Source organism: Spinacia oleracea, chromosome 2 (genome assembly GCF_020520425.1).
Source record: "Spinacia oleracea cultivar Varoflay chromosome 2, BTI_SOV_V1, whole genome shotgun sequence".
In the NCBI taxonomy this organism is placed as follows: Eukaryota; Viridiplantae; Streptophyta; class Magnoliopsida; order Caryophyllales; family Amaranthaceae; genus Spinacia; species Spinacia oleracea.
In genome coordinates this window covers 99,263,429-99,380,406 of record NC_079488.1, presented here as the reverse complement: position 1 = coordinate 99,380,406, position 116,978 = coordinate 99,263,429, and the positions used below count along the sequence as shown (strand labels likewise).

Below are 116,978 nucleotides of genomic sequence, written 5' to 3'. Positions count from 1 at the left end.
AGTAACACTGTTGCCAAAATGAAGGAAGATATCTGCTAGCTCATCAGACTTAGATGGGAGAATTCAACTTCAAAATGGATGTAAACAACCATTGATTAAAAAGGACTGTGAAACTTGAGTCTGCAATTCATCACAAAAGAATAGCTCTTGTTTGAAGATCTGAATTAACTAAGCTGAGCTTATTTCAATCAATCATAGAATTTTTGGATCTTGACTTCCTGACAAGATTAATTCTAATTGCATATTTTCCACAGCCTCTGATGAAGCAATGGGAATTTATAGGATTCTATGCAAGGTTCCCTCATTTTAGACTTGTCAAATGTTTCCTCATTAAATTCAGGGAGTATCAGTCAGATCTATGAACAGAAAACATAGTAAATAGCACTAAAATAGGTGTGACTTGAGTCAACAGAAGTATACCTCACTCGGTTCACCCCACAATCTTCGAAGAAAAAAATCACTTTCTCCCACTACAATTCCTGGAGGTAACATCTCAGCACCACGAGGATTGGTCGGCACGTATATCTGAAACAAGATACAGAAACCAGCGGGCATGTTACCAGCAAGAAGAGAAAATGGAGTACTCGTCAAGAAACAAAATAGACATGAACCACATGAGAAGCTATGGAAACTTCGTATTTTAGGAGCAGAATCAATAATAAAAAAGCTTCATAAAGATGTCAATTGTACTTTAATCTATACAAGGATGTGGATGTCCTATACCACCTACACAGTTGGCTCTCCTCTTCACCTTTTTTTTCCTTGTAATTTCTAACAGAGCACTGCTTTGAGATATAAGCAAAAAATGCAAAAAATAAATTGACACCCAAGTCCCTGCTTGTTTTGTTATCAAAGTTTTGTTCTGCTTATGAGCTGGAAAAACGTAACAATGCTTTGCTATATGTGGTGGTCGAAAAACAGAACTCTGGTCCTTAAAAAAAACCAACAGAAAATGATAAGCAGACTGTAAAATATCTTTTGGTTGATTATCAATCGAAACATCAAATATTATCCAAACAATGTCTTAAACTAACTAAGTTGAATGTAGTTGTGCAATCATGATGCATCATCGAATGGGAGAGCGAAAGGTTTATAGCCAAGCACTTCATGTATCTCATACAATGATGCAGACACCTTAGGAACTTTGAGAACTTAACAGACACCTTAGGAACCCACGTTTTAAGGCACATAACAATATTTAAACCTTATCAAATTATTTCAACTTAGGCTTCCTTCTTTTCGCATGAACTGAAGTCTGATCTCATTAGAGATTATACGAACTCATCTAAAATCATGGACCCTTATCTGAGTTCATTGGCGTTTATCTGAACTTAGTTGCACGTATTTCAGATTAAAATGAACTGCATAGCTCTTTTTCAATTTATACGAACTTATCTAAATTTATGTGAATACAGTTTCCCTCGTAAGAAACTCTGAACATATTTTCCAAGAACTTAATTTTTGAAGTGAAAGGAATAAGGCGCTAATCAATAAATTACTCAAACCCAAGATTCTTGTGATTGTTTTGATTCTTTACAAGCCAACATTCTATACAGCCTAAGCATATCAGATAATAACAAAGAAAGACAACAGGAGACCGAAAGCAAATTTCAAGGAATAAGTACTAAATTTAAATTTTAAGAAAAGAAAACTACCAACAGGTAGTAGGTAGAGTACAAGAAGCCGACGCATGGCCACATAAATGCTCAATCAAATGTCCTCTTTGTTAGACCATAGTGTATTGAGAAGAAGCCGACGCATGGCCACTTCAGATTGTTTCATTGAGAAGAATTCTAGTTCATTTAGGTTTTACCACATTGGTAGCTGCACTGATATGATTTAACACTCAACCCCATAATGCCAAACGCAATAGTCCTGCATAAGTTTTCAAATTGTGGCCTACTTTTTCAACATAGGAAGTTCGTTTAGAGCAATGCAAAATATCTAAACTACTTAAGTAGTTGCGACTGGTGTAACCCTTCAGTAAAATGTACACAAACTTCTAAGATAGCTAGCAAAAGTAAGAAAAGGAAGAACATACACGACTTGTAAAACGGAAAACAATTAATTACATACCTTAGGTACTGTTACTGATCCAAGATCTTCAAGAGACTTCGCAGAACTTTTGGAGATTCCATCAAAAGAGGAAATAAGTCTTGAAGATAATTTAATCTGTAACCCACATCATGCCACATTCAAAATTTCAAAATTACATAGGACTTGAATCAGATCAAAATGAAAGCAAATAAATTGCGAGAGTAATTTGATGATGTACCTTATCAGACATAGAAGGAAATGAAACTCCGATGAAAAACCCAAATACAATCCCTAAAATAGTAGTCATTACAAGCCTTGCACTATCATTCGATCGTTTCGAAACCACACTGCGAACAAAATTAATCGAACACGAACACTACATTGTAAACTTAGCACAAATGACTAATTAATCACTACTAAAACCATAAAATTTCCAGAAAATATGAAAAACAATCAAACCTGCGATGTGGCGACACCATCTTATTATGCATTAATCTTCACCGAATGCTAGAACTAATTATTGAGCACATTCAACCAAAATTTCTCCGTTTTTCGTTTGTTGGAGTACCAAATCGCTTGAATCGGCGATCTAGTACTCAAACTCAAGGCGATCAAACACTAAAATTCAAACAAAAACAGCGGCAAAAACCCTAAATCTTAGGAAATTGGGGAAAAGTAATCGAAGAAGAAAAGGGCAGTGCTAAGAAATTAGGTCGTGGAACTCAGATCTTGCAAAAAATTACAGAGTGCAGGGAAGAAGACAATGATTAAGTAAGGTTTTTGGGTGAATTAAAAAGGAAAAACAAAAGAAATGCTAATATGTGAGTTTTAGCATTCTCCTATGATTGGGTGTCGGCCAACCAAGATTTGCCACTTAGTAGATTTCGTAAGCACATTCCCAAGTTGTTAAGAGTTTTCCACGGAATGGACATGTTAAACCAAGGGGTACATGACTACATGTACATCACTGATCAGTGTGGTACAACATATAATGGGAACCAGAATACTATCATGCATCCTTTTATATTTTCTCTAAAACAAATCCCCCCACCCCCATTTGTAATTTATATTGCCCTTGTGGTTCATTGGAATCAAAAAAAATATTTTCTCTAAAACATGTTTGAAAAAATATAAGACCGAATGGTTTTAAAAAATACCAATTTTCTAAGAACACACCAATTGCGAGAAAGTAAATTCTCTATGTTATGATGTGCCCCAAAATATATAACACCTCACAAAAATAAAAGTAAACTAAAATTAATTTATTTTGGAGGGGAATAACAGGTATCAAATTTAGTGTAACGGGGTATTGACATGGCCAAAATACTTTGCTGACTGGACTCATACTTGTCTGGAAAATGGGGATCTCTTCTTCCTTCCTTCGTTTTCTCTCTCTTCTCTTCTGCTCCTCTTCTACTCATTTTCTCTTCTCTCCAACCCCATTAATTCTACTAAACAAACACAAATTTCTGTGAAATGCTTCCATCCTAAAATTGAAGGAATTTATTTCCACAAAATGAATTGAAAAACCCGATATCTTGAAAAACCCAATATCTTGAAAAACCCAAACATGGATTCGACTGGAATGGAATCTATTGGAACGAGTTCTACTGAAATTGGCGAAGGTAGCAGGGTACCTGATGGCGATGAAAAGAAATTTATGTTTAGGTATTCACCAGCATCGTCCTTCGAAGAGGAGGTTAGTGTTTTTATGAATTTCAGTTTTATCAATTTTGTAAATCGATTTTTTTTATGAAATAGTATTACTTATTTAGGGTTTGTCATAGAATGAAGTGTTTCATTGATTTAATTACTTGATTTTAGGGATTTTATTGAAATTGTCATGTTCTTGTTAATTGTATTAGTGTAAAAGTAATTGGCTGGTTAAATTTGGGGAAATAAATTGATTGATTGTCTTATTTTGTAATATAAATGTTTGGTAAAAGGTTGGTAAAATATCTGATTGATTCATGGTAAAATATTTGATTGATTCATGGTAAAATGAATCTTGTTGAAATGTGTGATTGATTCTTGTAAATTAATTGTAAGTATGTTGTTCCTCTGTTCTATGATAAAAAGAACAACAACAGAGGAAGTATGTTGTTCTTTGATAAAATGATTGTTTGATAAAATGTGGGAAAAAATTGATTGCTAATTCTCTTACTTGATTGGATGAATGTATAGTTTAGGTTTAGTACATTGTGTAAGAATGAGTTTTTGCTAGGGTGAATGTAAGAATGAATTTGAAAATTTTGCGTGGTGAATGTTATTATTGAAGGAGGAGGTAGGCGATGATTTTAGTACCCCCAAAAGGAGAATCGTAAGAACTGCATTTGGGGAAGAGAATGAAGTTCCCCAAATGAAGATTGGCATGGTTTTTCCTGATTGGGAGGAGATTGAAGATCAATTTGAGGCATACGGGAGGCAAAAGGGCTTTGCTGTAGTAAGACGAAGTGGTGCTTATAAGTCTTATAGTAGTCAGTCGAAGGATGGTGGTAAAGAGAAAGTGAAACAAAAGCGTAATGCGTTGTGGACTTGTGAGTGCTTTGGTCATCCAGAAAGGAAGAGCAAGGAGAAGGTGAATGTTCCCTTAGATTCCCCGCTCCATGGAATAGTTGGGAGTGGCATACGAAAGTCTAAGAAATGTCAATGTCCCGTGCATGTGTATACTAGTGTAAATCAGTTAGGTCATTGGGTGATACACAGAGCTGAAATGGTACATGAGAATCATCACCCAACCCCTTCCAAGTCTAGAACTATTGCTTGTTTTCGTAAAGGGTTTATAAAAGAGAATCCTCATGTAGTGACACAATTGAAGGTGTGTTCGAAATCTGGGAATGTCAGTTGCCCAAACGTATAACTTAATGGCTATGCAACGGAATGGCAAAGCTTTAATGCCTTTCTCACAAAAGGATGTTAATGATGTGGTTGCTAAAGAGAGGAAGTCAATCAGGATTAAGGGGGGTGATGCGAAGGCCATGTTTGACTATTTTAAGATTATGAAAGAAGATAATCCAAATTTTTTCTTCCTATATAGGCAAGGCTCAGATGGTCGGTTGCAGGATGTGCTTTGGGTTGATGCTCGTAGTAGAGCGGCGTATGAGGAGTTTGGTGATGTTGTATGTTTTGATACTACGTACTTGACGAATCAGTACAAAATGCCATTTGCGAACTTTGTAGGCGTAAATCATCATGGTCAAAGCATATTACTTGGATGTGCCTTGGTATCTCATGAGAACTCTGATACTTTTGAGTGAATTTTTAGCCATTAGTTGGAATGAATGGGAGGTAAAGCCCCGATAGGGATCTTAACTGATCAAGATGTCGCGATGAGGAAGGCGTTGAAAGAAACCATGAGTGGAACATGTCATAGGTGGTGCATATGGCACATTCTTCCGAAGTTTTGTAAGAAGCTCGAAAAAGAAGAATAGTACCCTGATTTAAAGGTAGACTTGGAGCGTGCAATATACGATAGTCTTGACTGTGATGAGTTTGAACTAAACTGGACAACAGTTATGGAGCGGTACCAAGTACAAGATGACTGGCTTGAAGGTAACATTACATACCCACTGTTTCTAATTATTTCATTTTCATAATTGTATGTGGTATATGGTTTGTAAGCTATTAGATTTTGCATAGTGATTAGAATATATTTGAAGTTCACTTCTTAATTTAAGACTAGTAGGTCACAAGTACGCTACATTACATTTGTTGAATTTGGTTTGATTTATTTAATTGTGCATCTTAGGGTTGTATAAGGAAAGGCACATGTGGGTTCCCGCCTATTTGAAACATTTATTTTGGGCTGGCATGAAGACGATCCAACGAGTTGAAAGTATAAACAGTTTCTTTGATTTGTATGTTAACAAACATACTTATTTGTATGAATTTGCTGAGTCATATTGTGAGGCAATGGAGGGGAGGGCTAATGCAGAAAATATGGCAGATACTAGTTGTGCAAGAAACGTAAGGTAAATTATGACTGCATTTTCTGCCGAGGAAGTGTTTCAGAAATGCTATACGGGTGCTAAGTTTCATGAGGTCCAAAGAGAGTGTAGTAGGGTATTGTATGTTCGATGTTTGAAGAAGGAAATGTTGAATGAGTGTGTTGAGGAGTATGAGCTTGAGGATAGGGTGTGGATAAAGCCTAAAAATTCAAGGAAGGAAATTGTTACTAGACATAAGATCAAGTATGCTGCACATTATATTTGTGTGACCAAGGAAGTAACTTGTTAGTGTAAGCACTTTGAATGTCATGAAATAATTTGTAGGCATATGATATTTTTGTTTGATCTAAATAACATTGAGGTTCCTGAAAAATATATACTCCGACCTTTGCGGAAAGATGTTGAAAGGAAGCATACCAAGGTGAAGGTAATGTACAACGACCCATTGAAGACGAAAGCTGTGTGTAGGTAAGTTTCCATTCTTAATTGCAATGAAATCCAATATTGTTTTGAAATGTTTAAGAAATAAATTTCTGTTAAAAAATCTATTTTTGAAATTGACATTTGTTGGAAACGCGTAAGGTTATAAGGGGTCACACTAGCCTGCATGCACTTTGTTTCTTATAAACTGGACAGATAAGGGAAACTTGGCCTGGTTAGGTCAAGCTCTTCCCTATCAGACTAGTAGCAAATAAGGCTTGGCCCAAACCATGGCCTGCAAATGATCACCATTGATCACCATGGCTTGGCCTGCAAATGATCACCAATAGATCAGATGTATTCAAAAGCTGAAGCATAGGCAATTTTCAGAAACTCACAATCGTCACGTGTGACTCCCCATCTCAACTCACCCATCAAAGAAACTATAATGCTAACATCTTCTGTTGAAATTGATCGACTTTTGTTGAATTTAGTTATTCATTATCCCCTATTATTTTTTAGTAACTTGCCATGTGTACAGGTATGATAAGTTAATGGTGTTGATTAACCTCATATGCACTAAGGCATCTACTTACAAAGAGACAGTGGATATTGCAGTTGAGATGTTCCAATTGTTGGATATTAGGTTGGATGAGAAGATTGGGATGTTAGATAGGCAAAGTAGATTCAATAATAGATTATAGGAATTAAAGTAGATTCAATAATAGATTCAAAAAAATTGATTTAGGAATTAAAGTCCTTGTTGAATTATAATTTAGGAATTAAAGTCCTATCTAAGCCCTAGCTACTATAAAAATAGTGCATCAAAGGCATTTTTATGCGCATTGGTGGTCCCTAACACATTTTCTCCTCACATGTAAGGAGCAAATGTGAGAGGGTGCATCGTGGCGCATGCAATATGCTTTGTAGTTACTATGTACACATATGATTCTTATATGATTTAATAAGTTTTTTTAATTTTTATTGATATGCACCTTTTGCTAAATACACAGACTATAGTTGCAGGGAAAATTATGATGCAAATTTATAGATTTAAAATTTGAATGTTCACCCGTGCACCACGCGAATTTAGATAAAAGTATGTGAACTTATGATGGGATTGAAAGACTAATAAACATGCCAAATGATATACAATCTCTATTTGTTCAAAATTTTAAGTTATTTTGTCATTATTAATAATGGTAATGAGCTATTTATTTATGTTTGTAGACGAGAAATAGTAAGTGCAGTATTAAGCCGTGTAAAATATATTTAATAATAGATTATATATACTCACCAATTACTTGTTGGTTCAGTGGTGATTGAGGCTGAACTTGGTAGGGAGAGCCCGTGTTCGATCCCCCGCTACAACAATTGGGAGGGGACTGAAACCTATCCACCCAGAACTCGCCCCGAATCCGGATTAGCTCTAAGGGTGAATCGGGTGCTAACACCAAAAAAATAATAGATTATACTCCGTGGTAGATAAGTGAGTGCAATGTTCATTGGATGAGATTTTGTTAAGTTTTTTTTAATTTCTTTTAGGATTTTTTGTCAGAAAGGACCTCTTTGTACTCAACAAATTGTGACAAATGACATTTTAGAAAAAAGTAGTGAGATATGACCCAAATCAGGTTTTTTTTTGTGTGAATAGGGACAAGACCCATTTTTTGGCAGTCAAACTTGTTTCTCCGTCGTTGACCACCACGTGCACTGCACGTAACCCATTAAAACGAATACATTGAAATTTTTCCAGAAAAGCCCTTTTATGGCCAAAAAATTGTGACAAATGACATTTAAAAAAAAGTTGTGGAATAGGACACAATTTAGTTTTTTTTGTTGTGAATAAGGACCAAGAACCATTTTCCGACAATGAAAGTCATTTCTCCGGCGTTGACCACCACATGCACTATAATTGATTCATTAAAACGAATAACCCTCAAATATCCCCCCCCCCCCCTTAACTAACTTCAGGAATTCCTAAAAATGTTCTAATTTTTCATGAATTCCTAAAAGAATTCCAACTTTTTTCATGAATTCCTAAAAAAATTCCATTTTTTTTAAATATCGTCAATTCCCCTTGATTTTCATTGCAATTCGTACAAAGTAATCGTAAAATTCCCAAAATTTTTGGTCCAATTCCTCCAAAGTGAACTCCTGAAATTAGGGTTCATATGAGGTTCCCCTTTGGATGAATAGAAACCACTCTTCTGCTAGGACGATACTAATAGGCAATGATTTAACAGATGCGAAGACAAGTACCGAATGTAACACAAATATGTTCTCCATGTAATGCCCAAAGATTGGAGGGATTCCATCAACAAGCTTCAAGTAGAAGATGGCTAACCCGGGATTACAACTCATATTAGTTTGATTTGCGATATCTCTTAGAGTATTGTGTGATATTTTGATTTCCATTTCGTAGTGGTACTTCTTTCAGTATACATAGTTCCACATAGAGCTGTCAAAATAGGTCATCTGGTCGGGTCATGGTCGGGTCATCTCGGGTCGTGGGTCATGATCAGGTTAGGTTGGGCCGGGTCACTTTATCACTCAGGTGCAGGTCGGATTAGATTGTGTTGATTTTCGGTCGGATCATGTCAGATTTTTTTCCCATTTCGGGTACAAGTCGGGTATGGGTCGAGTCACGTTCGGGTCGGGTTAAATTTCGGGTTTGGGTCTTATATAGTCGGGTTTAAATCGGGTTTGTAGCAATTAATCTCGATTTTGGGTCAAGTTTGGATCCAATAATTTTTTGGTCGATTAAAATTCAGGTGGGGTTCACTCTAGGACACAGGTTAAGATCGATTCAATATCTGATTTAGTCATCTCAAAATATTCAAGCGTAAAATATTTACTCCACATGTCAAGTCATAACAAGTGATGTGGTAAAAAATCAGGTTAAGGTCATTGTCGGGTATTGAATCGGGTTCAGATCAGTATTCAGTCGGGTCAGTTAGGTTATCGATTAACTTTCAGTAAAGTGTTGGGTTCGGGTTCGGGTCATACAACGCTGGGTTAAAATCGGTTATCTGTATTTTCGGGTGGGATACAGGTCGGATTTCGGGTTACCTGTTTTACCAAAATTTTGGGTCATGGTCGGTTCAGGTCGGGTTTTCAGGTCGCATCAGTTTTTGACAGCTCTAGTTCCACATCACCATTAGAGCAAGAAAATTACTAGCTACTGGAAAATATCAACCACGAGGGAACTTGTAGAATATAGAATATTGAACTCAAGTAAATTAACTCTAGCGACCAAATGCAACACACGTATAAGATAACAAATTCATCCTATATAACGGAATCAGAACAAAAAATTAGCATATGAACCCTAATTTCGAGAGTTCACAAATTGGAGAAATTAGACCAACTTTTTTTTTGTATTAATGAATCACGATCAGTGCATGCGGTGGTCAACGGCGGAGAAATGAGTTTGACTACCGGAAAATGGGTCTTGGTCCTTATTTTTAAAAAAAAACCTGATTTGGGTCATATCTCACAACTTTTTTTAAAGGTCATTTGTCACAATTTTTTGACTATAAAAGATCCTTAAAAAAATACAATGAATCACGTGAAGTACACGTGGTGGTCAACGCCAGAGAAATGAGTTTGACTGTCGAAAAATGGGTCTTTATTGGTCTCTATTCACAACAAAAACTTGATTTGGGTCCTATCTCTCAACCTTTTTTTAAAAGGTCATTTGTCAAAATATTTTGACTATAAAATATCATTTCTGACAAAAATTCCTTTTATTTATATTGTTATTGAAAATTCTATTTTTTATATATTGATATTTCGCCTACAATTATCATATTAGTCTAACAAAATATTAATAACAAAACTGTGTGTTGCACATGTTTAAATCTAGTTAAATATTATAGAGAGTTACAAGATATTATTTTGTATCCAACCAATGTAAAAATTTGTACTCCCTCCGTCCCAGAATATTCGAACCGATTTGACCGGCACATAGTTTAATGCAATGTAATTGATTTGTTATTTAATTAGATGGTAGTTGATAGTGAAGTATTTTTTTTTCCATATAAATAGTGGGGAGTGTGTCAACTTTTTAAAGGGTAGTAGGAAATGACTCACTTTTTAGTGTTTTTTAGGGAGTAGTGTTGTAGGTGCCGTGGTTAAGTATAATATTGATAAAGTTTTGCTATTTATATAAACTAGTCGTTGGCCCGTGCGCTAGCGCGCACGGTCCCCCGAGATATTAAAGTTTGTTATGTAAATAAGTTTACGTAAAAGATCGGTTCAAAATACATTATGGAAAATGGAAATATATATAGTCAATGGTCAAACTTGGACTTGATGATAAATACGAATACAAATGATACTGAGAAATGGTTATCGTCAATAAGAAAACTCGTCATTGGGGAGCTGAGAGTATAATATAGAAAAAAACAATATGAATGTAATCTTCTTAGAACTAAACAGTCCAGGGATAAATCCTGATTATCCTCTAAACAATCCAGGGACAACTAAACAGTTCGGCTTTTCCTCTTGCTCTTCTTATTTTCTACAGTACAATTCTACTCCCTCCTTAACTCTACACTCGCAGCAACTATCCACATCCAAAGAAGCTTATCCAACTTCTTCATCGGCTTAAATGATACTTCAGGAGTGTTGGAGTTCAAATTTTCAAACAATTACTCTTATTATATTTCTACCAGGACTCATAAGTGGATCTTTGAAGCCGCTCAAACTCACATATCACCCAATGCAAAGATGATAACAGGAACTCTACAAGATTCAATCGGAAGACACCTGTTAAATTAAAACGTAAAAGTATCTAGTTGCTTTAACCTTTGTAAGAGCATGTAGTCTCTAATACACGGCGTTTATGAATATTTACTTGGTACGAAGTTACTGAAGTCATAGAAAACGTAGAAAGCTCGTTGTACCTTCCTCACGAGAACAGTTCCACATCTGTAATAAAAATTTGAAAGATACATCATGCCTTTGAAAAAGCTATTAACTTGTATGTTCTGCAACTATTTCAGACATTCATCCATGAAATTAAGAGATAAGAGGGCAACCAAAGTCATCTCGACATGCATTCTAAGTAGTTCAAGGCATACATGTTAAAAACAGATTAATTGAAAACAAGGTCAGAATTGCACGGATATTGGATGTACTAATGTACGTGTGGTGGCAATGGGTTACATACTTCTCAACAACATTCAAGTTTCCCTTTGATCCAAAATTCAAGTCATTTTAGAATATTTCACCCATATTGAGAAGTTGGTTAAATTTTGTGATTTTAAGGTGTATTGCCTTATAACCTGGATTCACCGAAATAAGCTAAAACAACTTATATTTCAGATTGGAAGAAAAAGATCAAATAAGAATAATTCTCAAGGACAATTACACAGAGCTTAAAGGATTATAAAACAAACCGAGACAGGTTAACCCATGTGATAACTGATGTAAACTAATCACTGTTATCCAACAGATAGGACCAATAATGATCCATATCAAAAACTGATCATGATTTAGGCTTTTCTTTCAACTAAAACTTTGGATTTTAACTTTGAGGAAGCTTACCCCTATATTTAGACCACCGAAAAGCACAAAAGCATTGTGATTTTGAACCTAATTATCAATAGAAACAAGAATACGTTAAGCAAGAAGATTGACAAAAGGCAGGACATTTACGTACATGACATCAATACTATTTGCAATATTTTAACACATAAGTAGCAAGAAACAAAGAAAACATTTGACACCTCATGACGTACCCTAAAGAACTCGTACACGTGATATTCAGACACTGTATGATTTGAGGAATAACGATCAGAAATGAATCTGTTTGAGCCGAGACCAAAGTTTCCAAGGACTGCAACTCGAAAAAAGGAATTGTCAGGATAATAAGAAGATGAAATAGCTATACTTTGGACCCAAAAACATGCAAAAAGATAATTGCGTCAGAATTACCAACTTTAAATTACAAGATGAGGCAACCATTTTATTTCAGTTGGATTATACATAAAAACAATGAGTCCAGTATTAAGATAACCGAGTTTTAGAACAAACAACTGTAAATTACAAGATGAGACAACGATTTTATTTTAGTTGGATAACCTGCAACAAACATGCAACCAGTGATGCAAAAATTTACAGCTAAGAGCCAGGGGAGCATATGTATTTTAGTCTATCTCATCAACTTTGTCGGGGTGAGGGGCATTTGAAAGAATGTTTAGGGCACTAAGCGCAAGATACCATAAGCCTAGTGTTAACTTTCTAAGACATATTCAAATGTATTTATTCACATTTAATGCTTATTGGGTCGTTATAGGTCCTATTTTGCCTAAAATGGCATTTTCTCGCCCAACTTTGAGCTAAGGAACCAAACTTATCATTTTAAACCGTTCACATGTTTTATGCGTCACATTCAAGGTTTCTAAGACTCATGCTGATGTATTTATGCACATTTTAGGCTCATTTGGTCGATATAGGTCATATTTAGGCTAAACTAAGGCGTTTTCGCTCCCATTTTTTAACTAAATGACCTAGGGGATGATTTTAAACTTATGACATGTTTTATAAGCCTAGTGTTAACTTTCTAAGACATATTCAAATGTATTTATTCACATTTAATGCTTATTGGGTCGTTATAGGTCATATTTGCCTAAAATGATATTTTCTGGCCCAACTTTGAGCTAAGGAACCAAACTTATCATTTTAAACCGTTTACATGTTTTATGTGTCACATTCAAGGTTTCTAAGACTCATTCTAATGTATTTATGCACATTTTAGGCTCATTTGGTCGATATAGGTCATATTTAGGCTAAACTAAGGCATTTTCGCTCCCAATTTTTAACTAAATGACCTAGGGGATGATTTTAAACTTATTACATGTTTTATAAGCCTAGTGTTAACTTTCTAATACATATTCAAATGTATTTATTCACATTTAAGGTTTATTTTATCGTTATAGGTCATATTTTGCCTAAAATGGCATTTTCTCGCCCAACTTTGAGTTAAGGAAACTAACTAATCATTTTAAACCCTTTACATGTTTTATGTGGCACATTTAAGGTTTCTAAGACTCATTCTAATATATTTATGCAAATTGCTTCCTGAATTGTTAAGAGTATATAAACCTCAAAGAATGATTTGAGATAATGGTGTCAAACCTTGAAAAAATCATGCTGAGGGCGTGACAGAACTGGTTTGTCCTTGTAAGCATTAAGAAGTCTCTTGTCAGTAGAACTCAACTGAAGATCCTCCGGATTTACCACCCCCGACAAGATTTTAAGTCTTTCTATGCAAGGAACCACTAATTTAAGCTTCTCAGATTCATTGTCTACCAGTCTCTGCATTAGGAAATGCTTTTCTTTAGGATAAACTGCAGTAAGTGTGAGTGTTTTAAGGAAAAAGTAGGTCAAAAAACAACAGAAACAAAGTACCTTGATGCTGTCTATGAAGTCTGATGGAATTTCTTGGTCGATTTTGTCAGATAGCTTGAAATACAGCACCAGACTTATGCCTTCACCATCGTTGTCACCCAGGAACATTGCAGGAGCATATGTATGCATCTGCGAAGAAAAACTGATTCTAGTATGATCACTGAATCAAACCATGCTTCTTCCTGGCAGACTCCTGCATAGAGAAAAATATAATCCTTGATAAGACAATCAAGAATTCCTGACTCCAATCAGGAAAGTGAAAAACGTACTATTTTCATCGACATGGTTCCAATGCACCTGAGTTAAATGGAAGGATTTATTAGAAACCTCAGATCTCCTGCAAGTAGTGGTGCCTCCCTTTTGAAAGTCAATTTGAACAAACTCGCTCACCGATATGGGGTAAAAACACCAGGACCTACTCAACAAAGAAAAGGGAGTCAAGACAAACATTAACATCCGTAAATATAATTGTAACCAGTTTAGGAGACGTCGAGACTGCAAATTGTAGTCAAAAACAAAAATTATTCCCTTTATCCCAAAAGTTTATAATCTTAAGGGATGCTTTCTTTCTTCAACTATTATTAACAATTCAGTTCAATAAGGGGAAATTCAGGAAATTTTAGGCTCTTTTGACTCTCGTTTTAGGTTGGGACAAGGTTTGGGGTAATCATAGTGACGCTGTCATTACCAATATAATCACGACATCGACCGATTGCGACGATCACAGTAATCAACATCAAAATGAGCAACATTTAATTCACAAGTCTGTTAGGTTATGATACATATGACATTACATAGATCATGCGGAAACAACCATTAACCCAGGACAACATATTATTTACACATAATCATATAGCATAATTTAGATGCATACTCTTTGTTGCGTGCCCTCCCTAGCTGCGCCCGAACCGAACAAGAACAAGTCTTTTAGGACTCCAAGTGTCGTCCCTCCGTAGATAGTCCACAGCACGTCCGGATCCGCCTTAAGATTGACCAACTAGAATCGCCCTTAAGGTACTAGAAAATTTCGGCACTTTTGAGCAAGATGTGTGTTTTAATTTTCTCTCAAAAACTCACTTTTGAATACTTTTAAACTTGTGTATAAATTATGACCCCTAGGCCTTTATTTATAGAGTTATGGAAAAGGAATCGTAATCCTAGTAGGATGCGAATTAATTGGAATTAGAATCCTACATGAATTCTATTTAATTAATTTATCCAATTAGGAATAGAAATTTAATCATACACTGACTCTTGTAGATTCAGGAATCACGCATGAGCACAAACTCACACACACACGGCAGCCACAAGGGCTGCCCATGCGCGTGCGAGCAGCAGCCCGCGCAGCACGGCCTACGCAGCCGTGGCCCTTGGCGCGCGCTGGGCCTGCCTTGCGGTAGGCCTGGGCGCTGCCTTGGCTGGGCTTGTGGCGCGCATGCTTGCTGGGCGATTGGCCCCGGCTTCGTGCTGGGCCTTCGTCCGGCAAGCCTCGTTCGATGCTAATTCGTACGATACGCTTCCGATTAAATTTCCATTTCCGGAATCTATTTCCGATACGAACAATATTTAATATTTCCGATTCCGGAATTAATTTCCGTTTCGAACAAATATTTAATATTTCCGTTTCCGGAATTATTTTCCGATTCCGGCAATATTTCCGATTCTGACAATATTTCCGTTTCCGGCAATATTTCCGATTCTGGTAATATTTCCATTTCCAATAATATTTTCCGACACGTACCATGTTTCCGTTTCCGGCAACATCTACGACTTGGATAATATTCATATTTCCGATACGATCCATATTTCCGTTTCCGGCAATATCATCGTTTCCGGAGTATTCATTTCTTGCCTGTGACGATCTCAGCTCCCACTGAAACCAAGATCCGTCGGTTCCGAATATTCATAGATGGAGTATTTAATGCCATTAAATACTTGATCCGTTTACGTACTATTTGTGTGACCCTACGGGTTCAGTCAAGAGTAAGCTGTGGATTAATATCATTAATTCCACTTGAACTGAAGCGGCCTCTAGCTAGGCATTCAGCTCACTTGATCTCACTGAATTATTAACTTGTTAATTAATACTGAACCGCATTTATTAGACTTAACATAGAATGCATACTTGGACCAAGGGCATTATTTCCTTCAGTCTCCCACTTGTCCTTAGGGACAAGTGTGCATTTCCTAATTCCTTTGTCGCTCGATGCTTGCTCTTGAACATAAGGTAAGAGTTGTCATCCTTATTATGTCCAGAGGTGTTCCTCGGTTTCAGAGTTCAACTGATCAAATAAACAGATAATCATAGCCTATGATTCATCCGAGCACGGCCATGCATTTCACAGTTTCTAGCTCTCCGAGTGGCCTTGTACAACTTTTAAGCATCTCATCCCGATTTATGGGAGGACAATCCCAATCTTGCGATCTTGAGATTAGACTTCGTTTGATAGGTGATTACCTGAGCGTTGCCTTTATAGCCTCCTTTTACGGTGCGACGGTTGGTCAACGTCAAAGCAACCAGTTCTCAAACAAGTAATCTCAAATCACTCAGGTATTGAGGATTTAGTGTCTAATAATTTAATGAAATTTACTTATGACAGACTTTCATCTCTTACAGTAAAGTTTCATAGGTCTTGTCCGATACTAGTCTTCCCAAAGTAAGTATCTATGCAAATGATTATGACATTGCCATGTCCACATAGTTCAAGAAACAGAACTACTAGTCATCTTGCATTCTAATCGTCTAACGTTTTCTATGCGTCCAATTTTATAGAAAACTCCGATTAGGGACCATTTTCAACCTTTGACATTCAAGTTCACTTGATAGACATTTCTTAGTCACAGGACTGGTCCTGACAGTCTATCTTGAATATATCGTCAAGTTGAAGGGACTCATCATTTAATAAACCACAAATTAAATGGAAAAATGAATTCCTTTCATTTATTGTGAATGATTAACCAATAATGTTTTACAAAGATTTAAACTCTAAAACTTTAAAACATTAAACAGAGACATCAAAGCCATTCTCCAATATGCTTGATTCCCATAGCTGCAGTGTGCGAGTTGTGCTTCGCTTGCGGCAGAGGTTTAGTTAATGGATCTGATATGTTGTCATCAGTTCCAATTTTGCTTATCTCGACTTCTTTTCTTTCAACGTAGAAGGTGAAATCTACGAAGTACATGCTTGACTCTCTGGTGGTGTCTAGGCTCTTTTGCCTGTGCAATAGCTCCGTTATTATCACAATACAGGGCTATTGGTCCTTTAATGGAGGGGACTACACCAAGTTCTCCTATGAACTTCCTTAGCCATATAGCTTCCTTTGCTGCTTCATGTGCAGCAATGTACTCCGCTTCAGTTGTAGAATCCGCAATGGTGCTTTGCTTAGCACTTTTCCAGCTTACTGCTCCTCCGTTGAGGCAGAAGACAAACCCAGACTGTGATCTGAAATCATCTTTGTCGGTTTGGAAACTTGCGTCCGTATAGCCTTTAACAATTAATTCATCATCTCCACCATAGACCAGGAAGTCATCTTTGTGCCTTTTCAGGTACTTCAGAATGTTCTTGGCAGCAGTCCAATGCGCCTCTCCTGGGTCTGACTGGTATCTTCTCGTAGCACTGAGTGCGTACGCAACATCCGGGCGTGTACATATCATAGCATACATTATTGAACCAATCAATGATGCATATGGAATCCCATTCATTCGTCTACGCTCATCAAGTGTTTTTGGGCACTGAGTCTTGCTTAGAGTCATTCCATGAGACATGGGTAGGTAGCCTCGCTTGGAGTCCGCCATCTTGAACCTATCAAGCACCTTATTGATATAAGTGCTTTGACTAAGTCCAATCATCTTTTTAGATCTATCTCTGTAAATCTTGATGCCCAATATGTACTGTGCTTCTCCTAGATCCTTCATCGAAAAACATTTCCCAAGCCAAATCTTGACAGAGTTCAACATAGGAATGTCATTTCCGATAAGCAATATGTCGTCGACATATAATACTAGGAAAGCAATTTTGCTCCCACTGACCTTCTTGTATACACAAGATTCGTCCGCGTTCTTGATGAAACCAAAGTCACTGACTGCTTCATCAAAACGTATATTCCAGCTCCTGGATGCCTGCTTCAATCCGTAGATTGACTTCTTTAGCTTGCATACCTTTTTAGCATTCTTTGGGTCCTCAAAACCTTCAGGCTGTGTCATAAACACAGTTTCTGTTAAAACGCCGTTTAAGAAAGCAGTTTTGACATCCATCTGCCATATTTCGTAATCGTAATATGCAGCGATTGCTAACATTATTCGAATAGACTTTAGCATTGCGACTGGTGAAAAGGTTTCATCGTAATCCACACCGTGGACTTGCCTGTAACCTTTTGCAACCAATCTAGCTTTGAAAACTTCAAGTTTCCCATCCTTGTCCTTTTTCAGTTTGAAAACCCATTTGCTTCCAATGGCTTGGTAGCCATCTGGCAAATCGACCAAATCCCATACTTGGTTTTCAGACATGGAGTCTAATTCAGATTGCATGGCTTCTTGCCACTGCTTGGAGCTAGGGCTCGTCATAGCTTGCTTGTAAGTCGCAGGTTCATCACTTTCAAGTAATAGAACGTCATAGCTCTCGTTCGTCAAAATACCTAAGTACCTTTCCGGTTGAGATCTATATCTTTGCGATCTACGCGGGGTAACATTTCTAGATTGACCATGATTCTCACCAGATTCTTCTAAAGATCTCTGAGTTTCATCCTGAATGTCATCTTGAGCATTCTCTAGAGTTTGTTGTTCGACTCGAATTTCTTCGAGGTCTACTTTTCTCCCACTTGTCATTTTGGAAATGTGATCCTTCTCCAAAAAGACACCATCTCGAGCAACAAACACTTTGTTCTCAGATGTATTGTAGAAGTAATACCCCTTTGTTTCCTTTGGATAGCCCACAAGGATACATTTGTCAGATTTTGGATGAAGTTTGTCTGAAATTAATCGTTTGACGTATACTTCACATCCCCAAATCTTAAGAAAAGACACATTTGGAGGCTTTCCAAACCATAATTCGTATGGAGTCTTTTCGACAGCTTTAGACGGAGCTCTATTTATAGTGAGTGCAGCTGTATTTAGTGCATGTCCCCAAAATTCTAATGGAAGTTCGGCCTGACCCATCATTGACCTGACCATGTCTAGCAAGGTTCTGTTCCTCCGTTCTGACACACCGTTCCATTGTGGTGTTCCAGGAGGAGTCAATTCTGATAGAATTCCACATTCTTTCAGATGGTCATCAAATTCATAGCTCAGATATTCACCGCCTCTATCAGACCGCAGTGCCTTAATCTTCTTGCCTAATTGATTCTCTACTTCACTCTGAAATTCCTTGAATTTGTCAAAGGATTCAGACTTATGCTTCATTAGGTAGACATAACCATACCTACTGAAGTCATCAGTGAAAGTGATAAAGTAGCTGAAACCACCTCTAGCATTTGTACTCATTGGTCCACATACATCTGTATGGATTAAACCCAATAGTTCATTTGCTCTTTCTCCAACTTTAGAGAAAGGTTGCTTTGTCATTTTGCCAAGTAAACATGATTCGCATTTACCATAATCCTCTAAGTCAAATGGTTCTAGAATTCCTTCCCTTTGAAGTCTTTCTAAGCGTTTCAAGTTTATATGGCCTAATCGACAATGCCACAGATAGGTGAGATCTGAATCATCCTTTTTGGCCTTTTTGGTATTTATGTTATATACTTGTTTGTCGTGATCTAATAAATAAAGTCCATTGACTAATCTAGCAGATCCATAAAACATCTCTTTAAAATAAAACGAACAACTATTGTCTTTTATTATAAAGGAAAATCCCTTAGCATCTAAGCAAGAAACTGAAATGATGTTTTTAGTAAGACTTGGAACATGGAAACATTCTTCCAGTTCCAAAACTAGCCCGGAGGGCAACGACAAATAGTAAGTTCCTACAGCTAATGCAGCAATCCGTGCTCCATTTCCCACTCGTAGGTCGACTTCACCCTTGCTTAACTTTCTACTTCTTCTTAGTCCCTGTGGATTGGAACATAAGTGTGAGCCACAACCTGTATCTAATACCCAAGAAGTTGAATTAGCAAGTATACAGTCTATAACGAAAATACCTGAAGATGGAACGACTGTTCCGTTCTTCTGATCTTCCTTTAGCTTCAAGCAATCTCTCTTCCAATGCCCCTTCTTCTTGCAGTAGAAGCATTCGGATTCAGAAGTGGGTTGACTGACCTTCCTCTTTGCAGATTTGGCGCCAGTTTGCTTAGTTGGGCTGGCCTTGTTGCCACCTTTCTTAGCATTCCTCTTCTTTCCAGATTTCTTGAACTTGCCCCCACGCACCATAAGCACATCCTGCTTATCACTTTTGAGCGTCTTTTCAGCGGTTTTCAGCATACCGTGAAGCTCAGTGAGCGTTTTGTCCAGACTATTCATACTGTAGTTCAGTTTGAACTGATCATACCCGCTATGAAGAGAATGGAGGATGGTGTCTATAGCCATTTCCTGAGAAAATTGCTGATCCAGCCGACTCATATTCTCAATGAGTCCAATCATTTTGAGAACATGTGGACTTACGGGCTCGCCTTTCTTAAGCTTGGTCTCAAGAATTTGCCTATGAGTCTCGAATCTTTCGACTCGAGCCAGATCTTGGAACATGTTCTTCAACTCACTGATGATTGTGAAAGCATCTGAGTTGATGAACGTTTTCTGCAGATCCGCACTCATGGTGGCGAGCATTAGACATTTCACATCCTTGTTGGCATCAATCCAACGATTGAGGGCTGCCTGAGTGACCCCGTCGCCTGGAGCTTCGGGCATCGCCTCATCTAGGACATACTCCTTTTCTTCCTGCATAAGAACTATTTGCAAGTTCCTTTGCCAGTCAAGGAAGTTTTTCCCGTTCAACTTCTCCTTTTCGAGAATTGACCGAATGTTGAATGAATTGTTGTTTGCCATATTAAAACTACAATTGAAAAGAATAAACAAATAAATAACCATTCACAGTTTCTCTTAATAAACTTAAATTCTAGCATACATGCATAATTCAATGTTTATTAAGCATTTTATTCAAGTTATGTGTTCCGGCAGGTGTGAATAAAATGATTCCAAGATCCTAAAATCATTGAAGAACTAAGCACAGTTTGTCGACTTAATCCTAGAACATCTTAGGTAAGCAAAAGCCTTTTGCTAATAGTCTAGAAACTATTCTTGGTTGATAGGTACGTCTAAGAACTTATTAGGTAAACCTATCGAATTTGCCACGACATAAAAGGACTCCTTACTTATATCGTTGAGTTTCACCAAAACTAACATGTACTCACAATTATTTGTGTACCTTGCCCCTTTAGGACCAATAAGTAACACCTCGCTGAGCGAAAACTATTACTAGATTGATGTAAAGGATATCCAAGCAAGTGTATATTTTGGCATGGCACCTTTTAACTCAATTTTTAAGTTTGGAACTTAAGGCTCTTACTATGTTGGTTAGATTTTAAGTGAACTAAAATCCTTAATCATGCAACATAATCAAGCTTTTGATCTCATGCATTTTAAGACATATTTAAAGCAATAAATAACTTAAAACATGCATAAGATATTTGTGATCTAGTATGGCCCGACTTCATCTTGAAGCTTTGACTTCAAAGTCCGTCTTGAAAATCTCCGTGGGAGGCACCATTTTCTTCAAATAGGATAAGCTATAACTAATTACAACTATTTGATGGTACGCAGACCATATTTGAATTGAAAAATAACTTTGGTGCTTTAGACCAATTACATTCAAATTAATGGTACGCAGACCATATTTTCTATCCTATTTGGGCCATACTAGTCACTTCATAACCTGCAAAACAGTATATATACAATATATACCATTCACCCATTCATTATCATGAATGGCCCACATAGCTGGTTAGTAAAACACATTATGCATCACGTAAACATTTGCAGCAATTAATCAAGGGCACCAATAATCTACCAATTATTCAGTCCTTATTAATTCTAATCGAGTTGTTTTAACCTTAAGGATTTGTAGACCTAATCAAGAGTTTATGACTAAAAAGCGCTCCCACTTAAACCAATAAATTCATATGCTTTACTAATTTTAAACATAAAATTGTATTTCTAGTCTAACCGGAAACATACAAATTTAATTAAAATTTAAAGCTCATATAAATTTATAATTGAATCCAAAAAATTTAATTTAATTTCAGTCGCATTTAAATTAATTCATGATTTTAATTTTAGTAAAATAATTAGAATAAATTCCATTTATTATAATTATAATATTCAAAATTAAAATCCAAGAAATTAATTCAAATTATTAATTTTAAAATTAATTAAAATTACGTGAACTGAAATTTTTCAAATTAAACATTCAAAACGATCTAATCGTAACGCAAACACCCTACGCGTTGCACGCCCATGGGCCGTACGCACACAGCCATTGCTGGCCATGTGCGCGCAGCCCATGCGCTCGTCGCATAGCTGCTGCTGTCCTATCGCAAGCCTCCGCACAGCGCCCCATCGCACGCGAGCTATCGCTCGCAGTGCGCGCGCGCGAGATCGCTCGCTGGGCGCGCTGGCTCGCTCGCTGTGCGCGCGAGCCATCGCTCGCTGGGGCGCGACATCGCTCGCTGGGCGAGCGACATCGCGCGCTGTGCGCGCGAGCCATCGCTCGCTGGGGCGCGACATCGCTCGCTGGGCGAGCGACATCGCGCGCTGCGCGCGCGAGCAGTGCTGGGCGCAGCGCTCGTGGCACGCGAGCTTGCGCTCGCTGCGCGCAAGGCTGCGCGCACTTGTGCGAGGCAGCGCGCGTTGTGGCGCAGCTCGCTTGCTGCCCACACGCGACTGCCTTGGCTCGCCCTTCGCCCATGCCCATTCGTTCATTGCTCGTGGCACACGACACAAGGCAGGGCTGCTGCCTTGTGCTCGTGCACTACGCCCTTGCTCATTGCATTCGTGCCGCACGGGCGACGAGCTCCCTTGCTCGTCGTCGCATGCCCGCATTATACAACACCCCTTAAGGGTAACACGAAGCGTCCATTGCTTCGTGCGTGCAAGTTATTTGAACGAATCGCATAAAAATTTAAAATTTATATTTAAAATTAATGACAAATTAATAAATATTATTAATTTCATAATTTTAGGGCGAAAAATCGAAAATTTATTATCCAATTGATTTCCGATTGATATGGATTCAAGTCTAGGTCATAAAAATTTAAAATTTATCGTAAATTTACAATTTTTATGGTGGTTTTTAATCATAGGTTTCTAATTAAATTACAATTAATTATGAAAATCAAATTAATTCTAAATTATTCTAATTTTCAACAAATTAATCATAATTACAAATTAGATTGCATAATTAACAAGACTAGGCATTCAAACTTGTTAAACATATGCAGTAGGTCAATCAAAAATTCAAGATTTATCAACAAGAATCGCAAATATTTAATTTAACATCTTAAATTTACGAAATTTTGCATTCGAAAAACTAAAACCTTCGAAAAGTCATAGTTAGGCTTCGAATTTGAGAATTCTGGGTTCGGCAGAAAAATACTAATTTTGTCAAAATTTTAGAATGCCTTTTACATGCGGAATTGACACAAAAATCACTCAATTCGGATGAGTAACGAAGAAACTGCCGAAAAACTGCGTACGTATAATTAAATAAACGCAATTTGCAATTAATTAACAATTACGAAAATTAATCACCCCTTTTAATTCTTGCAAATTTGTAATATTTAACCATGTTCATGCAATTTAGATTATGAAAATAATAAGGGGCTCGTGATACCACTGTTAGGTTATGATACATATGACATTACATAGATCATGCGGAAACAACCATTAACCCAGGACAACATATTATTTACACATAATCATATAGCATAATTTAGATGCATACTCTTTGTTGCGTGCCCTCCCTAGCTGCGCCCGAACCGAACAAGAACAAGTCTTTTAGGACTCCAAGTGTCGTCCCTCCGTAGATAGTCCACAGCACGTCCGGATCCGCCTTAAGATTGACCAACTAGAATCGCCCTTAAGGTACTAGAAAATTTCGGCACTTTTGAGCAAGATGTGTGTTTTAATTTTCTCTCAAAAACTCACTTTTGAATACTTTTAAACTTGTGTATAAATTATGACCCCTAGGCCTTTATTTATAGAGTTATGGAAAAGGAATCGTAATCCTAGTAGGATGCGAATTAATTGGAATTAGAATCCTACATGAATTCTATTTAATTAATTTATCCAATTAGGAATAGAAATTTAATCATACACTGACTCTTGTAGATTCAGGAATCACGCATGAGCACAAACTCACACACACACGGCAGCCACAAGGGCTGCCCATGCGCGTGCGAGCAGCAGCCCGCGCAGCACGGCCTACGCAGCCGTGGCCCTTGGCGCGCGCTGGGCCTGCCTTGCGGTAGGCCTGGGCGCTGCCTTGGCTGGGCTTGTGGCGCGCATGCTTGCTGGGCGATTGGCCCCGGCTTCGTGCTGGGCCTTCGTCCGGCAAGCCTCGTTCGATGCTAATTCGTACGATACGCTTCCGATTAAATTTCCATTTCCGGAATCTATTTCCGATACGAACAATATTTAATATTTCCGATTCCGGAATTAATTTCCGTTTCGAACAAATATTTAATATTTCCGTTTCCGGAATTATTTTCCGATTCCGGCAATATTTCCGATTCTGACAATATTTCCGTTTCCGGCAATATTTCCGATTCTGGTAATATTTCCATTTCCAATAATATTTTCCGACACGTACCATGTTTCCGTTTCCGGCAACATCTACGACTTGGATAATATTCATATTTCCGATACGATCCATATTTCCGTTTCCGGCAATATCATCGTTTCCGGAGTATTCATTTCTTGCCTGTGACGATCTCAGCTCCCACTGAAACCAAGATCCGTCGGTTCCGAATATTCATAGATGGAGTATTTAATGCCATTAAATACTTGATCCGTTTACGTACTATTTGTGTGACCCTACGGGTTCAGTCAAGAGTAAGCTGTGGATTAATATCATTAATTCCACTTGAACTGAAGCGGCCTCTAGCTAGGCATTCAGCTCACTTGATCTCACTGAATTATTAACTTGTTAATTAATACTGAACCGCATTTATTAGACTTAACATAGAATGCATACTTGGACCAAGGGCATTATTTCCTTCAAAGTCATCAACTACATTATAAACAATCTAATATCAATCAAAACCTAAAAATAGAAACGAATAATTACCAAATGCATAAGCAAAAGTTGTCGACTATACTTGCTTCAAAAAGTCTTATCGCCATCTGGATACCAGTATACCACCACGATACCTCATCTCCTCTCTGATATTCTATTCTCTCACTGCAACAATTCAACAAAAACAATAGGAAATTAACTGCAATTCAAATTTCTTTTAATTATTCCAAATTAAAAAAATTAAAAAAGAGGAGATGATAAAATTACCTTGGAGCGAAATCGGAAAATCAAAATCAAACCCTAACTTTAAATTGAGTTTGGCATTGACGAAACTCACCTCATTGCAAACCCTGAGGAATTAAAATCTGTAGCAGAGGAAGTCACAAGGAGTCACCTCATAAAGTTTCTGTAAGACCAGTCAGACAGCTGAAAATAACTTCAGTTGAGCTGAGCTCCTCATCCTGGTCAAGTGACGCTGCTGCTAAAACTCCTAACCAAAGTCCAAAAGTTTTAGAGCTTAGATCACTAAGGAGCCCAAATTCTGAGATATCTAACTAACTTAGTCCTTCACTTTTTAGGTACAAATTTATGGTTTTTCCATGGAAGTTATTTTAGATTTTGTATCACGTCTTTGAATTGGTTCTTTACAATATGGAATGCTTCTTATTTCTTGGTGGATGGCAGTCATTGTGTAAAACTCCCTCTTATCTCTTGGGTGTTCAAGCTGTTCATAAATTCAACTTTCTTTTTACTGGGCTGCATGTACAGGCTGAGTTTTACATAAACAATCTAACCAACACATCTTCCATAGACATAAATTCCTATAACCCTAACAAACTTGGAGCCTCAAATAGAAAATTTAACAATAGAAACAACAGAAATTACAACAATATAACTAAATAAAAACACATCAGTGATAAAAGTTATACCTTGATTAGAAAAGTATTGTCTGAAACGTTTCTGTTGCACCAGGAGCATAACAACAATTGCAATTGCATTGTCAATTTGTCATCATTGATGGCTTCATCAACGACCAACCGATTCAACGACTTCTTGTGCTCGAGAATCGTTGTATCGTAGACTTTGTTTGTACCCTCTGTCAATTATTTAAGAGAAAAGACACAAAATTTCAGTTAAAATTCAGTTCAAAACCAAAACCCTAATAACCCAACTAACATCTCCAAACAATTACTCAGTTAGATCCAATACCAAATTGATTAACCTAACAACATTCTGCAACTTTAAACATACGGCATTAAAGTCAATAAAAAAAAAAGAGGACATATATCCTCAATTAAACACATAGTTAAGAAAAACTCCACATCGGTTAACAAGTCGCAAAAAAAAAAATTATACCGAACTCTTGTGCAAGGGGATCTTGGTTGTAGCCATTATGGTGAACTGTCTGCAGTGAAAAAGCAAGAAAATTACTCATGCCATGAACATAGCTTATGCATGTTATTCAACTCAATATGCATGATCATCACAATAGAGTAGGTATTTTTGGGGAGAACATGTTGAAGAAAAGGAGAAAGCTCTTTAGAGGCATAATGCACCAGTAAATCAGAACAAAAGAAACTAAGTAGAGGACCTATCTTCTTCCTGGTCACATGGTCGCCTACATGTAACTTTGAGTAAAGAAGTTATTTGCTTATCATTCAATCTCTTTGTATATCTTTGTCCTCCAACTATTTATCATGCCTGTAACAGAACATAGAAAAACAGAAAATCAGTAAAACATTCACATAAGCTGCTGAAAGCCACGTGTTCTTAAGTCTTAACTAAAACTATCTACGACATACCTCAATGGGAAAATAATTCACTTTCTTTTGACTCCCTACTTGAAGACAAGGGAAGTGGGTGTATTATATGGAAAAATCCATACACCTCCCGGAAGTACTCAACCACAAACTTCATATTCATTTGCTCATCAATAGGGAATATGAAACTGTCGAGAAAACGGAAAATATGAATAAGTTATAAGGAACAAAGCAAGAAAGTGTTAAGGAGAAGATAATGAGAATAAAGAATAATGGCTAATACATTAGCTCCCTGGTAGGTTGTGCTGACAATCCTGATACTCAGTATTTCCTCCGTACATTTCCTGTGTGAGTAACCTCCGCTTTGATGCCTCTAAGTGCTTTCTTAACCTGCACATACAAAAGAATGAAAGTTAGCTTCTGATAATATAAAATACTAATTACTATTTCAATCAATAAATTAATCATCGATATCTAAACCAATTGGGGTATATATTTCAATTTATCATTTCAAAATGTGAACACTTCCTTCTCTGTTGATCTCTTTCAGAGTTCATATGGGTTCAAAAGGAAAGGATTCTCTTATCCTACTTTTCCAAAAAAAAAATTGTCCACAACAATAAATTATGAATCCTAAACAGAGGAAATCGAGGTCAAACCTAGAAATCTATCTTCCAAAATGGTCTCTTCTACTTAATGGTCTCTTCTTGTTTATAGTGAGCACGGGAAACAATTGAAATATATACCTGAAGGTAAGTTACAATGTCAATTGTCCCCACTCTCCATCCTGCCTTTTGCTGTCTTAAAATATAAGATAAAACTTTTCCTAAAGAAGTGAGGACGGTATTAATAACGCTAAGAAAATTACGAGTAACTCTGGGAAAATTGAGGTCCATAAAATTGGAACCAAACCCAGAAAAATTGGAAGCAAAATCAAAATCAAATTCATAAATTATAACCTAGGGAAAAATTCAGAAGCAACCATAAATCAGTATAAATCTGACTCGGAGAAAACCGCGATCAAACGCATCTTCCAACCAATACTATCAACAACACACAAATTAAATCAGGAATTATAACCCATAAACAAATAAGGAGAGGTAATCAATTAAAGAAGTTTTCAAAATCAAAAGAGATCTAATCTTGAAAGAAGAAAATCGAGAAAATCATAGCCACAATTAAGGATATCAACCGCCAGATTTAGTTATTGTTGGGTGATATAACTGTAGCAGAGAGTGAAGTAAGAGAGAGAAAGAAGATGGAAGCAAAGACACGGAATGTCATACCCTTCGCTGGCGTGGAAGGGAGGTTAGAGTCAGATTTGACGGTGGATGGCTGTGAAGACGGAGCCTTTGGAGGTGGTCGTCTAGTCTTCTGAGATGATGCATCAACTGGCTTTGGGATGACAGCTGGAGTTGGCGCATTGGACACTGCTGAAGCACCAAGAGAAACACAATCACTCCACTTCACTAATTAAGTTACCCAATGCTAAAAGCATCTAACAATAAAAACAAGCATTAGGGATTTCGTCACACTTATGCCTCCGCTGTGCACTCCTGGCCGGCCGACAAAGACTGTCTCTTATGCACAATTTCGTCCTTACATCTAGCTGGAAAACATGCGAAGGTCAATCAGTTTCAGAATATGCAGAGTGGTATTACGAGAAATCATTTGGAGCACATGCGAACTTCAACTCATCTTAAAAGTATGCAGCTGATCTTAAAAATTATTCTACACTGATCTTGCATAAAAAACTTCAAGATCAAAACATAGCTCTTTAAATAGTGTATAGCATTTTTTAGTCGGGTGTTAAGACACGGATAAGCAGAGGATTAGTGTATTAGCATTTCTAGATCCACATTCAACTAATTAGAATCAGACCAAATATTTGCCTATCTGGCGTGCTTAAGGACCATAAGGATAACAATATTATGACCCCTCCCCACCTACCCAACCCCTCCCCTCAAGAAAAAAGGTGCAAATTTCAGATTCTCAAGTTCAGTGACTGAAAACAAACCTACAATACTACAGGATGATATACATACGTTCAAGTAGGTATCAACTGAAAGTGCACGTGCTTTAGTTAGCCTTTATACCTTCACCATGACATTTTATAGTTGTTGAAAACTACTTGCACCAATCGACACTTCATCCAAGACAGAGCTCATGCAAGAACTTTCCTGTCTATTAGAAGAGTCCAGCTCTGTTGCAATGCCAGCTTCATCATCAAATTCACTCTGACCTTCAGCTTCATTTTCAAAATTACATAACTTCTTTGAACAAATTGGATCAGGATCTTCTCTTTGAACCTTTGTGGCCTGTATTTTTTCTTGTTCCTGGGAACGGAACATTCCGGAGAGTAACTTCACGTGCGATCTCCTCTGAATGCATTTGGCTGGATGCATATGAAGACTCCCTTGGGATGTTGATGGAAGGCCACTGTCTTCGGACTTGATTACAGATGATGTTCTTCAATAGACATAAATTCCTATAACCGTAACAAACTTGGAACCTCAAATAGAAAATGTAAGAATAGAAACAACAGAAATTGTAACAACATAACTAAATAAAAACACAACAATGATAAAAGTTATACCTTGATTAGAAAAGTATTTTATGAAACGTTTCTGTTGCACCAGGAGCATAGCAACAATTGCAATTGCATTGTCAATTTGTCATCATTGGTGGCTTCATCAACGACCAACCGATTCAACGACTTCTTGTGCTCGACAATCGTTGTATTGTAGACTCTGTTTGTACCCTATATCAATTTTTTAAGAGAAAAGACATAAAATTTTAGTTAAAATTCAGTTCAAAATCAAAACTCACCCAACTAACATCTCCACATAAAACAATTACTCAGTTAGATCCAATACCAAATTGATTAACCTAACAACATTCTGCAACTTTATACATACGACATTAAAGTCAATAAGAAAAAAGAGAGGAGGACATATATCCCCAATTAAACATATAGTCAGGAAAAACTCCACATCGGTTAACAAGTCGTAAAAAATTCTAGCAAGACACAAGCCTCGTCATTATCACTGATTGGCCCACGAGATTATATATTCAGGCACATAAACAAATTTTATTTTATTGTGAGAAGACAATGAACGATAAGAGTGATGTAAGGGACAAAGGGCATTCTACCATATATCCATTCTCCTACATAGAAAATTACTCAATTTCTTTGATAAAGAATTGCTATATCAGTCCAAGTCTCCATAATTTTGCAGTTGAATCCTGAAGTTCTCAATCCCTAACTGAACTTTAAATTCTTTTCCATTAAAGTGGTATCATTGGGAGCTAGAACCCCCTACTAATAACCAAATGAGCAACAAACAAATTCAAACTATGACGAATTCAAACGCAAATCCGGGAACTGCTAAATGCTTAGTAACTGGACAAAGTTTGACAAAGAAGGTTCATTCAACGCATAAAACTTCATAAACAATGTTCAATTATGTCACCAGTGAAAGCAATTTCAAGTAACTATTAATTCATGTATGTTACACTACTTGCAAAAGAATTAATCAATCAATCGAAACATGGAGAATTGTTAAAAGTTTAAATAGCTCAAAATGAATTCTGAAAGCTTAAAATGCCAAGATTAATATTCGAGCAATCAAAGAACATAGACCTGAACAACACCAGCAAATGCTCGGCTCCAACCATGCGATTGAGAAAGATGGACAATGGAGACAGGCATAACAACACGATCAGCAATACAGAGAGCAAGAGCTAACGCCAGCATCATCACCACTTTCACTCTCTCGGCCGTCAAGAATTCCCGAAAACTCTGCGCTTCCATTCCCTTCCCTTCTCTGCCTTCGGCGAGGAACTGAAAATCATTGGAAGAAACCCTAGATTTTCCGGAAAAATGAAAGGAAGATCAGACATGGAAGGACCGAAAGGGCGGGAGAGAGAAGGCAACCCCCAAAAAAATGAGGAAGGGAAGCAACCAAGAGCTGAAGACGGAAGAGAGAGAAGAAGAAAAAGAAGGGCGGTGGATGCTGCAACGTGTCACGATCTTGGTGTAATGGCAAAGGAGTAGTAAATAGAGATGGGTGAGGGTAAAATGGGCATCACACTATTGCTGCAATAGTAATGTGAAATTTGTGCTTTTTAAAGTGTTAGGATGATGCGAGTAATCCGGGACGGTTTTATAAGGAAAGCAGTACGACTATTCCGGGACAGAGGGAGTAGATTAAATCAATTGTAACTAGAAATTTGACGTGACAAACTTACCTACACCACCTTAAAGCAACTCCATTGGTGAATTACAAGGTGTTGTGGCTAATTTTGCCACATCAGAGTTTTAGCTACAATTAATTTAAGCTACATCTTTTCACATTGGCGAGATACAATAACTTGTAGCTCCCTACAATATTTAATTTAAAAAATTTACTATCAGTCCTAGATTAGTTGTTACACTTTTTTTTCCCGTCCGTTTCAGATTAGTTGTTACACTTCTAAATTAGGAATGACCCCACAATTATTATATTGTCTCTCTTTTCCCACTAATTTATTTTTGTCCCCACACCCTCTCTCATTCAATTTAAAAAAATACACCACTAACTCCTATCACATCTACTTTTTCAATAAAATAACAATTGATAACCAAACAACCACTTATCACCTAAAACTTTGTGCAAAGGTAAGTGTAACAACTAATCTGTGACGGAGAGAGTATTTATTTAAGCTACATTTTTTTGAGCCATCTGGCCAAAATAGCTACATGTTTTTAACAGCTATCTATATCATTATTACACAATAGTGGGTTACATGGTCACATGTTCATTTTTTTTTTGGGGTAAGCATGTCCATTTTTTAAACATTGAAATTATTTTTATACGGAATAAACAATTAAAGTCGTTCTTGACCATAAAGTCGAATAAATAACAAAAAATACTAAAAACATCAAAAATCCCAAAATTACTGCAGCACGATGACATAATGGAAGCCAACGTGGAGAGAGAAATGGAAGAAATGATTCACCAAAATAATAACCCCATAATACAAACAAATTCCCACTCTCAACACTTTTAACTGCTTCCCTACGTCCATATTTCCAGCACTAGCATACTCTATTCACTCCCAATGGGTCCCACCTTACCTCCTTCATCTTCCCTACTCTCACCACTCACCACCGCTAGTCGCCGGTCCAACCCCTTAATAATTGAATAACTAAAAGGATATTTATTTTTACCACTTAAATAAGTTTTTTTTTTATTTTTTATTTTTTTTATTATCTACAAATACTCACTCTTTTTCTATTTAAGTGTTCATTTTAGAGGAATTTACGGTAATTAAGGAAAATGAAAGTGTGTAAGAAAATAATGACTGAGATTGGTTTTTTGGGGAAAGAATAAAGTAGATAATTATTTATTAATAAAGTACAAATAAAAGTGGATGTGAGGATGAAAAAGTGGAAAAAGTGTAGAATGTGTAAGAAAAAAACAATCATGATTTATGGAAAAGTGAAAAAAATGTATGAAAAAGTGAGAAAAATGTATGGAAAAGTGGACAAATGTAGTCCAGAAATGGAAAGTGGACTTATAAAGAAAGAGGAAGTCAAATTCCATAACGGTTATGTATTTGTAAAAACATAACATCAAAAAAGTTAATGAAATGGTACATGTTTTAATCGGAATGGTACTCTGTTTTTAATGAAATAGTACTATTTTTTTTATCGAAATAGTATTCCGTTTAACGAAATGGTACTTTTTTTAATGAGTGGCACATGTTATTGACCAAATTGCCCCTGTAATGTGTTTTGAAACACCTCACAGAATGCCGCTACGACGCTCCCATAAGGAAACGCTATTTTAAAAAAGTGGACACTTAAATAGGAACAGAGAGAGTAAAATTAACTCACTTCGTATTTATTTAAGGGATAAACTTGGCCGGACACGGGTATTAAGAAGAAGAATTGAATGAAATAAAGTAATAAAATAAGTGAGGTTGAGTAAATATTTTAATAAGTAAAACAAGTGGGGATCATGTCATTTTAGAGATTGGGAGATGGGGGTGGGGTGTAAATAAATTATTTAATTAGATGGTGGGGTTTATAAGTTACTAAAATAACAAGTGTATCTTTTAAATAAATACGGCCGAAAAAAATAATTGTATCCCTTAAATAAGTACGGAGTGAGTACCATTTACCACCAAAAAAATCGTAAAAAATAAAATGAAAAGAAAAACCGTAAAACCCCACATTCTCTGTTTTCCTGCTCCGTACATTTTTTCTAATCCACTTGGGTTGTCACCCTCACCACCATAATCCCAACTCTCCTCACTCTGCTTTCACACTCCTCTCTCCCAATAGAAAAAAAACCAGAGCTCCAAATGGACCGTCTCACCATATCCTCTCTCCTCCTCATCCTACTCCTCCCATTTCTATCCCTTTCAGGTACGTTCTCCTCAAATTTCACTTGTCTTTAGATCTAATTTTACTGTGTTTGTTAATGTTGTTTTGGTTGTGCAGAAGGAGGATCAATCGGAGTGAACTATGGAAGAATAGCAAACAACCTACCCTCTGCATCAAAAGTCATCAAACTCCTCAAATCCAGTGGCATTGACAGAGTCAAAGTCTATGACTCCGACCCGGCTGTCCTCCGTGCCCTCTCCAACTCCGGCATTAAGGTCACCATCGACCTCCCTAACGAGCAGCTCCGCTCCGCCGCTACTCGCAACTCATACGCCGCCGTCTGGGTTCTTCGTAATGTGGTTGCGTACTACCCACACACACTCATTGAAGCCATAGCAGTCGGGAATGAGGTGTTTGTGGACCCACACAACACCACCACTTACCTCGTTCCCGCCATGAGAAATATCCATAATGCCCTTGTCAAGTACGGGCTCGCCTCTAAAATCAAGGTGTCTTCCCCAATTGCCCTCAGCGCACTGGGAAACTCATACCCTTGTTCCGCCGGTTCATTCCGGTCCGAGTTGGTTGAACCGGTTTTTAAACCCATGATGGAGTTTCTCCGGGAAACCGGGTCTTCTTTAATGGTGAATGCTTACCCCATTTTTGCTTACCAAGCAAACAGCGACGTCATCTCGTTTGATTATGCTCTTTTTAGGGAGAATCCTGGCGTGGTGGATTCCGGGACTGGGTTCAGATACTTCAACCTCTTCGACGCCCAAATCGACGCGGTATTCGCCGCAATGTCAGCGCTCAAGTACGACGATATTCCCATCATAGTGACGGAAACTGGTTGGCCGTCGAAGGGAGATTCCATGGAACTCGGTGCGTCGGTTGAGAATGCCGCAGCTTACAACGGTAACCTTGTCCGTCGGATTCTTACCGGCGGTGGGACTCCTTTACGGCCCAAGGCGGAACTCACGGTATTCCTCTTTGCTCTCTTTAACGAGAACAAGAAGCCCGGGCCTACTTCGGAGAGAAACTACGGGTTATTCTACCCGACCCAGAAGAAGGTTTACAGCATTCCGTTGACGTTAAAGGAAGTGAAGAGTTGGAAGGATGTTAAAGGAAACGGTCCGGCGGTAGTTACTCCGGTGGTGAGTCCGGCGACAGGAGGTAGTAGGACGGCGGGGAAGGTGACGGTTAAGGAGACGTGGTGTGTGGCGAATGGGGAAATGGGGGAGGCTAAGCTGCAAGCAGCTCTAGATTTCGCGTGTGGGGAAGGACAAGCTGATTGCCATCCGATTCAAGAGGGTTCCACGTGTTATGATCCTAATACATTGGAGGCCCACGCTTCGTATGCTTTCAATAGTTTTTATCAGAAGAACAACCGTAAGATGGGTTCTTGCGACTTTGAAGGGGCTGCCTTTGTGGTGTCTCAGCCACCTAGTACGTACTCTCTCTCTCTCTCTCGCTCTTTTTAGGGTTTTTTTTTACATTCTATCTGGTTGAGATTAAATTCCGTACATATTAAACGTCTTGAAATTGAAAATTAATCAAGCACACTCGTGTTTAATTTAATGAAACCTAAAATGATCAAAGAAAGTACATAAGTAATAAGTTAATTGTAAGGATAATAATGATTAAGAAAATTTATAAGTTATTTGTACCTGCAAGTAACTAGGATTTTTTGAAATTTGACTAGTTCGTAGTATTCTAAGATATTAAATGATTGAGTGTTTGATACAGTACGTACTTGGGAGCTAATTGATGACTGACTGTGCAAGTTACTCCATCCATTAATTAACCTCAATATTTGGATTTGGATTTGGCCATAATCTAAACCCAGCACTGAACTTTCACCACTAGAAAACTATTTGCCTCTTCCACAATTTTTTTTGGCAAAGTTGTTTTTGAAACGGAGTTTGATTTACCAATTTAATTAACTCTCTTGGTTTGCAAATTTTGCTGTATGAAAGTAAATACTCCGTAAGGCTTTTCAAATCCATCCATTCGAACGATAATAAATACTCCTTATGTATTTATTTAAGGGATACACTTAATCGGATACGGGTATTAAGAAAAAAATTAAAAAAGTAATAAAACAAGTGGGGTTTATTAGATATTTTAATAAGTAAACAAGTGGGGACCATGCCATTTTAGGGGGGTGGGGGTGGGGTTGGAGTGTAAATATATTATTTAATTAGATGGTGGGGTTGATAAGTTACTAAAAATGACAAGTGTATCTTTTAAATAAATACGGCCGAAAAAGACAAGGGTATCTCTTAAATAGATACAGAGGGAGTATATTCGGAATAGATGAGTATAAATGACTTGTTTGCCACTTCTACTACAGTACCAACAATGTCCACCACACCACAGAATTGGTCCTAGACTTAGATTGAGGTGCTTGATAGTGGTTGTTGAAAGTGGGTAAACCTAAAAAGAAGGGTAGGAGTAGTGTAGGACGATGATATTAGCATAATGGTAACCTCGTGGTCTGGCAAAACTTGCATTATCTTATCATCTGGTAATTGTTTGAGACAGCAGAGTTTGCTGTGTTTTTGTTGTATGTAAATGCGTGCAAATGTGCGCCATGGGAGGGGACCCCACATACCTTTTTTTTGAAGGTAGGGGACCCCACATACATAGTGAGCCATGTGGTAGAGACTCTACAAAAACCAAACTTGTCAGAGATGGACAATTTAGTCAATATCTCTCAGCAGTTGTTAAATTATATTGCCACCGATTACTTTTTAAATAAAATAATGCTAGTTTGGCAACATATACTGAATTGTTCTTTGATAGTATATTCGTCACCAATGCAGGAAACATTGAAATTAGAGTTTGCTTTTCTCAAAGTTTCTTGCCACAATTTATACTTTTAGAATTTCAGATCTCATTCTTGTTTTGTCTTTAAAAAGGTTGATACTCTAATAATCATGATAATGTGTTAACAAAATTTTCAAATATTAGGGGGTTTGAGTCTGGTTTCATGTCGATTTCGTGGTTGTCCCAAAAATATATTCCCTCCGTTTTAAAATGTTTGTTACGTTTGGATTTTGACACGTTTATTAACGTATAATTAAGATTTTTTTATTTTTAATTTTAAATGTTTTAGATTCCATCATAAATCTGATTCCATCTTTTTAAAATTTGACATTTATTATTCTTTTTGAATATAGTGCAAATCTTTTATTAAAAAAAATAATACATCAATCCACTAATCATTGAAACAACCAATAAGATTGTTTTATTATCAAAATGAACCAATAATTAAAAATCACACGGATTGCTAACTTGTTGTGACTTTTGGTTGCATGAGATTTATTGAGTTGAAAAGTTGGACCAATTAGAAATAAAAGTTGGTTCAAAAAATAATAATAGTAACAAGTTTATAAATAGAAAGATTCTTTATGTAACAAACATTTTGAAACACTATTAAAGGAATACTCCCTCCGTCCCGGAATACTCGACCCGGTTTGACCGGCACAGAGTTTAAGGGACTTGAATTGACTTATTTAATTTAATAGGTAGTAGTTGATAGTGGGGTATTATTTTAATGTAGTTAGTGGGAAATGTGTAAAGTGGTGGGGTTGGGGGAGAGTAGGGGTTGAATTTTTAATTATTTTTTGTATGGAGTAGGGGGTATGTGGGTTAATAGGGGTGGAGTGAGAAATAATATAATATTGTTAGAATATTTCCATTTTTAGAAACAGGTCAAGTATTAAGGGACGGCTCGATAAGGAAAACAGGTCAAGTATTTCGGGACGGAGGGAGTACGTAACAAACATTTTGAAACGGAGGGAGTATCAGAAAATAGTTTACAAATTATGATAAATGGGTCATATTAGGTTGAATTTAGACGTCCGAGTTGGGTTCAGGTTTCTCTCAGGTCGGCTTTGTGTTAATTTATGTTTCTTAATTAAAATAAAAATAGTTGTATGGAGTAATTTTGTAGAGTCGAACTCGAATGCTAAAAGCTAGAACAAATATTGTTAGACTGTACCCGAAATCATGCATCATAATCAAACCCAACCCGACCAACTCCTTTGAAATTTCATTATTATGAAGCTGTTCCTGATTTAGTATACTGATAAAATGTAAAAATGGTTGTTTGTGCAGGATTTGGAAAATGCGACTTTCCAACAGGATATTAACTCCAAAGCTGATAGTAGTTGAATTGAATTAAAGTGGTGGTTAGGTCTGTTTCAGCATGATTTACGAGTATATGTAGCTAATTTTAAATTTTGGGAGGTTCTTTTTGTATTTATTTGAAGTACTCCGTTGGGAGGCCGGGGCAGTTGCATTAATTAACATATTATATTAATTGGGAACTCAGAGAAACCCAAGTTTAAAACTAGTTTCGTTTCTTTGTAATTAACTACCAACAACTCTCTTACCATAATTACTCTCCCAGTATTAGTATTATTAATGCATCTACATCTACTAGTGTTCAATTGCCTTTATTTATTAGAGCATCTCTAGTGGTAGGCTAATTTGATAATTAGCTTGTTATGCCACATAAGATTTCAAGCTATTACATTGTCTAGCTAATTTGTGCTCCAATGACTAGCAAATACGGAGTAGCTTATTATTTAAATTGGTCTCACTTGTCCCACTTGTCAATTAATTATTTGACGATTTTTGGAGCTAGTTGTCAAGCAAATTAGCTTGTTTAAGCTAATTTGCTTGGCTAAGCTAATTTATTACTCTCACTCCAATGGTCTAGCTATTAGCTTGAAACTTTTATAAATTTCAAGCTAGTCTCTAGCTACAACCATTGGAGATGCTCTTACTATATCGCTGGTTGTTCGATCTCTTCTTTACTTGATATGTTATCGTTCATGTCAACTCCAACGACCCTTTTGTTGTATGAATCCTACCCTATTGATATCCTAAGTCTTAAATTAAGTCTTTAGATGAATCTGAATCTTAGGTAAAACCCTTGCAATAAAGTATAAAAAAACTCAATAGAGTCTGAAGGCTAGTTTGTTAAATTCGGCTCACTCCATAATCAACTAATAAACTCCTAAAAGAAATAATTAATTAGGATAAAATACGATTATATGACATGATTTAATTTGGTTGAAGAAAAAAGTGGAGTTTTAAGTGGGTTATGGGTGAGTCTTGGATTTTCAAACTAGCTTTATGTTTGTTATAATCTTTTATCATATTATCCCAAGAGTCTGGCTACATAGTCCCCTTCTTACTAGGGATAATCTCACCTTAAAATTCACTCAAGAGTTACCCAATATAAGAGAGTTTGTCGGGGGGAAATAACTCAATAAGCGGTAATTTTACACAACTTTTAGGTGTTTAAGCGAGTTTGGGCGAGTGTGAGGTGAATCTGTGATAAAGTAAAAATTAAGGACAATCTTGTGTTTTAAATAGATAAAAAATAGTGGCAAACTGATGTGATAGAATCAGAAGTTTGGGTTGCACAAAACCTTATTTTGTATAATAAATATTGCAAAACGGGGATAAAAGTTAACTCAAAATACTTAAAAGTCACTTAATTCTAGCTTGTATACGGTAAAAGTTATTTATTTTTCAGAAATGATAAAGGTCGCAACATGCGACCTTTAGAGCAACTCCAATGGTTACAAAATGGATCTGCTCACAAAAAAAATGAACATGTGAGCAGGTAGCCCACCATTGGTACAACAATGACATAAGCAGCTATTAAAATCTTGTAGCTATTTTGGGCTACATAGCTCAAAAGAAATATAGCTCTAATAAATAAATTATTTAAATTAAAATATTGTAGGGAGCTACAAAGTATTGTAGCCCACCAATGTGATAACTTGTAATTTTAATCAATTGTAGCTAGAAATTTGACGTGGCAAACTTAGCCACAACATCTTATAATTCACCATTGGAGTTGCTCTAAGCCGTGTCATAGTGGTTACATGGCACACCTATGTGTTACATGGCACACCTACGTGTCATAAAATATTTAGATTATATAACCTATTACACAGGTTACAAAAAAGGTAGGAAAATCTTAATTTTATATTTCAGAAAAATAATTCTAATTTGTATAGGAAATTAGAAAAAAAATAATTTTAATTATTTATATGATATAAGAAATTAAAATAAAAAATACATTTACTAATTTATACTTTGAAAATAAAAAATACAGTACATTTGAAAAAAAAAGGAATAATTACTTTAAATAATCCAACCTTTCGACGATTTTCCGTTAATAATCCAACCTTTCGATTATTATCTAATAATCTAACCTTTGCACCCCATTAACTTTTATTGCACCCAACCGGTGACAAACCCGCTATATCAGGTCACCTGTACACGTGTCAATGTGTCACGTTACCTTTCGTTATAATTTATTTATTTTTACAAAAAATTAAATTTTTTCTTTTCCAAATATTTAGTTGACTTTTTTATTTTAAAAAAATGTTTAAGAAACAATTTCACCACAACATCAACGCCATCTATACCAACTATATAACTTAGGCAAGCTTGTCCAATAACATTGTTCGGTCATCTTTAACATTTACATAACAACGCCAACGTCTAGGCAACAACATGGTCAACACCATTAACAACATCTATAAGAGCATCAGCAACCATGATTGTGGCTTGCTGTCAACTGCTATTTACCCTCCCAAAAATTGTACAATGTTAACTTTGCTCCATGTCAATTTAGTCTCATACTTGACAGGGGTCAGATATATGACCCCTTGGGCAACCAAATTGCAAGATAATTTGCTTGTTTTTCTATAATTTTTGTGGTTGGCTGTAGATAAACCAACAACAATGAGTTTAATTATTTTGCCCAAACTTTTTTATTTGATTAATTGTGCACTTATACGTAGTACATAAATAGGTTAATTATCATTAATGTTTTTGTAATATTAATTAGTAAAAAAATATTTTTTTTAATATTTTCTTAACTTAATTCAAGAAAGAAATTATAGTTACTAAAATTAGTAACTTTGTAGGAGAAATAATATGAGGTGAGATTATGTGAAAAGTCGGTGAGAGAGACTTGTGACCTTGGGTCAATATTGTAGAAAAAAAGAAGAGGTCAAAGTAGGAGATACGTCAAGTTAGTGGAAAATGAGGTGTAAGGAGAGAGATGAGAGAGAAATTATTTTACACTTGACCAAGAGTCAAGGATGCACATGGTCTAACAACAACACTGTCACTGACCCTTTCTTTTGTCCTCCCCTCTAACACACCTCTGCCACTACACGAACCATCACTGCACCTCCTGGCTCCACCGCAACCATCTTCAGCCCCACCTACACCAGGAACACCAAGAACACCACAAGCCTCAATTTGATTTGTTCAAATATAAAAACTTTGATTTTCATATGCCAAATTTAGTTAAGTTTAATTTGTTTGAAATTAAACACCAATTACTCGAATTTATACCTAAATTCCAACAAAAGTTGCTCGAAGGTTTCCCAATATCACTCGAAACATTTTAAAATGTCTGGTTCGATTATGACTTTCCGGTAGATCTTGGTTGCGCAAGTATTGCGCGGCTAGGCTTGCTAGAGGCGGTGAATCTTGGTGGCTCAATTTCTGGAGTTAGGGCGTGATTCTGTGAATGGGGTTTGGGTGTTAATGATGGTCGAAGATGATGATGAAGGTGGTGGAGAGAGGGAGTTTTGATGGTGGGGTTGGTGCTTCAAGTAGGCGATGGTTGGTTTTTCTAGTGTGGTTAGGCTTGCTGGCAAGATCTGAAAGAGGAGGAAAGGGGAGATCATAGGGCTGGGATACAGGAGAGATTAAGGAAGGTTATGGAGGAAGAAATAAGTACTCCTTAAGAGGAAGGATTTTGAAGAAAAAAAATGCTAAAACAAAAAACTTAAAAGTTCGACCTTTTTAACCGGTTACCGGTCTTTTGGGTTCTTTGGATTATTAATGGAAAATCGTCGAAAGGTTGGATTATTTAAAGTAATTTTTCAAAAAAAAAAAAAAAAACTATGGTAACAGATGAACCACACTAGCTTTTACAAAAAAAAAAATCCTAAAACTAACCTAATCATTAAATTAAAATAATATTTTAAAGTAATGTATAATTATGAATTTTTATTTACATAAAATATATTATTAGATAATGATTTAGTGTATTTTATAAATTAAATTCATGTACTTATTAATTACACAAAAATATATTACGGAGTATTGGATTATAATTTTATTTTATTTCAATTTGTAATTTATAAGATAAAAGGAAATATATATTTACTTTAAATATAATAAATATTTGTTTCCTTCTTTGTATCGCCTACCTTATTTATATATTTTTATAGTAAAAATATTGAATTGGTAGTAAAAAAATCTTATGAATTAGCAAAGTGGGATGATAGCGATTGAGGAGAGAGATAAGCGATAAACATTGAAGCGCACGTTGCGAAACAGGTGATCAAGTCCCTTAGAAATCTTATGATTTTTTTTTTCTTGGAGACTTGAGTTTTTCAAGTTTGCCGATTGCCTCGTTTGAATGTAGTTTTATGGCTTTTGAATGTAGTACTATGCCCTCAGTTTCTCCTTTAATTATTCCCAAATCAGGCATGAGAGTTTCTGCAGCAACTTTAATATCCTTCAGCAATTCTTTCTTAGTCCTTGAGGCTTCCATCATTGTATTGTCGGAGTTCTGTATTAAACCGCCAATTTCAGACACAAGTTTTCTGGTTGCTACGTCAATTAATTTTTTGTTTTGGGAACTTATTTCATCTTATGTTTGATTAGATACTGGTAGAAATTGGAGGACGCACGCGGAAATTTTGATGGACCTAATAATATTACAAAATTGCATTGTTATCATTGATTACAGTAATAAGAATTATACAACAATATTTAGAGAGCCCATGCCTCTCACTTATCTCTTTGGTAGAACTCTTGTTTCTACCCCTCTCAACTTATGCATACAACATATTTATAGTGGGTATATCCTAGTTTCTAGATTTTTCTACACTTGTCATATATCTAGATTTTTCTTAGGATAATTCTAGACATTTCCTAAGATTATTCTAGATTATAATTTACAATCATATTTCTAGATTTTTCTATACAATACATTTCACTACTAGATTGTTGCAAACATATTATCTAGATTTTTCTAGATTAATATTTTAACAGATACTTCAATTTTCCGCTGAATTTCTCGGCTAATTCTTTCCATCCCAGACTCGACACTTTGAGCTGCATCTTGAACGGATTTCCCCAGCCATCTTTTATCATTGCTTAAACCTTTTATCCTCAATGTTCAAATTGAGGTCGTCAACCATTCTCTTCACGATTAGAGTTTTAGGGTTTAGATTTGGTTTTGGGTTTTCGCAATTAAAGTTAAAGTTTTAATTTCATTTAGGAAGTCATAGAGGCATTATATTTATAGGGGAATAATAAGTACTATTTCATGAAAATTTTAACTACCCATGTAATCAATTTTCAATTAATTTTTTTACAAATATATTCAAGTAGTAGTACATAATTTTTTTACTTTATACTAGTTATTGGGTACGTGCGTTGCACGTGCCATACATAATTATATCTTATAAATAATGACAACATTTACAAAGCTACAGCTTAATCGCGTGATAAATTTTGATATTTACATTGACAAAGAATGTAATCCAAAAAGATTACAAAAAATACAAAACCCTGTTGTATAACGTAATAAAATGGCTAGAATATTCCTCGTGTATTTCCCTTTGAATAGTCATAAAGAGCAAGGGTCAGACAACCTTTCCTATATGCTACCGAGACCGTTAACTATCAGACATGTATTGTGGGGCCTTCATATAGAACCAATCAGCCACAGTTTTGAGGGTTGATACTCTAATCTACGAGAAAGTTCATAATGTCTCTTGCCTGATGTACATACACATCGAGGGTACCGATGAATCTTCTGTGTTATAAACATTCACATTTACCTTGTTCTTTTCTGCCTGGTTAGCTATGTGAGTGGGAGTACCGCGGACTAACACTTCTAGTCTCTGTTTCTCTTGCTCAGCACCACTAACAATCAAGTTCTTAAATGGTGGCACAACAGACTGCGGGGAGTCCATTGTGCAACACAAGCATTAAAAACCTGACAGATCATAAGATTATCAAATTGTGAAGCAAGTTTGACAAAGGCTAAATAGCACGACACACAAGTTAAACTCAGAAAATACGTTCATGATGAAGTGATGAACCATAAAAAGCCAATCAAAATCATTGTTCACAGTACAAGTGCTGTAATAATTGGGTTTTCAAGGCAAATACTAGAATAAGAATAAGAACGAGTTTAGGAAATCGTTGCGCCGTGGTAACCAAACCACTGCCTTGAAAACGAGATTCGGTGCAACCGGGGTGCACAATTGTATCCACCGATTCGTTCCCTAAGGTTTACACAACTCTCAACACACAAAGGCACTTTTGGGTGATGAGATGGAGCCACATAAACTTATGCCCAAAAGAATACGAAGGAAAAGGTTTGAAGAGATACAAATATTCATGACTTAATCATGAACCAAAATTCTTCCATCCAAAACAAAAGGGAAAGGAGGAGGAGAGGAAGAGATCAATATATGTGTGTACCAACAACTCAGAAAATGAAGAGTACTTATAGGATGTGTGGAGGAGACAAAACAATCCAAAGAAATCAAAGGTTTCAAAGGAATTCAATGATATTAATCAACCATAAACCCATGATAATGAAGAGTTGATAACCCCCATAATCAAGAGAAATAATGGACCAACTTAATCACCATAATCAGAATGATAATTGTCCATAAATAATACTTAAAAGGTTATCATAAAGGAGGAATCCAAAGAGAAGATCAAAAACGGACAACACCAAGAACCGATCTCGAAACCTGCCGGTTTTCCAAAACCGGCCGGTTTTCGGTTCACTTCAAAAAATGCATTTTAAGTCCGATTTTCAACTTACACTCGAAACCTGCCGGTTTCGGAAAACCTGGCAGGCAGGTTTTGAGAAACCTGCCGGTTTTCCAAAACCTGGCAGGCAGGTTTTGAGCGCTTTTCCATCTTTAAATTCCAACAATCCCCCACTAAAGATGAGAAAAGATACCAAATGAAAGAGGAAGATATTGGGCATAAGAGGAGCTTAATACATAACACTTGGTGTTACATAAAGTAAATTGAAACCAAATGCTTAGTGAAGTGAATTATGACTTATAAACCCAAGGGTGGACGAACCTTGAAACCCTTAAGTCCTTGATCAAAGAGTGGACTAACCTTGAAACTCTAAGATTTAAGTCACGCCCCCACAACACATACCTCACTCCAAAGATTATGTGGACTCCGCAAAGTGTACGCGTTTTAAGCCATGCGTTTACCTTAGTTCTCATGGAAGCTCTAGGAAACTGCCCAAGTTTCCATAGAAGATGGCGAGTCTTCACAACCACGTAGGTGAATCCTCAAGTGCTTCTCAAAATAGCACTTAGTCAATAGGGTTAAATTATGTTCACTTTTAGTGAACCATCAAGAGCTACCTCGCAACTATATTAACACCCACAAGACCATAGATTCATTAAGAACATAATATAATGTTGAACCTCTCAAATAATTTGGTTGGTGAATCCACAAGTTGAATGCGTCCATTTCAATATGTTAGATTCATTAAGAGTTTATACAACTCAACCCTCATACAAGCGGTGGTTCTCTTTAAAGTGCATCTCAACTAGCACTCTACCATTAAGAGTTCAAAGACTCAACCTCATTCAAGCATTACAACACATGCCATAGGGATAAGCAAGTAATGCTTATTACTTTACTCAAATGGGCATGAAGCCTATCCCCCTCGACATTTCAACCATCAAGGATCATTACATGTCCCAATTCAATCTTCGTACCATAGTGCATAGCGTACCTTGCATTAAGATTTTCCGTTAGAAAGTATAACCATAAGCAAGGACATTTAAATGGTATATGCTCACTCAAAAGCACACATGGTAAAGAAATTATAAGATGCTTTGTTCTTGGTTCAACTAACACCAATTAAATTTGATGGGACAATTTTGTAAAACTCAATTTTACAAAAAGTTCTTCATAAAGTATGATCCTCAAATCAACATAGCCACTTTAGTGAAAGTACTTCATCAATATTAAACTTCTATAATTTGCATCGAAAACTTCAAAGCGACATACTTTGAAAACATAGCAAATAAATACCATTCGACCTTATCCATGATACCTTTAAAATGAAGTAAACCCTCGTTCACTAAAAATTTGTGAAATTAAAAACAACTCAATTATTTCACAGTAAATTCACAAATAATAGCTATGTCAAAATACCAACAATACATATCATTATCATAGCGGAAAATATACTAGCGTCCACAACCTAAATCATGTTTTAGGTCCTTTTAAAGGTTGAAGCTAAAAATTACATTCCACACATACCCACAAATGATATGATTTTATATTTCCACAAATCTTCTCAAAAATTAAGAAAATGACTTACTATGAAAACCAAACATTTGTTTTCATATATTACTCAAAACCATTTACTTAAATAACACTTTCAACTTTCAAGGGAGAAGACATAGAATTCAATGAAGGTTTAAAACTCAATATTCAACATGTGATGTAAATATAACTTGAGCACATCATCCACATATCGAGTAAAATAACCACACATAATTATCACCTTGGAAAAATAAGAATTGAAATTCTCCACCCAAGTTATTAATCTAAACAACTATGAGAATTCAAATTCTACACAATCAATATGCATCAAGATATCGATAAGGTACATGTACCATTACAATGGTGATAACTCCAACACACATAATGAATTCCATAAACACATAATTCTTATCCTCAAGCATGGGAACTCATCACTCATGGTTTTACCACTTAGAACAATCACTTTACATACCTATGATAAAAGAGCATGCAATATAGGAATGAAAATTAAACTGCTCAAAAATCTAAGTGATATAAAACTTGTTCCCAAAATAATAAGAATAAGAAAATCTCACTCCCTTACGTTGATAAGGTTCTCCCAATTCAAGTATAGCCTTGAAACTCCTAATAACCATCCGGTGAATAGTCATCAAACCCTTTCAAGAAAACATCTAGATATTCATATTCCTTAGGTAGGTTGCGAAACTCACAAGTAAGCTTAACTTACTCCCAAAAGCTTCCCCTCAAAGGTTAACGACAAAAAGTCTCCATTGACAAATCACGGAATTAAGGTCTTACTCATAGGAATTGAAAACACAACACAAATTCAAGGCATACATAAAAACGTCCTTTAGCATAACGGGCAATTCTCATGCCTTGAAAACTCTGACTTCAAGTCTCTTCTAAATTCAACTTGTTCACTACTAACAAAAGAATTAGAAGAAAATAGAACAATCAAGCAAGAGACACTTTAAACCCAACATGCATAGCCAAACAATTAATTGCATCATGCACAAACATGCTAAAAGAAGAATTACCGTTAAAATGAGAATACTCAAAAAAATACATACCAAAACTCATCAATAAGATGAACATCCCAAGAAGTCATGGAATTACATGCATAATAAAAAGAGTACACTCAAATAATACAAGGACCAAGAAAACAAGTCCAACATTGAAATATTAGGCACTTCCCATATAGTGGACTTAAAAGTCTCTTTTACATGACACCTAAAAATTTCGAATCTCGAATATTTGGACTCACAACCACTTTCCAAAAAACACCGGGGTCTAAAGGTTTCCCAAGAGAAACTCTCAAAAATACATGAGCATTCAAAAACAACCCCCACATGGAAATAATAAGCCCAAAAATTAAGATCATAAAATGATCACTCAACAAGGTTAAACTATGAGAAATGCCATAATAAAATTATGTACTCAACAATTCCCATAAAACCATTTTAAGATCAATAAACCCTTAAAACTCAAGTCTCAAAACTTTTGGCCAACTTTAATGAAATTCCAACACCAACACAAATAAAAAGGCTATTTAGTCTCAACCATAGAAAATTCATTAAACAACACCATACCAATCATGACAAGATTAATGGTCAAATTCCCAAAAGTGTAGTGACTCGAATAATCAGGTATGCATCCAAGGAAAATATTATACGTAAAAAATCACTCAACATATTCCAAGGAAAAGGGTTAACATAGTTTGCTTCCACAAACTCAAACACTTATGTTCTAGGGGGTCATCACAAGCTTATGATAACTTGCTCCAATGGGTACACAAAAAACTCCAAGGAATTAAATATGCATATTTCCAACAATGCATAAGAAACCATTGATTATGAAGTTACATACCCAATATTCATGGTGATAAACAAGAACTTGGAATCATACGTATACACCAATATTACTATGACAAGTTAGCGCTTGAAATGACAACGTACAAGGCTAATAATCTAATCACTATTAGAATAAAACTACTTATTAAATACCCTTAGTAAAGCAAGTACACAAAGTCACAAGCCCAAAATTCCTCTACCAAGGAAAATATGACAATGCACAAATAATTCACATTAGTCTTTGAAAGACTAAAAACATAACTTTAATAAAACTAAGGTCTCCTTATGAAATTAAACATGCATGAAACCAAAGTAAACTGTAGAGTGCAATAACATGTTCATACATCATAAATAATTCAAATACTCTACTTTCTAGTAATCATTCCAACAAACATCATTTGACAATATAAAAATCAATTTTAATATTGTCATCTTCACAAAATATAATTTGTTGAAATGACTATTAGAAATGAACATGTTAGAATAATATCTTATTAAAAGAAGTAGTTTAGAATGAACCTCCCTTGATATTAAATCAAGTATGTGTATTGTAAGACATTCCAAAATCTTCAATCAATCCTCCATCACGATATCATGACCACCATTCATCAATCATCTTCTTCCAAGACGTTACTTTTGACTTTCCGTATCCAGAAAAATCAGGTTCGTTGTTGAAGTTGAAACTGACGATCGCGATCATCCAATGACAATCCGACCGTTGAAAATCAAGCCCAAGATGTCCCGGATATTGTGTCAAAATTTCAGGACAATCGGACCACGGATGACCCTCGATCCGGATCAATCTTTGAGACTTCTCCCAGAAAAACGTGAATGAAAAACATCTTTGGAAACCCTCTAAATTCCCTTTATCTTTCACTCAAACTCACAAATATAAATTTCCTCAAAAATCATAAGAAGTATTTAGCCATTGAAATATATCTCGTTTTCAAATTGTTGTAATAATTGGGTTTTCAAGGCAAATACTAGAATAAGAATAAGAACGAGTTTAGGAAATCGTTGCGCCGTGGTAACCAAACCACTGCCTTGAAAACGAGATTCGGTGCAACCGGGGTGCACAATTGTATCCACCGATGCGTTCCCTAAGGTTTACACAACTCTCAACACACAAAGGCACTTTTGGGTGATGAGATGGAGCCACATAAACTTATGCCCAAAAGAATACGAAGGAAAAGGTTTGAAGAGATACAAATATTCATGACTTAATCATGAACCAAAATTCTTCCATCCAAAACAAAAGGGAAAGGAGGAGGAGAGGAAGAGATCAATATATGTGTGTACCAACAACTCAGAAAATGAAGAGTACTTATAGGATGTGTGGAGGAGACAAAACAATCCAAAGAAATCAAAGGTTTCAAAGGAATTCAATGATATTAATCAACCATAAACCCATGATAATGAAGAGTTGATAACCCCCATAATCAAGAGAAATAATGGACCAACTTAATCACCATAATCAGAATGATAATTGTCCATAAATAATACTTAAAAGGTTATCATAAAGGAGGAATCCAAAGAGAAGATCAAAAACGGACAACACCAAGAACCGATCTCGAAACCTGCCGGTTTTCCAAAACCGGCCGGTTTTCGGTTCACTTCAAAAAATGCATTTTAAGTCCGATTTTCAACTTACACTCGAAACCTGCCGGTTTCGGAAAACCTGGCAGGCAGGTTTTGAGAAACCTGCCGGTTTTCCAAAACCTGGCAGGCAGGTTTTGAGCGCTTTTCCATCTTTAAATTCCAACAATCCCCCACTAAAGATGAGAAAAGATACCAAATGAAAGAGGAAGATATTGGGCATAAGAGGAGCTTAATACATAACACTTGGTGTTATTTAGCATAATGACATTAGAGACAACAAAGAGTTGTCTTAAAAAACCAATTGATCTCATGACCAGGAACAAAACATGGAATTGAAGTTATCCATAGTTGAAGATATGCTCACTGGCAACCAAAAAAACTCTGCTTGCTTTAGCTAAGTTATGAGACTACAGTCACCACGTACTGTCAAGACATGGAAAAAATTCATACTATTGTAAAGATACCTTCACCAGAACATATACATTGGCCTAAATGAACAAAAATACAACCCAAAAAACAGTATTACTATGAGTTTCAAGAGTTAATGTTTGAAATCGAACCAATACCATTCAAAATCTGGAATTAGTGGCTAGGATATTTGTTGCTACAATAACATCTTTTAATTTCGCATAATCATAGTTAAGTTATATAATTCACAGAACAATCATTAAGAGTTGAACCTAAGAATAGCACAGAGTACTTGAGTGCATGACTGCAAAAATAACCACTACTCAAGATATTGGGACTTGGGATAATGATTGAGTAGATGAAATTAGCAAATAAAAGTGATCTTAATTCTTAATTTTAACCAAGGAAACCTGAAACTCAATAATTCACGCCAGATACAACATTGAAAAATAACTCACTCACTCTTAAATAAACGCAATTTCATAAGCTGAGTTCATACTTTATAACAGTGAAAAATCCAGTTCAAAACACTAGATAAAGAAAATAAACAAAAAAAAGGACGTCCTAATTCTCACCGCACATCAATTGAAACACAAATCAACCACAAATTAACGTATTAAAACACAATCAAACAAATAAAAAAACACGGAACAAACAACGAATTAAAAAGAGATATATACATAAATCTAGTTCAAACCTAAACGAATTAAATGAGTATTCTTACCTACTCTGTCAGCCATAGATAGGAAAGAGGAGAGAAGCTTCTATTGGAAGCAAGTTCGATTGAAGGAGTGAATCAGTGAAGGGAAGAAGAATGTCGTCCCGTCGGTGGGTTGAGAGAGGAGTGTTGACCCTAAAGTTTTGATGATGACAAAGCAAACTCCTGAAAATTGGTTAAGTTATGTTGCATAATAGGTTCCGAGATCCTTAGAGGGATAATGCTAAGTTAAGGAGATCCTGAGTTGGATAAACTAAGCAACGTGGAATATAAGCAAGTAATTGATCCATGTCAGACACTACATTGAAGAAATAATCATTAAGCAAGGCGAGATCCTTAGGCGAGTTCCTAAGGCGAGATCCTCATATATTATGTGGATCCTCGATGTTCCAGAGAAGGAACAAATTGGGAAGTCTTCGAGTGAAGCTTCTAAAGGTGCAACATGAAGACTACAACATATGAGTTTATGTTTAGGATTTATGTAAGTATTTAATATTGTTTATACGTAATTTGGAACGAAAGGAACCTAAGTATTTTGGTACGTTTTAAATTGAAATATATTAACTGTAATTATAAAAGAGTTTTAACTTGGAAAATCTTTTTAATAAATAAAATGAATTTAATTAATAAATGAAACATAGGATTCTGATTTATTATCCTTGTTTCTCAAGTAAAAGATTTTCCATGTTCCTTGAAACTCTCCCAACGTATTTCTGTTTAACGTACATTTAGTGTTTTGATTTGGTCTCCCTTGTTTCTCTCCAACTATGCCCATGTTACTGAGCAGTAACTGTTAGTGGGTAGTTGAGGAGAACATGGGTACCCAACCCTAAGTAAAACTCTCCTATAAAAGGAGAAGAGTTTTGGCTTTTCAAAACACAACTGATTTCTACAAAATCTATCTTAAAGAGCTTAAACGTTTTAAAAGAATCAGTTGGCAAAATAGAGTGTTCCTTGAGTTCCTTATTACTATAAGCTTTATTACGTACTAGAATCTATCTATCATATTGTATTTTGGGTTTAAGGATTGAGTGATCCTTGAGTGACTTAGAGTTAAGTCAAAGAGAGAAAGAGCGACTAAGAGTTTAGTCAAAGAGAGAAACAGTGACTTAGAGTTAAGTCAAAGAGAAAAGGAGCGACTTAGAGTTAAGTCAGAGAGAGAAAGAGTAGCACAGTAATCGAAGGGGATTGCTGTGGGGAACTCGTGTTCGAGAGGAACTCGAGTTAAAGAGTGTATTTGTAATAGAGTTATTGCATTAATACAAAAGAGTAGTGAGGTTCTTCTTGATTAGGGTCAAGAAGGTTCCTCCGTTTTATATCTTTCTTCGCTCATTGTTCTCAGTCTCTTTATTGTTTAAATTCCGCAAGAAACTTACTCAAGTTCCCAAGAAACAATTCACCCCCCTCTTGTCAAGTGTTCCTACTGAACTATCAAGGAGAAAGCAAAAATAGATCAATTTTTAAAAAAATTGTGACAAGTTGTTAGGAGAAGCGGCAACTTTTGTGTAAGACCGCCTTATCGGAAAGATCACTTTGATTGCTTAACTAATTGATTTCATTGCTTAACTAATTAGTTTTAGTGCTTAACTAACTAGTTCCAGTGTTTAACTAAATAGTTCCAGTGTTTAACTAATTAGTTCCAGTGCTTAACTAATTGATTTCATTGCTTAACTTACATGACAACAAGGTGGTCTTTTTTGTAAGACCGCCTTAGGTAAAAGTTTGTATAGGAGAAGGGGTAGAGTTGAAATTAAAAATTACGACAAAACTGTCTGGATGTTGAATATTTCAAATATACCATCAACTTTCATTTACTAAATCAATTGGCACTATATTCAAATACAACATTCTAAACCAAATTACAAATATTCAGTTCTGTTCAGATTGATTTAATTCAGTTCAGTACAACCCCATTCAGTTCGGTTCACCGAAATGAAGATAAGAAGATCAGGGCCAAACTCACCCGGTCTTAGCGCGCGAGCAAAGGTAAACCCAACAAAGGATACTAAATTTACATACATTAATAAATGTAAATGGTCAAAGTATAGTCTTGGAGCATCAAACAAATCAAATTAGCAATAATGAAAGAAATAATAGGAATTAACATTATATATGAGCCAAATCAATTATGTAATGGAATAAAAGACGTGCATGGTTGACATTTGACAAGAACGTTAATTAGTTGAAGATATAGCAAAGGAGTAATGCGCAGCACGTCGAGATAGTACATCCCTTCCACTCATACTCTATAAAATTCGGCATTAAGATCACAAATTTTAGGCTCCAATGCCAATTCATTAACCATCTTAATTAAAGTCAAGAGGGAGAGAGAGAGATGGAGGCGAGGGTGTTGATGATGATGATGATAATATTGGGATGCAGTCTGAAATTGACAGAAGCAACCATGGATGAAGCAGAGGTTTTTCATGTGAGTGGATTTGTTAAATGTCAAGATTGTTCTCAAGGCTGGAATGAATGGGTTCAGGGAGATAAACCTATCAAAGGTATGTCTTTGAATTCTTTCCCATATCCTTTTTTTTCCTTTCATTTTTATGTTTACTTTAATGCATCTAAGGTCTTGTTTGACAATTAGATAATGAAGTACTTCATAAATATTTGTTGTTGGTGGCTAATGTTGCCATTTGACAGTTTTTAGTTGCATGTTTGACTTTTTGTTTGTGTAAACATGATATAAACCATATATTTTAATGGCTCATATTAGTGGAAAAGGAAATTGGGGGATGGATATTTATGAGAAAAAATAGGGGGATTTTGGAAAGATAATATATGAGCCATTAATTTTTCATTCATTGGTTGATATTGCTCAAACTCTACCTTGTAGAGTTATTTTAAAACTCTAGAGGATCCAAAACCTGATTTTATAAGATTGATTGTTGGATATAATTAATTAACAAAATCCAAAAGCCAAAAGCTACCAACCATTTTTTGTTTTGGCTTAAAAATCAGCTTTTTACTAGGGTTACAATAAAGTCATTTAGGAAACTTATTTTTTAATGTGTTTTGCCAAATGAAAAGGGCCAAAATTCTAATAAATAATCTCGTTTATCAAACAAGGCCTAAATACGATCTTTTTTTTTTTGTTATGCGTTCATATTTACTATTTAGGCAAAATATTTTGAATAAAGTCATTGTAGAACATTCTAGGTTGTTGGTTTTAAAGTGCATATCAGCATATGCTGATGGATTATGCTCTGTATTCTTTTTTTTAGTTATAGCGTTTTTAATTTTACGTTTGCCAATGCACATCTTTGACCATTAATATCTCAAATTGTATATAAGTAAAAACTTATAAAAAGTTGATATTATAAAAATATAAATAGAGATGAATATAACAATATCTCACATGACTATGTTATAGTTTATGTATAATCTCTCAAAACCGCTCAAATGAGAATAGATGAATAGTTATATAAAAAGTCAAAACGTTACGACTAATAGAAGTTGAATATTTGAACAGGGGCAAGGGTATCAATAACATGTTTAGACGATTGCGACGGATTAGCACACTATGGAAGCGACGCTACGGACGATGACGGGGAGTTCAGCTTGATAGTAAAGAAGATAGTCCATGGCAAGAAGTTGAATCTGAAAGATTGTCTAGTGAGATTGGTATCATCCCCAGATTCATCCTGTAATATTCTTACAGATTTTGGAAAAGGGAAGACAGGGGTGAATCTAAGACAACCTTCAGTTATTTATAGGGGTGTCACTAAATATGTTGTTGGTCCATTTTATTATACCACACCTACATGTGATTGTGATGATGAGCCTGATAATAATCATAAAACTTACCAAGGCTCTTCTTGATTTTATTGTAATTAATAGCAAATCCTTGTGGCTTAATTTGCGACCTTAAGCATATATATACCATGTGTAATGAGTTGGTTAAGCGTGGAAGAACAAGAGCAAATGTCAAAATTTTAGTGGATGTAAACTATTACGGTTAACTCTTAGGCCATGTTTCTTTTTGAGCTGAGGTGAACTGAATTGAACTGAATTTCCCTGAAATTCAACCAAAAAGAACAGAGTCTTTACTCCCTCTCTTTTTCTAAGTTCTACTCACTTGCATTTTTCGCGGTGTGTAATGCACTACGTTGACCATATATGTCTCCAAAAATCCAAAACAACAGATTATCAACTTGACATGAAAATTCAAAGATTAAAGCTAGAAAGTTTAGTAAACGGGATGCACCCATGTTTGACTGAGTGTCTGAGTGTCCACAGGAGTGGCAATTAACAGGCTTATAATTCTCAATACATGTATGCTCCAGAATTTCATGTGCATACTTCTGTTGAGATAAAAGCATAAAAGAAGGAGTACGAGTGACAACAATCCCAGAAAATAATTAAGGGTCCAAAATAGTGTATAATAGCAAAAAATATCATCAAAGAAAATTGTTTGAATAGCGTAAAAAATCAAAATAGTGTAAGCCGGGTTAGAGAGACTGAGAGCAACTCCAATGGTTGAAAATATGACCTGTCCACGAAAAAAAGAATATTTGAGCAGGTAGCCCACCATTGTTGCAATAATGACATTAGCAGCTACTGTAGCTATTTTGGGCAGGTAGCTCAAAAAATAAAAGGAGAAAGATATGAATTAAATAGTACAGGGAGCTACAAGGGATTATGGTTTTGGATCCTCTAGAGTTCTAAAATAACTCTACAATGTAGATTTGAGCATATCAACCTTTGAATGAAAAATCAATGGTTCGGATATTATCTTTCCAAAATTCCCCCTATTTTTTTCTCATCAATATGAGCCATTGATTTTAAATTGTATGGTTTAGATACAACTCTACCTTGTAGAGTTCTATTAAAACTCTAGAGGATCCGGACTCAGGGATTATAGCCCACCAATGTGAAAGTTTGTAGCTTAAATTAATTGTAGCTAAAAATATGATGTGGCAAACTTAGCTACATCACTTTGTAGCCCACCATTGAAGTTGCTCCGAGAGATTAATAATTTGGAGTTGATTGAAAGTGTACGTTGTACTAAAACTAAACAATTAAATTAAGTTAGTTGTCTAGCTACTGTTTATGTTGGTTGCTTATTTTAGCAAATTCAACAACATTGGCTGGCATAGGAAATGTTCATCTTACCTTCTCAGCCTTGTGTTCCAAGCGTGTCTTCTGCTAGGAAAAGGAGGGCAAGAAATTATGTGACTAATCCATTAATGATAGCTAAAAATGGGCTTAATGAAAATTTTGTGTGATACCGCTATAAATGTCAATTCTACGTTTACAATCAATTGTATCATATTCATTCAACTTTAAAACTAACATAGATAAAAAAATTCACTCATCTAATTAACATTGTAATATATCAAAGCTAATGTGAAATATATAGAGTATTCAATATCAACCGTGTCTTTGTCAAATTAAACTAATGCTTAATACAAATGATTTTATTACTTTGATTTCTATTATAGATTGATGTCATATAACTTTTATTACTCCCTCCGTATTTTTTTTAAGAGATACACTTGGTCGGGCACGGATATTAAGAAGAATAATTGAATAAAATAAAATAATAATGCAAGTGGGGTTGGATAGATATTTTAATAATTAAATATATGGGGACCATGTCATTTTGGTGGGTGGAGGGTGGGGTGTGTTTGTGAAAATATTTGTTTAATATGATGGTGAGTGATAGGGTATATTAGATGTATTATTTAATTAGATAGTGGGGTTGATAAGTTACTAAAAATGGCAAGTGTATCTCTTAAATAAATACGGCCGGAAAAGGCAAGTGTATCTCTTAAAAAAATACGGAGGGAGTAATGAACTAAGTTTTTTTTTTAAAACGTACAAAGTACAATACTTCAACGTGCCTAGATTTAGTAAGAATTATGGCATATACTCCGCCAGTCTCTAATTGTTTGCCCCATGCATCAAAAGTGTTCTTTTATTAAGAATTGGTCGAGTAAAATTGAGAAAAGACAAAAATGATATGGTCGGTGTATTTACGAGACAGTGAGGTATAATAGCCCCCATAAACTTTTTAAAGTAATGGAACATAAACATATCTCTTGACCGGGAACAGACTAAAATGACAAATGAGACAAACAAAAAGGGACAGATCGAGGAACACGTACGTAGTAGAACTTATTCAATGCACATCAAAAAGGAAGATGTACGTAGTTGCTTGGGCTCAAAGTTAATCAAAACAATTTGGTGTACTTGCTTGGATTCTCTTTCTGGAATTTAACAACTTAAATATGGTACCAATTAAGAAAAACATGCACACTTGAATTGAAAATGATACATGGACTAACAAGTAACAACCTTCCCTTCCCTTCAACCCTAATTTAAGATCAATCCCTACATTTAATATCCTTCTCATAATCCATGCAATCTCTGTCTCTCACTCGATCTCATTATCTCAACTCCTCTGTTTCTCGAACTCAATCTCCCCTCCCATTAATTAAAGCACTCTCAAACGTACTAACATTCAAGTCTTCAAGAGAAGGGCCGTGTTTCATTTGACTCATTGTATCTAGGCTACGTACGTACCACGGGTAATTATTTCACTATACCTTTTCCTTAATTACTACCACTCTACCAGTGGCGTAACCATGATTTTTAAGTTGCAGTGTAAGTATATCCATGAAAATAAATATCCAATTCATATTAATTTACTTTTTCTAATAAATATATAAGGTATAAACGTTCTTCTTATATATAAAAAGGGGTATCTGTTCATAGTGACGCCGACTCATGTCATCCTTCTTTCTCGGGGGCTTTAAAGGAATATCATAGGAGCTCTAGGTGTCTACGTCGGTCCTTTACGTTTTTGAACCATTTATTTTTTCTAAACTTACACTCATTGAGTCATGAATATTTGCCCAACTTGTAATTAATTATCTCATAATAAGTCGACGTGCTCATTGTAATTAATTTACTAAATTGAATTTGATGGTTTGATTAACAGGTAATTAAATAGATAAGTAAAAAGTGAGGAAGATGGGAGAGAAATGGGGAATCCAAGTAGGAGTGGTAGGAGCATTGTTTCTATCAGTGGCGTCATCGGTTTCTATTGTCATTTGCAACAAAGCCTTGATGAGTAATCTTGGCTTCCCTTTTGGTACGTCTTCCTTTTTTTTCCTTCCTCTTCTTTTCTCAATTTACCTTTAAGCTTTATGCCTTTTTAAAAAAAATTGTGATTTATCCGTGGACTTAATTTCTTAGTACTTTAATTTGTGTGTAGATGTCATATAAAAAAACAAATAGCAAAAGGAATTTCAAATATCACTAAAAGAAATTGTACGTACCCGTCATTAAAGGTCAATAGTGGTGGATTTTTTTGTCGCGAATCCGTCATAAAGGGGGTCAGTCATTTACGACGGTTATTCCCGTCTTTATTTGGTTGTTAGTCCCGTCACAAAAGGCTTTTGCGACGCGAATTTTAACTCACCAATAGATTGTCATTAATGATACATATTCTTGTAGTGTATAAATTAATATCCAAAGTTGTCTATCCGTAGGTTATAGCCTCAAATTTCTACTTTTACATATAACAAGTTAAAAGTAACTCGACATTTAAAAAACAACAACATTGAGTCGGATTCAGGTAAACGAAGATTGAAAGTGATGTAATAGCAATTAAATGCTTTAAAAATTAATGATGAATTACTTTTAGTCTCAGTTTGCTGGAATTTGGATCGTAATTTTAAATGTCGGGCATATTTGAGGTTTCAACCCGTAGTGACAAGTTTTTACTGTTGTATTAGACAAATTACACTACAAGAATTTGTATCTTTAACGACAACCTAATTACGACGGGTCAAAAATCCCGTCGCAAAAGCCTTTTGCGACGGGACTAACAACCAAACAATGACGGGAATAACCGTCGCAAATGTCTTTTACGACGGGTTTACGACGGATTTACGACGGGATTTCTATTAACGACGGCCCCCTTTTATGACGGGCTCGCGACAGGAAATCCCGTCGTTAATCAACGATTATTGGCCTTTCGCGACGGGATTTCCCGTCGTTAATATTACAATTTCTTGTAGTGAAAGTTTCCTAAATAAAATACACTATAAGGCCTTATTGTAGAATAATATCTAGATTTTATTTTTATTTTTATTTTTAAAATAAAGTATCTCTTGAAAAATCAAGACTTTCCAATTATATATTAGTAGGTGGTTCAAATAAAATTTAAGAGGTTTCATTTTTTATATATGATATGTTTTTTATGTTTTCATATTGTGACCATTTCGCGGTTTTATCTAATACAGATTAGAAACTAAGTGTTTGCAATTGACAATTGTCTACGTATAACCAAAAGTGATTTGAGCTACGTATAAGCTTGCATATACTTCATATTTTTGGACAGGTGAAGGTTCTAGGTCTTAGACATATTTAAATAGTTTTTAAACACATTTTTAGAAATTGTTAAAATTATCTATATATAGTAATGAAACATGATTCATTTAATAGTAAATAAATTGACCTTTCTTCAGAGGAAAGGCAACATAATTATAATTGTCGATTGCAATAAATATGTATCTTTTTTTTTTTTTTAAAGATAACAAACAAAGTTAGGTTAGTCTTCTCTCAAGGCTGTACCCTAACTTATCAGAAGATATAAAATAAGAAAATTTACTATCTACATAGGAGTCAATAAATAAATATGTATCTTTGCTTTCAAACAAATTGTTGTTTGGTTGTCCAGATTAAATTTCATTCATTGAAAAATAGGCTTCACCAGCTTATGTTGGTTGAGCATAACAACAGGTAGTTCAACCAACAAAAGTACAAAACATAAGATTATTGAACTTGCAATTCGATCACGAACATTTACTGTAAAAAACGCAGACTACATTTACCAAATGCAGGTACTCCTATGTTATATTTAGGAACAGTAGGGGTAATTCTGTAGTTATGTTTACATTATATGATTCTGTAATTTTGTGTAACGAAAATAGTGTTAGTCATCAATAAATGATGACTGAATATATCGAGAGAAAATACTGCAACCTTGGGATATATTACCGCCTACAACAGGTTTATGACGTGTTAGGCCCAATAAAAGTCATTGATTAATAAATGTGGGATTATTAAAAAAATATATCGTAAGTGGGCTTAATAAAAGAAAATGAGCCAAAGATTGAATTAATATTACCAATTTTTCATATCGAATAAGCATATTCATGATATATATGTACGGAGCGTTTTATCGTAACATAATCTATACGATTTTATAAGATAGGTTTGTATCATTGTATGTGCAGCGACGACACTGACAAGTTGGCACTTGATGGTAACATATTGTACCCTTCACATAGCGCAACGCCTCAATTTTTTCGAGACAAAAACAGTGGAAATGAAGACAGTAATCTTGTTTGGAATACTTAATGGTATTTCAATAGGACTTCTTAACTTGAGCCTTGGTTTCAACTCCATTGGTTTTTACCAGATGACTAAGCTTGCCATTATACCTTTCACTGTCCTCTTGGAAACTCTTTTCCTCAACAAAAACTTCAGGTTTATTTAAGGCTCAACCTAAAATTAGCATACGAAATCATTTTTAGAAATTAGACTGACGCCATCTCCAATATATATATATATATATATATATATATATATTATTTCAGTCGGAAAATCAAGTTTTCTCTGTTCGTGTTGCTGGTGGGAGTTGGGATCGCCTCGATCACCGACCTGCAGCTCAATTTCGTTGGCACAGTTCTTTCTGGTTTAGCCATAGTCACAACATGCGTTGGTCAGATTGTATCCTTAAATCATTATTAGTGCTCTTAATTGATTATTAAATAGGTTAATGATACAATTAATTAATACATGAATTCCTTAACCCCATGTATTATTTAGCTGACAAACACAATACAGAAAAGGCTTAATGTATCATCGACACAATTGCTGTATCAATCAGCACCATTCCAAGCAGCTGTTCTGTTCGTGTTTGGTCCTATGGTCGATAAGTTCCTCACCAAACAAAGTGTCTTTGCGTTCAAGTATTCCCCCGTTGTCTTGGTACGTACGTTACAACTTTTTCCATCACGTACACATCGATCAGATCGATTGATATGACCTAATTAATTAATTTCCATCCTCTAATTAATCGCAGGGGTTTATCGTGTTGTCGTGCCTGATAGCGGTGTCAGTAAACTTCAGCACATTCCTAGTGATAGGGAAGACATCACCAGTAACATACCAAGTATTAGGGCATTTGAAGACATGCTTGGTTCTTGGATTTGGTTATACATTATTGCATGATCCTTTCACAGAGAGGAACATTATTGGAATTACTATTGCTGTTTTTGGGATGGGGCTCTATTCTTATTTTTGCACCAATGAAACCAAAAAGAAAATCCCTATTGGGGATTTATCCACTGCATCCCAGGTATAATTCATCTCACTTTCCCTTTTTTTATTCTTACTATTTTCATTTAATACTTTTTTACTGCCAAAGCAAACTCCTTTTTCATATAAGCTACTTTCACAAATAAAATTCACCTTTTTACCTTTTTCTTAAAGAAATTTTGATTCCCACTTTTGGTTTTGATTAGCCTTAATTCTATTACTTTCCAACTTTTTCCCACTTTTTTCAAGTTTTTATTGACTTTGGCTACTCCCATTTTCCCCTTTATCTTATTTACAAACAAGTACATGGCCAATTATTAATTATGTGCGAAAAATAAGGACCGCGTTCTCCTTCCCTTGAAAAACAATAGTAAAAATCAGTTTTAATAATAAAAACGATGTTAAATTATATTATTCCGGTGTTCCATATTAACTTTATTTTTAGAGGAAAATGGCAAAGACAGGTTCTCAAAATTTGAAAAAGACATTTTAAGGAATAAAAAAAGTCTAAATACAAAAATTGAATGATTGCAGATAAAAGACCAGGAAATTTTGCCACTATCCTCGGTGAAGAATATGGGAATCCAAGACAATGAAAATCATGAAAAGATCAAAGCAGCCAAGGATTCTCTTGTCTAAATCAACTTTTTTTTTTTTTTGAAAAAATTGGAGGCTGTATGATTTTTGTAAGGGATTGGTTATTTTTTAAGGTGTTTTTGGTCTTTCCTATTATATTCTAAAGGCAAGAAACAGTTGAGAGGATAATACACATCTTTTTTGCAATAAGCTCCACAAAGCCTCTTTCTACTAACAAAGAAGTACGAGCGCAGACTTATTGTTAATATGAGTAAGGCCCTGTTCTTTTTGGCTTAATTTCAGCTTCAGGACTTATTTGGCAGTTCAGTTCAGTTCAGGAGCATTCAGTTCAGTTCAGTTCAGGAGCATTCAGTTCAGTTCAGTTCAGTTCAGGAGCATTCAGTTCAGTTCAGTTCAGGAGCATTAAATTCAGTTCAGTTTAATTCAGTTTAATTCAATTCAATTCAATTTAATTTAATTTAATTTAATTTAATTTATTTTAATAATAATAATTATTATTATAATATATTATTATTATTAATATTAATTATATTATTATTGTTATTAATATTAATTATATTATTATTTATATTATTGTATTACTTATTATTTATATTTATATTATTATATTATTATATTACTTATTATTTATACTTATATTATTATATTACTTATTATTATTATTATTTATAATTAAATATTTATTAATAATTAATATAATTTATTATTATTTTTATTAATTAGTACTCCCTCCATTTCTTTTTTATGTATCCATTTGGAATCTGGTGTGGTTTTTAAGAAAATTGGAATATTGGTTTGTATGGGTATAAGTGTAATGATTGGGTGTAAGAGAAATGATTGGGTGTAAGAAATTATAATAAATAAAGGAGTGAGAAAATAATAAAGAAATAAGGTAAGAGAGAGGAGTGATAATGATGGGTGATAAAGGAGGTGAGAGAGGGGGTATATGGGGAAGGGAAAAGAATTAAATATTATGGGTGGGGAAAATTAGGTGGGAATATGGATAAAATCTTTAGGTATTTTGGTAATTAGATATAAATGTAAGGGTATTTTAGGATAAAATGTATGTCCAAAAATAGAATAGATTCTAAATGGATACAACAATATGAAACGCTTAAAATGGAAACGGATACAACAAAAAGAAATGGAGGGAGTATTATTTATTATTTATTATTTATTATTTATTATTTATTATTTATTATTTATTATTTATTATTTATTATTTATTATTTATTATTTATTATTTATTATTTATTATTTATTATTTATTATTTATTATTTATTATTTATTATTTATTATTTATTATTTATTTCGGTAATATATTCTGTTAAGTTCAGTAAAGTTCAGTTCAGTTCAGGAGCATTCAGTTCAGTTCAGTCAGTTCAGTTCAGGAGCATTCAGTTCAGTTCAGTTCAGTTCAGGAGCATTCAGTTCAGTTCAGTTCAGTTCAGCTCTAAAGAACAGGGCCTAAACTACGCAGTAGTTCAGTTGGTTAAAGTCTTGGGTATTAGATTTACATTTGTAGCCTCCTCTACGCGCGCACACACACACAAAGAAAACAGGCAAAAAAGAAAAAAGAAAAAACAGAATACTTATATCTGAAATCATTCTAAGCGTGCCATGGGGGTATACAATAGCTTCCGAGGACAATAGGGCATAGGCTTACCAACGAATTAGTCTGAATACTATAGCCTCAATAAGTTGGAATGGGTAAAGGACTATTGCTATTGGTTTCTACTTTCTAGGGTGCACCAATTACCAAAATTTGACCAATTGAGGTTGGCATGAGTGGTTAAGGGCCTCTTGCTCCTTAACCAAGGTCTCGGGTTCGAGCCTTGGGAATGGAAAAAATCTCAACCGGGAGGGATGCTGCCCATCGAGGTACCCATGCAAACTCCCACGAGAGATTACCTCGTCGAAGGCGGTGGGAACTCCTCGTAGTAGAACCAAAAAAAAATACCAAAATTTGAAAACTGTTGAATGAAAGATTAAGTTGTAGGCCCATCTGTTTGTTGGACTTCATTCCTGCAAAAGATACACATAAGTTTGGCCTTGTCCGATGCCTAATGCGGAGTGTTCTCTAAGCAAGTCTGTTTCAGGAAAGAGTATGGCTAATGTGAACTTCAGATTCTCCCATATTTGCTACTAATATTCTTAGGCCATGAGTAAAGAATGATGATGGCTTGTTGCTAAACAGGTTGTTTCCCCTACATTCTATCATTTAATATTCTCCCCGTTCCTTCCGATTTAACAACTTGATCCTTGACCTAATTAGCTTTGAAGAACTTCAATCAGTGATTTCCAAAAAGATCCATGATAAATATCATAAGCAAAATATCCAACTCTCCAACCCCTCCAGAAATGATGCATATACCCATTTTTTTCACTTCATACCACCGTCATTAGTCTCATCAGCAATCAGCAGTCAGCAGCCACCGCAGCCTTTCAAACAACCTTTGTTTACTACTAGCTTTGACACTAAGTGATTTTTGCCTTAGGGTAGATATGTCATTTCTGTGACAGTGGCTTTTATCGAGTATTGGAAAGACATAATGATTTTGACCGTGTTGTGGCGGCGTCAGGATGCTATGGTGTTTTTAAGGTGGGTGTAATGGCTGTGACAGCGAATAGGAGTGGAAGGACTGTGTGGATTGAAGGAAAGTGAGATCTTCATGAATATTCAAGTTAGTTTCTAGGGAAAGATTGAGCCAAATGGCTGCAAAAAGACTGTGTGGAGAGGAATGCAGGGCGAAGGAATTAGGGATCTCATTTTCATATAACCTCTCTTTTCCTAATTTGTAAAATCTCTAATGGCATATTTTTCTAATTACAGAAACGCATAACTAATTTACTATGTCAACTACTCCTAATACTCCATCTATCTAAAAGGTTAGGATAGACCGTTCTAATGTTCTATCCCTCACCTAACCTCCCAGTTCACCGCACAACACAATGGTGCATCCCATCATCACCTGCTTTTAGAAAAAATGCACCTTCAGATTTGTATTACCATGTCTCTTCCTCACTCTTCATCTAGTGTATACTAGCAGTACCGAGTAGCATTTTGCGCAAGGTAAAACACCAAGCACCACATACAACTCATCCGGGTTTCAAATACAGAATATAAAAGAAAACACCGGTCATATAAAAGAAACTCATCCACCTAGGCAATCACCAACTGCCAGCGATTGCCAAATCTCTAGAGTGGACAGTAATTACCTGACTTACCTAACATACAATGCATTAAAAAAAAAAACTCAAAAAAGAACATAATAGTCAGCCAAAGCAGAATATAGGCATTTAGGAATATTAGAAAGAATCAAGAGTGAATACTTAATTCACTTTGTCAAGAATTTAAATTCTTCAAATATCCAAAGCAAATTACACTTGCAAGGCTATACCCCTTCTTCCAAGAGAGAAGAAACACATTACTTTCTCTCTTTATCGCTTTATGTACAAAAAACACCAAAAAATTCTAACCCAATAAAAGAAAAAACCAATAACCACCTATACCGTTCCCACCCAAAATTTTCTCCAAAACTATTTCTCTTTCTCCCAATATTATTAGTCATTTACAATGTGTAAGGATATACCCACACCATAACCCATAATTCTCAAAATCAAGTTATCCTGCTCTCCCTATCCTTCCCCCACCTTTCTAAAAATAAAAAACTAACATCTAAAGGGTGAATTTAAAAACAAAAATAAAAAAAGGTAGAATATGTAGATAATATTAAATCAGCAACCTCAAAATTTACTTAGATTGCAAATTACCTAGGACTTGGACGCCCAGAGAGTGACCGAGGAGGCCTCACAGGAGGAGAAGGTGGCATAGGAAACACCATCGTCTGAGAACGGGTAACCATATCAGCCATGAATGAGGTTTGGTAAGCTTGAGAAAGATTGGTGCTACTTGTGGAATCGCCTCTTGCAGTTGCCCTCTGCCACGAATGTGAACTCAGTCCAGACAAAACATACGCCCTTCCTGATGCCTCGTACACCTGACGGCTAGACATCCTCTCTTGCATCTCCTTTAGTTCGTTAAGTAGTGCCACGCATAAGGGGTCTTGTGCTGATGCACTTTCTGACAATGATTGCCGACAACTCTCGAGGACAGACACTGCACCCACCAAATTATTATGCTCAGCAGCAGATCTAGCCTCAGACATAGCTTCTGCTGCTTTTAGCCTGTTACGCTGCTTATCCACTTCCAAGGAAACCTCTACATGCTCTGTTGTTTCTGGCCTATTAACTTTGACAACTTCACCTCCATCTAAATATGCCGTCTCTTTTGTGATTGGGTCCTTATAAACACAGCTAACCTTCAGCAATGCCATCTCACTTACTGATGCCTGAGGAATATTCATTGTCACAAGAAAATCCCTTTCTTCTTCGGCATACAAGTCTCCAACAGCTATGCAACCCTTTCTTGCATCAGCCATCAGCCGAGAATGGTAGCTTCCGGATTTAATTGAGTCAATTTGCAAACTAGAGTGTATGCAGTTAAACTCCAATTCTAGCTCTTGTACAACCACACTCAGCAGACCGCCCATGCACTGGGCAAAAGCATCCTGAATCACACATTCAGACTCTATGAAGGAGAATGTACCTCCAGAACCTTCAGAGATGGAATGCATTGAAACAGAATCATGATCTGCACCAAATCCAAACGTATGCACTGGTATCTGGAAGCTTGTTCCTGATTTCTGTTGGATGGAATTCGGAAGTAGTGATTTGTAATCTGTCCGTGATTGTGCTCCAGCAGGACCATTGATAGTATATGTGTCCTGTCCATCTGATAAAAGGATGATACTGCTAACTGGGTTCTTGCACTTCCGTTCTAACATTACCTTAGCACCCTTCTTGAGACCTTCAGCAATGTTAGTTCCCCCGTTAGAAGAGAGGGAATTAACTGCTTGTAGAGCCTGATTTCTACCATTGTCAGTCATCCGTCGAAGGGGAAAGAGACGGCGAGCTGAAGAAGAAAATACAATAACTGAGAGCCTATCGTGAGGACCAAGATGATGTATCACAAATCCCATAGCTCGTTTCAATAATGCAAGCTTGGTACCAGCCATGCTACCACTCACGTCCAGCACAGTAACTAAATCAACTGGGGCCCGAGAATTTTGAGATGACGCGTTAGCATCATTATAGCTTATTCTAGCAACAGGAGCCTTCAGGTGTATCAGAACTGTGAAATTATTATAAGATGCCGACTTAGCAATGGCAGAAACTTCAGCACATGTCCTTATCTCTACCCTTCTATTAGAGCTGTCATCAGAAGCATCATGAGCAGATTGTTCCCTAAATGAATGCTGCTCATCTATAAGGTCATCATCATCGAAAATAGCAGGTTCAGCTACCCGATATGTTGGGGAGATGTTCTGATTAAAATCTGGTTGAGGAAGAGGAAACTGCTGCAAAGTTATCAATGGATTATCTCTGTTTCCATTGACCGAGTTGTCTCTCAGATTTCCTCGGAGAGCTTCAGAAGTCTGACCATAGAAGGGAATCTCCGTCCACTTTGCTCGGCAAACTGGGCAAATGCGATTACCATGCTTCACATTAGAGGTGATGCAGTTAAAGTGAAATGAGTGTGAGCACTCAGCTGTAAAAATGGCGTGGCCCTGGCCTGGGATAATAGTAGTCAGACATATTGCACAGGTCTTCTGCATAATGAAACAATAAAATTGTAAAAAAAAAAAAAAAAAAAGAGTAAATTTTGCTACACTATAATCTTGGGCAAAGGAAAAAAAACGTAAAACTAGAAAAGGGAAAAAAGAGAATCAATAAAAGGATAATACCAATAAAAATTATGAATTTATGATTTATGAGTAGTATTTTTCCACCTAGCTTGCGTCTTCTAGCCCTCTAGGTATAATTGCTTTAATGCAATCAATTGTTTCTGTCACAGTATGTTGGAAGCATGCATACAAACAAAATTAGGAAAACACTCAAAAGGTGCTCATATATCACACTAGCATCCATCAAGAACAGGAGATCCCACTGATATCCTTGTCCAATCTACCCTAGAAAATTCCAATCTTAGAGTATCTTCGGTCACCACTTCAATCCCACAGTTTTTAACAAGAGGGGGGAAAATTACTTGAGGAACTAGAGCCATGTATCATCATTTGAACTTTTTCTTTAAAACTTCTCTTCATTAGAATAGCATTGGCAAATTATCAATTATCAGACAATTCTTGTCAACAGAGAGAGAGTGCATTATAGCAAGGAATATGCACTAACTAATCCCCAAGAACTCAACAGTTCAACAGCCAAGTATTATAAGTACACAAGGACACTAATGACTCCATAAATATATTTCCAGTCATCCCAGTTTCTAAACTAATGTCAAGATTACCGAAGAGGCGAAGACAGATCACTCTAATAATAGGGATCAGTCTAAGAATTTATATATGATAACATTCCATTTACAAGCAAACTTGCATCCGGTGTTAGAAAGGAGAGTTTACATATATACTAAACTATTACCTCTGACAAACATAGTAATAAGTTACATCAGACTTCTTGAGTAATTTTGACCATTATCCTCTAGATAACATGGACAGATGGATAACATGAAAAAACTCTTGTTAGATTTATATTTGAAAATACTTTTACATAAATTTTACAGAAGTATAGAAGAGGAATCCATGGTTAAAGTTTGAAAATAAAGGTCAAATGAAGTCAATGAATACCAAAGGACGGTGTATCCTTTTTTCTCTGCAGCGGTGCAGTTGGTCCTCTCAAATCTCAATTGGTGACTTAGTGCCTCAAACCACAAAGCATTTGGGCGCCAAATGTATGCGTTCATATTTGCAGATATTTTCTTTGCCTACATCTAATGCAAAAGACATAATATGACTACAAAAATAACCCTATCCCATCGCTTTATCCTACAAGGCACAACATTTAATACAGTAAACAACTTCGTATTTATTTGATAGTGTCATAGTGATTGAAAACGACCCTTGAATCAATTAATGCAAACATCTAGCAAATTCCAAATCTGAAAAACCTATTCAAACAAGTAAACTTTGAGAAAGTGACAGGCCAACCAAATCATTAAGAAAGAATTAAAATCTTGAACATTTCCTAACAATATATACTAACATTGTTTACAAATCATTGTGAGATTATATCAAAAGTACCTCCAAGAAAAAGTTGACAACTAAAAACGATGCAGACGAATAATGTTAAAACATTGCTTCAATTAATTTGAAAATCGACTGGAAAAAAAAAGTAATAAATCAATACATTTAACTAGAAATATCTGAACTTTTATCAATTGAACCAAAAATAAGTTGCATCTCACCACAGAGATACCATTGGAAAGGGTGACAAGGTTAAAGTCTTGCCTTTTCCCTTCATTTTCTAAATAAATACGAAGTACAAGTTAATTTCCTACAAAATCTCCATTCTCAAATCTCAAGTGAGTTGCGAAAGTATTTCTAATTTAGTTGTTACAGTTTATATACTCCGTAATATCAAGTTGATAAATTGTTTTTCTATCAATAATTTAGATTACACAGAGTACTAAAATTCTAAATGCAAACAGGCATACAAATTTATTTTCTCTACTAATAGAAATGTCTTCCCAACAAGAAAAAAGAAAGAGAAAACAACGATAAAAAGGGTGGTCAATAACCAACAACCAGTCAGGTAAACATGTCAAAGTAGAACTCTACAAGCAAGAATCAAATATAGTACCTTCATATTGAATCTAATAATATAACAAGTAACAAAACTATATAATAAAAGTCAAAGTTAGGCTGCCAGAAGAATGAAGGATATAATTAAAACTGAGCAACAGCCCCAAAGTAGGGAAGACTTTTTTTTTTGAAAGCAAAAGTGATCAAGCAACTCTCACCAGTAATAATTATGAATCTTTCAAGGCAAACATTAGATAGATGATGAGCCCCACTCATCAAAAGAAGAGGAAATCATGAGGAAAGAGAATACTGCTATTTTCTTCTTTACCCCTTTAATTGTTTTTATTAAAAATTATTAACTTAAGTACCAATTTGACAACTTTAAAGAGCTTCAGGCTCATACCCATTGTAATAAACCTCACAATCAACGGTCAACAGGCTTTTTATCTAAATGAGCAATTCATCAAAAGAAGGAATGGAGGAGAGAGACTGAAGTAATGGGATGAAATTGGCCATAGCTGCTGACCATGCAAAGCACTTTCCCTTGAGGGAAATAAAGTTGCATGATACTCCCCCTCTTCCATCTTTTTTAAGTTGTTCCACTTTTTTATTTTCAAGGTCAAATTTCGCCAACTTTAATCGCGTTTTTTTAATAGTATACATGGATTTACCGAATGTAAATGCCCGTACTTCATAATTACTATGACGCCAAATCTTGTTAGATTCGTTTCGACCTGTATTTTCAGTGAATTTGACAGCTTATATATTTAATGGTAAAAAAACGCCCATCAGACTGTGAAAAAAGTGAGTGGAAGCTGTGGAACAACTGAAAAAAAGACGGAGGAGTATGGTACATACTGTAGGTTTTCCTAAAGAGTGGTGATGGTCCCTAAAGCTGTACCAATTCACCCTCCCTACTTTATCCCCCCACAATCCACTTACCACTTGACAACAACAACGACATTAAAGTCCCATCTTTCCCCACTATTCAGATTCCTTCACAGTATATCCCATTATTACCCTTTTCTCATCATTATTTTTCATTAATTCGATTGCATAATAAAATCAAATTGTACAAAAATCAACAATCCATTAACAAATAAACAATACAATCAACCATGAAAAATATAAAATTAATTCAACAAAATGAGGAATATAGCAGAAATTCAGATGAAAAATCTCACAAAGAGTACCAATTTACTATTAAAAAATAATATATAAAAAAAATTAAACGACAAAATTGAAACACGGACCTTAGAAGAAGATTTGGAGGAGTGTCGGGAGAGGCGGAGGCCAGAAGAGGAAGGAGTAGGAGTGGTGGGAGAAGAAGGGCGGCAATCAGCTGCGACGGAGGCAGTGGATGAGGAGAGAGAATCCGCGGTGGCGGAGTATCGACGACGATGGCCGCCGCCAGAACCGTTGTTGGCGGCGGTGAGGGCGACGGAGGAAGAAGAATTACTGTTACTGATTATGTCTTCGTCTAGGGTGCGCGGGGGTTGAATGCAACCCAACGCTAATCTGGCCTTTATCCATTTGCTTCCCATTCTACTTCAGCGACGGAAATTCTGGAGAAAAGGATGAGAAGATGAAAGAGAAAAATGCAGATCAGATCGAAGAGAGAGAAGGTTGAGATGCCATGGGAGGAGATTGCGAAGTTTTTGGTGAGGGGAGAGGAGAGAGAAAGAGTGTTTGGAGTCTGGCGGCCATGGAAGGGAGAGAAAGGGAAAGAAGGTAGAGAATTATTTGGAGTTTTGACTTTAAGAGATGGAGGATGTAAGCAAAATTCTTTTAAAATACGGTAGACGAATTTTATTTTGTCGGACTAATATTGGAGAAACTAGTTTTGAAGCCCGTGCGATGCACGGGTTTCGTTTTATTTTTTCTTTTTAGTAAAGGTTTTGTATTTATGTTATGAGGTTGCGTTACGGTGAATGGATGGTGTCGTTTTGTGGTTTTTTCTTAAGACAATTAATAACTATTAACAACTACACAGTAATAATTAAGTTAATTTGTAAATATTGCATTGGAGTTCGTGCAAATAGTAACTGTAATTTAAATCATGGATCAAAGAAGTAGCCGCCATTGATAACCAAACTTAAAAGTGAAAGATGTGACAAACTTATAAGTGAAAGATTGTGATTGTGTATGAGTTATGAATTGAACAATACGACCAATTTATAGGATTTAATCAATTATAAATTTGAATATGATTAGAACTTCCGATTCATATCTTGAAGAGTTGTAGTGCATTAGTATTAGTATTTAACTTGGAATCATTATTCGATTAGAATTTTCAATTTATCTAATTTATCTTCATTATTTGATTAGAATTCTCAATTTATCTAATTTATCTAATAGGAGTTATGATATTTTTGGAGTTTTTCTGAAATTGTTTTCTTCGTGGGCAATTGATTGTTTGTTTGTGTTTTACCTTAATTCCAATTCATGTTTGCAATTTGCATTCTACATATTAGGATTGGCTTTATCTAACTCAATCAAAAAAGCTTACACGTAGCTCGATTTTACCTTAATTCCAATTCATGTTTGCAATTTGCATTCTACGTACATTAATTTATCTAATACTCCGTAGGAGTACCTCAATTTGTATTCTACATTAATTTATCTAATAGGAGTAGCCCACAATAGGAGTAGTTTTCACGTAGTTTTCAATTATTTGATAAAATTCATTATATCATGTGCATGTATCAATGATAAACTTTAGGTTAGATCTAAGTTTTTTTTGTTTGCATTTAGATATATCCACATGTCATCTAATTATTTAATTATCTATGTGTCATCTAATTATCTAATTATCAACGTGTCATCTAATTAAATATATCCACGTGTCATTTAATTATCTATGTGGCACTTGAATATTTTTAATTCAAAAATAAATTAGAATTCTTATTTTTTATTGGCCGAAAGCATTACTAATCCTACGTGGCGCTCTAATATTTCAGCAAATATGCCTCCTTTATATATGTATATTAGATTAGATTCCAATTAATCAAGGGCCATATTTTGGAGAAAAAATAAAGGTAAACTCGTTTAATGCAAAAGTGATGGTATGCTTGTATAGTGTATAGGACCTGCGCGTAAGATTTTAGAATGCATAATCTAATATTAATAATCAAAATTTATTAAAGTAGAATATTATCATTTTTTTTTAATAAAGGATCTTAACCTATAGTTTAATACTACCATTCACCTCTCTCTCCTTTTTTTTCGGTTCTCTTTTTAGGGTTTATAAAAATTAGGGTTTTTAAGGACGAAAATAGCCATAATCAAATTTTCGAAGAAATTTGGCGATTTTCGCCCCTTTCTCTTCAATTCTATTTTATTTTTTTGCTTTAGATCCCAATAAAACTATATATTTTCAGTGTAGTAAGTACCTTTATGGTGGGTTTGATTCTAGTTAAGTTTTGTGTGTTTAGTTTAGTTTAGTTTAGGTTGTTTTTTTGGTAAAGATTTGTGCCTGATCGAAGATGAGGGACGTCAATCTTTCGACTACAATCACACGACTCAGAAGAAAGTCATATTTGTCATGGCTACAACAGATCTATAGACACCCCCTAATCGAATAAGGCACAACGACATAAAAGGGGTATACAGAATGTTTGATATACTACGATCGTAGTTATGGTGAAATGAAGTTTTATTTGATTCGATTGTTATATACTTCTCCATTCTTTTTTAAATGACACAATTGTACTTTTGGCACTATTCATATAATATACTTTGACCATCAATTGTGATTATACTTAACAAAAAAATATAGTCATGTGGGGTCTTGTTATAATCGTCTCATCCTATAGTTTTATAATATCAAACTTTTATAATTTTTAACCATTGATAATAAAAGGTATTAATGGTTGAAATATTGCATTGGCAAACGTGACAAAAAAATTGTGTCATTTAATAAAGAATGAAGGAAGTATTTGTTAGATTCAAATCTTTATGTAGATGCCGTATGACTTTTTATCAATGAATTAATTTGATTATAAAAAAATACCAACTAGATTTTAGCTCGAGCAATGCACGGATTCAATTAAATTGTTAAGTTAAAATAAAACGTCTATATCAGTTGCATATTTTATATATTAGATTAGATTAATCTTTGAATTTTATTTTAGATTTATTTTCTTAATTATTAAAGTGTTTGATTTTGGATGGAGTTGTATATATTAGTTTTTTTTTTTGAGGGTATAGTAATTAATTAATTAAAATATATATATGTCACCTAATTATTTATCTACATGACACTCAATTTTTTAATTTAAAAATAATTTAGAAATCTTATTTTCATTGACTGAAACCATTAAATTTCCTACGTGACGCTCTATTATTGGATTAGTGTTTGATTTTGGGATTGAATTTTATTTTAAATTAGTGTTTTATTTTGGTTTGAATTTTATTTTAGATTTAATTTTTAATTATTATAGTGTTTGATTTTAGATTGAGTTGTATAAAATAATAATTAAAATATCTATGTGCCACCTGACACTTGACTTTTTTTAATTCAAAAATAAATTAGAAATATTATTGTTCATTAACCAAAACCATTAGATTTCCTACGTGACGCTCTAATAGCTCATGAAATATGGCCGCTTTAATTATATATATTAGATTAGGTTACATAATTAATTATTATTGTACACCCTTAGAACAATTTTATTCCACGCGAACCATTACCTTCGTTTATTATTTAGTACTTGTATTATACTATCCAATTTGTAGTATTATTAATATTTTGAACTGTATGATGGAACAAAGTTATAAAAGATAAATTTATTATTAAAAATATTAAAAGTCGGTAAAGGGCAGTAAATACTTAATAGATTGATGTGTCATAAAGTACTCGTACTTCAACCAGCCTTTGCTCTTTCTCCCTCTTTTCTCCTTCTCTTTATAGTGTTTACAATACAAAAATTAGGAATTTAAGGTAGAAAATAGCCAAATTCGTTGAAAATGACCCTTTCTCCACTTTAGTTTTGTTTTTTTCGTTTCTCTTAATAATAACACTACATATTATCAGTGTTATAAATACTCTTATGCTGGGTTTGATTCTAGTTAAATTTGTGTATTTAGTTTAATTATATATTAACCCTTTTTATACATTAAATTATACACCCACTTTATTCAACCAAATATTCATTCAACATTTTCATACCCCACTCAATGTATAAAAGGCTCAAGGCGCACCAAGGCGATTCGGAGTTCCCAACACCTTGGCGTGCTACGGTGCGACTTAACTCATTGAAGTGAGGTGCCCTAATAAAAAGTTTTTTAAAAAATGGTGTGCGTCTCGGGGGTTGCACATTTTTGCGCCTTAGGTGCACCTCTTCAAAATTGCCTCACATAGACCATAAAAGGCGCTATCGCCAAATTCCAGTGCTTATGCGCGCCTCATGCACGCCTATTTATACACTGACTCATTTAAAAATGCATTTTGTTTCTCAACTTTTATATCAAACTTAATATAAATTTTAAAATGTCAATTTCTAATTTCTCTACGCCATATATACGTTCATCTATAACCCTTGTTATGAATTTGTTCTTTATCATTCCCACCAATCTATCTATACTAATATATTAAAAAGCGTTGTGGAAAATGTATATGTGTCACGTAGTACTCTCCTCACACCACATCATCCACTCACCAAGTATTATGTAATGGACAACCAAAAATCAATACAATGAGGTTCGAACAACAGACCTCAAGTGTGGATGATAATTCTCATTACCATCTTAACCAACCACCAATTGTGATAAATAAATGTTCACATGAAGTCTAAAACAAATAAATTTTTATGTGACTTTTTAATTTCTATGGACTATTTTGAAAAGAAAAAAAATTAAAGCATTATGACAACCATGAAGAAACATCCCTCAAAAAAAAAAAAAAAACCCATGAAGAAACATGATGTCATAAGTCTCATAAGAATAAACTATAGGATTGCCTTACATAGCTGCATATATATATCTAATTTAGTGTTTATTAATTTGACGCACTTAGTTACACGAGAAAACAAATTATACAAATTGTAAGATGATATGATCGATAGAAAACTTACTTGCCATGATAAATGACTTGGCGTGTCTGTGTAGTTGATGAACTTAACGGATATTTTTCATTCTATAGAATACAAGTATTTTGGTCAAATATTGAGCTCAAGAAAAATCTAAAACTTTATTTATTCAATGTAGCGATCGGGGCATCGCCCGGGCCACACACTAGTTACTTAAGTATTTCATGCCCACTTAATACCCATTTTATGTGTCATGGCCTACCACTTATTATTATGATTTTTATTGGGTTCTCAATGATATGATATAAGGCCCTCTTCTGTTCAACTTATTTTGACTTATTTCAGGCAAAATAAGTTCAGATAAGTTCAGATAATATAAGTTCAGCAAAAATAAGTTTTTTCACACATTTTCACACACAGATAAGTTAATTTCAGACAAAATAAGTTTTTTTTCCAGGTAAAGTAAGAGGTATTCATTTATTTATTTGACATAAGAGGTATCCATGTTTCATTTTTTTTCGAAATGAACATTTATTTGGAAATGAACATTTATTTATTTATTTGGAAATAAACATTTATTTATTTATTTGGAATGAACATTTATCTACTGATTGTAAAATGAGTATTGATTTTAAAATGAACATAGTTATTGTAATACTATGCTATTATATTTTTTTTTTGAAAGGAAAATTAATTCATTAATAAAGAGTCATACGACATCTACAAGAGAAATATAGATCTAACAAATACATGACAAATTGAATCAAATAAAGGTTTCCTTCATCAAAACTACGGTCGTTGAATGAATCAAGTGTAGAACGTCTCCCGTATATAACGCTGGAACATGCAGCATTTTCAGAGAGAGGGTCAAACGATTTGTTGCAGCCGCGAGGATGATTTCCACTTGATTAATCTGAATGTAGTCGAAATATTGATATCTTTTGTGATCCCGCATAAAACTTTACCAACGAACCAATTCTACATAAATCAACTGAACGACAAACCAAACATACTAATACTAACTCCACCATAGGGAGACTAACGAACAAGGACGAACTCCGCCCATATGGTGAAAACTTATTGAATTTTAGAGAAAATAACTGAATTAAATGAAGGAAAAGGTTCGGAAATAGTCTAATTTCCGAAGAAATTAGACTATCTCCGGCCTATGGCGGCCAAGAAAATAAACCCTAGAAAATAAGAGAGGGAGAGAGGATGGGAGAACCAAGAGCAACATGCCGTTGTTTACATAGCCAAACTCGGTTACTATGCTATTATATTGAACATATATTTACATATATTGTGCAATTAAAACATGTCAAATAACATATTTTACCAAAAAAATGAACATTTTAGGCATTTCCTATGTAAAATTGTATATGAATGACTAGATATTGCTACAAATCATCCTCTTATTTTTTTTATATTCTTCAATCTAATCTTGCTTTTGATGTAGTCTCGAGTTCTGATACCTTTGAACGTGTGTATGAAGTGTCATTTGAACATAATATTTGACTTTCCGGTTTCAATTTCCTCATTGTTGTAGGCTGTAAATGAAAATAGTAAGTAATTTGATATGATGATCACAACTAATTTAAAAATGAACATCTACTAATTTCAAAATGGGTGAGCATGCAAAATGTTTAAATGATAATATACAAGAATAATCAGTGTAAATCACCAACACACTAAAAAAATATTTGCAAGACAAATGACGACAATATTATACATAACAGAAATGAATATTTTATTCTCAACAAATGAATATTTTTAAGTTTCAGAATATAATCAACAAGCATAAATTTAATATTCATACTGGTTCTACTGAATACGGAGTACTAGATATGAACATCAAAATGTCATAAAACAAACATTTTTATTCTTAGAATGTAAACATCAACTTGCAAGTTCCATAACTTAATAAACAAATTACATGTATTTAATTTTCATAATAAATAGATATGAACATCAAATTCTCACAAAATGAACATAATCACATAATCATATACAAATATGAATATTTTGAAAATCCAGATCTTAACATAAAATATCCAGATCCGATTTTTGCAAAAAATTAAAATGCAAAAATATTTGATAGACAAATGACAATATTATACACAATAGAAGTGAACATTTTATTCTAAAAAAATAAGAACCTAATTAACAAGCATAAATTTAATTTTCATACTGAATATATATGAACATCAAAATGGCATAAACCAAACATAATTATATATTCACATGAATCTCGAAAAAATCTAGATCTGAACAATAAACAAAATTCTAGATCTTAAACTTTTGAAAATAAACAAGAGAATGAAGATCTCAGCCAATTCTTTTTAAAATCACTTGCAAAAGAATGAAAATATTGTATGCTGTAGACACCTACTTTTGTCCCTGTTCCCGCAAGGGAAAGGTTCGATGATGAAAGCATAAAAACTCCACTTGACAACGCATCTCCTATAAAATAAACGAATCTCGATTCCCCATTTCATTTCACCCGAAACCTGCTATTTATAGAAACCTGCTAAAAATAGTAATTGTCGTAAAAGGTAGCTTCTAAAAGTGGCAAATCATAAAAGATAGAAACCTGTCAGAATTAGGTGTTGCACTCCAACATAAATCCTAAATGAGATAGAAAACTGCGAGAATCCTATTCCTAATAGGATTCGAAAATAAGAGTTACGTATTAATTAAAATCCTAACAAACCTAGAGTTCGTAACGGGCCCAGACGCATTCCGTCATGAAATTGATACGCGCTAAAAGACTCGAATTAATCTCAAACTCTACGGATTTTAGGAATCCGAATCTGACTAAACAAAACTGCCCAGATCCTATTTTCAACGCCTGGCTCTAGGCGCCGAAATCTTCGGCGCCCAGGCCTGGGCGCTGAAAATACCTGGGTACGTCTCTTTTCCTAATTCTTTGTGGATTAGAACTCTGCAATTCTATCTTTCCACGAACTCTTCCCTATAAATAGGCCCCTATTTCGACGTGAAACCACACACAACAACACATAATATATTCTGAGTATTGACTCTGAACCCCTTAGCCTAAGCCTCTCGCTGCGAAACTGTTCACGCGTTCTGTCGCAATCGATCCAAAAATCGAACAGAACGTATCCTGTCCCATAATTGAGATTCGTTAAATAAAAAGGAGAAATAGCAAAGTCAAAGTGGTTAGTTTTCTAAGAACCGTGACGCACCTCTCAAGGGTGCGTCGTAATGTGTCCCTTTTCTTTCCTCGCCCTTTTTATGAACTTTTAAACTAACCTAATATGATTGTTCTATCACGCCTAACAAATATAATATTTTTGGGAAATCGGATTATCATGCTAGGTCCCTTAATGCTATTTAAATCAGATAATCACGATCGAATTAGTATTATATGTTGCATATTGCTAAAATCAATTCAGATTAGTTTAATAGTTAATGCATGTCCCTTCAATTATTTATGCTGAGCTAGTAAGGATATCCTGCCTCTGGAGTTATCGACGAGCGAATTACTCCTCTCGGTAGTTACAGTCCCCCGAACCCTCAATCTCTACCTTGCGGGTGTATATTGAGAGATCCCCACATCAGGGATCACAAGGGAACCTACGGCCGTCGTGGTCAAACATAATTGCACTCCCTTTATGTCACGATAACCGGGTTTTGTCAGTTTTTGTCATTGTCGTTAAAAACTGAATGGCGACTCCTATATTACTAGTCAATTGGGTGTATACTCACAGGAAATCCAATTACACTTGATTGAATAAAAAGAATCGTCACACCCACGAGGGACAGGTCACGCATTAGCCTCGCGCTTTTTCGACCCCCTCACAGTGGCGACTCCACTGGGGATAGTGAAGGAAATACTCGTGCTCGTAGGTAATCAAAATAGCCGAAGGGTGAAACGATCCTACCCCGCGTTTATTTCCCCATCAAGTTGGGACGACCTAAAAATCAGCATATTAATGTGAACGGGCAGAACATCATAACGAATCTCGGCTCCCTCGGGAGTTGGGACTAAGGATACATTTTTTTCGCCAATAGGGGGGTGCATACGCCGCGCATGTTTCCCACTCGGTACTTGTGCAGGTAGTACACCTATCCCGAACCCAATCGCTCGCCCATTAGGTCCCTCTCGCCTGCATGCCCCCTTGGCTTGCACTTGCGGGTTGACCTCTTGAGCGAAATTCGTCTGTTGAAGACACTACCTCGACCGGGGCATGTGTTGGATCTACGATAGAAGCGGTACCAAGCCAGGCGCAAATAAACTACCCATAGAAGCCTATCATAAACTACGTGGCATGTTTAATTTTCAAATCCATGTTTGTAATGTAGTTATGTGTAGCGAAATATGTGATTGTGTGTGACAAACTATCCTAGAAAACCAACGACCTTAAAAACTGCCCAAACATTCATAGACTAATTCGCCAAAGAGTTATACCGAAACACGTGTTCCGCAAACCCGAGTGATCGCCACAAAATAAGCGACGCTCGGGATGGCCTGTAACGAATCCCACAAACGCTGTTACGCGTAAAGGACGTTATTAGGCAAGCACGCAAGTCGAAGTCGCATAAACAGAAGACAGAAAACGAGAACCAGCCAGGGACGCATTTTCAACGCCCCTGGCTGGGCGCCAGAATTTCTCACGCCCCTGGCTGGGCGCTGAAGTTGCTGCTTGGCCGTCTGGTCAGGCGCAGCAGCTTCGGTGCCCGCACGAAAGGAAAATACGTAGCGAAAAATATTCATAAAAAAGAATTGCTACGAGGGCGTAAGAAAAGCACTCGATTTCAAAAGCGACTCGCGAAAAATTAATAACTCCTTGTGTCGTTGTTGGGCCTCCTACGACGGCAATGCTCGGCACCAAAACCGAACATGCTAACAACTATGAATGTCATACGGGCAGGTGTTTCAAAAATCCAAAGAATGACCAAAATCAAAAAAACCAAAAAGTGTACCGACAGAAGAAAGAGCAATAAAAACCAATTTAGAGAATCGAAGTCTAGACTAAGTAATGCTTGAAACTTTGGGAACCTAAACTTTAGCTTATCTTATGCCTAGGACTGGTCCTGCCACTTGGTGCCGATCAGGGAATCAACGGCTAGTGCGTCTCGAAGATACATCGCCAACACCAGGTTTAGTAACTCCAAGCTCCGTCCGTCGTCCCTCATTTCAAGGATCTCCGCTTCCCCAACCTCGATTCGCACCTCCAAACATGTCCATCGAAGATTTGCGAGACCAGATGGTCCAAATGACCCAACTCATGGGCCAACTGAAAATGGAAAACGAAGCCTTAGCGGCTGCGCAAGCCAAAAATGACCTCGAAAACGAGAAGAGGATTGAAAAAATGGTCCTACAGCAAACCATGGGGAGCAAATACTTCTCCCTCGATCCTGAACCTTTTCCTGGCAAATTACCAGAAAAGTTCAGTTCATCTGACTTACCAAAGTTCAAGGCCACGGACAACCCCCGTGATCATCTACTGAGCTTTGTGAATACCATGAACTTGAAAGGCGTGGACAAGTCCATGTACTTACCTGTCTTTCCTTTGTCCTTGGAACCTGTGCCGCTCAAATGGTACTATCACCAGGACCCTAAACTCTTCCCCACTTGGGAAGACTTTGTCAATGTCTTCATCAAGCAATACTCGTCGAACATGGATTTCCAAGTCACCATGCGCGAGCTGGAAGTTCTCTTCCAAAAGAAAAATGAGGGTTTCACAACCTACTTTGCTAGATGGAGGTGTTAGGTTATGATACATATGACAATTCATAAATCATGCGGAAACAACCATTAAGCCAGGAATACATATTATTTACACATAATCATTTAGCATAGTTTAGATGCATACTCTTTGTTGCGTGCCTTTCCTAGCTGCGCCCGAACCGAACAAGAACAAGTCTTTAGGACTCCAAGTGTCGTCCCTCCGTAGATAGTCCACAGCACGTCCGGATCCGCCTTAAGATTGACCAACTAGAATCGCCCTTAAGGTACTATTATTTTCGGCACTTTTAGGCAAGGTATGTGACTGAATTTTTCTCTCAAAAACTCACTTTGAATACTTGAAAACTCGTTATAAATTGTGAACCCAGGCCACATATTTATAGGGGTATGGAAAGAGAATTTGAATCCTACTAGGATACGAATTAATTAAATTAGAATCCTAGTGAAACTCTTATTTAATTAATTTATCTTTTAGGAATTTAATCATTAAACGAATCCTGTACGTTTTAGGTTTCGTATGTGAACACAAACACACACGCACGCACAACAGCCCACGAGGGGCGCCATGCGCGCGCGCGCACAGCCCGAGCAACGCAGCCCACGACTGCCGCAGCCTTGGGCGCGCGCTGGGCCTGCCTTGCGGTGGGCCTGGCGCAGCCTTGGGCTGGCGTGTTGTGGCGCGCGTTTCCCTTGCTGGACGTGGGCCTGGCTTCGTGCTGGGCCTTCGTCTAGCAAGCTCGTCCGATGCTAATTCGTACGACGCGCTTCCGATTAATTTTCCGATTCCGGAATTCATTTCCGATACGAACAATATTTAACATTTCCGATTCCGGAATTAATTTCCGTTTCGAACATATATTTAATATTTCTGTTTCCGGAATTATTTTCCGATTCCGATAATATTTCCGATTCAGACAATATTTCCGTTTCCGGCAATATTTCCGATTCTGGCAATATTTCTATTTCCGATAATATTTTCCGATACGTACCATGTTTCCGTTTCCGGCAACATCTACGACTTGGATAATATTTATATTTCCGATACGATCCATATTTCCGTTTCCGGCAATATCAACGTTTCCGGAGTATTCTTTTCTTGCCTGTGACGATCTCAGCTCCCACTGAAACCAAGATCCGTCGATTCCGAATATCCATAGATGGAGTATTTAATGCCATTAAATACTTGATCCGTTTACGTACTATTTGTGTGACCCTACGGGTTCAGTCAAGAGTAAGTTGTGGATTAATATCATTAATTCCACTTGAACTGAAGCGGCCTCTAGCTAGGCATTCAGCTCACTTGATCTCACTGAATTATTAACTTGTTAATTAATACTGAACCACATTTATTAGACTTAACATTGAATGCATACTTGGACCAAGGGCATTATTTCCTTCAGGAGGGACCAGGCGGCCCAGCTAATCAATAGGCCTCCCAAAACAGAATTGGTCCAAAAATTCATTGACAATCTGGACCCAGCTTACAGACAACACCTTAGGTACCTGGGACTCGACACTTTCAAAAGAGTTTATGATGTGGGAATAAAAATCGAGGACGACCTCGCCAAAACCATACAGAGCAAACCTACATATAAGACCAACACCTATAATCGGGGTAACACATCCCAAGCCCATGAAGTCCATGCTGTAGAAGAGGCTCCCGCCCGAAGATACCCTGTAAGATGGGTCCGAGACCGAAAGTTCGCCCCACTCGGGTCAACTTTGGTACAAGCCTTTGAAAGACTAACCAATCAAGGAAAGTTGAGACCTATAGGCCCCACCCGTGACCCTCTTGTCAAAAACAAATATTGGGTCGAAGGTACTTACTGCAAATTCCATCAAGGAAATGGGCATGACACTGAAAACTGCTGGAATCTAAAACATACGATCCAGGACATGATAGAGGATGAAGTAATACCTCTCCCTAACGTTGGAAAACCCAACAACAACAAGAGCCCACTCGGCTCTTGTCACATCTCTCTCGACCAACCAGAGAATTTCGACCCCACGGTGTATATTACACCTCAAGGTGCACCACTCGCTGTGGTACCTATGGATCGAATCGAGGGGGAAGTGTGCGGTGTGTGGAACGATGATGCTGAAGATATTTACCTATCTCAAGTCTCGGGCCAGGACCTCTTCACTGAAACTTGGCCCGGGTATGCTCTCATTGACACCACCCCTCAGGAGCCCGAGGTCGACAACCTCACCCGATCCGGAAGGATATATCAACCGGATATTCACCCACCTCCTATGGACGACATCCCGGTTAGGCAAACTCCTGAGAACGGGCGGCATGCCACCGTCGCGGAAGTCATTGAAAATCCTCTCCTGAAACAACTGAAAAGAACCAAGGCTGAGATTACCATCTGGGATCTTATGTGTACTTCAAAGGAACATCGCGAAAAGCTTATTCGCTCACTTGACCTCATCTCAGTACCCACAGATATCACACCTGACTCATTGGTTAGCCATGTCACGAGAGATGCCGGAGAAAAGGCCATAGTTTTCACTGATAAAGACTTACCCAAAGAGGGGGGTGCTCACAATAAAGCCTTTTACCTAGTGGTTGGATGCAAAGGACAAAACATCCCCCTAGCACTCGTAGATAATGGTTCGGCGGTTAATGTCTGCCCATTGCGAACCGCCCATTGCTTAGGGCTAGGAAACGATGATTTTCAAACCTCCACGCAAGGGGTACGAGCTTATGATAACTCCCGAAGGCCTGTATTGGGAAAAATCAACCTTACCATACAAACCGGGCCTGTGGCACGCACCACGGAGTTTCAAATAATCGACATCAAGCCCACTTTCAACCTCCTCTTGGGGCGACCTTGGCTCCATGACTTAGGAGGTGTGGCTTCAACCTTGCACCAAATGGTTAAACTTAACCATAACGGGGTAATACTAGAAATCTGCGCCCCTCCTCTCGACGTCAGTTGTGCTATGGTTGGAACGTCTGAAACTGCAGACGACCTTTATGGGTTTCAAATGGAAGAAACAATCCAGTTCATCGAAGATTATGATCCAGCATTCCTAGACCCGCATGCATCCCGAGTCATCCCTAGGATGCTGTTAGCTCAAGGCTATTTTCCAGGAACCCCATTGGGCATAAGGAAGAAGGAATGCACATTCCATCCTTTTCCCAACAAATCTACTCCCTTTGGCTTAGGTTATAAGCCAACGGAGGAAGATATTGCTGACCGCCTATCCAGGCTACGCCTTAACAAAACCAAACAAACCACCCTCCTTCCCCCATATCAAAGGACCCTTAACGGGATGTTCATTCGGGAAGGAGAAGAACACCCATGCTGTGATTTCCCTGAACCCTTCGTTCAGGATGGCTTGCTAAAACCCGGATTTGAAATTTTCCATGACTGCCACACCTTGGATGAGGCACCCCACCTCACCAAGACTAAAACAGCTGAAATATTGGACAACCAGGCTCTGTGGACATTGTTTAACGAATCAAGGCCTATGGAGGACGAGACTGTGATGACTACCCTAGCTTTACAAGATGAAGGTTTCGATCCAACCCGGTTAATCTCTCCTGCATCAACACTAGAAGAGGTCGAGAACGGATGGGTGAAGACATATCAGTGGGTCAACGCAAAAGGAATAGGATTCAAGATGAGTACCGGTGAAGGACCGAAGTTTTATGAGACTAAACCCCAGGCTTGAGCCATATAGAGAACCATTAGTAAAAAACGCCTAGTAGTTCTTTAGATTGATAGAAAAAAATAATAGAGACTTTAGATGGTCCTAAGGCCCCTTAGAATATGGGTCAGTTTTATTTCAGTGTGTTTTCCTTACTTTCCAAATCAATAAAGGCGTAATATTTCTCCTAAAATTTTTATTCTAACACTAAATAAACACCAAATGTACTTGCAAAATAAAAAAATAAGGAAGCGGCCCACTCTAGGCCCAACAAGCAAAGCCCACTCAGTTTTGAAATAATGCCATGTGAACCAGTTCCCGAAACCCACAAAATAAACCACACTATCCCATCCTCAAAACCTAAAAAGCCAACCAATGTCATCATAAGAGCCAATCCATGCAACCCAAAATCAAAAGGAAATAAAAAATTTAAAACAAATGCAAATGTTACCAAAAAAACAAATTCATAAAACATAGATTCCATCATACCCTTCACTACCAACCTACCTCCAAAGCCTACACAAAGATCTTCATAAGTTCCGCACCCTAACTCCATTTTCAAAACTGTTTTGAGTCACCAATAGAAAAAATTAATCTGGACAAAAATGCGTTTCACGCTAACAGTCAAAAAAGCCTCCAAAACAGCCTCAAAATTAACTTTAACTACAAAGCCAAAATATCAAAGCACAAAAAAAACGAAATAGAAATAAACGCAAGAACATGTGAAGCAAAACGTCAAAAATTGACCGCCCAAGTCATTTTCAGCGCCCAGGGCTGGGCGCCGAAATTTCTGACGCCCCAGCCTGGGCGTTGAAACTCTCTGCCTACCAAAGGTTTTCTTTTTCGGAAGTGCTCGTCATTTTATCCGCACACAACGGAAAAACAACGAACACTTGGGGGGTACAGTACGTATCCAAATAGGTTTACCAACAAATTGGTCGAATTTTACGCAACCTATAAAAAAAAAACACGGCAGATGAAAATAAATGGCAAATACTTCACTCATTTGACCGATTAAGTAATATGTTTCCACTTCAGGACATATCTACCGAAATCCGGCATACTAGAACTTATTCTAAAACTAGAACTACGCGCGACCTGATTCTGACAAGATACGTAGGCAATCCTTACCAAGGATTCGGTCCAAATAATAATAATAAAATTATATTCTTTGTGTAAAAAAGTGTTAGACATATAAACAAAATTGAATGGAAACTAAAAATACGCCTTTATTAAAATATAATAAGAAGGAAAACAAAGTGCTAGAAATAAAAAACAAACACAACTGAAATAAATAAAGGGCACCTACACCCTAGCAAAGAACTACACTACTCTAGTTCTTCCGGATCGTCAAATAAAGTCTTGTAGAGAGCAATGTTCGCAGATCCACCCCCATAGTCTTCTGCGCTGCCCCAATATCAATCTCCATAAGAACCGGCTCCTGGACACTAACCTCCAAAGATGTCAAGGCTTCAGAAACATTCTCAATTATAGCCCGCTCAGCCTCGAAGGCACAGGCAATGGTGGGAGAAGGATTACTATCATCAACTGGACTAGCCACCGTTTCTATAGGCGGCTGAGCCTTCCTAACCCATACATTGTTCCGGCGACGATATCCGCGAGAACTTGCATTTCTTTTAACAACAGCAGGTCCCTTCATGTTAGGCATCTTTTTAGGCCTGACACTGGAACGGGGAATAACTTCCTTTCGCTTTCGATCAGGACGAGCTTTCACAGTCTTAAAACTATAGGTACGAGGTCTGGCAGAATCAGGACCCTCATACTTAACACGAATACGAGGTATTAAAACCTCAGCTGGCTCCCCATTACGAGCCTCGGTCCTCACATCCTTGTCATCGGAACTCATCCACAACTTATAGTTTTCAGAAAGACCCACAAACCCATTTGTAGCTACGGCCCAACGCGGGAGACCATCATAATACCTAGCCCATGCTAAGACCCGTGTTTGTGAAAAGGCCGCTACCTTAGGTGGTACCGTATCAGAAAAGGGGATAGTCTGCCTTAAACCATATTGACGCATGACTCGGTAAGGGAAAATATAAATGGGACGAGATAACCCCAACAAAGAAACATAAACCGATACATCAGACCCCCCTGTCATAGTAGTCAAACCCCACCATGGTACCACCCACTTAATAGAACAAATGCCATAAGTAAAAAAAGAGGTCCATTCGGCCTCGTCCTGGCCTTGGTGCAAGTATTTTCGGTTACCCAAAGCTATAGGGCGGTAATGTTTAGGATCGGCAGGAGCTTCCAAAAGTCTAAGCCGTTCCGCAAGCCAAATCTGCAAAAACAGGTACGATCGAATCAAAAGAATGAAATGAAAGAAAAAGGGTTCCTGGGGCGCAGTTTCAACGCCCAGGACCAGGCGCCGAATATTCCAGCGCCCAGCCCTGGGCGCTGAAACTCAGCCCCAGGAAAAAAGAAATATATAAAAGTGGCGTATGTATGCGCAAAGAAAAAAATAGATCACCTGCAGTAATAGGGGGCTTCCCTTAAAAATTTCGGATTTGGCATCCTTCTTTAGCTCATCCGCACTCAGCAAAGTCTCAGCAACAACCAACGGCATAATAGAATAACAACTTTCCATCTGGCTAATCAAGGGGATCAGCCTTATGTCACCGAACTCACCATTATTATTTGACAGCAAATAATGATTCAACAAGCAAAATACAAGGGCTCGAATGTTCAATTTTTGTTCGGTCATATTCTTACTAGGCCTAAAAAGATGTTTTACGAGTTTTGCCAAGTTAACCTTATCATCTACAACAAGTTCAGCAAACATGTTATCATCTAGCCCTAGGAAAGCCCTTATGGTTGTTTCACCCTCTTCAATAGTGCCAGGGGTAACAGGAGTAGCATTAGTAGGATAACCAAGGATCGCAGCAAATTCATCAGGCAAAGGACATATTTCATTGCCCCGAAAGGAAAAAATATGATGATCGGAGTCCCAAAAGTTTAGGGCAGCATGCAGAAAATTATAATCAATATTAATTTGTTGTAAGCCTAAAAGTGCCTCTAAGTGGTATTCTTTTAACAAAGCTTTTTCTGTGGGAGTAAGGGCTCGTAGCCAACGCCTAACAGTCCGTTGGAGTGAGAAAGTAGGGATCGACATGGCAAAAGCAGTAAATAATTAGAGCACAACAAAAAAGAGAGAAAGAATTTGAGAGTGGTGGAAAATAAGGACGTACCTAGCCCCTATATATAGCTGAACGCACCCAATAACATCCTGATCCCATTCGGAAACGTGTTTAGAAATCCGAAAATCAAATATTACCAGGAAAGAACTTTCAGCGCCTACCTCTGGGCGCCGAAATTTTTAACGCCTGAGCTTGGGCGCTGAAAATGCAGCCCAAGGCCCAGATTTCGCAAAACACGGAATAGGAAAGGACTTAAGACCATGTTGCTAAAACACGAGGCCCTATTACAAGTAAGATCAAGCCCAAAGCACCTTTAGCTCCCAAATAGCAAAAAATAATAATAACATTGAAACTTGGTCGAAACTTAGACTCGTCTCAGAAAAAGCTCATGTACACTTTTCAAAAAAAAAGAAGCAAGTTAAATATCATGGTCATTCTTCGAAACACCAAAAAATGTGTCGTCAAGTCATTGGTTTTCCAAATAGAAAATGTCTGTCTGTCAAAGGGATAATCCGGGCCAAGCCAAAACCGGATGTCGCCTGTAAACTCAAGTCGCACTCCACGGCTTCACTAAAGTAGCACACCACTATAAAGATCACTCGCACATACGAGCATGACCCCAAACATGGTTACAAGACGCAAAAAACAACCGACGAGCCCCAACGCTTGGGGGCTCGCAAAAGTGGACTCCAACAAGGAGCGCGCAATCAAAATCACATTCCCAGACTGCGCCACGCACCATATCATGTTTGGATATCTCAAAAAATATATTGTTAAACAAAAATATACACGGTGTGGACCCACTTACAGGACACATCTAATCAGGAAATATTACGACCCACCAACAGGTCGTAATCACCAAAAGCTCTTCTACATAGGCAAAATAAGAAATTCAAAATGGGCCCGCCCACCCTCAGCGGGCGGGGTCTGCGTCATTAGCCGCGCGGGTCCTCAGTTTTCGAAAAATAAAGTCTTCAAATTTAAAATAGGCTCGCCATCTTCAGCCGGCGGGGTCTACGGCGCAAACCACGTAGGTCCTTATTTTCAAAACAAGAAAAAAAAAAAACAACAAAATAAAATTTCAAAACAGATTCGTCCACTTCTATCGGACGGGGAGTCCACCCTCAGCGGACAGGTTCGCCATCTTCAGCCGGCGGGGTCTACGTCACAAACCGCGTAAGTCCTTATTTTAAAAAAACATCAAAACAGATTCGTCCACTTCTATCGGACGGGGGGTCCACCCTCAGCGGACAGGCTCGCCCACCTTCAGCGGGCGAGGTCTGCGTCACTAACAGCGCAGGTCCTTAGTCGCTGCAGCGATAACTTTTATCGGTTTTCCCTTTTTCCGAAAATTAAAGGATCGGTTCTCCCTTTTCCGAAAATTAAAGGATCGGTTTTCCCTTTTTCCGAAAATTAAAGGATTGGTTTTCCCTTTTTTCCAAAAATTAAAGGATTGGTTTTCCGTTTTTCCAAAAAAGAACGATGTGCTGGATTTTCCTTCGTTTTACGTCCTATAAAAACAAGGGGGTTTTCTCGTTTAGCTAGCCCTGAAAATGAGAATCTTTAAAAACGTTTTACCTCGTGATTAGGCTTGGCCAGGCCCAATTACACTTTACAGCTTTAATTTCGAAAACATCTGTAGTTACTCCCAATGACAAAGTGAGGGAGTTTCTACGCATCTTTAGATCCTTCCAATGACAAAGTGAGGAAGTTTTTATACTATCAGTTGACAAATCCCAATGACACGTGAGGGATATGTCGACACTTCAAGTGATGACCCTTAAGTCAAATGTTATCACTCGGGGGCTCGTGAGACCCTCGCAAAACAGGTCACATACACCATGGCTTGTGTGACGCACTCCGTCTAATACTTTGACCATCGTCTTACTTCAAGACTCAGTCAAAGTGGGGGCTAACTGTAGACACCTACTTTTGTCCCCGTTCCCGCAAGGGAAAGGTTCGATGATGAAAGCATAAAAACTCCACTTGACAACGCATCTCCTATAAAATAAACGAATCTCGATTCCCCATTTCATTTCACCCGAAACCTGCTATTTATGGAAACCTGCTAAAAATAGTAACTGCCGTAAAAGGTAGCTTCTAAAAGTGGCAAATCATAAAAGATAGAAACCTGTCAGAATTAGGTGTTGCACTCCAACATAAATCCTAAATGAGATAGAAAACTGCGAGAATCCTATTCCTAATAGGATTCGAAAATAAGAGTTACGTATTAATTAAAATCCTAACGAACCTAGAGTTCGTAACGGGCCCAGACGCATTCCGTCATGAAATTGATACGCGCTAAAAGACTCGAATTAATCTCAAACTCTACGGATTTTAGGAATCCGAATCTGACTAAACAAAACTGCCCAGATCCTATTTTCAACGCCTGGCTCTGGGCGCCAAAATCTTCGGCGCCCAGGCCTGGGCGCTGAAAATACCTGGGTACGTCTCTTTTCCTAATTCTTTGTGGATTAGAACTCTGCAATTCTATCTTTCCACGAACTCTTCCCTATAAATAGGCCCCTAGTTTCAACGTGAAACCACACACAACAACACATAATATATTCTGAGTATTGACTCTGAACCCCTTAGCCTAAGCCTCTCGCTGCGAAACTGTTCACGCGTTCTGTCGCAATCGATCCAAAAATCGAACAGAACGTATCCTGTCCCATAATTGAGATTCGTTAAATAAAAAGGAGAAATAGCAAAGTCAAAGTGGTTAGTTTTCTGAGAACCGTGACGCACCTCTCAAGGGTGCGTCGTAATGTGTCCCTTTTCGATGATTTAACTGCTTTCCTCGCCCTTTTTATGAACTGTTAAACTAACCTAATATGATTGTTCTATCACGCCTAATAAATATAATATTTTTGGGAAATCGGATTATCATGCTAGGTCCCTTAATGCTATTTAAATCAGATAATCACGATCGAATTAGTATTATATGTTGCATATTGCTAAAATCAATTCAGATTAGTTTAATAGTTAATGCATGTCCCTTCAATTATTTATGCTGAGCTAGTAAGGATATCCTGCCTCTGGAGTTATCGACGAGCGAATTACTCCTCTCGGTAGTTACAGTCCCCCGAACCCTCAATCTCTACCTTGCGGGTGTATATTGAGAGATCCCCTCACCAGGGATCACAAGGGAACCTACGGCCGTCGTGGTCAAACATAATTGCACTCCCTTTATGTCACGATAACCGGGTTTTGTCAGTTTTTCTCATTGTCGTTAAAAACTGAATGGCGACTCCTATATTACTAGTCAATTGGGTGTATACTCACAGGAAATCCAATTACACTTGATTGAATAAAAAGAATCGTCACACCCACGAGGGCCAGGTCACGCATTAGCCTCGCGCTTTTTCGACCCCCTCACACATGCAATAAAAAAATAACATTTTTATTCCTAGAAATTTAGAATATAAACATCAACGTACAAGTTTTAGAACTTAATCAACAAATTACATGTATTTAATTTTCAATAATAAATAGATAGGAATATCAGAGTCTCGCAAAATGAACATAACCATATACAAATATGAACATTTTGAAATAATACAAATCTGAACATAAGGTATCTAGATCCGATTTTTTTGAAGAAATTTGGCAAAAATATGGAAAGAGAAAATTGAGATTCAACCATAAAACTTATAAATTAGTAAAATATTAACAAAATGGACAAAATAAGAATAAGTAGTACTCCATCCACCTTTTCCTTTTGCATTTTTCATTCAAATCGTTAATTACACATAATGATTATCTTTTGAACGTCAATTGCTTCATTCTCAAATTTGCTTGAAATGTAAAAAATAAAAATCATCGTTCTTGTTCTTTTTTCAAATCTGTTGCATTATTCGTCGAATTTTAGTGTTTTGTGAGTGAGAAAATGAAAATGGAGAAAGAAAATGACAAATTTCTATTTTATACAATTTATATTCATAATTTATATACTTTTTTCCGGAAAAAATATACGGAGTATGTTATTATTTAATGCACTTCATTAAAATTGGCTGGTGTGCTCTTAAACTTGATATGGAAAAGGCTTACGATAGAATTGAGTGGGAATTTCTATAGGCTACTCTATCAGCCTTTGGATTTCCTGATCAATGGATCCAATGGGTTAAAGCTTGTGTTCCCACAACATCGTATTAACTCAAAATCAATGGCTCCACTACCGATCACTTTACGCCTTCTAGGGGTATCCGCCAAGGAGATCCTCTTTCCCTCTATCTCTTCCTTATTTGCATCATTGCATGGAAGTTTTTATTATTATGCTTACTAAAAAGTAGCACAGTGCCAAGCACTGGAATTGGAATTCGCATTGCATCCCTCACCCCCAAAGTTCCTTGCCTCCTTTTCGCTGATGATAGCCTCCTTTTTGTTAAAGCTACATCTTCGGCAACCAACCACTTGAAATCCTTGATAAGTTCCTTTTGCAACTTGTTAGGACAACTAGTTAATTTTCATAAATCTGCGATTATTTTCTCAAAAAAAATTGATAATTTTCGACGTGATTATATTGAAGGGAAATTTTCGATGACTAAATTTATTTCCTTAGGGAGATATCTTGGTGCACATTTTTCCTCCTTTAAACCAGCACAAACAGATTACGACAACATCCTTCAAAAGAATATATCTCGTATCAATTTGTGGCATGCTAACTTTTCTTTCAAAAGCTGGTAGAGCAATCCTCATTCAAAACAATCTTGAAGCATTGACAACTTATGTCTGTTTCTTCTTTCCTTCTACCTCATAAAACTTGCTCTAATCTAGACTCTATCCATCGCAATTTCTTTTGGAAACAATCAGCTGCTTCAACAAATACTCCGCTTATTTCCTGGAATAAAATCTGCCAACCTAAGAATTTGGGAGGCTTGGGTCTCCGGAAATCGAGTCCGCTAAACCAAGCTTTCCTCGCCAAACTTGGATGAAAGTTTTTACAAAATGAGAAAACTTTATGGGTCTCTCTTATTAGGAAGAAATATCTCTATAACTCTTCCTTTTTTGAACATATACCGAAACCAAAGGATTCGCCCATCTGGCGGCATATCCTTTATCAGAGAGGAATCCTTCGCAAAGGAATACGATGGAAAATTGGGAATGAGAAATCTATTAATTTCTGGTTAGATAACTGGGTAATCCAAGATAATCTTCTTCAACATCTAAATCTGAATATTAACCCCGTCAATAGTGAACTACTCGTATCCGATTTTATTCTTCCCAATCGAGAATGAGACCGTCTAAAATTATCATCTATTGTTCCTCATCACTTAGCAATGAAAATTTTGGGTCTCCCAATTCCGTTGACTGATTTAGAGGATACCCCTATTTGGGAAGCCACTTTTTCGGGGGAATTCTCTGTTAAGTCTGCTACTTGGCTAGCAAATGATTTGGATAAGCTTACTCAGAAGTGGCATCATAACTGGATCTGGAAAGTAGACATTCCACCCAAAATAGCTATTTTCCTATGGAAAATCTGCCATAATAACATTCCACTCCAAGATATTCTTCATAAACGGAATATCCTTCCATTTGATGTGTGTCCACTTTGTGACCCTTATATTGAAACAACAAATCATTTGTTTATGCAATGCCCATCTTCCAAACTTATGTGGGGACTCCCCCAAACTAAACGCTGGCTGGATTATTCAATAACCACTCACGACCTTCTTGAAACTCTAAAGCTTCTAAGGAAATACCCCACGTCTTTATGTAAGTTCACATTTCTTATATGGTCACTGTAACACCCCGACAATTCCCTCTTTTCTAAAATAACCTTTTAATATAAAACGTAGAGAATTATCAAGGCATTATCGCCCGTGTGAAAACGTATCGGCTTATTCAGAATTTTGCAGCGGAAAACATAATAACTAACTTTAATAATTTAAATAAGTCAACTACGGAATAAAATATAAAACCAACCAACAAAACAAAGTCAACGTAATTAATTAAAACAAAGTTCGAGTCTCTTTAAAACAGGCCAAACAAATTCAACATCAAACTTAAAACAAAACAATTTAATAACTACACAGCTCTTCAATCCCGAACCCCATGATGCATCACCTTCAAACCTGTAATGGACGATGCTTATTGATCCCTAGAGGCTGCTCACCAAGATCGGGTCATCACAGGATCAATAAGGCATAGCCATGATCAACATGCACAAGCAAAAGCACGTAATCAGCAAAGCTGAGTACTACATACTAAATCAATAATAATCCTAACATGATTCTATTAAACGAATAATCCTAACATGATACTAATAACGTAAGTAAGAATAACCAATACACATTCACCTTCAAATCACAATTGACTAGACTAGACTGGACTAGACTTTCATAACATTAATATTATTTTAGTTGAAATAGACAATGGACCGAGTTGTCCGTCCAACAGTCTTCACTAAGGAAGACGAGGTACGGGCGCGACTCCGTAACCTCACTAACCTGCGATATCGAGGAACATTTGAATAAAAATAGAACACGGTGATCAATCCGGTCCCAGAAAAGGCCATGGGCTACCACCATGAACCCCAACTCCTGTTTGTCCGTCACTTTAGACGTGCACAGTCTAAAGCTATTGCTACCCAGTTTCACTTTACATGATTTACAAATTGAGACTCTGTTATGACTCAACAATCACATAAGGCATACAATCCACATTTGTTCACAACTGTTTTTATCTTGGAATTAAGTAAGTGATCATAAAGGCATCAATCAAGACTTATTCCAATTTATCCAACCTTTCCTTTAACCATGATCAACCCCTGTATATGGGTGTAAAGTTTCAACTTACTAAACAAGGTCCACCGCCCTCATAAAGTAGTGAAAAGCTAAAAAGAAACAACGATCGATCAATCCAAACCAACATATATAGAATAATCTAGTGTTCCCAACCAACATGTTTGTATCAATCATCCATACTAACATGTTATAATTCTCATAATGCAATATAAGTTCAATATGTCCGTCCAACAGTATTAAACATGCAATTTCAACATAACCAAGTTCGTCAATAATATCAACATCACCAAGTTCAACAATAATATCAACATAACCAAGTTCAACAATAATATCAACATAACCAAGTTCATCAACAATTTCAACATGGTTTCAACAAATAGCACGCATTCCAAGCACACAGGTATGTACGTACCTTGTGTAAACAAACTGATAGGCCACTTTAACGAATTCAAAAGTCGCCTACAAAGAATTCTCCTCCTAAAAACAACCAATAAAATTCCCCAATCAATACCCAACCATTTACAGCAACACTAACGTACTCTAAACACATCCCAAATGTATTTAGAACATTTTCTAATATCAAAACTTAACTAATTAACCTCCAAGCATAATAATAATTATATTAAGGATCCCAAATCTTAAACTCCAATAAACTTTTCTTTTTAAATTTCCAGCAATCTAAAATAATTAAAAACTAGCTCAAAATATATTCAGCATCTTTAAAATCATAAAATAATAACTTTAATAACATATAATCGTATTATTATGAATTTAAAATATTAAAACCTTAACATTCGCGCTTTAAACAATTCAAATTCCCATTTCAAACCAATTATATAATTTGAAAATTAAATTATTAATTAAGCAAAATATATAATCTGAAAATTTATAACTTAATCATAAATATCATAAATTTAATTCAAGGAACATAAATTAAATTATTAAAACGTAATTAAAACATTAATTAGTTTTAAGGGTTCAGAAATTAACCAAAGGAGAGAGGAGGGAAGCTGGCCGACGGCGGGCTGCACGGCGGCGGTGTAGGTGGTCGCCAAGGTTGGGCGACGCTTGCTGATGGTGGTGGTTGTAGGAGTCACGTCGAGGTGGTTGTGCAAGCAAGAAACCAGAACAATGAAGAGAGGGGTTGCGATTTCGTGCGTGACAGGGAAAGGAAAGAGGAGGTGGCCGACGGAGGTGCGGCAGAGATAAGGTGGTCGCAGGACCAGGCGGCGCGGCTGGCGGCAGCAGGCGGCCGTGAGGTCGTGGCTGTTGTGAGCAAACAGAAATCGATCAAGAAGTAAGAAGGAGAGAAAACAAGAAAGCAAGAACAAGAGAAGGAGAAGGGAGGAGGGATTGGCTTACTGGTTGCGCGGGCGGACGGCGGTGGTCGCCGGCGAGGGTTCAGGGCAGCTGGTGCGGCGGCTGGAGAAGGAGGGGTGAGAGGGTTTGTGAGTTTGTGTGTTTTGTGAGTTTCACGTGAAAGGAGAGAGCAAAAGTACGTGAGACTTCATGAGGGTTTGAGAGGAGAGAGAAAACAATAGTGAGTAAACTTTTGGGGTTAGTTGGGGCTTAGATATTTTATGGGCTAGGAATCTAATTAGGCTAGGATTAGTATTTAGTTTTAGAATGTGAATCCAAAATCGTTTAGGATCGTTTTCTAAGTTCAATCGATTTTCGTAATTCGATTTCTTTTCAACGTAAAATTCTAAAATTATTCTTGATTGCACAATCGCTAAAATATTTAGAATATATTTAAATAAAATTAAATATACATTAAATATATAAATATAATAAAGTTCAAAATCGTTAAATATTTAGAACGTACTTAAAATAAAATAAATATACGTTAATTATATATTTATTACTTAAAATTTATAAATTCTATTTAAATATAAATAATATACGTTAAGATATATTAATAAAATTTATAAATTTACGGGGGATTACAATCTACCCCTCTTAAAAGAAGTTTCGTCCCGAAACTTGACACAAAATTTCCCACATTTTCCCAAAAGCTTTTAACTTATTCTTACTAGAGAAGTACTTGTGCCACCTATATGCACTCTTTTGCCAACTCAAAGCTGTTTGTGTTACTCATGAACACCTTTTCTTATGCAGAGAATCTATTTGCTTTGCATCATGATCAACTTGTAAAATTTTCTAAAATAAGCAATAAATTGCATAAAAATTCAATAAAATAGGTAAAAAGCGCGAATTTCTATCGCATTCTACCCCCTTAAAGAAAACGAGTTACGCCCTCGTAACTCACCTCAGGGAATAGCTAACCAAAATTCTCTTTCGACCAATTATATCCTCAAAATTCCTATTTCACTAAAACTACTCACTTTAGACTTTTCACAACAGATGACGAAACAAAAGAACAAGTTACCACGAATTAAATAATGCTTAACTTGCGCGGAGTTAATAGAAAAAGTACCAGAATCTATATCGGCAGATCGTTCATCCTCATTCTGATTCATCATGTACAACTTTCCTGGAGCCTTATTCGGGTTGTTGTTATCATTTGCAGGCTTATTATAGTTCTCTTGATTGTTTTGTGCCCCTTCGGGCTTTGAATTTTGACCTCCAGACTGGTTAAACCTCACTTGGTATCCACCTCCATTACTATTTTGTTCCTTTCTGTGCTTAGTGAAGCACTCATACTCCTTATGTCCCCTTTTCTGACAATAGTTGCCGGTCACTAATTCTCCTTTGCAGTTCTTACCAGGGTGATTGCTACTGCACATCTTGCAATGATGCACTCTCTTAGATTGGTTCGAGTTGTTGTGGTGCCCCTGATTGCTTCTTCCTTGAAAATTTCCATTTCCAGTCTCATTCCTATTCACGTTTCTATTCTTCTTGAAATTTCCTCGGTTTTTCCCAGCATCAAACTCTTTTCTTTTCTCCACAACAACATTTTTCTTGTCCCTTCTAGACTGTAAACCATGAATATGGGCGGTTCTCTCATACACATTCTCTAAAGGTGTAAAGGTTTCTCCACCTAATCCCAACTGGATCTCATCGGTCAATCCTTGCTCAAACATCTGAGCCTTTATCTCCTCTGTGGCTACAACCTCAGGTGCAAACTTCGACAGCGCTATAAATTTGCTATAATATTCAGCGATGGTCATACTCCCCATCCCAAGGTTTATGAATTCCTGCGCTTTTCGTTTTGTTATAAAAGGAGGATAAAACTTTTCCCTCAATGCAACAACAAATGAGTCCCAATTAAATCCCTCGGCAGTACTTAGCCTAGTTTCATGTTAGGTTATGATACATATGACAATTCATAAATCATGCGGAAAAACCATAAAGCCAGGAAAACATATTATTTACACATAATCATTTAGCATAGTTTAGATGCATACTCTTTGTTGCGTGCCTTCCCTAGCTGCGCCCGAACCGAACAAGAACAAGTCTTTAGGACTCCAAGTGTCGTCCCTCCGTAGATAGTCCACAGCACGTCCGGATCCGCCTTAAGATTGACCAACTAGAATCGCCCTTAAGGTACTATTATTTTCGGCACTTTATAGGCAAATGTGTGACTGAATTTTTCTCTCAAAAACTCACTTTGAATACTTTTAAACTTGTTATAAATTGTGAGCCCTAGCCTCATATTTATAGGGGTATGGAAAGGGAATCGAAATCCTACTCAGATACAAATTAATTAAACCTAGAATCCTACAAGAACTCTAATTTAATTAATTTATCAAATAGAATTAGGAATTTAATCATTAACCGAACTCTGCATGTTTTAGGAAACGTGCACGAACACAAACACTTGCACACACACGCACGGCAGCCACGATGGGCCCCCATGCGTGCGCGCGAGCAGCAGCCCACGCAGCGCCCGCGCGCGCTGCGCGCTGCGCGTGCTGCGCAGCCTGCTGGGCCTGGCCTTGCGCTGGGCCTGGCGAGGCTGTTTGTGCGGCGCGCTTGGCTTGCTGGGCGATGGCCTGGCTTCGTGCTGGGCCTCGTCCGGCAGGCCTCGTCCGATGCTTATTCGTACGATGCGCTTCCGATTAAATTTTCCGATTCCGGAATTCATTTCCGATACGAACAATATTTAATATTTCCGATTCCGGAATTAATTTCCGTTTCGAACAAATATTTAATATTTCCGTTTCCGGAATTTTTTCCGATTCCGGTAATATTTCCGATTCTGACAATATTTCCGTTTCCGGCAATATTTCCGATTCTGGCAATATTTCCATTTCCGATAATATTTTCCGATACGTACCATGTTTCCGTTTCCGGCAACATCTACGACTTGGATAATATTTATATTTCCGATACGATCCATATTTCCGTTTCCGGCAATATCATCGTTTCCGGAGTATTCATTTCTTGCCTGTGACGATCTTAGCTCTCACTGAAACCAAGATCCGTCGGTTCCGAATATTCATAGATAGAGTATCTAATGCCATTAGATACTTGATCCGTTTACGTACTATTTGTGTGACCCTACGGGTTCAGTCAAGAGTAAGCTGTGGATTAATATCATTAATTCCACTTGAACTGAAGCGGCCTCTAGCTAGGCATTCAGCTCACTTGATCTCACTGAATTATTAACTTGTCAATTAATACTGAACCGCATTTATTAGACTTAACATAGAATGCATACTTGGACCAAGGGCATTATTTCCTTCAGTCTCCCACTTGTCCTTAGGGACAAGTGTGCATTTCCTAATTCCTTTGTCGCTCGATGCTTGCTCTTGAACATAAGGTAAGAGTTGTCATCCTTATTATGTCCAGAGGTGTTCCTCGGTTTCAGAGTTCAACTGATCAAATAAACAGATAATCATAGCCTATGATTCATCCGAGCACGGCCATGCATTTCGCAGTTTCTAGCTCTCCGAGTGGCCTTGTACAACTTTTAAGCATCTCATCCCGATTTATGGGAGGACAATCCCAATCTTGCGATCTTGAGATTAGACTTCGTTTGATAGGTGATTACCTGAGCGTTGCCTTTATAGCCTCCTTTTACGGTGCGACGGTTGGTCAACGTCAAAGCAACCAGTTCTCAAACAAGTAATCTCAAATCACTCAGGTATTGAGGATTTAGTGTCTAATAATTTAATGAAATTTACTTATGACAGACTTTCATCTCTTACAGTAAAGTTTCATAGGTCTTGTCCGATACTAGTCTTCCCAAAGTAAGTATCTATGCAAATGATTATGACATTGCCATGTCCACATAGTTCAAGAAACAGAACTACTAGTCATCTTGCATTCTAATCGTCTAACGTTTTCTATGCGTCCAATTTTATAGAAAACTCCGATTAGGGACCATTTTCAACCTTTGACATTCAAGTTCACTTGATAGACATTTCTTAGTCACAGGACTGGTCCTGACAGTCTATCTTGAATATATCGTCAAATTGAAGGGACTCATCATTTAATAAACCACAAATTAAATGGAAAAATGAATTCCTTTCATTTATTGTGAATGATTAACCAATAATGTTTTACAAAGATTTAAACTCTAAAACTTTAAAACATTAAACAGAGACATCAAAGCCATTCTCCAATATGCTTGATTCCCATAGCTGCAGTGTGCGAGTTGTGCTTCGCTTGCGGCAGAGGTTTAGTTAATGGATCTGATATGTTGTCATCAGTTCCAATTTTGCTTATCTCGACTTCTTTTCTTTCAACGAACTCTCGTAGAAGGTGAAATCTACGAAGTACATGCTTGACTCTCTGGTGGTGTCTAGGCTCTTTTGCCTGTGCAATAGCTCCGTTATTATCACAATACAGGGCTATTGGTCCTTTAATGGAGGGGACTACACCAAGTTCTCCTATGAACTTCCTTAGCCATATAGCTTCCTTTGCTGCTTCATGTGCAGCAATGTACTCCGCTTCAGTTGTAGAATCCGCAATGGTGCTTTGCTTAGCACTTTTCCAGCTTACTGCTCCTCCGTTGAGGCAGAAGACAAACCCAGACTGTGATCTAAAATCATCTTTGTCGGTTTGGAAACTTGCGTCCGTATAGCCTTTAACAATTAATTCATCATCTCCACCATAGACCAGGAAGTCATCTTTGTGCCTTTTCAGGTACTTCAGAATGTTCTTGGCAGTAGTCCAATGCGCCTCTCCTGGGTCTGACTGGTATCTGCTCGTAGCACTGAGTGCGTACGCAACATCCGGGCGTGTACATATCATAGCATACATTATTGAACCAATCAATGATGCATATGGAATCCCATTCATTCGTCTACGCTCATCAAGTGTTTTTGGGCACTGAGTCTTGCTTAGAGTCATTCCATGAGACATGGGTAGGTAGCCTCGCTTGGAGTCCGCCATCTTGAACCTATCAAGCACCTTATTGATATAAGTGCTTTGACTAAGTCCAATCATCTTTTTAGATCTATCTCTGTAAATCTTGATGCCCAATATGTACTTTGCTTCTCCTAGATCCTTCATCGAAAAACATTTCCCAAGCCAAATCTTGACAGAGTTCAACATAGGAATGTCATTTCCGATAAGCAATATGTCGTCGACATATAATACTAGGAAAGCAATTTTGCTCCCACTGACCTTCTTGTATACACAAGATTCGTCCGCGTTCTTGATGAAACCAAAGTCACTGACTGCTTCATCAAAACGTATATTCCAGCTCCTGGATGCCTGCTTCAATCCGTAGATTGACTTCTTTAGCTTGCATACCTTTTTAGCATTCTTTGGATCCTCAAAACCTTCAGGCTGTGTCATAAACACAGTTTCTGTTGAAACGCCGTTTAAGAAAGCAGTTTTGACATCCATCTGCCATATTTCGTAATCGTAATATGCAGCGATTGCTAACATTATCCGAATAGACTTTAGCATTGCAACTGGTGAAAAGGTTTCATCGTAATCCACACCGTGGACTTGCCTGTAACCTTTTGCGACCAATCTAGCTTTGAAAACTTCAAGTTTCCCATCCTTGTCCTTTTTCAGTTTGAAAACCCATTTGCTTCCAATGGCTTGGTAGCCATCTGGCAAATCGACCAAATCCCATACTTGGTTTTCAGACATGGAGTCTAATTCAGATTGCATGGCTTCTTGCCACTGCTTGGAGCTAGGGCTCGTCATAGCTTGCTTGTAAGTCGCAGGTTCATCACTTTCAAGTAATAGAACGTCATAGCTCTCGTTCGTCAAAATACCTAAGTATCTTTCCGGTTGAGATCTATATCTTTGCGATCTACGCGGGGTAACATTTCTAGATTGACCATGATTCTCACCAGATTCTTCTAAAGATCTCTGAGTTTCATCCTGAATGTCATCTTGAGCATTCTCTAGAGTTTGTTGTTCGACTCGAATTTCTTCGAGGTCTACTTTTCTCCCACTTGTCATTTTGGAAATGTGATCCTTCTCCAAAAAGACACCATCTCGAGCAACAAACACTTTGTTCTCAGATGTAATGTAGAAGTAATACCCCTTTGTTTCCTTTGGATAGCCCACAAGGATACATTTGTCAGATTTTGGATGAAGTTTGTCTGAAATTAATCGTTTGACGTATACTTCACATCCCCAAATCTTAAGAAAAGACACATTTGGAGGCTTTCCAAACCATAATTCGTATGGAGTCTTTTCGACAGCTTTAGACGGAGCTCTATTTATAGTGAGTGCAGCTGTATTTAGTGCATGTCCCCAAAATTCTAATGGAAGTTCGGCCTGACCCATCATTGACCTGACCATGTCTAGCAAGGTTCTGTTCCTCCGTTCCGACACACCGTTCCATTGTGGTGTTCCAGGAGGAGTCAATTCTGATAGAATTCCACATTCTTTCAGATGGTCATCAAATTCATAGCTCAGATATTCACCGCCTCTATCAGACCGCAGTGCCTTAATCTTCTTGCCTAATTGATTCTCTACTTCACTCTGAAATTCCTTGAATTTGTCAAAGGATTCAGACTTATGCTTCATTAGGTAGACATAACCATACCTACTGAAGTCATCAGTGAAAGTGATAAAGTAGCTGAAACCACCTCTAGCATTTGTACTCATTGGTCCACATACATCTGTATGGATTAAACCCAATAGTTCATTTGCTCTTTCTCCAACTTTAGAGAAAGGTTGCTTTGTCATTTTGCCAAGTAAACATGATTCGCATTTACCATAATCCTCTAAGTCAAATGGTTCTAGAATTCCTTCTCTTTGAAGTCTTTCTAAGCGTTTCAAGTTTATATGGCCTAATCGACAATGCCACAGATAGGTGAGATCTGAATCATCCTTTTTGGCCTTTTTGGTATTTATGTTATATACTTGTTTGTCGTGATCTAATAAATAAAGTCCATTGACTAATCTAGCAGATCCATAAAACATCTCTTTAAAATAAAACGAACAACTATTGTCTTTTATTAAAAAGGAAATTCCCTTAGCATCTAAGCAAGAAACTGAAATGATGTTTTTAGTAAGACTTGGAACATGGAAACATTCTTCCAGTTCCAAAACTAGCCCGGAGGGCAACGACAAATAGTAAGTTCCTACGGCTAATGCAGCAATCCGTGCTCCATTTCCCACTCGTAGGTCGACTTCACCCTTGCTTAACTTTCTACTTCTTCTTAGTCCCTGTGGATTGGAACATAAGTGTGAGCCACAACCTGTATCTAATACCCAAGAAGTTGAATTAGCAAGTATACAGTCTATAACGAAAATACCTGAAGATGGAACGACTGTTCCGTTCTTCTGATCTTCCTTTAGCTTCAAGCAATCTCTCTTCCAATGCCCCTTCTTCTTGCAGTAGAAGCATTCGGATTCAGAAGTGGGTTGACTGACCTTCCTCTTTGCAGATTTGGCGCCAGTTTGCTTAGTTGGGCTGGCCTTGTTGCCACCTTTCTTAGCATTCCTCTTCTTTCCAGATTTCTTGAACTTGCCCCCACGCACCATAAGCACATCCTGCTTATCACTTTTGAGCGTCTTTTCAGCGGTCTTCAGCATACCGTGAAGCTCAGTGAGCGTTTTGTCCAGACTATTCATACTGTAGTTCAGTTTGAACTGATCATACCCGCTATGAAGAGAATGGAGGATGGTGTCTATAGCCATTTCCTGAGAAAATTGCTGATCCAGCCGACTCATATTCTCAATGAGTCCAATCATTTTGAGAACATGTGGACTTACGGGCTCGCCTTTCTTAAGCTTGGTCTCAAGAATTTGCCTATGAGTCTCGAATCTTTCGACTCGAGCCAGATCTTGGAACATGTTCTTCAACTCACTGATGATTATGAAAGCATCTGAGTTGATGAACGTTTTCTGCAGATCCGCACTCATGGTGGCGAGCATTAGACATTTCACATCCTTGTTGGCATCAATCCAACGATTGAGGGCTGCCTGAGTGACCCCGTCGCCTGCAGCTTCGGGCATCGCCTCATCTAGGACATACTCCTTTTCTTCCTGCATAAGAACTATTTGCAAGTTCCTTTGCCAGTCAAGGAAGTTTTTCCCGTTCAACTTCTCCTTTTCGAGAATTGATCGAATGTTGAATGAATTGTTGTTTGCCATATTAAAAACTACAATTGAAAAGAATAAACAAATAAATAACCATTCACAGTTTCTCTTAATAAACTTAAATTCTAGCATACATGCATAATTAAATGTTTATTAAGCATTTTATTCAAATTATGTGTTCCGGCAGGTGTGAATAAAATGATTCCAAGATCCTAAAATCATTGAAGAACTAAGCACAGTTTGTCGACTTAATCCTAGAACATCTTAGGTAAGCAAAAGCCTTTTGCTAATAGTCTAGAAACTATTCTTGGTTGATAGGTACGTCTAAGAACTTATTAGGTAAACCTATCGAATTTGCCACGACATAAAAGGACTCCTTACTTATATCGTTGAGTTTCACCAAAACTAACATGTACTCACAATTATTTGTGTACCTTGCCCCTTTAGGACCAATAAGTAACACCTCGCTGAGCGAAAACTATTACTAGATTGATGTAAAGGATATCCAAGCAAGTGTATATTTTGGCATGGCACCTTTTAACTCAATTTTTAAGTTTGGAACTTAAGGCTCTTACTATGTTGGTTAGATTTTAAGTGAACTAAAATCCTTAATCATGCAACATAATCAAGCTTTTGATCTCATGCATTTTAAGACATATTTAAAACAATAAATAACTTAAAACATGCATAAGATATTTGTGATCTAGTATGGCCCGACTTCATCTTGAAGCTTTGACTTCAAAGTCCGTCTTGAAAATCTCCGTGGGAGGCACCATTTTCTTCAAATAGGATAAGCTATAACTAATTACAACTATTTGATGGTTCGCAGACCATATTTGAATTGAAAAATAACTTTGGTACTTTAGACCAATTACATTCAAATTAATGGTACGCAGACCATATTTTCTATCCTATTTGGGCCATACTAGTCACTTCATAACCTGCAAAACAGTACATATACAATATATACCATTCACCCATTCATTATCATGAATGGCCCACATAGCTGGTTAGTAAAACACATTATGCATCACGTAAACATTTGCAGCAATTAATCAAGGGCACCAATAATCTACCAATTATTCAGTCCTTATTAATTCTAATCAAGTTGTTTTAACCTTAAGGATTTGTAGACCTAATCAAGAGTTTATGACTAAAATACGCTCCCACTTAAACCAATAAATTCATATGCTTTACTAATTTTAAACATAAAAATGTATTTCTAGTCTAACCGGAAACATACAAATTTAATTAAAATTTAAAGCTCATATAAACTTATAATTGAATCCAAAAAGTTTAATTTAATTTCAGTCGTATTTAAATTAATTCATGATTTTAATTTTAGTAAAATAATTAGAATAAATAAAATTTATTATAATTACAATATTCAAAATTAAAATCCAAGAAAATAATTTAAATTATTAATTTTAAAATTAATTAAAATTACGTGAACTGGAATTTTCAAATTAAACATTCAAAACGATCTTTAATCGTAACGCAAACACCCTACGCGTTGCACGCCCATGGGCCGCACGCACACAGCCATTGCTGGCCATGTGCGCGCAGCCCATGCGCTCGTCGCATAGCTGCTGCATCCCCATCGCAAGCCTCCGCACGCATTGGTGCTCGCTGCGCGCGCCAGCGCTCATCGCACGCGAGCTATCGCTCGCAGTGCGCGTGCGCGACATCGCTCGCTGGGCGCGCGACATCGCTCGCTGGGCGCGCGACATCGCTCGCTGGGCGCGCGACATCGCTCGCTGGGCGCGCGACATCGCTCGCTGGGCGCGCGAGCCATCGCTCGCTGGGCGCGCGACATCGCTCGCTGGGCGCGCGACATCGCTCGCTGTGCGCGCGAGCCATCGCTCGCTGGGGCGCGACATCGCTCGCTGGGCGGGCGACATCGCTCGCTGTGCGCGCGAGTAATGCTGGGCGCAGCGCTCGTGGCACGCGAGCTTGCGCTCGCTGCGCGCGAGGCTGCGCGCTCTTGTGCGAGGCAGCGCGCGTTGTGGCGCAGCTCGCTTGCTGCCCACACGCGACTGCCTTGGCTCGCTCTTCGCCCATGCCCATTCGTTCATTGCTCGTGGCACACGACACAAGGCAGGGCTGCTGCCTTGTGCTCGTGCACTACGCCCTTGCTCATTGCATTCGTGCCGCACGGGCGACGAGCTCCCTTGCTCGTCGTCGCATGCCCGCATTATACAACACCCCTTAAGGGTAACACGAAGCGTCCATTGCTTCGTGCGTGCAAGTTTTATGAACGAATCGCATAAAATTTAAAATTTATATTTAAAATTAATGACAAATTAATAAATAATATTAATTTCATAATTTTAGGGCGAAAAAATCGAAAATTTATTATCCAATTGATTTCCGATTGATATGGATTCAAGTCTAGGTCATAAAAATTTAAAATTTATCGTAAATTTACAATTTTTATGGTGGTTTTTAATCATAGGTTTCTAATTAAATTACAATTAATTATGAAAATCAAATTAATTCTAAATTATTCTAATTTTCAACAAATTAATCATAATTAATAATTAGATTGCATAATTAACAAGACTAGGCATTCAAACTTGTTAAACATATGCAGTAGGTCAATCAAAAATTCAAGATTTATCAACAAGAATCGCAAATATTTAATTTAACATCTTAAATTTACGAAATTTTGCATTCGAAAAACTAAAACCTTCGAAAAGTCATAGTTAGGCTTCGAATTTGAGAATTCTGGGTTCGGCAGAAAAATACTTTTTTTGTCAAAATTTTTAGAATGCCTTTTACATGCGGAATTGACACAAAAATCACTCAATTCGGATGAGTAACGAAGAAACTGCCGAAAAACTGCGTACGTATAATTAAATAAACGCAATTTGCAATTAATTAACAATTACGAAAATTAATCACCCCTTTTAATTCTTGCAAATTTGTAATATTTAACCATGTTCATGCAATTTAGATTATGAAAATAATAAGGGGCTCGTGATACCACTGTTAGGTTATGATACATATGACAATTCATAAATCATGCGGAAAAACCATAAAGCCAGGAAAACATATTATTTACACATAATCATTTAGCATAGTTTAGATGCATACTCTTTGTTGCGTGCCTTCCCTAGCTGCGCCCGAACCGAACAAGAACAAGTCTTTAGGACTCCAAGTGTCGTCCCTCCGTAGATAGTCCACAGCACGTCCGGATCCGCCTTAAGATTGACCAACTAGAATCGCCCTTAAGGTACTATTATTTTCGGCACTTTATAGGCAAATGTGTGACTGAATTTTTCTCTCAAAAACTCACTTTGAATACTTTTAAACTTGTTATAAATTGTGAGCCCTAGCCTCATATTTATAGGGGTATGGAAAGGGAATCGAAATCCTACTCAGATACAAATTAATTAAACCTAGAATCCTACAAGAACTCTAATTTAATTAATTTATCAAATAGAATTAGGAATTTAATCATTAACCGAACTCTGCATGTTTTAGGAAACGTGCACGAACACAAACACTTGCACACACACGCACGGCAGCCACGATGGGCCCCCATGCGTGCGCGCGAGCAGCAGCCCACGCAGCGCCCGCGCGCGCTGCGCGCTGCGCGTGCTGCGCAGCCTGCTGGGCCTGGCCTTGCGCTGGGCCTGGCGAGGCTGTTTGTGCGGCGCGCTTGGCTTGCTGGGCGATGGCCTGGCTTCGTGCTGGGCCTCGTCCGGCAGGCCTCGTCCGATGCTTATTCGTACGATGCGCTTCCGATTAAATTTTCCGATTCCGGAATTCATTTCCGATACGAACAATATTTAATATTTCCGATTCCGGAATTAATTTCCGTTTCGAACAAATATTTAATATTTCCGTTTCCGGAATTTTTTCCGATTCCGGTAATATTTCCGATTCTGACAATATTTCCGTTTCCGGCAATATTTCCGATTCTGGCAATATTTCCATTTCCGATAATATTTTCCGATACGTACCATGTTTCCGTTTCCGGCAACATCTACGACTTGGATAATATTTATATTTCCGATACGATCCATATTTCCGTTTCCGGCAATATCATCGTTTCCGGAGTATTCATTTCTTGCCTGTGACGATCTTAGCTCTCACTGAAACCAAGATCCGTCGGTTCCGAATATTCATAGATAGAGTATCTAATGCCATTAGATACTTGATCCGTTTACGTACTATTTGTGTGACCCTACGGGTTCAGTCAAGAGTAAGCTGTGGATTAATATCATTAATTCCACTTGAACTGAAGCGGCCTCTAGCTAGGCATTCAGCTCACTTGATCTCACTGAATTATTAACTTGTCAATTAATACTGAACCGCATTTATTAGACTTAACATAGAATGCATACTTGGACCAAGGGCATTATTTCCTTCATTTCATTCTCTCTCCACCACAGATCGGCTTCATCTTTTAGGTAAAGGACAGCTTGACCTACTCTCATACTCCCAGGGCAACTCACAGCTTCAAATAGTTTCTCAAACTCCCTAATCCAATTTTCTAAGAAGGTAGGGTCTGATTGCCCCTTAAAGTATGGTGGTTTAACCCTAGCAAGTCTTTCAAACATTTCCCCTGCAGAATTGGGGCGCTCAGTTCTTTCCTGAGTCAGCTTTTCCGCCAAGAGGCGAATAGCAACGACTAGATCATTGTTGTTGGCCATTCTAGAACGCGACTTGCAATTAGTATACTCTACTTTAGGTTTGAAACATCACCTATACGTTATCCCATACAATTTAATACTTGAATTGACCATAAAGATCGCCTCAACCAACAATGTTCACATTAATACACATCATTTACGAAGGCACGACAATCGTTTACGAAGGTGCAACGATCGTCTACAAGATGCAATAATCATTGAAAAATAATCATCCTCAATAATTCACGAAAGACATTCACACATTGCACATAAGGCATAACATTTTGAATCATATTGGTCATGAGGGTCTAGATTGACCCTCACTTCCTTTATGTACTCAAATCATTAATATTATTGTGGCAATTAAATTGATCCACAATTCACACTGGGTATGCAACTAATAGAAAAATTAATCCATGACGTGTTACCTAAAGGTTGGGGTATTATGGAATCCTCAAAATAGAATAAAGAACAATTCCTTGAAAACTTTAACTTTTATTGCTAACTCCATAAAGGTTTATTACATCCTTCAAAATAATAAAGAACATTTCAAACTTCAATACACTTTAACCTTAAACTGTTGTAGCTTTGCTACTTATTCTTTAAAACATAAAAGATCTAATTAACTATTTATGACTTCAAAATATTTGTGGCCTCTTGCCTATCCATTGCTCCTAAAAGCTTTCGGAGTGAACTTTAGATCTCAAGATCATCGAACTTTTCTTCAGGGTCTTCATCGGGGTCTTCCTCAGGGTTTGCATCTTCTTCCATGTCTTCATCTTGATTAGGCTCATTTACCATCTCCTGTTCACTTTCGAGCTCTTCATCTGAATCACTAGAAATCTCAATGGTTGGCTCATGGGCCGCTGGGTTAGGATTCTCTTCCTCAACATCTACATTCTCATTCTCCACAGCTACATCATTTTCCTCTAGGTCATTATTTACACTTACTCCCATAGGTTCTTCCGTAACTGCATCTCCAACATGACTCCCTACGATTTTACCGTCTCTAAACCCACTTTCTGCCGCCTAAATAATGGTGGTCATAATTTCTGAATCATATTTCCATCTACCATCCCAAGTCCCATACTTAGCCAAGTTTGGAGTTCCATTATCAGAATGCATGTCTTTAAACTTTTCCTTGAGTTCTAGGTATGGAAATTTGTTAGGTAAGCAATTAATGATAGTGGCTGCTATGGTATCCTTTCTCATTAAGATAGGTTGCCCTTGAACTTTAGCATGATATTCACATCCAAACACAATTTTCTTCACGTAAATGTCAGGGGTTTCTATATCAAGTTTCTCGAAGGATCCTATGTTGGTATACTTGGGAAGAAACATTTTATTCCTGAAATAAACAATTTCATGTCTCACAAACGATTTTCCAGCCAAATCATAAACAAAGTTCAATAATGCAATAAGTTTGGTGGAAGCAAACAATTCTTTATGCACATTTAAATGTAACATTAAACAATTAGCACACGCACGTACATAACAATCAATTTCTTATGCTAGCATTGACTAGCTACTAATGCACATATAATTCTATCTTATATGCCCTTCTTATACTACCCATCTCTCATAAACTAAAGCATTGAAATAGTTTAAATAACAAAGTAAAAGGACGACAATATAATAAAATTATAACATAGAATAAAATATAAAATAAATTAAGTAAAATAAATTAAGGAAATGCGTAGCGAATAAATTCGAAAATAAAGTTATTAATTCGAAAAAAGATTTATATTTCCTAAATAACGAATTCTAACTCTTGAAACAACTTAAAAAAAATTTGAACTCCTTTAAAAAAATGTATTCATATTATTATTATTATATTTTTTTTTTGAATAATAAATAATAAGAAAAATAAAAATGTCGAAAGTATCACTTTAACTTGAAAAAATTAACTTGATTTCGAACTTAAATAAGAAATGTTATATACTTTCAAACAAGATAAAAGGAAATCGGCCCCCCAAAAAAAAGTACCAATTTTTTTGAACACTATAATACGTATAAGCTCGATTTTTAAGAAATTTATTTTAAATAACTAGATAGTTAGGCGCCTAAACATTTATTAAAGTAAAACCTTAGCTTCTAGATACCACTTTGTAACACCCCGACAATTCCCTCTTTTCTAAAATAACCTTTTAATATAAAACGTAGAGAATTATCAAGGCATTATTGCCCGTGTGAAAACGTATCGGCTTATTCAGAATTTTGCAGCGGAAAACATAATAACTAACTTTAATAATTTAAATAAGTCAACTACGGAATAAAATATAAAACCAACCAACAAAACAAAGTCAACGTAATTAATTAAAACAAAGTTCGAGTCTCTTTAAAACAGGCCAAACAAATTCAACATCAAACTTAAAACAAAACAATTTAATAACTACACAGCTCTTCAATCCCGAACCCCATGATGCATCACCTTCAAACCTGTAATGGACGATGCTTATTGATCCCTAGAGGCTGCTCACCAAGATCGGGTCATCACAGGATCAATAAGGCATAGCCATGATCAACATGCACAAGCAAAAGCACGTAATCAGCAAAGCTGAGTACTACATACTAAATCAATAATAATCCTAACATGATTCTATTAAACGAATAATCCTAACATGATACTAATAACGTAAGTAAGAATAACCAATACACATTCACCTTCAAATCACAATTGACTAGACTAGACTGGACTAGACTTTCATAACATTAATATTATTTTAGTTGAAATAGACAATGGACCGAGTTGTCCGTCCAACAGTCTTCACTAAGGAAGACGAGGTACGGGCGCGACTCCGTAACCTCACTAACCTGCGATATCGAGGAACATTTGAATAAAAATAGAACACGGTGATCAATCCGGTCCCAGAAAAGGCCATGGGCTACCACCATGAACCCCAACTCCTGTTTGTCCGTCACTTTAGACGTGCACAGTCTAAAGCTATTGCTACCCAGTTTCACTTTACATGATTTACAAATTGAGACTCTGTTATGACTCAACAATCACATAAGGCATACAATCCACATTTGTTCACAACTGTTTTTATCTTGGAATTAAGTAAGTGATCATAAAGGCATCAATCAAGACTTATTCCAATTTATCCAACCTTTCCTTTAACCATGATCAACCCCTGTATATGGGTGTAAAGTTTCAACTTACTAAACAAGGTCCACCGCCCTCATAAAGTAGTGAAAAGCTAAAAAGAAACAACGATCGATCAATCCAAACCAACATATATAGAATAATCTAGTGTTCCCAACCAACATGTTTGTATCAATCATCCATACTAACATGTTATAATTCTCATAATGCAATATAAGTTCAATATGTCCGTCCAACAGTATTAAACATGCAATTTCAACATAACCAAGTTCGTCAATAATATCAACATCACCAAGTTCAACAATAATATCAACATAACCAAGTTCAACAATAATATCAACATAACCAAGTTCATCAACAATTTCAACATGGTTTCAACAAATAGCACGCATTCCAAGCACACAGGTATGTACGTACCTTGTGTAAACAAACTGATAGGCCACTTTAACGAATTCAAAAGTCGCCTACAAAGAATTCTCCGCCTAAAAACAACCAATAAAATTCCCCAATCAATATCCAACCATTTACAGCAACACTAACGTACTCTAAACACATCCCAAATGTATTTAGAACATTTTCCAATATCAAAACTTAACTAATTAACCTCCAAGCATAATAATAATTATATTAAGGATCCCAAATCTTAAACTCCAATAAACTTTTCTTTTTAAATTTCCAGCAATCTAAAATAATTAAAAACTAGCTCAAAATATATTCAGCATCTTTTAAATCATAAAATAATAACTTTAATAATATATAATCGTTCTATTATGAATTTAAAATATTAAAACCTTAACATTCGCGCTTTAAATAATTCAAATTCCCATTTCAAACCAATTATATAATTTGAAAATTAAATTATTAATTAAGCAAAATATATAATCTGAAAATTTATAACTTAATCATAAATATCATAAATTTAATTCAAGGAACATAAATTAAATTATTAAAACGTAATTAAAACATTAATTAGTTTTAAGGGTTCAGAAATTAACCAAAGGAGAGAGGAGGGAAGCTGGCCGACGGCGGGCTGCACGGCGGCGGTGTAGGTGGTCGCCAAGGTTGGGCGACGCTTGCTGATGGTGGTGGTTGTAGGAGTCACGTCGAGGTGGTTGTGCAAGCAAGAAACCAGAACAATGAAGAGAGGGGTTGCGATTTCGTGCATGACAGGGAAAGGAAAGAGGAGGTGGCCGACGGAGGTGCGGCAGAGATAAGGTGGTCGCAGGACCAGGCGGCGCGGCTGGCGGCAGCAGGCGGCCGTGAGGTCGTGGCTGTTGTGAGCAAACAGAAATCGATCAAGAAGTAAGAAGGAGAGAAAACAAGAAAGCAAGAACAAGAGAAGGAGAAGGGAGGAGGGATTGGCTTACTGGCTGCGCGGGCGGACGGCGGTGGTCACCGGCGAGGGTTCAGGGCAGCTGGTGCGGCGGCTGGAGAAAGAGGGATGAGAGGGTTTGTGAGTTTGTGTGTTTTGTGAGTTTCACGTGAAAGGAGAGAGCAAAAGTACGTGAGACTTCATGAGGGTTTGAGAGGAGAGAGAAAACAATAGTGAGTAAACTTTTGGGGTTAGTTGGGGCTTAGATATTTTATGGGCTAGGAATCTAATTGGGCTAGGATTAGTATTTAGTTTTAGAATTTGAATCCAAAATCGTTTAGGATCGTTTTCTAAGTTCAATCGATTTTCGTAATTCGATTTCTTTTCAACGTAAAATTCTAAAATTATTCTTGATTGCACAATCGCTAAAATATTTAGAATATATTTAAATAAAATTACATATACATTAAATATATAAATATAATAAAGTTCAAAATCGTTAAATATTTAGAACGTACTTAAAATAAAATAAATATACGTTAATTATATATTTATTACTTAAAATTTATAAATTCTATTTAAATATAAATAATATACGTTAAGATATATTAATAAAATTTATAAATTTACGGGGGATTACAATCTACCCCTCTTAAAAGAAGTTTCGTCTCGAAACTTGACACAAAAACAAAATTTCCCACATTTTCCCAAAAGCTTTTAACTTATTCTTACTAGAGAAGTACTTGTGCCACCTATATGCACTCTTTTGCCAACTCAAAGCTGTTTGTGTTACTCATGAACACCTTTTCTTATGCGGAGAATCTATTTGCTTTGCATCAACTTGTAAAATTTGCTAAAATAAGCAATAAAATGCATAAAAATTCCATAAAATAGGTAAAAAGCGCGAATTTCTATCGCATTCTACCCCCTTAAAGAAAACGAGTTACGCCCTCGTAACTCACCTCAGGGAATAGCTAACCAAAATTCTCTTTCGACCAATTATATCCTCAAAATTCCTATTTCACTAAAACTACTCACTTTAGACTTTTCACAACAGATGACGAAACAAAAGAACAAGTTACCACGAATTAAATAATGCTTAACTTGCGCGGAGTTAATAGAAAAAGTACCAGAATCTATATCGGCAGATCGTTCATCCTCATTCTGATTCATCATGTACAACTTTCCTGGAGCCTTATTCGGGTTGTTGTTATCATTTGCAGGCTTATTATAGTTCTCTTGATTGTTTTGTGCCCCTTCGGGCTTTGAATTTTGACCTCCAGACTGGTTAAACCTCACTTGATATCCACCTCCATTCCACCGTCTCCTCCTATAATGGTTCGCTGGTATCCCCCTCTAACGGGCACCTTCAAACTCAATTTTGATGGCTCTAGTAAATCTTCACCAGCAGCAACAAAGATTATCATCCGCGACAGTACATGAAATTCTATCTCCGCTTGTACTTTTAACCTTGGTCACACTCAGGCATTCATGACTGAAGCTATTGCTCTTCACAAAGGATTTCAAGAAGCTCGAAGACTCAACATTGGTCATATTTTGATTGAGGGGGACAATATTCTCATCATTAATGCAGTAAAAGGATTTTGGACGACACCTTGAAAAATTCACAAAATCATTAATGACATCAAGCACCTTCCCAGCCTTTTTGACACTTGGGGAATCAAGCACGTTTTCAGAGAAGCAAACTTGGCAGCAAATTGGATTGCAAATGTTGGTCATCTAATTAGTGGAAATATGTATATAGACGCTAGGGGTGAGCAAAAAGTTTGGGTACCCGGTACCGGTACTGGTACCGGTAAGGAACCGGTGGGTCCAGAACCGGAATCGGTACCGGTAGTACCGGTTCCGGGTCCAAAATTTAGGATCCGGTCATAACCGGTTCCGGTTCCAGTTCTCGAGATTTTGGACCCGGTACCCACTGGGTACCCGGTAGCACCGGATGTCCGGATCTAAATCTGGATATTCTATTCCAATTTGATAAGCAGCTGTGAAAACTGTCAACAAATATATTGTACTTATTACTGTTTAAGTCCAGCCCATCTTGTGTCCAATATTTATATACGTAAACATTACAAACCCTCTTGTAAATACAGAAAAATGAATTCACTAACCCTAAAGTAAAATTTTGTTTTACGCAGCCACCTATTTGTCTTCAACCCCTCACCATTGACGCACACAACACAACTTGAGAACCAAGTTAAAATTCTTCATATACCTTCTCAAGATTTATACGAAGTACATTGTTGGCTTTTAATAATTTTGGTATTTAAGGTGAGGAGATGAAATGGGATTTTGTTGAGATTTTGATATTAAAGAAGACGTGAGTGTTGCCATTGTTGTTTCTAAACAAGCACGACCCCATGTTAGAAAATTAGCCATTAACTACTAATTTTTGCATCATTATTTTTTATTAGTTATACCTTTTTGTTCTATAATTTTGAATCAGACCGGGTACCCGGTTTTAGAACCGGTTCCCACCGGTTCCGGGACCGGTTCTTGAAAATGAGGACCCGGTATTAACGGTTCCGGGACTGGTTCCATTTCTTCGGATCCGGTTGTGATTGGGTCCGATTCCGGTTTCTGGAAAATTGACCGGGTATCCGGTCCCGCTCACCCCTAATAGACGCTACTACTAGTCAAAGTTTATCTCTATTATTTATAACGACTACTTAGGAGTGACTCTCGTGTGGAAAGACTATTAAGTATATTTTTCTTACCTTTTAAAAAAATATATAATAAAAATAGAGGGGTAGACTCTTAGATGATTATACCTTTTTTTTTTTTGACGGGAAGAACAATAGCATTAATAATCTATTTACACTAATATAAACCTGGTCCACGCTAAGTTAGCGTAGACTAGGGCAACGAAGTAATTTGTATGGGCAACATGTGTAACTGTCACGTGACAGTTATTTTGTGATTTTAAATAGTAACTATATGCGTATTACAGTAACTATGTGTTTTAAAGAGTTACTATGTGTTTTGTAGAGTTTCAATGCGATTTGTGTTTAACCCACTTTATATACGTTTTAAACTTTTTTATTTTTCAAAATTTTAGATCTACATTCTGTTCATTTCCTTCTCTTCATTTTCTCTCTCTTCATTTTCTCTCTATGCTTTTCAAAATTTTGCCCAAATTTCTAGGTTTTGTTCGATTTTCTTCGTAATTATCTTATAATTCTTATAACTGGATCTATTAGATGAAGAAAAATTGGAGGAAGTAGTAGATCAAGAAAGAGGTTCGTCGTTGCCGAAATCGAATCGAAGAATTTGCGCTCGTCTACAAATCTTCGCAAGAGTTTTTAAAGATCACATCTCGGTTTATTGTTTTTCAAAGAATTTTAAGTCTATTTTTATTTAAATTGAAAACATGTGTTGTTTTGGAGAAATTAATGTTTGTGTTTTACCGAAATATCGTTTTCACTTCCCGAATTCGATCAGTGACTTCACGATTTTAAATAGTAACTATATGAGTAATACAGTAACTATATGGTTTAAAGAGGTACTGTGTAATTTTAATGGTTACTATGTGTGTACAATAGTTACTATATTATTTTAATGGTTACTATATGTGTACAATAGTTATTATTTTGTTGAGTGATTTGAAATGTTTGTTGTTTTGTTGAAATTAGGGTTAGTGTTTCACATATTTAGTATATAAATGATATAGTCACCTTTAATTTATGTTGCGAAATAGTGTTTTTAATAGTCACTGGAATGTTCGTTGTGTTTATGTTAGTAGTAGTTTTTAGAGTAACTATATATATTTTTTAAAAAGTTACTATAACTTTAAAACAGTAACTATGTGTTTAAAATAGTTACTATATTTTTTAGAAAGTTATTATAAGTTTAAAACAGTAACTATGTGTTTAAGATTGTTATTATGTTATGAACAGTTTATAGTGACTTTTTGATAAATAATAGTTACTATACGATTACATTATGTACTATGTTATTTAGAGTATGTTTTTGTCCGCTTCTTAGATAGTGATTATATGATTATAATGGTTACTATATGCGTACAATAGTTACTATATTATAATAATAGTTACTATATGTTTTATATAGTTACTATATGGTTTATATAGTTACTATATATTTCAAGTTACTATATTATAATAATAGTCACTATATGTTTTATATAGTTACTATATGGTTTATATAGTTACTATATATTTGAAATAGGTATTATGTTTATTTTATCATGATTTGTTACCATATGTTTATTTTCTTCAATAGTTACTATATTATTTATATAGTTACTATATGTTTGAAATATGTATTATGTTTATTTTATCATGATTTGTTACCATATGTTTATTTTCTTCAATAGTTATTATATGTTTGAAATAGGTACTATGTTAGTTATTATGTTATGTGCATGTTTTTTATGTTTATTCTACATTTTTAGTGATGTAGTTACTATA

The 116,978-nt window shown here is 36.5% G+C and overlaps 5 protein-coding genes and 2 long non-coding RNA genes across 11 annotated transcripts in view; 3 read left to right on the top strand and 4 right to left on the bottom strand.

The window, feature by feature from the left end:
- LOC110803928 (uncharacterized) overlaps positions 1–2,978 on the bottom strand; it is an 11,642-nt gene extending 8,664 nt beyond the window's left edge. The window contains exons 1-4 of the mRNA XM_022009477.2: positions 2,497–2,978; positions 2,276–2,384; positions 2,077–2,172; positions 421–525 (exon numbers count right to left, since the gene is read on the bottom strand). Coding sequence (XP_021865169.1) covers positions 421–525; positions 2,077–2,172; positions 2,276–2,384; positions 2,497–2,528 — 342 coding nt within the window. The 5' untranslated portion in view covers positions 2,529–2,978. The remainder of the gene's footprint in view (positions 1–420; positions 526–2,076; positions 2,173–2,275; positions 2,385–2,496) is intronic.
- Positions 2,979–10,711: 7,733 nt separating this feature from the next.
- Positions 10,712–32,996, bottom strand: LOC130468039 (uncharacterized). 5 transcript variants are annotated; one of them, XR_008928341.1, is made up of 18 exons: positions 30,446–32,996; positions 29,399–29,563; positions 28,899–29,290; positions 28,338–28,411; positions 28,089–28,235; positions 27,086–27,192; positions 26,845–26,990; positions 26,634–26,743; positions 26,399–26,447; positions 25,972–26,138; positions 25,380–25,532; positions 25,094–25,207; positions 14,093–14,238; positions 13,824–14,016; positions 13,551–13,730; positions 12,152–12,249; positions 11,958–12,005; positions 10,712–11,339 (listed from the first exon to the last, which is right to left on the bottom strand). It is a non-coding gene; the product is annotated as an uncharacterized lncRNA (long non-coding RNA). The 5 variants fall into 5 exon arrangements; XR_008928344.1 differs by having other exon boundaries at positions 14,121–14,238; XR_008928343.1 differs by having other exon boundaries at positions 25,437–25,532.
- Positions 32,997–33,056: 60 nt separating this feature from the next.
- LOC110803653 (glucan endo-1,3-beta-glucosidase) lies at positions 33,057–37,617 on the top strand. The gene is made up of 3 exons (XM_022009180.2): positions 33,057–33,217; positions 33,293–34,621; positions 37,298–37,617. The coding sequence occupies exons 1-3, from the start codon at positions 33,154–33,156 to the stop codon at positions 37,330–37,332; spliced, it is 1,428 nt and encodes a 475-aa protein (XP_021864872.1). The 5' UTR covers positions 33,057–33,153; the 3' UTR covers positions 37,333–37,617.
- A 5,014-nt stretch (positions 37,618–42,631) lies between these two features.
- LOC110803675 (uncharacterized) lies at positions 42,632–50,283 on the bottom strand. Its single transcript, XR_002537527.2, has 2 exons — positions 50,147–50,283; positions 42,632–43,241 (listed from the first exon to the last, which is right to left on the bottom strand). It is a non-coding gene; the product is annotated as an uncharacterized lncRNA (long non-coding RNA).
- A 1,853-nt stretch (positions 50,284–52,136) lies between these two features.
- On the top strand, positions 52,137–54,177 carry LOC110803670 (uncharacterized). Its single transcript, XM_022009205.2, has 2 exons — positions 52,137–52,644; positions 53,619–54,177. Exons 1-2 carry the CDS (start codon positions 52,476–52,478, stop codon positions 53,966–53,968), a joined length of 519 nt encoding a protein of 172 aa, XP_021864897.1. The 5' UTR covers positions 52,137–52,475; the 3' UTR covers positions 53,969–54,177.
- A 2,259-nt stretch (positions 54,178–56,436) lies between these two features.
- On the top strand, positions 56,437–61,382 carry LOC110803659 (UDP-xylose transporter 1). The gene is made up of 7 exons (XM_022009188.2): positions 56,437–56,679; positions 57,093–57,245; positions 59,398–59,650; positions 59,761–59,893; positions 59,993–60,154; positions 60,249–60,524; positions 61,019–61,382. Exons 2-7 carry the CDS (start codon positions 57,125–57,127, stop codon positions 61,121–61,123), a joined length of 1,050 nt encoding a protein of 349 aa, XP_021864880.2. The 5' UTR covers positions 56,437–56,679; positions 57,093–57,124; the 3' UTR covers positions 61,124–61,382.
- Positions 61,383–64,391: 3,009 nt separating this feature from the next.
- On the bottom strand, positions 64,392–70,554 carry LOC110803676 (E3 ubiquitin-protein ligase WAV3). The gene is made up of 2 exons (XM_022009211.2): positions 69,994–70,554; positions 64,392–66,754 (listed from the first exon to the last, which is right to left on the bottom strand). The coding sequence occupies exons 1-2, from the start codon at positions 70,282–70,284 to the stop codon at positions 64,853–64,855; spliced, it is 2,193 nt and encodes a 730-aa protein (XP_021864903.1). The 5' UTR covers positions 70,285–70,554; the 3' UTR covers positions 64,392–64,852.
- Between the last annotated feature and the right edge of the window lie 46,424 nt (positions 70,555–116,978).

Excerpts from the sequence above, each read along its gene's own strand:
- LOC110803670 (XM_022009205.2), top strand. The coding sequence starts at position 52,476 with ATGGAGGCGAGGGTGTTGATGATGATGATGATAATATTGGGATGCAGT. Across the intron at positions 52,645-53,618 it reads GGGAGATAAACCTATCAAAG|GGGCAAGGGTATCAATAACA; the intron begins GTATGTCTTTGA and ends ATATTTGAACAG.
- LOC110803653 (XM_022009180.2), top strand. The coding sequence starts at position 33,154 with ATGGACCGTCTCACCATATCCTCTCTCCTCCTCATCCTACTCCTCCCA. Across the intron at positions 33,218-33,292 it reads CCCATTTCTATCCCTTTCAG|AAGGAGGATCAATCGGAGTG; the intron begins GTACGTTCTCCT and ends TTGGTTGTGCAG. Across the intron at positions 34,622-37,297 it reads TGTGGTGTCTCAGCCACCTA|GATTTGGAAAATGCGACTTT; the intron begins GTACGTACTCTC and ends TTGTTTGTGCAG.
- LOC110803676 (XM_022009211.2), bottom strand. The coding sequence starts at position 70,284 with ATGGGAAGCAAATGGATAAAGGCCAGATTAGCGTTGGGTTGCATTCAA. Across the intron at positions 66,755-69,993 it reads CCTCCAAATCTTCTTCTAAG|AAGACCTGTGCAATATGTCT; the intron begins GTCCGTGTTTCA and ends TTCATTATGCAG.
- LOC110803659 (XM_022009188.2), top strand. The coding sequence starts at position 57,125 with ATGGGAGAGAAATGGGGAATCCAAGTAGGAGTGGTAGGAGCATTGTTT. Across the intron at positions 59,894-59,992 it reads CAACATGCGTTGGTCAGATT|CTGACAAACACAATACAGAA; the intron begins GTATCCTTAAAT and ends TGTATTATTTAG. Across the intron at positions 60,525-61,018 it reads ATTTATCCACTGCATCCCAG|ATAAAAGACCAGGAAATTTT; the intron begins GTATAATTCATC and ends GAATGATTGCAG.